At 36.9% G+C, this 118,515-nt stretch overlaps 3 protein-coding genes across 12 annotated transcripts; 2 read left to right on the forward strand and 1 right to left on the reverse strand.

Annotated features, from left to right (window-relative positions):
- Window positions 1-2,439: 2,439 nt before the first annotated feature.
- On the reverse strand, window positions 2,440-61,949 carry LOC126816159 (protein hu-li tai shao). Of its 10 annotated transcripts, none has more exons than XM_050542394.2 (20): window positions 61,819-61,949; window positions 33,655-33,746; window positions 28,599-28,859; window positions 27,227-27,372; window positions 25,781-26,011; window positions 24,629-24,772; window positions 24,083-24,181; window positions 22,816-22,986; window positions 22,263-22,390; window positions 21,618-21,747; window positions 20,952-21,062; window positions 20,131-20,223; window positions 19,044-19,239; window positions 17,348-17,455; window positions 15,606-15,671; window positions 13,682-13,810; window positions 11,495-11,554; window positions 9,833-9,892; window positions 8,279-8,379; window positions 2,440-7,626 (listed from the first exon to the last, which is right to left on the reverse strand). In XM_050542394.2, exons 2-20 carry the CDS (start codon window positions 33,710-33,712, stop codon window positions 7,504-7,506), a joined length of 2,415 nt encoding a protein of 804 aa, XP_050398351.1. In that variant the 5' UTR covers window positions 33,713-33,746; window positions 61,819-61,949; the 3' UTR covers window positions 2,440-7,503. The 10 variants fall into 10 exon arrangements, with proteins under 10 accessions (XP_050398351.1, XP_050398352.1, XP_050398354.1 ...); XM_050542395.2 differs by lacking the exon at window positions 61,819-61,949 and adding an exon at window positions 46,884-47,288; XM_050542397.2 differs by lacking the exon at window positions 15,606-15,671.
- Window positions 61,950-78,805: 16,856 nt separating this feature from the next.
- On the forward strand, window positions 78,806-102,859 carry LOC126816200 (uncharacterized). Its single transcript, XM_056099995.1, has 3 exons — window positions 78,806-79,337; window positions 91,107-91,933; window positions 93,747-102,859. The coding sequence occupies exons 1-3, from the start codon at window positions 79,266-79,268 to the stop codon at window positions 98,956-98,958; spliced, it is 6,111 nt and encodes a 2,036-aa protein (XP_055955970.1). The 5' UTR covers window positions 78,806-79,265; the 3' UTR covers window positions 98,959-102,859.
- A 2,020-nt stretch (window positions 102,860-104,879) lies between these two features.
- LOC130012325 (uncharacterized) lies at window positions 104,880-109,054 on the forward strand. Its single transcript, XM_056099996.1, has 3 exons — window positions 104,880-105,467; window positions 108,084-108,456; window positions 108,812-109,054. The coding sequence occupies exons 1-3, from the start codon at window positions 104,880-104,882 to the stop codon at window positions 109,033-109,035; spliced, it is 1,185 nt and encodes a 394-aa protein (XP_055955971.1). The 3' UTR covers window positions 109,036-109,054.
- Window positions 109,055-118,515: the final 9,461 nt, after the last annotated feature.

Here is a 118,515-nt window from a genome sequence, read left to right on the forward strand (position 1 = left end):
GAATATAAATTGAATTGTGAATCGATCTTTATATAAATTGAATTGTGAATCATGTTTATATAAAAATTGTGAATCATGTTTATATAAATTGTGAATCATGTTTATATAAATGGAATTGTGAATCATGTTTATATAAATTGCGAATCGTGTTTATATAAATTGTGTATCAGAATTAAATGTCATGCTTCCATATTTTATTTGTTAATTCATAAAATAAATTTCAGATAAATATAGAGTTGACTTATCACAATTACATTAATACCAGCGAGTATTGTGGACAAACCGACTGACATAGGTGATGACAATATATGACCATATTAAATAGAACCATTGCAGCTGTCGAGGGGTTTGTGGTATAACCCTTAGAAATTAGACTGCCCAGTCAAGTCCACTGCATGGTCTTATAATACGGAGAGCTATTTACATAACTCTGGCGGTTTGAGGCGATCTAAGGAAGATCTAAGGAAGAGCAGTTTCGGGATGTACCTGTTCAGGGATGTACCAGTATTAATATATCACTTTTCTCGAATTTTATCTTCCAAGTGCTAGAGGAGAAAGAAATGGGGTTTAACATTCACTCGACACAAACTAGGTCATTTCGGGACTAACATATGGTTCAATTTTATTTCAATAATTTGTTTGGGCGTGGGAGGACCCGGAGAAAACCCTCAATTTTTTCTACCAATTGTTAAAGGGTTAAAGTCTCGACAATGTACAGTAAATTTGATATCTATGGTTACACTCGCAATGTGAGGGAGAGCATTTTGCCCAGACAAACGTGTTTCTGTCTACTCTTTATCGAATTCAAGCTGCCAAGGGTTCTTTAACGTGCGGGGATCATGTGGCTAAGTGGGTTAGACGCTGGCTCGCTAGCCTGGAGGTCGGGTGTTCGATCCCTGCATTGGCCGAGAAAGTTCATCCAGATTTTCGGGCGTGGTTCAGGACGGAGGGCTTGACTAGGACAGCTGTCTAGTCCTTCTGATGATACGAAAAACCGAGGTCCGGTGTATACATTGGAATGCACATAAAAGATCTCCTGGCAGTTGGAATTCGATAGTGCCGCTGTCCGGGCAAAATTTCCCTCATAGCACACTGTATGGCTTATGCCCGTCTTCATTAGCCCAGTATAGGAGCAGAACAGTAGGACGTTAAACCCCATTTCATTTCATTTCATTTCTTTAACATGCATGCCATCTGGACCACAGTTTATTGACCCACCAACTCAAATGACTCGACACAATTTTTATGTCTGCCCCATGCTACACCTTCGAAAAATCAATTTAGTTCTTCTTGGCCAGCACATGCCAGTTATCCAAACCTTTGGATATTCTAGTTCAGATGCCCTACTTTATGCAAACATCTTTCTCTCTCTCTCTCTCCAAAAATGAAGACAAATGAATCTAGACTTTGTCAGTCATATTGTCACCTTTTAAAAATGGCTGTGGTGATTATTGCCAAGAGAAACAGCTGTTTTTGGTGCACAGCCTGATTCAATATGACAGTCCAGCAACCCAGCCAACTTCTATCCCACCACCATTATATATGGCATCATTATCCCTCTTCTCCACCACTGTATATGGCATCATTATCCCTTTTCTCTCCCATCATTGTATATAGGATCATTATCCCTCTTCTCGTCAACTATAGGATCATTATCCCCCTTCTCTCTCCCACCATTTTATATGGAATTATTAATAGGGTTTAACATCCTACTTTTCTGCTCCGATTGGGCTAATGAAGACAGGCATACGCCAAACTGTGCTATGTGGTAAATTTTGCCAAAGGATCTTTTACATAACGCCAATATGTAAAATGATATGAAATGAAATGGGGTTTAACGTCCCACTGTTCTGCTCCTATGCAGGGTTAATGAAGACGGGCATACGCCAAACAGTGTGCTATGAGGGAAATTTTGCCCGGGCAATGGCACTATCGCCTTCTCTTATATCGAATTAAAACTGCCAAGGGATCTTTTACGTGCATTCCAATGTATACACAGGACCTCGGGTTTTTCGTCTCATCCGAAGGACTAGACAGCTGTCCTTGTGAGGCCCTCCGTCCTGCATCACTGACAAGGGGGAACCACGCCGGAAAATCTGGATGAATTTTTTGGCCTCCAATGCAGGGATCGAACACCCGACCTCCAGGCTACCGAGCCAGCGTCTTACCCACTTAGCCACGTGATCCCCACGCCAATGTGTACACAGAACCTTGGTTGTTCGTCCCATATGAACGACTATACGTTGTCCCTTGCCAGACCCTCCATCGAACACCACTGACAAGGGGGAACCACGCCGGAAAATCCAGATGAAACTTCTCAGACAATCCCGGGATCGAGCACGGGAGCCCTATGGTTAGTGAGACGTCTTACTCATTGAGCCACCTTGCCTCCCTCGCTGTGTATGGAGTCAGTATAAAATAAAACAAGCATAATATTGGTGATGTTTTTACAACATGTTTATTGACACAGCAGGACGAGTTTTTACTACATTAACAAGCAGCTCATCGACTAATACACATATAGATACTGGTGTAATCTAGACTATATATAATACCAGACTTGATTATCCAGGATATTAAATACTGTTAACCAGTTCTTACTGTCTGGAATATTGAATTGATATTGTAGGTGAGTCCAGATTATCAGGTCTAAATCTAAAGTCAATTAGTTTCACAAAAAGCCTCCATGTATCAGAATTAATAGTCCAGTATATTTTGTACTGAATATTCAAAAAGACTTGTATATTTTAGACTATACGATCTTGATTATCCAGAATACTTAAAAAATTTCATTTGGATTAGAATATTTATAATAAATGAAATTTCAAAATGCAATCTAATATTTCTTTAATCTCATTATTCAAGCCTTTGATCAGGATTTATGAATTGAAAATATGTACTCGGAAATATGTTGCTTTGATGATGGGTAACTTTTTTCTGTTTTATGACAAATTTTCTCTTTTTTTTTCTACCAAGTACCTTTAACTTAAAAAAACAAAATTGACATCACAACCGACCACATAAATTAAGATTTACATCTTAAAAACCGAATTGCACTTTTTCCTACGCAAACGAATCAAATATTATTCTTTAACCAGAACTGAGCTCTAAGTGTCGATAGTAACATATAATATATATATATATCGCAAAATTGGGCAAAACAGACGCAAGACCCAGATTAAGTTGGGGTTTTTTCTGAAGTACAAGTACGATTAATTTATTGAACTGGAAGCAAATTACAATGTCAATATTTACTGCACAATGTTTATTTTATTAAATTTTAAGATAACGCTGTATAAAAAACATGCAAAATGTTTTCCCAAAAGCAACATTTTCTTAAAAAAAGAAAGAAAAAAAAGTGAAATTATTTGAATATGATTCGTGTAATACAATGAAATTAACTCGTGACTCGTACATATGATTACACGGGTATATATATATATATAGCATATAATTAATACGTCATCGCGAGATTTCCGAAAACGTGGCCGATTTCCGACCAAAATAACATCCACAACAGACACGTTTTCGCAGATCTGCGCATTAACCTACATAATAAGTAAATTTACACTAAAATCGTGACGAAAAATGTCTCATTTTTTTTTATTTAAAAAAAGCTGAACAAATTCATAAAGTCGCGCAAGGTTTAAAACTACATGTATAGGGCATGTTCATAGCTCGTTTTAACAAGAGAGTTATCTTCCCCTGTATTCAATACGTTACTATGGTAACTCTGCAAGAAGGATAACTCTATTATTAGAAAGTGCCATAGTTAAGAATATTATTACAAGTTATAATTATATAACGGCAAAAATTATTTACAAATAAAAAAGCTGTATTTTACATTAAATGGTTTGTAACAAAACAAGGAAAAAAAAAACTAAGATTAATATTATTAATAATTAAATGTAAAAATTAAATTTAAAACAAAACAGCTACCATCTTTATTCTCTACTATTACACTGGGGTTCTACAATACCTCCATCCTTTAATAATGAGAATACTAGAATAAGAGCGAAGAAATGGATCACATGAGATGATCGACTGTGTGTATGTGTGTGGATCCTTTGGGTCTACAAAAACCTTCCATGATTAAATAACAAACGATAAATTAATTAGCATGTAATGCTATCAATCAATGTTCCCGCCATGAATCTCTCAGTCTACGAGCATCCACACTATTAATCAAGATGTTAATTAAATAATGTGGATATGATCGTGCGATTTTTTCGAATCATCCACACTTCTATGAGAAGGTTTTCAGTACACTCCATCAGTTAATAATAATAATGGTTAAGGTTTATCAGTATAATAAATGCTTATATTTTTTTGAAAAAAAAAAAACAGGTTTGGAGAGTTCTCAATTCAATCAAACAAATGATAATACTCGGTCATGAAAATATGGCAGTGACACTGCATTTATTGACGATCTAAATCCAAAACCAATCTTATGGCAATTATAATCTGTAGCAAACAAAGAAAATTAGAAATTATATAAATTTCAAATCTTAAATATTTATTTCAAAATTAGACAATGTAAACCCAAGATTTCTGATTGGAGCATATCACGATTATACATGTATATATATATATATAGTCAATACTGATGTTAATTCACGTAAAATGGCATCGTATCCCATCATTCCATATAATTTATGTCTTGTGCCTATTTTTGTAAGAAAATGGTGAGTTGCTAAACATGTCTAAAACCATGTGCACAACTTCGACAGTAAATATGGTGTTAGCAAGTAAAGTTGACTCAGTGACAGAGAGAGAGAGAGAAATGGGGTTTAACAATTCACTTGACACAAACTAGGTCATTTCGGGACTAACATATGGTTTAATTTTTATTTCAATAATTCGCTTGCACGTAGGGGTCTTTAGCAATGGGAAACCTCACCACTTGACTCAATGACAGACCTTATTAAACCATCAACCACCACTCGGTGACCGACATGATTTAAACCATCGGACCCCCCCCCCCCATCACAAGTCACAACACGTACAAAAGTGAATTATATGATTTGATGAGATACAATACCTTCAGATACACGTTTCATAAACTAGATTTAATTATATTACCGGATTCAATACAGAATATTATCGAAATCAGACAAAATTAATCAACAAGATAACCAAATAATACAGAAAATGGAAAAATCAACCAAAACTTAAATTCAAATTCATTGCAAAAAAACTAAAAATTAAAAACTTCATAATGAAGTTCAAGCCATAACCCTCCACCCGAATTCCCACTTCAAAAGTGTTTCACTCAATTATTTTGCATTAAATAAAAACAGAAATGAATTTGAACTAAAGTTTAAGCATATATTAATAATCCACTCTACAATATGCACAATTACCAGTCCTTGTCCACAATTTATAAAATATCTCGGAATAAAAGAGATATTTCCAAAATTTTTAAGCTACAAATATTGATTTTCAGAAAAAACTTCAAAGCATGTTTGGTAAAATGCAACATTTAGCTTTAAAAGTGCATTTAACGATAGCCATGTCTATGTGTTTCTATGCCTTTTTGTGGAACGCCCTAAGAAAATTTAGTAAATTCAAAGATAAACTCAAATCCGCAGCATGGAAGCACCACAAGTGAGAATTACATTAAGGGAATCTAATAATGAAATATGAATTATATACCGGTATATATCTTGGACTTTATGAAAATTTAAGTTGATTCAAAACTGCAATATACATGTCCAAAAACTTCTCTCAAAACATTCTGTGTTTTTCTGGACCTAATTCTACAGATTTTACTGGGAATTTTCTTTATCTATTTGAACAGAACAAAAATACATGTTTTTAAATCCCTTTTTTTTTTTTTTTATCAGTTTGCATTATTTTTAGAATTTCTCAAAATTTTGTACTGCAAACCTTCTTAAATTCCTTCATTTAGATTTTGCCGTTTGTTTTTCTTTTAGAGTAAAAAAAGTTAAACCAAAGTGGAATAACTTCTTATATCAAATTAACGACAATAAAATAAAACAATATTGCGTCAGAAAAACAAACAAAAAAGGGTTAAATACGAAAGTTTGAAGAGTCTCCATAAGACTGTTTACAGTATTTTATAAATATGTCAGGCGAATAATCAACGAATCATGAAAATAATAAATTTAATAAATTACTGAATAAATACCATGATAAAACTTACATAAACAGCCCATTTTTAACTCTCTTGTTTTTGGTCACTATGGTTACTGTGCCCATTTCTATTCTCAGTTCTTCTAATTTTGAGCAACGAGCGTGCTTTAATTGATTTTTATCCAATGAAAATGATTTTCTTAAAACAAACGGATTTAATCACAACTTATTTCAATAAACATTAATTAAATTTCACACTTCCCTTTCAGACTTTTTCACAGGCCATGGTTTCAAGTTTTATCATGAAATTTCTTATCAATTCCCAATAAAATCTGTGAATTACATAGATAGATATATTTATATACACTGTTGCTGGTTTGTCGACTACATTCATATTATTATTTAAAAAAACTGATTGGCAAGATGGTTAATATAAACATTGCCAAATTAATAAAATGGTCCACTTCACTATAGTGTGAAAGAATGAATATATGACAAGGTTGTTTTTTTATTAAATATGGTTTAACAAGCAGATATCACACAAAACTAAATTAAGGACCCCTAGGCCCTTAAATCAAGAAAGGACAACCCTTATAAAGGAAGGCCTCAATCAATTAAGGATGCCACTTCTAAGGTAAGCTTATGTTCCTGAATCACTTGAGGACTACATTTTGAAGATGACCCCTGATTAATACAAGACACTTCACCATAATTGATAAAGGCCAACCTTTCTAATGTAAGGATTGTCCTTAATCAAGGATGACCCTTATATGGTAATCGATAAATGTGAGCTAGAACAAAGAAATGCATAGAAGACATTTACTTATAAAATAAAAACAAAATAAACCAACAATTTACATTACAGCAAAGATAATTATTATAATAATTTCATATCGAATCAAATTCATCCATATTTTGCTGTGAAAAAACACGAATAATGAAATAACTATCTCAAATTTACTTAATTAAATGATGAGGCAACCAATGCCATTTATGGTGAAATCGAAAATGGTCGCTCTTGTTGCCTTGACTACTATCCACTAAGCGTACAATCAACGTGACGCGATAAAAACTTGCACTTTACAAATGACAAGGTAAGCGCTTCTCTAGAAAAACAGAAGAACGCTTACAAATATTTAATAAAGCACTTAGATGACATGAAAATAAAAAGGCTCAATGAAGTCGCGAAAAATACAAACACAAAATTTGCACGCTGTATCGGGAGTACATTTTCTGTGTCTCAATAACAAATGACGAAGATGATTTTAAAAGCGTTTTATTCGAATGAAAGCAACAATTAAAACGTAATGTACGTGTCTCTCTATATTTATCATCGTATTCCACGTTATTTTATTTATTTGAATCGTCTCTAAGACTAAAGAAAAAGGAGATCTACTTTATTTCTATTTAAAAAGTGCTCTCTTTGCTCTCCTTATTCTTCTTCTTGTTAAAACTGGGCATACGGAACTTCTTCTTTTTCTTCTTTTCTTTCTCTTTATTCGGTGATGCCTGTTCCTTAGTGGGTGAGCCCTGAAAATATGGTATCATTCAATTAAATATGGTATCATTCAATTAAATATGGTATCATTCAATTAAATATGGTATCATTCAATTAGATATGGTATCATCCATTCAATGAAATGAAAATGGGGTATAATGTCATACTGATCTACAACAACTGGACTAATGCTAATGAAGATGGGCTTACGCCACATGCAGTGTCCTCCTGTATGGGAAATTTTGGCCTACTATGTGATATGTGACCTCGGTTTTTCATCTCATCTAAACGTCTAGTCGCTGTACTTGCCGGGGCCTTCATCCTGCACCATTGATATGGGGAAACCACACCGGAATATCCCAGTTAACTTTTCTCGGCCAACACTGGGATCAAATCCCTGGACTTCCTGGTTAATGACTCAGCGCCTTACTCACCGACAGATCTTATGATCTAAAGTGCACACGTTAAATCCCCCCCCCTCCCCAACTCTGATAGAGAAGTGAAAATACATGTGTACAAACTATCTGATTAAAACACAGATCCTATTTCATTTCTTTTTTTATAGTTCAAAATTTTGTTTTACTTGTCTTTACTACACTAGGATCTGGAAGAGATGTTGTATTACTGGCGTTCTGGTGGAAGTGAGGGATAAGCCAATGAAAGGGTCTAGCGTATTAAACGTACCTCCTTGCTGGATCTGTCCTCCAGTGTTTCTCCCCCACTAGCACTGTCAGTTGATCTTAGTGTATCCGATTTAGCTGGTGAACCAGGCTTCTCTCCTTCACCTGATGGAAATAAAACAAAAATACATTTATCATTAATTTTATATCTTTTAATACAAAACCTAACATGAAGAAAATATTTCTTCTAGGGTGTCCATTGTATTCGACTCAGAGAAAAAAAACTCTAGAAGCTAACAAGAGTGTGAATTTAGGTTTGTATGGGTTTTTATTTGTTTGAACCTATGGATGCCCACACCTAGAAATAAAGCACCTGTTATTTCAATATCCGGTACAAGCCCACTGGTTTCTGGTTATTTTGTCAGTTATATATTTGTCTTTTTTCTGTGGTTTTTTTTTTATTGATTTTATTATTACATTTTTTTCACTTGTCAATATCAATATCCCCTTGATTTATAAGTACATTGTGAATAATTTTATTTCAACATTACAGATATATATAGATATATAATACTATCCCTCAACCAAGAGCAATCCTCGGAATCCCAGAGATAAGTTCAATATTATTCTCCTCAATCAATGAAGCACTCCCCTCCCTCTAGTTTTATATACCTCACCACCACCATATGCAAAACAACCCCAGAAGCAGTTATAACATATATACCCCATAACCTATCCTCGGTATTCCCAGTAATCTCATTCCGTTCTACTCCATTATACCCCACTATATTCAAATTATCTTCCCTTGATCGTAGCTTGATTCTACGAACCAATCAAAAAACGGTTTACAAACCAGTCTTAGCCTCATTGTTTACGTTCACAACAATATGGCAGCTTGTTCGGTCGATTATGAGAAAGTTTTCAAGAAATTTAATATGAAAAAAGGGACAGAGTTAAAACTTAAAACGGTGCAAAAAAGAAATAAATGTGCACTTAACAGATGTGAGAAGAAAGAAATTCATGCTTGTGACAAACAATTAAAAATATCGACAAAAAAATAAAATAAAGAGGTTAAGGCTTCACCAATTTTAATTTTTGTTCTTCCGGAAACCCAAATAAAATTTGGCTTCCTAATTTTTCCTTCGAGGGGGGAAAAAAATTTTTAAAACAAGAAGTAGATGGTTTCTGTTATCAAAAGGTTTTTAGCTCCAAATTTTAAACCTAAGACCCACTTCACAAAACATTCTTAGATTTAAGTTAAGAATTAACTCAACATTGTTACCGTATTTTAACTAAAATATAGCAATTTATAAAACTTTTGTTGTTTTCAACAAATATATCAATAAGAAACTATGTACAAAGTTTTGTGTTTCTTGATCAAAGATATTTCTCATAAACAGTGATTGAAAGTTGAGTAAACTCTTAACTTAAATCTGAGAATGCTGAAATTTTAACCAATACATCATTCATGAGATGCGTTAGGTATTTATTTATAAAGACCCCCCAAAAAACTAAAAATTAAAATTGGTTGGCCCGAGACCTATTAAACCTGCTGTTCTCAGCAAAAACGGTTTGACAATAAATATATTGTGTGTTTTGAGTACGAGTTAGAACTCACCGCGACCTCTGCGATCCGATTGCGATCTGCCGATACCTTTCTCAGATAATTCACGTAAAACTAAATAAAGATACAGATAAAAAGCACATCAACCAATAAAACATGCAGTGACAATATCATATATATTATATCTTCACATCGTCATGGTTACAAAAACATACAAGGTACGTATAATTTAAAGTCTCTTCAACACCCACAATGCATCGGCCATTTTTAACACACACAACGCATCATTCATTTTGAGACTAACATATTAAAAATTATATTTCCATGGTTATGTGTGCAGTACAAAGAGTGAGAATTTTGCCCAGGCAGCAGCGCTTCTGTCTACGCTTCTTGTCATAATCTCCATCCTGCACCACGTGGAAAATAACCATGAAACTTTCTTGGTCAACACGAGGATCGATTCCGGGACTACCTGGTTACTGACAGAGTCACTATCGATCTCAGGTTGTGGACCAATGACAGTGCTTGTTACAAAGCAACTATGTCACTGACTAAAGAGTGACGAAAAAAGAGTTTGTATTCCTGTTATAATACCTTGACGATGTGAAGATATATTACAATAGTTTACTAATCTTCTTTGTAGTCCATCCTTAATTTTGTCAAGTATAAGTGCCCTGACTGCTCAACTACCACGGAGGGGGACTGTGACCGAATGGTTTAACACAAGCGTAAGATCAAAGGACTGTCATTGAGTTAAGTGGCGTAGTTTTGATTCCCTGCTTATATGAATGATTATATGAATATACCCTGACAAGTAGAATCACCTCTGATCAGAAGATATGAACATAGAAGATTAGTTAACTTTTATATATTATATGGAGATCAGTTTTCCACAGAAAAAACAAAATTCATATATATATATATATATAATTAAGAGCCATTCCAATTTTTTATACAACTTTGAGCCATTCCAATTATTTATATTAATTTGAGCCATTCCAATTATATCAATTTGAGCCATTCCCATTACTTATATCAATTTGAGCCATTCCAATTATTTATATTAATTTGAGCCATTCCAATTTTTTCTATCAATTTGAGCCATTCTTATTATATTAATTTGAGCCATTCCAATTATTTATATCAATTAGAGCCATTCCGATTATTTATATCAATTTGAGCCATTCCAATTACTTATATCAATTTGAGCCATTCCAATTATTTATAGTAGAGCCATTCCAATTATTTATATCAATTTGAGCCATTCCAATTATTTATATCAATTAGAGCCATTCCTTTTACTAAGTTAAGAGTCATTTCTTTTATTTGTATCAATCTGACCCATTTCTTTGATAATTAAGCAAAATCTTATAAGTCACAACCACCCAGACATTAGTAAACGATATGTATGTAATTCTCTTGTTAAACCAAATTTTCAAAACCATTGCGTCCATTATTCATGACAAGCGGAAGAGCTCTCAAGGAGAATTAAAGGGACATTACTGAAATTGACTAAAAATAATATCGCACAAAAGAGAAAACGTTATGGTTCTTAACCAGTCAAAATTCCAAAACCCTTGAATGGAAAATTGTGACAAGGTCACAAGCAGAATGGCTCTCTTAATCTTTAACAAAAAGTGAATCTAAGGGAGATAACTGAAATTTGACTAAAAATACAATAATGTGATTAAATAAAGAGGTGCAAGGCAGACTTACGTGCAGGATCACGATGCGGTTGTCGTTCAGATTCTGCGCGTTTGACAGGGGTAGAGTACTCTAAATAAACATGCAAAATAAAATACGCAAAATAAAAAAAACATGCTACAACAATATATTCTACAAAACAAGATTATACACAATATCTATAATATAATTACACTGGCTTCAATACAAAAATATAATCTTGTCAATCCTGACAAATTCGCACAATTAATGAAAGAGAGTGTATGTCTCCTGAAATTAAGGTTCAACATCCTACTTTTCTGGGCAGCTAGAGCTCCAAGCGCGACACTATAGACCAATAGACCATCCAAACCTTCCTTAGGATGTTAATTAAACCCTATTTGATCTTATCCTTGAAGTTTCAGTTTATTTCTGACAAAATTATATTGAATATATTGAATCCAGTGTCTGTAGTTTTGGGTAAATTATTAAAGGAATAGATAATAAGATATTAAATAAGAAACACATTCATTTTAAAATACACACTACAAACATAAATATATAATTACACATTATAATCAATCTATAGAGATATTAAAGAATAAATAATGAACAATCTGGCCAACTTTAGATTGCAGCCCGGTTCATAAGTGTCTGCTGATTTTCAAAATCCCCAGACAATTTGTATGCCTCATAAGAGGTACATTAAGTGAAAGAGAGAGAGAGAGTGAGAAATGGGGTTTAACGTCCGCTCGACACAAACTACGTCATTTCGGGACTAACACATAGTTCAATTTTATTTCGATAATTCCCTTGCGCATAGAGATCTTTAGCAGTGGGAGGAAATCTGAGGACCTGGAGAAAACCCACAAGGTTGGACAGGCGACCCTACTCCTTGTCATGTACAACCGCGGAAATCGAAACCACACCAGTTGAACCACACCAGTTCAGTCATCCAACTCCCCTGGAGTGAAAGACCTGTCTCAGATTCAACATGCCATCTAATATGACCAACCCCGATAGAACTGTTAGTCAGCTCTATAATTCGTGTACCTCTTTACGGTTGGTATTTTTTCACATTTATGAGTCTATTTTCAAGAATTATTAAATCTTTTCTATATATATGGAAATATATGATGTGATTCCACTAAATAAATATAAATTCTACATTTCTGGCAGTGAGTGGTATATAAGTCTGCAGTCTTTCACCAAGATGAAACTTGAAGTAATCAAGAAGGATAAGCATATTTTATTGATGATGATGATGATGATGATGATGATGACGGTTGGGTCATCCCAACTTGGTATATATGGTAGCTGTGCTTGAAAATGAGATGGCAGTGTTAAGAATCCCAGATTTTTTTTTTGTGAAGTGACATGGAATGACCTGGTTATTATGGTAAATCTGCCAGCAAAATAACAGTTTTAGATTTTCCTGCCGTTTTAGTCCGAACTGGGCTAATGAAGACGGGCATATGCCATACAGTGTGCTATGAGGGAAATTTTGCCCGGACAGCAGCTCTGCGGCCTACTCTTAATCTTATATCGAATTCCAACTTTCAAGGGATCTTTTACGTGCACGCCAATGTGTACGCGGGACCTCGGTTTTCCGTCCCATCCGAACGACTCGACAGCTGTTCTTGTCAGGCCCTCCGTCCTGTACCACTGACAAGGGGGAAGCATGTCGGAAAATCTTACCCACATAGCCACCGTGATCCCCTATTTTCCAATGGATTGTCTGTTGAAGTAATTAGTATAGCAAAGAAAGAAAATCAAGTTAAACTGAATATTTATCGGCTGTTGGGTGGTTTTATCATAAAAGGAGCGAGATTACAATTTGGGGGAGATGGGATCTCGTAGTTGAGCTCAATAAATCTTATTTTAGGAGCTTTAATAAGTCTAAAAATAAAATATCAAAACATAGCTGTTACTTCTGATTTTCCTTTTCAACCCATTTTCTGTTGTATTTTAAGAGAAATCATGCTCTCGGTAATTGCTTTATATTTCATGAAAGGGAGGGACTAGTTAGTTGAGCTAAATAAATTTGAATTTAGGAGATATAAAATACTAAAACATAGCTGTTACTTCTTTTCATTTTTCATCCATGGTGTTTTAGGTACATGAAATCTGTTGACCTATGAACTGTGTAAAATGATGAAGAGTTAATTAAGTATATTAGAAATGAACGAGGAAAGTTAGAAGCATGTAAGCGATTCCATCCGTTAAATCAACGAGTATCACCTGGACGCTTATTTCTATCGCCATTTTGTCCGTGTTTGGGTGGCACGCTTGGCGTCGTACGTATTTCGTCCAGTAGGGTTTCCACATCAGCACACACGCTGTCTTCTAAAGGAATACCTGATTCAGAACCTAAAGGAGGAAAACTACATGCAGAAACTACAAAATACTATAAGTACATGCTAATACAATAGTTGTAAAATCAGTTGGTTTTATTGTTAAATTATATAAAAAGACAGGTTTTCACCAAGTCATGACAATATCCACCAAGTAGTGACAATTTTCACTAAGTCATGACGATTTTCACCAAGTCATGACAAGTTTTACTAAGTCATGATGAATTTCACCAAGTCATGACAAGTTTTACTAAGTCATGATGAATTTCACCAAGTCATGACAAGTTTTACTAAGTCAGGACAATTTTCACAATAAAATAAATACAAATATAAGTGTTTTTACACATGTGCCCAGAGATTTTTGTTTCTCAACACCAAGAACATTTGGGTGTCAACGGTAATTATGGTGTATAACTGGTCCTGAATAGAATAACAATAATGAGGGCACAATTTTATGCGTAAAATATAGGGCATTTCAGAGGGCTGCCCTCAATTTCATGATGCCATCTTGTTTTTCCCAGACTTGGTAAAAACACAGTCATGCTGTTTAGTGGAAATTGTTCAATAGAAAGGGAGTTAACTCTACTGACCTATGTTGTTATTACCAGAACAATAAACAGAAAAGCTGATTAAAACGTACAATATAAGCATTCTAATTATTAACCCTTTAAGCGTGCAATCACTTTGAATTTTCATTCAACCAATATTTGACCAATATGAATCACTGGAAAAACTATTGTGAACTAAGATTTAAATTATGTAAAATTTCCATCCTTATTTCAGTAATAGTTATTGGTGTCTGTAGTTGGTGATCGTTGTGCTTATAAAGCTCACCAGAAAGCTTCGTAAGTTTTTTAAATAATGCAAGTATGTCAACATAACACAATCCCGAATGTCAATGTTAACTGCAATGGGTAACATTCGACGCTAGCAATTGTCGCCATTCTACGTGAGTAGTCGTAATTTTCCGCCAATAAAACAGCCGTAACATCATTTCAGTTCTTCTGCTTATAGAAATATAGACTAAAATATGTTGACATTATTTTAAAAATTTATGAAGCTTTTCGGGTGAGCTTTAAAGGGTTAACCTGTATTAGTATGTGAGCCACATGTGTTATACTAGTTTCTATTAAAGCCACTGATCGTCTATTGATAGATTTGGAATCCCTTGAAAACTTGAATATTGTTAAAGTTGCATTTCTAAAAGGAAATGAAATGGGGTTTAAAGTCCTATTGTTCTGCTCCGAAGGGGCTAATGAAGACGGGCATACGCCATACAGTGTGCTATGAGGGAAATTTTGCCCGGGCAGTGGCACTATGGCCTACTCTTATATCTAATTCCAACTGCCAAGGGATCTTTTACGTGCACGGCAATGCATACATGGGACCTTGGTTTATCGGTCCTTTTGATTTCTAAAAGGAATATCAGTCCAAAAATGTTTCAATTCCGTTCAATATTAATGAAGAACTTATGAATTAAAAATTTTAGTAGAACTACGTAATTTTGGATAATTTTGTCTGATGAACCTCTTTTTAATCTGAATGAATCCACCAAGCTGGGAGAATTATCTATTGTTGAAATTTGGATTTTTCTTAATTAAATATCAAATAATCAATATGGGTTTATTTCAGCGTGGATTAAGTCTTAAGAAGATATAGTCCGAAAAAAAATATAAATAACGATCAATGGCTGAAGGGGTTAACAGAAATCATTCACCGAAAACAAAGTTACTGATTTGTCCATTCAGCAAGGAATATGTGTATATATATATCAATGATCATGTGACCGTCACCATGGTTACAATACATACCTGGCTGTGGACTTTGTTCTGGCTCCCCATTAACGTAATCGCTGGCATGTGACATGTCTAGTGATTCTAAGCAGACAAAACAAACAAACCATGCAGAAAACACATGACATCATAAAAACAACAAGTACATTAGTAAGGCTACAATTTATTCTAGAATTTGTTTCCTGATTTTATAAAAAAAACAACTCCTGTCTACATTTTGATGAAGAACAAGAGAAAAGTATTTAGCAACAAAGATTTTTTTGATGAATATTTGATAAATTGTAGTCTTACACTAGCTAATATACTACAAAATCAATTCTATTACGCCATATGAAAAAATATTCTGGTTGTCACTTGAATTGGGTCAAATGAACAATAATAACTACATCCTAAGATATGAAATGAAATGGGGTTTAACGTCCTACTGTTCTACGTCGACTGGGCTAATGAAGATGGGCATACGCCATACAGTATGCTGTGAGGGAAATTTTGCCCGATCAGCGGCACTATGGCCTACTCTTATATCGAATTCCAACTGTCAAGGGATCTTTTATGTGCAAGGCAATGTATACACGGGACCTTGGTTTTTCGTCCCATCCTGCACCACTGACAAGAGGGGAAACCATGTCGGAAAATCCTGATGAACTATCTCGGCTAATGCAGGGATCGAACATGCGACCTCCAGACTAGTGAGCCAGCGTTTTACCCACTTAGCCACTGTGGTTCCCTACATCCTAATAACATCACAGGAATTAGTAATCATGTAAGGGAATACCGCTTGAAAGCATGAATAAAAAAAGCCCCCCCCCCCTTTTTTTTTTTTAAAAATTAGAAAAGCTCCCGTTGACATCAGATTTTTTTTTCCATTTTTTAGGAATGTTGGAAATGAAATGGGGCTTTAAGCATCACTACAAACTACTCTTATATTGAATTCCAACTGCCAAGGGTTCTTTATGGACACGCCAATGTATACACAGGACCTCGGTTTTAGGGTTGTTTGAGAACCAGAACATTTTTTTATTACCAACACATTAAACTACATGATTACATTTCTCTCTTCTATATTAGTAAATATTACACACGATATACATTATTAAACATCAAAACAAATTCCTTTATCGGGTTACTCCACTTCACTACAGACCATTTTGTTAATTTATAAAACTTTTATTTGGACAAACAGCACTTGTGTGTGTGTTAACTCAGTGAAGTTCAAATATCAGAAATCTACTGTTATCAGATTTTTTGATTTTCACCTTAGCCTTTCACTTCCCATTTTTCTTTTTTGGGATGTGGATGTTTGAAATCAAGCATTAATAATTCAGCTAGCATTCAACAAACACATGACACAGATTTATCTAAGTGCAGATAACTCTAAACTACTAACAGACACAAACTTTGCAGACATTTAGAGGATACTCGATCATCAGTCCAGAACGTCCCAATTTGACAGAAGTGAAGCGGACTTCAGTTCTGTCACAGTCCCCAGAAAAACAGGTGAGGTAAGTAGAATCGTGACGTAATTAAACACATCAAATGTTTCATCAGAGGTCATGGTTGGTTGAGACATTCGTTTATTCAGTCGGCATGTTCCTTTTCACTAAACCGACACTATTTTGGGGACTGAGAGAACATTCAATTGAGTATCCCCTAAGAAGTTTAAGTAATTCTTACAATACTAATCTAGCAATTTAGTTGAAGTAATGGAGGAGATTCACGATATCAAGAAACATAATAATTAAATGTAAAATATGACCTACCATCTTGTTTTTCATCCATCGATCTGTTCATCTGTATTTGTTGAAGTCTTTCATCGGAAGATATCAGTTTCCCGTCTGGTCCTGGACTTCCTTCATCTTCATCTACAGCTACAAACAAATGAAATAAAATGGGGTTTAACGTCCGCTCGACACAAACTAAGTCATTTCGGGACTAACATATGGTTCAATTTTATTTCAATAATTTGCATGCACGTAGGGGTCTTTAGCAGTGGAAGGAAACTGGAGGACCCAGAGAAAACACACGAGGTTGGACAGGCGACCCTACTCCTAGTCACGTACAACCATAGGGAATCGAAACCATGCCAGCTGACTCAATGACAATGACAGACCTTATGTTACAGAGCACACATGCTAACCATTCGGCCATCCAACCCCCCTGAAATAAAATTAAATGGGGTTTAACTTCCTACAGTTCTGATTTTACTGAGCTAATGAAGAAGGCCAAACGACATACAGTGCACTATGAGGGAATTTTTGCCTGGACAACGGAGCTACTGGCTACTATTATTTTGAATTAAAACTGTCACGTTTTTTTGGGTTTTTTTATGTGCACGCAAATGTGTACATGGGGGTCTAGGTTTTTCGTCCCATCCGAACAATTATATGTTGTCCCTTGCCAGGCCCTCCGTCTTGCACCACTAACAAGGGGAAAATCCTGATACTCTCGCCGCCAAAACCTGGATCAAATTTCTTACTAAATGAGCAAACGTGGCTCCCAGCTACAAATTCCAATCGTAAACGTTTTACTTTGAACAATAAGAGAGAGAAATTGAGTTTAACATCCAGTCGACATGAATTAGGCTATTATGGGACTAACACATGGTTCAATTTTACTTCAATAATTCACTTGTGCATAGAGCTAGTTAGCTGTGGGAGAAACTGATGGACCTGTAGAAAACCCACAAGATTGGACATGCGACCAATCTGATTAAAATACAGATCTATATTTCGTTTTGTTTTTTTACACTTTCGATAGCGCCTACACTACATGAACATCTGACAAGTTATAGCAATAGGTCACGTCAGGGGGTCAAAAGACCGACTTATGACCCTATGACGTCAGACATTTGATTAACCAATCAGCATTGATGTTACTAGTGGATTACCCACAGTTCTGTGAAAAACACGCCTAAAGCTCGCCGTAACAGACCGTTTCATTGGCTTATCCCTGACACCATTCAGAACATGATTTAAATAACAACTCTTCCAGATCCAAGTGTAGTAAAGACAAGTAAAACGAAATTTTGAATTATAAAAACGAAACGAAAAAGGATCTGTGTTTTAACCAGATTAGACATGCGACCATACTTCTTGGCATGTACAAGCAGGGAATCGAAACCATGCCACTTGACTCAATGACAGACCTTAAGATCTAAATCTAAAGTGTTAAATAATCAAAATGAGTTCACTTTAGCTTGAATTAAGTCGTGGAAAATTTAGACATTTTCAAAACATCGCGATCTGGGCACTTATTCACGAAAACTTAAACTAAGATACAATCAAAATTTTAAGAAATACTGCAATTCGATTGGCTGACCAATATGCAAATTGGATATATGCAAATTGATTTAACTGGTCAGCCAATCGAATATTTCTTAAAATTTCGATTGTATCTTAGTTTAAGTTTTCGTGAATAAGGGCCCAGAGACTTAAAATAATTTGAATTTGGGCTTACCTGGTAATCCTCGTTTCTTCCTGTCGACTTCCTGTTCATACTGTTGAATTTCATCATTTGACACATTTTCGAAAGGGTTAGCTGCGTAGCGTGATTTATAGACGACTGCATTATGTTGGTGATCACGCTGAATAATACCTTTAGAAGCGGCCCCGACAACAATCACGTTATCAGCTGTGTGAGATAGGGATCCCTCCTACAAACAAACAAAAAAAATCAAATGGGGTTCAACGTCATACTGTTCTGCTCCGACTGTGCTAATAAAGACGGGCATACGCCATACAGTGTGCTATGAGGGAAATTTTGCCTGGGCAGCGGCACTATGGTCTACTCTTATATCGAATTCCAACAGTCAAAGCATCTTTTACGTGCACGCCAATGTATACATGAGACCTCAGTTTTTCGTCCCATCCCAACGATTAGACAGCTGTCCTTGTCAGGCCCACCCATCCTGCACAAACAAAAGAGATATTTTATTCACTATAAATGAATGGGAGATCAAGGAACAAGCAAAATGCCCATGTCTGACCCTTATCCCTTAAACCTTTGATTATATCATCAACCTATTCAATCACTACATTTCTGGACTGATAGAAATGTGACAGGACTCAATCTCGGCTGCAATGGAGTACTCCCTAAGATTTCTATCCAAGGGAGATAATCATATTGGTCAAATTATCTCCCCTTACACCACAGATTGGAAAAGGTGTAAAGTCAACAATATCAGGTTTTTTTACGTAATTGTGGTATAATTAACATAACCAATACATTGACTATCGAAGATGAAGACACGAGAAAATCGCAAATTGGTCTCTTGTCAACAATTGTAAATATCAATTTCCGTATGAATAGATGTGGTGAAGTCTGTATCATTAAAGGCCACAAACTGTATACCGCAGTGGACACCTAAAGCTGGCCCCAATATCCATTCACTTGATTTGATAAATGTTATTTATTGCTTGTCGTGTCTGTGTTGTCTGCAGGTTTGTCTTTACCGTATTGTTTGTGTGTAGTGTGGTCCTCCTGTACTGCCTATTAATCAACTGTGATCTAGAAGAGGAATAATAGAAAGATTCTGACTACTAACCTTCATTTTCTGAGCTTCATCCCACGAGATGCCTTCTAATAGTTTCGATTGAGGTCCGGCCGATATATGATCTTCATAATAGTCTTTACGTAACTGAAATATACAAATATACACTTGTCAACAACATAACAGTCTTTAAATAACTGGAATATACAAATATATACTTATTATTAGATAATATTCTTTAAATGACTGGAACATATACATTCATTAATATACATAGTATCTATTTAACATTGACGGTAGCGTCACCATCTGTTTTAGAACATAAGTTGTAACACTACAACTGAGGTATCATTTAGCAGGAGTTTCTGTATTTAATTTTTAGTTTCAAAAAATTGTTCAAATCCGTTGGGAATCATGGAAAGTTTCTACTTTGCGTAGTTTTAATTTCTCAACACTGCTCCAGAAACTAAACAGTTATAAACCCATCACTCATTATCTAATCTAGACAGACCCTTAAATTACACAACAGTAGAAACCCAATTTGAACAGTTTTCCAACAATGGTTTGAAACTAAACATTACATACAGAAACTCCTGCTAAAACAACGTAACTAAATGATACCAGAGTTGTAGTATAAGTTGTAAAATTATTATGATAAGAAAAAAAATCCTGAAATGGCTCGAATAAACGTATCTCTGAAATTGAGGGTTATATCATCAGTACCATCTCATACAAGCGTGGAATAGAAACTATAGACAACTCGGCCACCGCCAACCTCCGTGTTATAGTGAAGACCTAGAGTAGTTGATTACAGAATCTTATATAGTTGTATATTTTTCTTCCAAACAGAAGCAAAATTATGTGAATGAACTCACCGCTTTTTGTTTGTTGCGGAATTCTTTAGGGTCTGGACCTTGTGGAGCAAACTGATTGGGGTTATCCAACTTGATTGGTGTACTTGTGGTGGCGTTACTTTCTGGTACCCACTGAAAATAAAAGTACACAAGACTAAGGTCATAGACTGTACAGAAAACATTTCACAGTTACCATAGAAACATATAGAATTAAACAATTAAACTACAATATTGTGAAAGGCAAATCTTTAAAAGGAATATGAGTCCAAGAAACGGTTGAATTTCATTCAGTATTTAAAAAGATATGATCGACTGTAAACTTGGCAATATTCAGCAATCATCAAGCTAATCTGAGTAGAATTTAGCGTGGATTAAGCAGTGGAGAATTAGATATTGTCGGGATAGCAACATTAATTTCATTGATCTTCAGACGGCAGGGTTTGTTGTATATTTGACTCAATTTAGTGTTTTGGGGGTTTTTTTAGGGTTTGTCTTGTATTTGACTCACCTTGGTAATTTTTATAGGGTTTGTTGTATATCTGACTCAATTTGGTGATTTTTTTTTTTAGGTTTTGTTGTGTATTTCACTCCCCTTGGTAATTTTTATAGGGTTTGTTTGTATTTGAATTTGGTGATTTTTTTTTTTTTTGGGGGGGGGGGGTAGGGTTTATTGTGTATTTGACTCACCTTGGTAATTTTTTTAGGGTTTGTTGTGCCAATTTCTTCTATTTCTTGTTTAGCGTAAGTATTAGGTGAGGTTAACCATCCTGCTTTATAAGCTAATTTATTTCTCTCCATAGCACTCTTTACCGGCGACCTAATTATACACAAATTATAATATAGAAATTATATACAAATTATAATATTCAAATTATACACAAATTAAAAAAAAATCAAATTATACACAAACTAAAAATTCAAATTATACACAAACTATAATATTCAAATTATACACATATTTAAAATAAAAAAAATTCAAATTATACACAAATTATAAAATTCAAATTCTATACAAATTATAATATTGAAATGATATACAAATTATAATATTGAAATGATACACAAATTATAATACTCATATTATACACAAATTATAATAACTGTTCTGCTCCTACTGGGCTATTGAAGATGGGTCTATGCCTACTCTTATATTGAATTCCAAATGTCAAGGGATCTATTACCAGGCCTTCTGTCCTGCACCTCTTGCAAGGAGGACCCACGCCGGAAAATCCCGATGAACGTTCACGGCAAATGCAGGGATCGAACTCATGACCTCCAAGTTAGCAAGCCAATGTCTTACTCACAAAACCTTTTGGGGGAAAATCAACTTACATAAATCTACTGTCATCATTTGATGTGAATGAACTAGCTGATGGTGGAATCTCAACGTCATTATTAGAACGATCTCTTTTCTCGTGTCGAACTAATGGAGCTTTAAACGTATAACCTGTTCTATAACCCTGTAATAAAACCAATCGACAATTTAATCAATATTTCCATATATCACGATTTATTTAATGCATCGCATGATTACTGAACACTTAATTCCTAATGCACTTTTCTTGTTGGTCACAAACTATTTTGGAAAAGATGGGTTTTCAATACTGACTTGACCTTATGATACAACGCGCATGCACTTACCGTTCGGCCATCAACCCCACCCCCCCCTTTTTGTATATAAAGTGTACATTTTGTAACTGTATTTTTGTAGAATATTTATCAATGGGAGATGAATTAATATAAGCCTTTGGCTTGTTTTTGAATAAATATTGTTTAAATGCAAATGCCACTCACAGACTTTAAACATACATTATGTAAGATTTACATAAAGATCTGACCATTCTTGCTATAATATGAATGAAGAATAGTTAATTCTGACACTTACAGCATTATCCAGTTGTCTCATCATAGCTTCAAATTCTAATTCTCCTACTTTCCATTTTCTACCACCAACATTAACACCTCCACCACCCTGACTTGCTACTGTAAATGTCTTCCTCCACAAGTCTGAATCTACTTTTATTAAATTATTAATTCCAGCAGGTATAGCACTCATCTGAAGACACAAAATACAACAATTATATTTTCTTTAATACTGTCAGGTAACATTTCAGAAAGAGAGAAATGGGGTTTAACGTCCACTAGATACAATTTAGGTCATTTTGGGACTAACATATGGTTCAATTTTATTTCGATAATTCCCTTGCGCATAGAGATCTTTGGCAGTGGGAGGAAATCGGAGGACCAGGAGAAAACCCACGAGGTTGGACAGGCGACCCTACTCCTTGTCACGTACAACCGCGGAAATCGAAACCACACCAGTTGAACCACACCAGTTGAGTCATCCAAATCCCCTGGAGTGAAAGACCTGTCTCAGATTCAACATGCCATCTAATATGACCAACCCCGATAGAACTGTTAGTCAGCTCTATAATTCTTGTACCTCTTTACGCTCGGTATTTTTTCACATTTTTGAGTCAATAATTCGCTAGTATATAGGGTCTTTAGCAGTGGGAGGAAACTGGATGAGCCGAAGAAAACTCACAAGGTCAGACAGGTGACTCTACTCCTTGTCACATACAAGTGGGGAATCAAAACCATGAAACCATGCCACATGACACAATGAAAGACCTTATGATCTAAAGCGTGCATGAAAATGAACCCCTTCTCATTTATATAATTATCAAGTCAATCAGGGGTTAGGAATTGTGGACAACAGACCCAATTGACAGGGGTAAAGACTATTTATACAACTGTTAGCAAACATAGACAACAGGGTTGATGGACAGGAGTAATATGTATGACTGTTAGCAAATATGGATAACTGGACCGATGGACATAATTCGCTTGTGTGTATGGGTCTTTAGCAGTGGGAGGAAGGAAACCCACAAGGTTGGACAGGCGACCTTACTCCTTGTCACATACAACCGGGGAATCAAAACCATGCCAGTTGACTCAATGACAGACCTTGTGATACAGCCCCCTCCCCCCGCCACACACACAGGAGTAAAGTCTATATGCAACAGGTAGCAAATACTGACGATGGAACCGATGGACAGGGTAAAGACTATATGCAACTGTTAACAAAATAGATTACGAGACCGATGGCCAGACAGGGTATGAGACGATACACAGTGTATAAAACTACTAACCTGTACTGTACAAGCATACATAACATTACGAATATAGTGATAGGCCTCTTCTATTGTATTACCACATGCTACAACTCCATGGTTGTGTAAGAACATCACCTACAAATAAAATAACATTATAAATGAAATGAAATGGGGTTTAACATCCTACTGTTCTGATTCGAACTGGGATAATGAAGACGGGCATACGCCATACAGTGTGCTGTGAGGAACATTTTTCCCAGGCAGCGGCACAATGGCCTATCGAATTCCAAATGCCAAGGGATCTTTTACGTGCAAGAAAATGTATACATGTAACCTTGTTTTTTTCGTCACATCCAAACAACTAGACAGCTGTCCTTGTCAGGCCCTCCGTCCTGCACCACTGTCAAGAGAAAACCGCCGTCGGAAAATACGGATGAACTTTCTCAGCCAATGCAGGGATCGAACACGCGACCTCCAGGCTAGCGATCCAATGTCTTATCCACTTAGCTAGCGTAGCTCCCAAATCAATTAGAAATATTCAAATTAATTAGAAATATTCAAATCAAATTAGTCAGTATTTACCTTATTTGTGGGTCCCAAATTTCTAGCTAATTTATCTCTTTCTTCTTCATCTACTAGTATTCCGTTAAAACCATGGTAACTAATTTCTCCACAAATCATAGCTTCTTGTGATAGCGGCAATAATCCACATTCCATTGCAGATACCTGAATAAATCCATCATTATCTTATTATTCACACACGGTCATTGAGGATATCCAACCTTTCCTTATTCTCCTTAATACACGATAAAGATTAAGCTGGACTAATGATCAACTAGAGAGAGAGAGAGAGAGAGAGAGAGAGAGAGAGAGGGTTCTTAAATAATGACTTTTGTAGTACATAAAATGAGAGAGAAATGTGGTTTAACTCCACTCGACACAAACAAGGTCATTTCGGGACTAACGTATGGTTTAATTTTATTTCAATAATTTCCTCGCTGGTAGGGGTCTTTAGCAGTGGGAGGAAACCGTTGGATCGGAAGAAAACCCACGAGTTTGGACAGGCGAGCCTACTCCTCGTCACACAAGTGGGGAATCGAAACCACACCACAACTCAATGACAGGCCTTCTGATTCAACAGCACATGTTAACCAGCAATCCAATCCCCCATTGGCTATATAAATTCTACTAGCTGCAGCTGGATATGGTGTGTACCTCCTAGATCAGTGGATCAAAATTTTTTACACTCATGGACCAATTTCGCCTTTTTACAAATATTTGAAATGAAATGAAATGAAATGGGGTTTAACGTCCTACTGTTCTGCTCCTATACTGGGCTAATGAAGACGGGCATACGCCATACAGTGTGCTATGAGGGAAATTTTGCCCGGGCAGCGGCACTATCGCCTACTCTTATATCGAATTCCAACTGCCAAGGGATCTTTTACGTGCCTTCCAATGTATACACAGGACCTCGGTTTTTCGTCTCATCCGAAGGACTAGACAGCTGTCCTTGCCAGGCCCTTCGTTCTGCACCACTGACAAGGGGAAACCATGTCGGAAAATCTGGATGAAACAAATATTTGAAGACAATCCCCCCCACCCCCATTCCCACACACACCTGCATTTACTCAGTGTGAATTCCCATATTATGGGATTGAGTGTTTAGGCCGCTTGCCACAACATCTCATTCAAACTTTAATAAACCCACTGCCTTGGATAAATTCTACTTACTGCAACTGCTTCTGGTGTGTGTACATGTATAATACATTTAATATCGGGTCTAGCTTGATGGATGGCTGAATGTAAAATAAATCCTGCTTTATTTATTCCTAACATAGTCGAACCAGCATCTAAAACTTCACCTTGCATATCAACCCGAACTAACGAAGATGCCGATACTTCTGAATACAAAACACCAAACGGGTTGATTAAAAAATGTTCCTGTTCTTGATTTACACGAGCCTGAAAAAAAAAAAAGTTTTAAATTTTCAAACATTTTATGAAGCCGCTAGATTAATTGCAGCCATTTTGAACTCAAATAAGGGTTTGCAGATAGGTCAAGGTCAACCTTGTTTTTTTATGTAAGCCATATAATTTTCCTTAGACGGTGTTTTAACTATATATACATTTTAATTTGAAGATGAACTATTTTGTTAGAAGAATTACATAATTTATGAATTCTAACTGGGATTTGTGTTCAGATTTGTTAATATCATCATGTAAATTGTAATATCGAAAATGTATGACAGAAGAGGATAGATTACTGTATATTTTTTGTCAACACAATAGTTCATTTGAGACCAAGATTTGCTTCTATGGAGTGGGAGAAGGAGAATAAATAAATTAGTTTAACTTTCATTCGACACAAACTAGGTCATTTTGGCACTAACATGTGGTTCAATTTTATCTAGGGATTAACAACAGATGGTTAAATTTTATTTCAATAATTTATTTGTATGTAGGGGTCTTTAGCAGAGGGAGGAAACAGGACCGACAAGTTTCAATAGGAGACCCTACTCCTTGTCATGTACAAGTGTAGATATGAAATCACACCACTTGACTCAATGACAGATCTTATGCTCCATAGTGCACATGTTAACCCATTCGACAACCTACCCCTTTGTTTCTATGGTCTGATGCACAATGTTAGGTTGCAGAGTGGCGTTTCCGTCTGTTCATTAAAGGTGGTTTATTTAGACGTACTACCATGTGTACACTGATGGGCCCTGGTTTTCCGTCATATCCAAACCACAAGACAACTTATTCCTTGTCCGCCCGGCGAGACAGAATTGGGCTTGAAAAATCCTAAGGTTGTTCTAGACCCACTTTAGGATTTGAAAGTGGGATATTCAAGCCGAGAGACTAGTCACCCTAGCCGCCTTTTGTTCGCATAGATGACAAACATGTGGCATAATTTAGACCATTGGCCCATCTATCCACAATATTACATTCTGTATAATTTGACTACTTTTTCTATTCAACTTGGGTATCAACTCCTGTGTTTGTTTGTAAAGGTGACAAACTTACATTCCCCTGCCAGTCGCGATGTTGCCAGTCCATCTATTTTACTGGACGATTTTTTCCATTCAACTATGGAATCGAATTCATGTTTTTGTTTGCAAAGTTGACAAAACTTCTGTTCCCGCCAGCTATTTTATTTGACAGTAAAATACATACACTTATATGGTTATATATTCCCGACGTCCAGCCGTGCATATCAATCAATCTGTATAAACTAGCTAGTTTACATCGTAAAACTTTCTCTGGTTTACTGTAGCCCATCGATTCCACACCACGAATGTCATTAATAGGAATGATTGGGCCTGAAAAATATAAAATACATAAATTAATTAAAAGCTCTCAATGTATGTCAGTATGGACAGGCCTGAAAAATATAAAATAAATAAATAAATCAAAAAGTCCATAAAAGGTTGAGAAAGAGAGAGAAATGGGGTTTAACGTCCACTCGACACAAACTAGGTCATTTCGCGACTAACATATGGTTTAATTTTATTACAAGAATTCGCTTGCACGTCTTTAGCAGTGGGAGGAAACCGGAGGAGCCGGAGAAAACCAACGAGGTTGGACAGGCGACCCTACTCCTTGCCACGTACAACCGGGGATTGGAAACCACGCCAGTTGACTCAATGACAGGCTTTATGATACAGCGCGCGCGTGCGAACCATTCAGCCATCCAACCCCCCCATAAAAGATTAGAGAAAGAATACAATCAAAGTGTTAGCTAGCATCAGGACCAAGAAAGGGTCGATACTCGACTGCTGAGTTTAAATTCATTACTTCAAAATCTTAGGTGCCTTATGTATACATTGTGTGATAATTGCATCTGACAATGTCTGTGACAGGCGCCTTATATCCAGGTTTGTATGTATACTTGACAAAGTCTGTGACAGGCGCCTACCTGAAAAATGTGTTCTAAAATTTTAAAGCTATTGAATTGAAAATGACACAACTAGTTAGGAAATGTAATAAACAAGAGAAAACTAACATTAAAAAAAATAAAAACAAAAAAACTGTTGCTAGGGTAACACATTTATTTGGAAAAAGTATGAAAAATGTTGGTACACCACATCTCTGGCACTAATAAAGATAAAGGTCCCATTTTTGGACTGCTTATTCTTTATTAATAACCTTAAAATCAGACAGAGTTTTTTCTATAATTTTCATAGTTTCTTGGAAAATGGTGTTTAAAACATTTGCCTCACCACAATATTTTGTCTTTTGAAAAATATTTCGATAACTCTGTCTGGTCCACGGTTAGATATTTGTTTATATACATGTATCCTGCAAATTTGGTGACGATATCTTAATTAGTTACAAAGATATAGTGTACCTACACTTTTCATAATTTTTCCCCAAAAATGAGTTACCCTGGCAACAACATTTTTTTTTTAACGTTACTTTTCCCTTTATTACATTTCCTAACTTCTTGTACTATTTTCAATTCAATAGCTTTAACATTTCAGAACAAAAATTTTTGGGTAGACTCCCCCCCCTTAATGAAAGCGATAACTTTATTGTACAAACATACCTTTAGCGAATCCCCTGCTGCCGCTTCCACCACCAAGTTTACCTCCTGGTAACAAGAGTTCCGATATCTGTTGTAGAGCTATCAAACTAGCGGGATGTGGTCCGGTCAATATCTGTTCTTCTACAATACGTTCTAACTCTTCACGAAAAGCGTCACTATCTAGGACAACCTTCACACGACTACGACTATCCATCTGTTTTAAATCTTCTTTCACCTCTGCTGGTCGTCGCATCTGTCGTTGATACTCAGGGTCATCAGGATCTAGAAAATACAAAATCATTTGTTTAGGTTGATAAAACAGTTTTATTTGTATTGAAACCAGTAAGTGAATTAGTAAAAAAAAAATAAGATTTGCTAGGTCATTTTAGGACTAACATATATGGTTTAATTTTATTTCATTAATTCACTTGCACGGATGGGTCTTTAGCAGTAAATCAGAGGACCTGTAGAAAACCTAAACGAGGTTGGATAGGCAATCCTACTCCTTGTCGCATATAATGAGGAATTGAAACCACGCCACTTGACTCAATGACAAGACCTTATGATCTAAACCCTTTGGCCAACCACCCCCAGTATCTATTATGTTTGTCAATAATATTTATCAGGAAGTGTGAACTTGATAAATGAGCCTATGCCACATTTCTGAATTTATTTCCTGTAACTAGGGAAAAAGTGTGGTGTTTAGGGGTCTTAAGCTGTGGGAGGAACCCAGAGGACAGAGAAATCCTCCAAATCGGCACAGGTGATCCTATTCCTTGTCATGTACATGTACAGGCAGGGGAATAGAAAACACGCCACTCGACTTAATGACAGATATTATGATCCAATGCACACGCTCTAAACCATTCGGCCACCCAACCCCTCATCTTGAACAGAATAAATGAGATAAAATGATCATGAAAGAATAAAAAGTATTGCCACAACCCTAAAACCAGTAGGCATCTGGGATCTTAGCTGATTATAACTGGCTGTAGCCGTTTGATGTTGGAAAAAAGCCGATTGATAAAATAACGAATCAGCCAATATGATATCATTAATCAATCTACTATAAGCTTACTGTTACTAAACTGACAAATCTGGAGCTAGCTTGGACCAGGCTTCGACATCACTCTAGAAAATTGTTACACCTTTTTCGTACAGTGTTTCTGCACCTACTTTGTGAACTGTCAAGGATTCTTTTATATGCATGCCAATGTGTACAAATAGACAGTGTTCCTGTCCCACTGATAATGGACAAGGGAGAGAGAGAAAGTGAGAGAGAATGAGTGAGTTTAGTCATTTCGCGACTAACACATGGTTCAATTTTATTTCAATAATTCGCTTGCACGTAAGGGTCTTTAGCAGTGGGAGGAAATCGGAGGACCTTGAGAAAACCCATGAGGTTAGACAGGCGACCCTACTCTTTGTCACATACAACCAGGGAATCGAAACTATGCCAGTTGACACAATGACACAAACTAACCATTCAGCCATCCAACTCCCCCAATGTCAATGGGCAAGGTCAACAACGCTTTAATACATGTATAATACAGTAACTGTTTTAAGGATAAAATTGAGTAAATAAAATATTTAATGTAATTAACCTTGAGACTATAAATAATATTTACTAAGATAATAAACACTTAAGATTGATATAAAAATTTAAACGATTTAACCATCTGTCAATATTTACTCAACACCGTGTCCTCATAATACACTAACTGTTTTAAATTCTCTATCTATTTATATTAATTAACCGGCCTGCACTGTTAGCATAACTACTCCAGCTAACTGGCATTTCTCCAACTCCGTTCAGACAAAACTATTTATAAGGTAAGCCAGACAGAATTCCTTTAATTGACATCAAGTACATGCAACTATGGATTGAATAGTATCTTCAATATTGTCTTCAAGGCAAAGTCAACTAAATGAAATGGAGTTTAATGTCCCACTTTTCTGCACTAACTGGACTAATGATGAATAATTAAAGACACCTTACATGTATGTATATGTAAGAGATAAATCTGCCTATTGCAGGTCTTCTTTTGGCTTCAAAAGTTATTTTATTCAGACATTTATTCACATGACAAGCCCATTTGGTCAACCCTCTAGACCATCGGATGGCAGAGATTAAAATGGATTAAAAGACAGTTGCCATTTAATGATTTAATTTAAAATAGTGAAGCAAGGCTAAATCTTGAATAACAAGTAGCGTTGTTATGATAATAAACAATCTATGCCACATCTTGTCAAAACTTCAAATGGTGATAACTTCGCTCAGAATAAAGTAATTCGAATGAAAATTTCAATATTTCATTTTGCATTTTCTATTTTTGAACTATTATAGCAAGAAGGGCCAGCTCTTTAACTAAATCTTACATAATGCATCTTTAATTTTATCGGCCAACGCAGTGATCGAACATGGGACCCCCAGGTTAGCGAGCATACGTCTTACTCACTGAGCCACCATGGCTCCTATTAAGAAAGCATTTACATGTAGTATTATGAATGAGAAATATAATGTACAACATACTGTTGATGTACAGACCAAGGCTTACACTTCAAATATTGGCAAACATCTGACAAGAATCTAATCAAGTTTACACGAATGTCTTCCATCAACAATCCATTGTATACAGTCAAAACAATAAGAAGCAACTATCTCATTCTTCTATCAGTGTTTTTATATATACTTTTTAATTCACAAATAAAAGTGGAGAGAAAAAGTAAACTGGTTTATGGACTTTTTTTACCAAATTTGGCATTTCACCTTAAAGATACATTATGTAAGAATTAGATAAAGAGTTGACCTTTCTTGCTATAATAGTTCAAAACAGATAATGTAAAATGAATATATTGAAAATTCCATTCAAGCTACTTTATTCTGAGCCAAGTTATCAATGCCCAAGATGTGGGCATTGATTGTTTATTATAGTAACCATGTTAGCCTGGCTTCTCCATGTTTAAATTAAATCATTAAATGACTGAATCATACTAATCTAGTTAAAATTTCGAGCATCCAATGTCATCGAGAGTTGATTATGGTCTTATCAAGTTGATAAATGTCTAATAATTTAGATAACATTTAAAGCCTGAAGAAAGACCTATAATAGGTAAATTTAGCTCTTGAATAATGTATCTTTAATGAAATGAATCAAAATGGGGCTTAACGTCATACATCTCTGCACCCCTAGGCTAACTAAGACAGACATATATCATGTTGTGTGCTATTACTAAGTATATATTGTCAATTGTCACAAATCAAAGTTCAATGACTGGCAACACCCAGTAGTTCAAATCTAAACAAAGCTATGGTAATTGGTTGCATAAAATAGGAGAATAAAAGACTGTTGACTGGCAACCCAGTTTTGAACTCAAAACAAAGTCATGTCACTTGGCTGCAAAATGCAGGAGAGTTAGATGACTGGCAACCCTGTATTTGACTTCTAAACGAAGTTACCATGTAGGAAATTGGTAGAGGGGCTGTTCATTGTCTGGCAACCCTATAGTTGACCCCTAAACAAAGCTATAAATAGCTACAATAACCAATCAAGTACAAAATGTAATAGAAGGGATATTTGTTGACTGGCAACTTTATATTTGATCACTAAATAAAGATATATTAATAGAGAAGATTGTTTGTTGCCTGGCAACCCTGTATTTGACCTCTAAATAAAGACATATTAATAGAGAAAATGTTTGTTGAATGGCAACCCTGTATTTGACCTCTAAATAAAGCTACAATGTAGGATTACTGGGAATTAGTAGAGAGGATATTTGTTGATTGTACATGTATTTAACCTCTAAATAAAGCTATGTTAATTGGCTATAATAAGTAGGGAAGTAATAGAGAATTACTGGTAGAGAAATGTTAATTACACAGGACTTCAAACAGACTACTTGACATAATGATATGACATGTAACTCAAGTACAACAAAATCCTATACCAGTACAACAGAATCCTATACCAGTCCACAACTTTCTAATCAAAGAGGAGTAACCTTGTACTATTAAAGAGTGTTAGATCATAGATCATGGTTAGGTAAAATACATGTGTTACATACATGTATTTATAGTGCCGGAGGGAATGAAATGATTGAATGATATTTAATGATATTTATCAACTTTCACATAAAATTAAATTGGGTTTTAAGGCTAAGCTGCATTATTTTAGAATTTTTATAGTGTTGTGTTTATACATGTACATGTGTATTCAACAAAATGTTTAATTAATTTGATAGCAGTGGTTCCATGAAAAAAACACAACACAATTTATATGGAAACAATCACTGGTCTATACAAATATAGCACAACGTTTCAACAAGTATTCTTTTATCGTTATCAAGTACAAATGATAACAATAAGAAAATACTTGTCGAAACGTCATGCTGTATGTGTATAAACATGCTGTATGTGTATAAACATGCTGTATGTGTATAAACCAGTGATTGTTTTCCATATAAAATGTGTTGTGTTTTATAATGTGCTCAATCACTAAATGCTGCTCGAGGATTACATGGTTCCATGAAGTTTTATGACACAGAGAGAGAAATTGGTTTAACGTCCACTCAACACAAACTAGGTAACCTTGGGACTAACATAGTTTATGGTTTAATTTTATTTCAATAATTCACTAGCGCGTAGGGATCTTTTAGCAGTACTCAAAATATAGTATTTAACATGTAATTGAGAAAACCAAATCAAAATATCAATGGTGCTCGTCCCCAAAATGTTGTGAAACTTTCAATTCATCAAATCTTTGTAAATACTGATCAGAATTGAACCATTTTTGAACTGATATTCCTTTTAAGAAATTCAACACTCGAAATATTGTAGTTTGTAAGAGATTAATAATTCCCTCAACTGACTGTCAGTGGCTTTAACTTAACAACAGTAGTTTCAGTGGTTTTAAAGTGACAAAACAGTGAGTCACCGTAAGTTTTGTCATAAAGTCAAGTGATGATATCTCGACTATTGCGTAATTTCAAGAACTCAAATCTCTTCACACTTATAATTTACGAGTTTTGTTACAATGTAAATATAAAATAGAGAAGAAAGATATAATGTTTTACTCACCTATTGAGTCAATATATTTGCCAGTCGGGCTGGACGGCCCATTAACCTGACTACTCATACCTCAATCCTTTTATCCCACACTTGTGAACACCCTGAAATATACAAATATTATAATTACATACCACACTTCTAATATACAAATATTATAATTTTATTCCACACTTCTAATATACAAATATTATAATTGTATTCCACACTTCTGATATACAAATATTATAATTATATACCACACTTCTGATATACAAATATCATAATTATATACCACACTTCTGATATACAAATATTATAATTGTATACCACACTTCTAACATACAAATATTATAATTATATACCACACTTCTGATATACAAATATTATAATTGTATACCACACTTCTAACATACAAATATTATAATTATATATCACACTTCTGACATACAAATATTATAATTGTATACCACACTTCTAACATACAAATATTATAATTATATATCACACTTCTGACATACAAATATTATAATTATATACATGTACCACACTTCAGATATACAAATATTATAATTGTATACCACACTTCTAACATACAAATATTATAATTATATACCACACTTCTGATATACAAATATTATAATTGTATACCACGCTTCTAACATACAAATATTATAATTATATACCACACTTCTGATATACAAATATTATAATCATATACATGTACCACACTTCTGATATACAAATATTATAATTACATCCTACACTTTTAAATACAAATATTATAATTAAATATCAAAGGTTGGGGACAAAATCATCCAAAATTTAAGGGGTTGAGATGAGACAATAACACCCCCCTCCCTCCCCTTACGTTATCTCTCTGCAAGTTTTTGTGAGAGCAGTATTCCTCCACCCCACCCCCAGGGACGGATGGACAGAAAGACAGACAAAGCACTCATTTCAAAGAACTTAAGGGGGTGACCCTCTCCCTGACCGGTTTGGCCATTTGTTGTTAGCGATTCATCCCTTAATCATATTAATCTATGTACATGTATGCTGCCCTTTATCCCCATCATATAAATTTACCTGTACATGGTCATTGTATTCTGCCCTTTATCCCTATCATAAAAATCTACCTGTACATTGGCATTGTATTCTGCGCTTAATCCCTGTCATATAAATCTACCTGTACATTGTCATTGTATGCTGCCCTTAATCCCTATCATATAAATCTACTCGTCAGTAAATTTTTTAAATCCTGTATTTATTTGTAAGTAAATTTCCATCAATGATTAAGAGCCCTATTATCATGTACTGCACTGTAATAACCTGACGAAGTTGCTTGATTTACACACCCGATAAAATATCCTGTTTGTTTACTTCAAACATTAGACTTGAATCCATCTATTAAACTTGACATCCACTGGTGTGAACTATCTACAAGGCTTACATACTGACATTTGTCTCAGGTATAAACCAATTAACCTGTGGTGATACGAACGTTTCAACTGGACAAAAAAAATATCTAAATTAATGAGACATTGTGCACTTTCTATGCAGAGATGCATTCTTTAAATACTGACCTAATCCTTTATAAAACAATGTAATTAAACCCAAACAATAAATTATCTTCTTGTTACATACTTAAAAAATATATCAATTCATGCAAAAATGCCCTATCTCTCATTCTCAAGCATATCTTTCAACTAGTTCTTGGCATATCTTTCAACTAGTTCATTTTATGTCTTTCGTTAAAAAAAAATATTGGCAATGTTTTAAAAGATGGACATTATGTGCAAATTCTTAAATTTTGTATTCAATTAATTCTTAGTTATAAAATATAGATGAATATATATTTCAAACGCTGTATATACATGTACTTGAAGCCAGATTATAGATTGTGTATCCTGCTTCGATGAAAATAAGGGAGGGATACTGAAATAACCTTTGTTCGTCCTTGCATCTTAGTTTCCATGCATTTCTCGGATCATTTTAATTAGAAATTGTTGATTCTAGTCTAATTTAATTATTGTTTTTGGATCCATGTAAACAAACTGGGTTTTGGTATATGTATATGAATTGTCATCTAGATTGACTGTCATGATTTTATTATATTTTAAGAGAGAGAGAAATGGGGTTTAACGTCCACTTGACAAAAACTAGGTCATTTTGGGACTAACAAATGGTTCAATCTTATTTCAATAATTTGCTTGTGCGTAAGTGTCTTTAGCAGTGGGAGGAAACCGGAGGATGCAGGGAAAACGCACGAGGTTGGACAGGCCACCCTACTCCTTGTCACGTACAACCGGGGAATCCAAACCATGCCAGTTGACTCAATGACAGACCTTATGATACAACAAGCACATGTTAACCATTGCCCCCCCCCCCCCACCTGCATTATTTTATATCTTAAAGAAACTACATACTTTAGCATTTTCACATATACTTTTTTTCTTTGGCGTGCACATGAAAGATCACTCGGCAGTAGGAATTCAAAATAAGAGTAGGCCATTGTGCTGCTGCCTGGGCAAAATTTTCCCTCACAGCACACTGACACAGCATGGTCTATGCCCATCTTTATTAACCCAGTTGGTGCCAGAAAGTAGGAAGTTAATCCACATTTTTATTCCATTTCTTAAAAAAAAATATTTTAGTTCTAAATAATAACTAAAAACACAGAACTTAAAATATAGTAAAGTACTACCCTACCACAAAACTTATTATTAAAATTCCTCCTGATAACAAAATTCCAGTGCCAACATTCCGATTCAGAGAAATATATTATTATTTTAGAGTAAATCTATCTCTGTGAGCCATGCTTCCTTCCATAATAGAATAAAATATTGTTAAATTGAGGTCACTAGAAGACACACCCGTTCATGATATCTCCATAACAATGCTTTTGTTGTTTCACGGTCCTGTTGTAACATATTTAAATAAATTATCAAGTCGAGTATCGGCCGAATGCTTTGGCAAAGCGGACACACTAGGCGAATATATCAAACATGTTTGATTCGGGCGACAGTGGACACACTAGGCAAATTTTGACACTGACTGATTCGGTCAAATGATTCAGCTAGTGTACTGTGTCCACTGCTAAAATAAACCACACTATAAAATCCTAGGGAACTGTACATGTATATGTTTCGTGGGGGTTTATAATAACCAGTATACCACATGTTAAGATAGTAATGTATAATGTATGTAAATTTATTATGTAAAGATTATAGATAATATATATCACATCCTTTTTTATACAATCTGATTAATACTACATGTTATTCTCGTTTCGTTCTGGTGAACAGTTCAGATCAAGATAACGAGGAGAAATCAACCAAAAAATAAAACGGAATAAAATTTGGTTAGAATTGGGAATACATGTACTTGAACACATGAAATGTTCCTGTACATGTAGTATCCTACCAATTGTAACAAAAGTTTAAAAGATTGTATTTAATTAGATACATTTGTACCACCCCCACTCTTGGTGTTCAATACATTTACATGAATTCTAACACTATACAGGACAGCCCAACCAATGTCACTTGGCTTTATGGGGCACCCACAATGATACTGATATGGGCACATTGCTCGTTGGCTTCATATTGCGTCCAATGAAAAGGGGTCAGCCTTGCTCACCCCCCCACCCCCCAAAACACCACAAGCTATGGGCCTGTACTTTAAGTTAAATCAGTATCATTGCCTAACCGCAAACTATGGGCCTGTACTTAAAGTTAAATCTGTATCAAATTGTGGTATTTGAAATACATCTGGATGAGTTATTAAATAAACTCACAGCATGATATACAAACAATAGTATAATAGATAGACTATATGATAATATTTACCTACACTGAGTATATAATACCTATAAATATTATCATAGTCTCATATTATACTCTAAATATACAATGTATCTATATAATATTAAATAACACCATATTACATAGAGAAAGTTTAATGTCCACTTGCACATTGTGGTTTTTAGCTGTGGGAGAAAAACGGAGGACTCAAACAAAACCATTCAATGACAGACATTATCATCTCACGTGCACCAGTTCAAACAATTTGTCCACCCCCCACCCCCACAGACAGACTGTCTATATCAATATCATGGTATATGTAATATACCATACCATAATAATATAACATGTTCTATATTATATAATATGCCATATTAGTTATTACATAGACATAATAATAATAGTACAACAATGTATATCTATATTACATGTATATTATAGCATACACAGACATAATAATTATACATGTAGTATACAATGTCTGTATATTATTTATATGTACCTATATGATCAAACTTTTATCAATGAATATTGTTAATACATGTATATACATTATGGGAATTTGTTCTATCTACTGCCAGGTCAAGGTGGTTGATGTGTAGGGCTCTAGCCTCTCAACCAGAATGTCTCTGGCCTGATCCCTGTGCGGAACAAAAGAACGACCTGGATTTTTCAAGCCATGTTCTGATGAGGAATGAGTACATGTACATGAACCTAGTCTTTTGAATGAGCAAAAAAAAGCTAGATATACATGTATGTACAATGTGCATCAACAACTACCCTTGGCAGTTTCAATTTGAAGAGAAGGAAGAAAGGCCACTGCCCTGTCAACAGGCCTCAGGCAGTTAAGCTACAGACTACAGTACATGTAGAATGTACATGTACACTTAAATAATAATCCAAAAATATCTGCAAATAAATTTTACAAAAGTTATTTTCTCAGAACATGTCAACAATGGAAAATTTGGGATTTAATTTTCTTCAAATAAAATATTGCTCAATTTGATTTATCTTACTTGAAAGCTTTTAATTGTGGATTTTAAAAAGTTGAAAGAAATTTAATTTCCTTTTTACTTTGTATAAGGGATGTAGCATGTATAATCATCGTCATGGCGCGACAATTGTGTGACTTTCATAAACGTATTGTATCTTGCAATAAAATGAAATAATAAATGAGTTGAATGTCCTACATGTAGATTTTCTGTATAAACCTGGCTAGTGAAGACCTGTATCATATTCTCAGGTGTTTGACTGACAGTTTAGACTATTCAAATTACCTTCAAATAAACTTACAACATTAAAATTGAAAACTTCAAATCAACATACAACATTAACATTGAAATCTTCAAAAATAGCAGGGTATTACTAAATAATCAGATAAAACACTTTTAAGGAATAACCATTACTATGGTTTATTTCACTGCGACGTTTCAACAAGATTTCAACAATATTTGTGTATAAAGCTTAAAAATTTATATACAGTAAAAGGAAGCCATAACTATAAACATAACAAACACTAATCAGAATCCCTGAGACAATATTTTGTATGATCATTTAGGTGAATACATTAGAGTTAAATGAAACCAAAACTGTGTCAATGCACTGCATGTTTGATGATTGTAGCAGAGAAAAAAATATACTCTGTGCGAGCGGTGGGAGAGTTCCAACTCTTGGTATGTCCTTGACGTTGAAGTGTTGTTATCGCATGCTGTTAATCGGAACAGATTTTATGATGATTGGTTTTCTAATCTAGATAGTAATTAATAAGCACTATAATATTACCCTGACCAGATAACATGAATTAATCAATGATTATTGTAAAGGCATGACCTTACTTCACAATTTTAACATAAGACTAGAAGACGGGTCACGGTGGCTAAGTGGGTAAGACGCTGGCTCACTAGCCTGCTGGAGGTCGGGTGTTCGATCCCTGCATTGGCCGAGAAAGTTCATCCAGATTTTCCGGCATGGTTCCCCCTTGTAAGTGACGAAGGACGGAGGGCCTGACAAGAACAGCTGTCTAGTCGTTCGGATGGGGTGAAAAACCAGAGGTCCCGTGTACACATTGGCGTGCACGTAAAATGTTGGCAGTTGGAATTCGATATAAGAGTAGGCCGTAGTGCCGCTGTCTGGGCAAAATTTCCCTCATAGCACACTGTATGGCGTATGCCCGTCTTCATTAGCCCAGTTCGGAGCAGAACAGTAGGACATTAAACCCCATTATTCATTTCATAAGACTAGAAATAACGTACAATTTTAGGCTTTGTCATTTTATCTATCACAGTGACAGATTTGTCTTTATTTCTTTGATATTTTTAAAACAATGTACAAGCCCAGCACAGGGTAATATCCATCACTGACTCAAATGGTTGTCAATTTCATCAATTTATGGTAATAAACATGTGCCCTGTACAGGTATGTTATACCTAAAATGACTAAAAATGTTAGTGCTGGCTAGGTATTGCCACTGTAGTCAATCAGGCCAATATTTACCTCGAAAACAACAAGATAAAAGAATGATTGACATTTTTAGACCTGTCGATGTCGAAGGAATAAAACGGTTTTATATGGCGGTAATGATGTGGATCTACATGTAAATAAGGACCAAACAATTTAAGAGTGTTTGTGTACATGTACCTACATGAATAATTAACTGAAAAGGAGTAGGATCGCCTGTTCAACCTCATGGGTTTTCCCTGGATCCCCTGGTTTCCTCCCACAGCTAAAGACACCTACACCCAAGCAAACTAAATGACCTACATGTATTTTGTGTAAAATGAATGTTTCTCTCTCCCCCTACCCCTCTCTCTCATGACTTGAATACCTCAACCTTTGTGTGTGAAAATGAAAGCGAATTAGAAATTATAGGCCGTGTATAAAAGCTTATTATTGATTAGATCAGTGGTGTATAACAGCAGTAGACATTCCACAAATATATTAGTTACATGTATATATAGTAGCATCTGGCTTTAACTTTAGTATCAATTAACAATGGAGTACTCCACCGGTATATACTACACCTATAAACATTCTTATACCAGTATCTGTTGTACACTTTTATATACCAGTACTTATCTCTTCTATAATGTGGAGGGGGGTGGGGATGACCGGATGATCTAGTGTTTTAACCTGTGCATGTGAAATCATAAGATCTGTCATTGAGTCAAGGTGCATGGTTTCGATTCCCCAACTGTACGTGACAAGGGGTAGGGTTGCCTGTCCAACCTCATGGGTTTTCTCTGGGTCCTTTGGTTTGCTCCCAATGTAAAAGACCCCTATGCGCAAGCAAATTATTGAAATAAAATTGAACCATGTGTTAGTCCCGAAATGACTTAGTTTGTGTGAGTGGACCTTAACTCTCTCTCTCTCAATGTAGATATGTATATACTCCACTACTAACCACGCCTATCTAATAAACAGTGAATTCTTGTATTGGATTGGGTACAATTCCGTCAAAGTTAATACTCAAGGAAGGTGCATTTTATAAACATTTCTTATAGGAGTATCTAATACACTTCTACATAACTTTATACAAGTATCTAATATACATTTATCTCTTGTACACTTCATTATCAATATAAACACCATACTGATAAAACATATATTATCATCAACATTAGCTACAAGGTGAAATACATATAAAAACACCTTGGCACAGGAAGTAACCTTTGCTACAAGAAAGATATTAGCTTAACAGCTTCATGCAGTCTTTTACTGGAATGGGTTTTACCCAAGCCCGTAGAAAGCTTGCTGGTTGCGGAAGGGCAGTGAAGTTTTTATGGAGGGCACAGTCTACAGTAGGTATTTCAGAGCTATGGTTGGCAACTTTTTTTTCAGGGGTTTTACCCACCCTATTTTGTCCAAAATACTTGAGCTTTCTCCCCAGCTATACATGTACCTGTAATTCTTGGGTAATTTCTGGTAATGGGTCTCTTTTTAACCTGATTGAATTGAATCGAATGCTTAAATAGGAATTATGTTAGAGTTAAATCTGCCTATTGCAGGTCTTTCTTTGAGCCTTAAATGTTATATAAATTATTAATGAGAGAGAGAAAGAGAGAGAGAGAGAAAGAGAGAGAGAGGGGGGTGTTAACATCTGCTCAACACAAACTAGGTCATTTTGAGACTAACATGGTTCAATTTTATTCAATAATTTGGGAGGAAACTAGAGGACCTGGAGGAAACTCACAAGGTTGGACAAGCGATCCCACTCCTTGTCACATACTAGTGGGAAATCGAAACAACACAACATGATCCAATGAGACTGTATGATTTCACATGCAAGCATTATACCTTGAGCTTTCTCTTCAATATTCAAACAACTGCTAATAAACACCTGTTAATATTAAATACCTTTCGTAATATAAAAACATTCCAATTTATTAAGTGAATGCTAATTCTAGCAGGGATTAAGCCATCCAAAATTAGATTTGTGTATTGTTCAAAAAATAAAACAAGCAAATTGCTTGAAGCAATCACACCTGAGCTCTTATACATGTACGCTTTATTCTTCCCAATTTTCAAACATAAAAACATTTCAATTTATTAAGTGAATGATAATTCTAGCAGGGATTAATCCATCAAAAATTCGATACATGTATTGTTCAAAAATGAAACAAACGATCACACTTGATCATGAGCTCTTATACGCTTTCTTCCCAATTTTTAAACATAAAAACATTTCGATTTCATATGTATACATGTATAAATACAGCTCTCTATTAAGGTATACATTATTCAGTACAAATAAGTCACAATAAAGTGTTTTTTCATCATTTAATATAATGCTATTCAAATAATCTCCTCTCTTTACACTGAGAATGAATAAGTCAAAGTAACTTTTTATTATTATTTTATTCAAATATTCTAAGCATTTTTTAGACAACACCCAAATATTTCTAACTAGGACAACAATATTACTCCATAATCGACACTTTACTGAGAACGAATCAGTAACAGTAACTTTGTTTTATTATATTCCCCACTTCACTACAAGCCCATATCAAAATAAACACCAGAATATTTCTAACTAGGTCATCAATTTACTTGATCAGGCTACCCACTGAAAATGTCAAACACAATCATTTTATATTCAGGAGGGAGATCAAATCAATTATTAAAACACATTTCCTGCCAACTTGATTTAATTTGATAAACAACCTTTATTTATCAACCACAACCTACCTCAATGTAATCTAACTTATATTCAACTTAAATAAATACACAATTTAATATCTTTAACATGTTTATAGTTTTAAAGAGATGCAGAAAGCAATGTACAGAATGCCATTCATTGAAGGGCGTAGTATGGTATAAATGTAGCTCTATTCATTAAACGGAGGGCCCGACAAGGACAGCTGTCTAGTTGTTCGGGTGGGACAAAAAACCAAGGTCCTGTGTACACATTAGCGTGCACGTAAAAGATCCCTTGACAGTTGGAATTCGATATAAGAGTTGGCCGTAGTGCCACTGTACGAGCAATATTTCCCTCATAGTACACTGTATGGCGTATGCTCGTCTTCATTAGCCCAGATCGGAGCAGAACAGTAGGACGTTAAACCCCATTCCTTTTCATTTCAATTCTATTCATTGAAGGGCGTAGTAGGGTATAGCTCTATTCTTTGAAACCTTAAAATAGCCGAAAATGAGTCGAAAAGTGAGAGATGGGGTTTAACGACCACTTGACACAAACTAGGTCATCTCAGGTCTAAAATATGGTGCAATTTTATTTCAATAATTCCGTAGAGGTCTTTAGCAGTGGGAGGAAACCGGAGAAAACCACAAAGTTGGAGAGTCGAAAAGCATGTACATATACCATATAATTATACAGTAATAACATGGAATGTTTATAATAATTTATAGCTGTAAAAGATGCAGAAAGCAATCTACACTTCAGTAACACAGAATGCTACTGCAAGAAATTAAAACGGATATACAGTAAGTATATGTACATGTATATATATACAAGCCAGAATAACTTGTCTTTGATCAGCTATTGATCATGGGAGATGCTAATTTGTAGACCGGTTGGAGAGGTTTGGAAATTTCCGGAGTCAATAATGGCCGCTTTATATAAATGAGTATTTCAGGGAATACTAACCCTAACTCTAACCCTTTATAGAAGACTGAACTTGGATCCAATTTCCCTTTTACTTTTTACACCTCAAAAGGGTTAGGGTTAGTATTATCCAAAATACTCATTTATATACATGTAAAGCAGTAATTGTAAGATTCAACAAGTTGTTGTTAAAGGCATGCCAAGACTACTGGACATGGTTGGTTTGTATAAATTAATGACATTAGATATTAAAGTAACATTCTGTACATTTAAAATGTAAATAATGTAGTTGATCAGGGGATAAGTAAAGGGGATGTAATGGAGAGCTTCCCACTCAAAAACAGAAACAAATCACCTGGCTTTAGTGACAGTTTTTAACACTAATGATAGATTCTCATCGTTGTTATTATGGGCCATCAACCGTAACCTGTTAATATTAGAAATAACCTGGCTTATCACCTTGTTAAAACATCGCTTCACTGAATTTAATAAGCTACAAACATGACCAAGAGAGAGAGGAGAGAGAGAAAGACAGAGAGATAGGTTTATAAATTTAAGGGATACAGAGAGAGAGAGAGAGAAATGAGGTTTAACGTCCACTCGACACAAACTAGGTCATTTCGGGACTAACATATGGTTTAATTTTATTTACATAATTCGCTTGCGCGTAGGGGTCTTTAGCAGTGGGAGGAAACCGGAGGACCCGGAGAAAACCCACGAGGTTGGACAGGCGACCCTACTCCTTGCCACGTACAACCGGGGATTCGAAACCACGCCAGTCGACTCAATGACAGACTGTATAATACAGCGCGCGCACGCTAACCATTCAGCCATCCAACCCCCCTAAGGGATACAGAAAGCAATGTACAGAATGCTGGTAGTTGAAAGGCATAGTAGGGTATAGCTCTATTCTTAGAAACCATAACTAGACGAAAATGAGTCGAAAAGCAAGAGAGAGAGAAAGAAGTGGTTTAACGTCCACTCAACACAACCTAGGTCATTTCGGGACTAACATACGGTGCAATTTTATTTCAATAATTTGTTTGTCTGTAGGGGTCTTTAACCGTGGGAGGAAACCAGAGGACCCGGAGAAAACCCACAAGGTTGGACAGGCGACCCAATCTACATGTACCTTAATTTATCCTTAAATGACATTTAGAACTAGAGGTATAACTTTCATAATAACACAACTTTATAGATTTACTACTTCTTAGTTTATTACATCGCTTGATATATAGGGAGAGAAATGGTGTTTAATGTCCACTCGACACAAACAAGGTCTTTTCGGGACTAACATACAAGTATATATAGTAAATGGTTCAATTTTATTTCAATAATTCGATTGCGCGTAGGGGTCTGTAGCAGTGGGAGGAAAACAGAGGACCCAGAGAAAACCAACGAGGTCAGACATGCGACCCTACTGCTTGTTACATACAACAGACAATCCTACTCCTTGTCATGTACAAGCAAGGAATACCGGTACGACTATTGAAGCGGTGCACGTAACAAACTAAGAAACTGTATTAGCTTGGTAATGTTGAGAGAATACTCTATGAAACGTCACCTTAAAATACACTTGTAGCTGTTTTCCATAAGTATGTATTTTTTGCTACTCTATCCAGTTACTAAATGCCATTTAAAGATTAATAAATCAATGAAGTTCGTGTTATATTATGAATACACCTGATCTATTGATGATCAAATAGCTTATAATATAACTGAGTTTATCTGTATTTATGTATTAATGGATACACATGTATATTATAGTGTTACCAGTCAACCTGTAAGTGTACATAGTACATGTATATTATATTGTTACCAGTCAACCTGTAAGTGTACCTGTATATTATTTTAGTGTGTGTGATGTTACCAGACAACCTGTGAGTGTACATGTATATTATTTTAGTATGTGTGCTTTCAGGAGACCTGTGAATGTACATGTATATTTTTTTAGTGTGTGTAGTGTTACCAGCCCACTGGTAAGTGTATATTATTTTAGTATGTGTAGTGTTACCAGTCAACCTGTGAGTGTGCATGTATATTATTTTAGTATGTGTTACCAGTCAACCTGTGAGAGTATTACATGAATTAAATATGAATTAATCACGATGACAGTATGACTCATTCTCTAACATCAGACAATATCACCTTCATCTAAATACATGTATTGGACTGTCTGTCTACAATCCTTTTAAATATCTCATCTACATACTACACAGGATTATTCGGCATGCTTGGATAGATGACCAGGGATGGAACAGTGTGTAGTCATTCGAATGGGATGATAAACCAAGGTCCTGTGTACACTGACATGCACGTAAAAGAACCCTTGACAATTATTGTTATACATGTGTGTGTTGTAACACTACATACAATGTACTACACAGAATTATTCAACGGGACAGATGGCAAGGAACAGTATGTAGTCATTCGAATGGGACGATAAACCAAAGTTCTGTGTACACTGACGTGCACGTAAAAGAACCCTTGACAATTATTGTTATACATGTGTTGTGTTGTAACTTGAATATAGAGTTATAATAAGAAGTAAGGTGTTCAAGTATTGTTGATGTATGTTGAATATTGTTGAATAATACACCGGCTATAAGATTGAAGATACATGTATAACCTACTGTTTAACGGACAGGTCAATAAATCCTGTATGATAATTATCAATGTTTAAAATGCAACATTAAAACATAACAACAGCATGTTTATCTTAGCTTTTGGAATTTTGTTAAAATATTAACTTGTTTAAATCGAGGTGGCTGTATTTATTAAAATATTAACTTGTTTACCTCAGGATGGGTGTATTTATTAAAACATTAACTTGTTTACCTCAGGATGGGTGTATTTATTAAAACATTAACTTGTTTACCTCAGGATGGGGGTATTTATTAAAATATTAACTTGTTTACATCAGGTGGATGTAATTATCAAAATATTAACTCGTTTAAATTAGGATGGATGTATTTATTAAAATATAACTTGTTTACATCAGGGTGGATGAATTTTATCCTTCATAAACCCTGGATAAAAATAAACTAAAATAATATTGAAATTGTGATTTATGGGCATGGCATTCATAACAATAACAACAAATGTTCTTATGTTTGTGTGTCTTCATTAGCCCAGTCAGAGCAGAACAATAGGACGTTAAACCCTATTTCATTTCATTTCATATGCTTGTTTATCTGGCATTCGTGTTTGATGTGACTCCCATTTTTGTATCTCAATATTTCATTGTTGTTGAACATTTTGTCTCACTCATTGGTTTTAATCTTATAAAACCCTAACCCTGAATTTATAGGTTTTAATCGTAAATGCCTGACCCTAACCCTAAAATGTAAAAGTGATGGAAATAAGGGAGTTGGATCAAACATAATCGCCATTTATCTTACCTTATGGAATGCTGTTTAATTAAAATGTTAAATCAACTCTGTATATTTATTATCCCTCGTGTGGTTTATATTCCACAAAATAATCCAACATGAATAATACAACTATTATATCCAGTTTCAAACGCTTAGCTATTATCCCAGTGGAATGGTTGAACGATTACAATGGTGGACCGTAATCAATTAGTTAAAGGTTGGGTCAAAACAAACTATAAATTCCACTTAAAGAACACGAAGAAACTGTCAAAATAACACAAGATATCACTGCTGCATTAAAACCACTTGTTGCCGAAATAACTTGAAGTGATGAAAACAGATTAAATTCATTGCACAGCCCGCCACACGATGAATTAATGATGTAAAACTCAACACAGCTATAGTGTTCAGTCAGTCTACACGCCAAGAGCTCGTTTAATACTATGACTGGTTTCTCTCACGGAGAGACTACTAGTCATAATGCCAATAACCTTCTTCACTGTAGGCTAGCTATCACATTGACTGATCACTGAGTCAATTTATGTTGCCTGCATATATTATTTGAGGCAGACTGGTTGGTGTTCCACACTGAAAGCTTTGTCAATCTCATGTACTGACAGAAACTAATGTACAATGTACTTGTTATATTAAGTGTTTTTCAAACATCTTTGATTTTACCAGGTAACAAAAAAAACACCTGTTTACCTTCATGTACATATATTATTTATAGCCAACAAGGTGTGATATTGTATAAATATGAAATGAGGTTTCACATACTCTTCTACACCAACTGGGTTAATAACGACAGGTATGTACATGTATGATACAGTGAGCTATGGGGGGAATTTTGCCCTTAACAGCAGTGCTACAGCCTATTCTTCTTTTCAAATTCCAAATGTCTAGTGTTCTTTTACGTGCATGCCAATGTGTACACAGGACCGGTTTCTAGTCCATTAGAACGACTAGACACTGTTCCTTGCTACATGTATGCCCTCCTCCTGCACTACTGACAAGATAAAACCACTCCAGAAAATCCGGAGGTACATTTGTACTTTCTCACCGGAATCAAATCCGATGACCTCCAGATTAGAGAGCCAGGATTTTACTCAGTGAGCTAATGAAGAAAGGCATACACATCATTAAGTGTGTAACATAGGTAATTTTGCCCTTACAGCAGTGATACGGTGTAAAATTATTTTCATTTCCAAATAGGTTTTAAGCAAGTTATCATCTGGTGTTTGTATGGCCATAAAACAAGTTACAGTGTATTATTTGGTGCTTGTATGGGCGTTAAACAAGTTATTATCTGGTGTTTGTATGGGCGTTAAACAAGTTATTATCTGGTGTTTGTATGGGCGTTAAACAAGTTATTATCTGGTGTTTGTATGGACATTAAACAAGTTATTATCTGATGTTTGTATGGGCATTAAACAAGTTATTATCTGGTGTTTGTATGGGTATTAACCAAGAGATGGTTGGTGGCTGAATGGTTAGATCATTAAATCTGTCATTTGAGTCGATGGGCTTGGTTTCGATTCCTGCTTGTAAGTGACAAGGACTGGGGTCGCCTATCCTACCTCATGGGTTTTTTCCAGGTCCTCCAGGTTCCACCCACCGCTAAAGACCCTTACGCACAATGAAATAAAATTGAACCATATGTTAGTTCCGAAATGACCTAGTTTGTGTTGAGTGGATGTTATTGTTAAACCCTATCTCACGTTAAAACAACTTATCATCTCATGTTTGTGTGAATGTAGGGTCACCTGTTCAACCTCTTTGGTTTTCTCCTCCCACTGCTAAAGACCCCTACGCGCAAGCGAATTATTGAAATAAAACTAAACTCCATGTTAGTCCCAAAATGACCTAATTTGTGACGAGTGGACTTAAACCCCATCTCAGTTAAAACAAGTTATTATCTGATGTTTGTGTGAATGTATAATATATTATTTATAGAGTAAGGACAGTGACAAGGACATGTTTGTCACACATGAAAGGTTTCTAGTTTGTTATTGAATGAAGTTAGTAGTGGTTTATGTCATCTGGTATCACAGTTGACTGTTGACTTTATCAACAAACACCCATTTAAATATATCAAGCAAGGTCAACATATCATGTCCTCACCTTACTCAATGAAAATAAAATAAAATGGGGTTTAATTTCGTATTTTAATACAGTGTGTTACACAAGACACGCAAAGTTTGGATATGATATCAGGGAACACAGTGGAAATCCAACACGATTCATCGAAATAAAATGAAATGGTGTTTAATTTCCTATTTTTTCTGCACCTACATGTACTAGGCGAATGCAGTGTGTTACACAAGACGCGTAAAGTTTGGACCTGATACATCGGAGAACACAGTAAATTACATGTGTACATGTACAGGCTAACATTTAATCTTTAACTGGCATTTAGGGATTGGGAAACACATTATTACCAGAACACTATCTTTATGGGAAATCAGTGATCGTTTCCCCATAAAAATTAATGTTCTGTTAATGCTAAATTTGGCTCAAATGTAACAACAGACACCCCCTACATGTATGTCTTTAATTCCAGGACTGAAAAAACGAAAAATATTTTTTGTGAACTAGAACCTTATTGCAGTAAAACCCCACAATCTCATGTGGTTTGTGGGGACGGAGGAGGCAATACAGGTTACTCACCCCTTGGATTTAATCTAATAAATGTTCATAATCAATATGCAGTCATATATTTTTACTGACAATTATTTTACTAAAATTGTTACAATGGCATTTAGAAATTGAACTAGAATATGCAGGTCACAGTTCTATGGAATACTTGAATTGCTGTTTATTAATGAGTGAGGTTTCAGCTAGGCTTCTCCAATCATTATCAAATACCCAGGTCACAATGCTATGGAATACTTGAATTACTGCTTATTACTGAGCGATGTTTCAACTAGGCTTCTCTAGTTTTTATCAAGCTTTGTCCCTCATTAATAAGCAGTACATGTAATTGTATTCCATAGAATTGTGACCTGTATAATTATTTTACTATATTTAGAACAAACTGACAAAGAGCTTGTTAATATTAATAATAAATAAATATCTTCAGGTCTCAGTCACTCAGACTAAAATATTTTAGGAATTGATTTCCAATAATCATAATATACATTCCAACATGCTGTTACTGGTGTGAATCAGTGGAAAGGAATACAAACGATGTGGTTTCAAGAAGACCAAATGAAATCAAATTCAGCCATTTTAAAGACCTACATTTCACTACCAGCCCGAGCTAATGAAGTCAGGCAAACATGTACATGTGTGCCATGCAATGCACTATGAGGAGAGAGAGAGAGAAATGGGGTTTAACATCCACTTGACACAAACTAGGTCATTTCGGGATTGACACATGGTTCAATTTCATGTCAATAATTCACTTGCGCGTAGGGGTCTTTAGCAGTGGGAGGAAACCGGAGTACCCGGAGAAAACAAACGAGGTTGGACATGCGATCCTACTCCTTGCCACGTACAACCGGGGATTCGAAACCACGCCAGTTGACTCAATGACAGACGTTATGATACAGCGCGCACGTCCTAACCATTCGGCCATCCAACCCCCTGCACTATGAGGAGAACTTTTACCTGGCTCTCTCTCAAAGTCTAATAAAGACATGCAGTGTGTACTCTTATGTCAAATTTCAATTCTTCTATTGGTGGTTTAATGTCCACTTCCATCGACAGTGATATCGCAGACAAGTTGTCTTATTTTACTCTACTTAGCGCATGCGTCTTTCCTGTGGGAAGAAACAAAAGTACTCGGAGTAAACCCACGAAGTTGAGAAGGTGACCCAATCTCCAAGCCACATACATGTACGCTCAAATTACATGTAGGTATCGAACCCACGACCGTAAGCCAGAGGTGACCGGCCAGCTAGAGCTCAAGTACGACACTCAACCACCAGACAATTATACATGTACGTCCAAAGTGCTCTAATTCTAATCCTAATATACATAAAATCGGAGCCATACGATTGGCGATGGTCTAGGGAGTTGATTATAGTCTTGTCACGTGAATCAATATCTAAGTAATACATGTACATGTATGTAGTTTATATTAACATTCGAAATCAAAAGAAAGACCTGCTATAGGCTGATTACATGTAGTTCTTACATAATATATCTTTAAATATTAAATAATTGATTTTGAGCACATTTTACTTAATGCCAGATTAGCTCTTACATAATACATCTTTGAATATTAAATAATTGATTTAAACACATTCCAGGTGCAAAAAGATATGGACATGATGATCCAGCAGCTTTCAAATTGAATATTTCAGAAATATACAAACTACAGCTTCACCAGGTGTAAAAGGGTATAAAATTCCTTCTGATACATTACAGTGTACATTCATGGTTTATTTAGTAATGTGAGTAGATTTATCTGTCCCTGGCCAATAATCTTATATACATGTATCATATGTTGAGGTCAGTATGAGATATCTCAAGTGTAGTGTACATGATCCTGCATATAAATACAATATCTCCTGGTATTGAGGGGCAAATGAAATGGGTTTAACACCCTACTGTTCTGCTCCGAACTGGGCTAATGAAGATGGACATACGCCATACAGTGTGCTATGAGGGAAATTTTGCCCGGGCAGCGGCACTACGGCCTAATCTTATATCGAATTCCAACTGTCAAGGGATATTTTACGTGCACGCCAATGTGTATACGGGACCTTGGGTTTTCCGTCCTATCCGAACAACTGGACAGCTGTTCTTGTCAGGCCTTCTGTCCTGCATCACTGACAACATGGGGGGAGACACAGCAGAAAATCCTGATGAACTTTCTCGACCAATGCAGGGATCGAACATCCAACCTCCAGGCTAGTGAGCCAGCGTCTTACCCACTTAGCCACGTGATCCCCTGCATGTACATAGAATTTGTACTTTGAGCACAGAACCCAAATTATTGGACTGATCCAAAGAACTCATGCTGGAACATTCAAGTTTGAATCCAGTGACCTAGCCAAAGAACCACCGTGGCCCCAATAAGTGGTTTGACACTTAGAGCTTCTATTCCTGGTAAATTGACCTCCCTTCCTTAGTAGTACATGATGTGTAGATATTAGAAACTGCCAGTTTGATATCTGGAGTAGAATATTTATCATGTAAACTAAATACCTTAATGTAACCTTACACACTGACCTATGACCCCTGACCTTCTGTAGATTTCACTTAACATACCTCTACTACATCTAGATACATTCTATAACCTATATATCTATACAGTATGTACATATATCTCATTCAACAGGTCCATACTAATATACAATGTACCAGGCTTTGTTGATTTTAACATTTAAACATTCTAATAATACAACTTTCCCCCAGAAAAATTATCAATTATCAAACCATTTTAAATAAATTTCATCATCAAAAAAAAAACAACATTTCGCTTGTTACCCGGTCTATAAGTATAACGAGATACATGTATGAGGTTCAATGTCGACTCAACACAACTAGGTTATTTCGGGACTAACTTGTTCAATTTTATTGCAATAATTTGCTTTAGGGGTCTTTAAGTTTAACATTGGAAGGAAACCAGAGAGAAAACCTGCACAATTGGATAGACAACTACATGTACATATTCCTTGTCGCCCCACCCCATTCAAGTCTATAAGTTACATTATTATTATTATTGTTCGATTTATATAGCGCTTCATTACACGTGAAGTGTTTCTAAGCGCATATCACAAACATATACTTCAAACACACAGAAACAATCAAAATCAGGAGAACATAATTAAACACAGCTGCCTGTTAGGCGCTATTATTCAAAGGTTTATATCAACAAATCAATCGGCTAATCTCTATATAGAACTCAGTCGAGGTATTACCTGATGAACACCTACACCAAGTAGAGTTCAAAAATAAAAACGAAGTTTAAAAGAATCAACTTCATTAACAAAAATTAAACAATCAAAAACTAAACAGATAAATCAAATTCAAACGAAACAAATAAAACAAAGAAAATGAAAAGCGCAGTTCATTACCATTCTACATTAACAAAATAAAGGAAATCAACTTGTGAAAATTTTTTCAAAAAAATAAGAGCAAAATAACACTAATGTTAATACTTTTTTAACGACCCTACTGAATGAATGTTGGGCTTAACAAAATGATCATGAAATGGCCCAATATAGTAATGATGAATAACATTATAGTATACATGGCAATACAATGATGAATAACATTATACATGGCAATACACAATAACAATAATAATTATTTATTAATGAAATAGCCCCTTTTGGCTATTTAAATAGGTGTTATTATCGAGCGTACATCAATTACATGTACAAGTACAACTAATATTTTGCAATAGCAAAAATATCTTAATGGGGAATAAATCTAAAAAATATTAATGTACATGTACTTGTTCAGTTTTTTTAACATTCACTGCAATTAATAACATGTACATGTACTGGGGCCTGTTTCACGAAATTTTAACTAAGATAAAATCCAAATTTTAGTAATTTGAATGGATAATATTAGATTGATTTTAGTGCTTAGCCAATCAAAATTGAAGTATCTACTAAAATTTGGATTTTATCTTTACTTAAAATTTCGTGAAACAGGGCCCAGTGTATCATGTCAATTACATGTACATGTAGTCAGGGGGCATTCCTACACTTTCGGACCAGACATGTAATCAGGGACCATTTCCATACTTTTGGACCAGACCTGGGGTTTATCACATTAATGAATTTGAATTCTTTCCCTGGTACAATGTATATATGTGAAATGTAATGAAATGTGATTTAATATTATTCTAATGTTCTGCTCCGACTGGATTAATGAACACGGGCATACGCCATACAGTGTGGCATGTGGAAAATTTTCCCTACTCTTATATCGATTTCCATCTGCCAAGGGATCTTTTATGTGCAAGGGGGGGGGGGGAACCACGCAGGAAAATCACGAACTTTCTAGGCCAACATTAGGAGCCAGATTCTTACTCACTTAGTCATTGCGTGGCTCCAACCCTGGTATATGTAAAATCCATATGTTATCTACATGTTGTAAGCTTATTATTTTACAAGGTTGTTTGTTTAATCTTCAAACCAGTGAGTCATATTTCATATCTAACATGACCATTTGAAATTTTAAAAGTTGTGAGGTTATATTTTCAACAATGACTGTTCCCTTAGTTACATGTACATGTAGGGTGTGATATGACACTCAGTTGAAAGTTTATTGTCTGGTTCAATTTTTTCATCAAATCAAGTCAAAGTGTAAACATGCATCAATTATGAAACCTGGAGGGAGAAAGAGAAATAGAAACAGGGTTTAACATCCTATGACACAAACATTGTCATATCGTCGGTAGGCAGACGAAGTGACTTATCTTCATACTGTACCTATTGACGATAAGTCACTTCGTCTGCCTACCGACGATATTAGGAGTAACATATTGTTTTAGATTACTTCAAAAATTCCCAGGAATGTACATCGGAAGCACCCAGAGGAAACCCACAAGGTTGGGTAGACTACTCTGACTCTTCTCCTTGTCACATACAATTGTTGGTTCAAAACCAGGCCACTTGACTCAATGACAGGCTTTATGATTTACAGCACACCTGTCAGACCAAAACCAGTAGGCCTACATGTACATGTAAGTGTGTATGTACATGTCACATGTATGTTTCTGGGGAACCAACGAATCTGATACATTTAAGTATTGAGAATTATGTGTTTGAAATTTGTGTTCTGTTGTTATATCTGTGGACATCAAATAATAACATTCATTTTATGATTTAATATTTCATACAGATACATCAGGTCACCGAATGCCATTTACATAAATGTTATTATTTGATGGCTACAGAGATAACAACAGAACGCAAATTTCAAAAGCATAGTTCTCAATACTTTAATATATCAGATTCGTCAGTTCTCCAGAAACACAACGAGTGCCAAAGGTCCACAGAAAGCTAGTGAAACTTTTCTTTGATATTATTCACCACTTTTGTTACACTTTGTATTTTTCATTTAAATTTACACCCAGTCTGGTGACTTCCATGCCGATCTTTCTAATAAAATGAAATGGGGTTTAAGACCTACTGTTCTGCTCTAACTGGACTGGTGACCTACAGTATGACCACGATGATACTGTGGCTACCCAGTCAAATCTAAATATTAAGGTCACCTGCAGATTTTGTCAAATCGACAGACCTTATGATCCAATGCGCACGCATTAACCATTCCGCTACCCCCCCCCCCCATCATTTAATTTTTAAAGGAAACTATGGGTAGATTAACCCTTCATCAAGTTTAATAGTAAATCGCCACAAAAATGAATGAAATGGTCCACAATTTTTGTTCCCACACTTACATGTATAAACAATTATACCACTCACAGTGTACATCCTTCTCTAAAAGGAAAACTTGTTTAATTTCAAGTATCATCACTTAACAAATGTATTCCCACTTATTCCACACCTCATTTCATATTATATAAATATTTTAATCATTAAACTGTCATCATGTAATACTATAAGTACAGTACATGTACATACATTTTATTTGTACCTAGGTTACAATAATTACTGTCTATTACAGACTGACCTTTCGACTAGGCTTTGAACTGTTTTTCATTAATAAGCAGAGATATAGAGAAATGGGGTTTAATGTCCACTTGACACAAACTGTAATTTTGGGACTAACATACATACATGTATGTATATGGTTCAATTTTATTTCAATAATTCACTTGAAGGTAGGGGTCTTTAGCAGTGGGATGAAACTCTACTTCTTGTCATGTACAACTGGGGAATCGAAAACCATGCCAGTTGACTCAATGACAGACCTTTTGATACAACGAGCAATCAAACCCCCTTATTACAGAGCGACCGTTTGACTAGGCTTCGAACTGTTACTCATTAATAAGCAGCATATTAACGGTACATATAATTGTATTCCCTAGAATTGTGACCTGTGCATGCGATAAAGATTAGAGAAGCCTAGTGGAAATGTCACTCAATAATAATCAGTAATTGTATTCCATTGTGACCTGTATATCATTGCTTGATAATGACTATAGAAGCTTAGTCGAAACTTTGCTTATTAATAAAGAGAGAGAAAGAGAGACATGGAGTTTAACGTCCACTCGACACAAACTAGATCATTTCGGGACTAACAAATGGTTTAATTTTATTTCAATAATTCGTCTGCGCGTAGGGATCTTTAGCAGTGGGAGGAAACCGGAGGACCTGAAGAAAACCCACGAGGTTGGACAGGCGACCCTACTCCTTGTCACGTACAACCGGGGATTCGAAACCACGCCAGCTGACTCAATAACAGGCCTGATGATACAACACGCACATGTTAACCATTCAGCCATCCAACCCCCCTGCCTGCTTAGTAATAAACAGTAATTGTATTTCATAGAATTATGACCTGTTTATCTCCAGTTCATTTACTAAATGCCACTGAAACAATTTACTTCATTTGTAATATGGAATGGAGTTAAATTCATCACAATAGATGTTGGCTATTTGAGTCATTATCATATGAATTCAATGTCAAACAACATGGTAGTCACATGTATTTCACATGTGAATCATAAATGTATATAAAACTTGATTCATTCAAATATACATACATTGTATAGAATGTATAATGAAATGGGTTTCACGTCCTACTTTTATGTACCAAATGAATGACGACGGACATACATGTACATGTATGCCATGCAATGTGCTACATTTATGAGGGAAATTTTATCTGAACAACAGCGTTTCTGTCTTACTTCACCAACTGTTCTTTATTGTGCACACCAAAGTACATGTAGGACCTTGATTTTTAGTGCCATCCAATATCTAGACACTGTTCCTTATTGGGTGTTACGGTGGCTAAGTTGGTAAGACGCTGGCTCGCTAGCCTGGATGTTGGAGTGTTCGATCCCTGCATTGGTCGAGAAAATTCATCCAGATTTTCCGCCGTGGTTCCCCCTTGCCATTGATGCAGGACCTGACAAGGACAGCTGTCTAGTCATTCAGACGGGACGAAATACCGAGGTCCTGTGTACACATTGGCATGCACGTAAAAGATCCCTTGGAATTCAATATAAGAGTAGGCTGTAGTGCCGCTGTTCGGGCAAAAGTTCCCTCATAGTACACTGTATGATGTATGCCCATCTTCATTAGCCCAGTTCAAAGCAGAACAGTAGGCTGTTAAACCCCATTTCATTTCATTTCTGTTCCTTACTGACTCCCCAATCCTGCACCACTGACAAGAGGAAACCACAATCATAACCTACATTCTCGGCCAATACATGGACCTTCTGGTTATTGAACCAGCGCTTCAATCACTGAGCCACCTTGAGATCTTTCTAATACTCAACTGAACTAACTTTTTCTGATCAGTTTGGGAGAGATATAGAGTTTAATTTTATTAACACCAATGTTTTTTTTTTACACCCCATTTCTTTGCTTTCATCTAAAGCCTATTCAATTTTTTTTATTTAAATTCTTATCACTACCTACATGTATTTAATTTCAAACTAAACTGACAAAACCATCCAATCAAACTTTAATCTTTTTATCTAAATACATTTACTTATACTACCTACAACATATTCAATTTCAAACTAAGCTGACATAACCATCCAATCAAACTTTTTTATTTAAATTCTTATCACTGTCCATACCTTAAGAGTGTATAAACTAGCTTTTGAGATCTAGATTTATTGTATAACTTGTCAATGTCAAACAGTACATATGAAATCAGGTGCACGATGACATTGACAATTATCACAGACAAACCGCTACGCCATTGTAGATTTGTAATGGCCTATTCACACAAACAAGACGGGTAGTCAAATAAACTATGTAGTTAAAAATATGTACCGTTAGCTAAAAATACTTTTATTCTAAAAAGTTTTTGTGGGGGAGAGAGAGAGAGAGCTAGAGTTTAACGTCCAGCTGTTCAATCGACACAAATTATTCAAATAAAATATGTACGGTAGTTACATGTAAAACTATGTACCATTAGCTAAAAATACATTTATTCTAGGGGGAGAGAGAGAGAGAGAGAGTTTAACGTCCAGTAGTTTGATCAACAAAAACTATTCTTCCGGGAAACCACAGTGATTCAGTGACAAAGGCACTCGCTTCAACTACATGTACATGATGTACTGATCTACATGTACATACATACGTAAAATTGTGACAAGACAGATTGACAACTCAACAAAACGCAGTCAAATCAACAATTTTATATATCTACATGCCAATACATGTATAAAGCATAAACACTAGATTTGAAAAACTTTATATATTTACACATGTAGTAAACGCATATAGATATACATGTATATATCTACCGGTACAACGTACGTACATGTACTTTTTTGTATACATGTAGCTTTATACCATGTTTCATTTTTCTAAACATCCATAACCTGGGGTTGTATCTAGGGCCAATTTGGTTCTAGAAAACATATGGGTGCCTAAACTATTTTATGCCCAAATTCTATGCTGACAAAAGTCAAGGATAGAGATGTTCACGCTTTTGATTTTATTTTATTAGAAAACACACCAAACATGGTTCAAGTCTGCCTCAAATCTCATTTATATACACTACATGTACATGTATACAATGCCTTAAATCGCCCTCGATACTGCAACCCAATTGTTGTTTGAACCCAAACTCAAGTAGTTAGGACTTAATAATTTTGGATCAGAACCTCTCAAAATTTTCTAGATACCCATTAATTGTCAATGTCATCCTTAATTACACTGTATTGTACCAAATACAAAATAAATAGTACCATAATATTTATTGTGAAAACTACATTAATTATGAAGTTATTTTAAAATCTATGTGTTCGACCATTTGGTTTCTTATACATGTACTATTATAGTGAACAAACAAAACAAACTTTCTCTTATGTTCTTAAAAGACATTTTGCGTAAGTAGAGGTATAAATTTCAATCTGATTAAAATACTGTTATACAGATCTATATTTCGTTTCGTTATTTTTGTACTTTCGATGGCCACTGCTTACTTGAAGATCTGATGTGCAGTGGGAGGTCGCATCAGGGGTCATGTGAGTGGCTTTTGACCCTATGATGTCCGACATTTGATTAACCAATCAGTGTTGATGTTTCTAGTGGGTAACCCACAGTTCCATGCACCTCATGCCAAAAACTTTCCGTAACAGACCGTTTCATTGGCTAACCCCTCACATCATCCAGAACGCAGGTTATATAACAACTCTTCCAGATCCTAATGTAGTAAATACAAGTAAAACGAAATTTTGAACTGTAAAAAACGAAACGAAATAGGATCTGTGTTTTAATCAGATTGTATAAACTTCATTATACATGTACAATGTATATTTATATTTATCAAGGGGGATCACAGTGGCTAAGTGGGTAAGACGCTGGCTCGCTAGCCTGGAGGTCGGGTGTTCGATCACCGCATTGGCCGAGAAAGTTCATTCAGATTTTCCAGCGTGGTTTCCCCTTGTCAGTGATGCAGGACGGAGGGCCCGACAAGGACAGCTGTCTAGTTGTTCGGATGGGACGAATAACCGAGGTCCTGTGTACACATTGGCATGCACGTAAAAGATCCCTTGGCAGTTGGAATTCGATATAAGAGTATGCCGTAGCGCCGCTGCCCGGGCAAAATTTCTCTCATAGCACACTGTATGGCGTATGCCTGTCTTCATTAGCCCAGTTTAGGAGCAGAACAGTAGGACGTTAAACCCCATTTCATTTCATTTTATATTTATCAAGAAATGATCAATAATAAATCCAACCATAAATGTATGTATAGCACATTCATAAGTAAAACAAATAATTGTGTTGATCGTAGATTTGTTTTTACTCAAATATTGTAAGAATATTTAATCACTGCGAAAAATAAACCAAGAGGTAATAAATCCACAAATTAATAACATAATTATTTATCTTTATAACTGATAAAAAAAAAAACCAACAACATTGCTCTGTAAAGATACATTTAAGAGCATTGAAACGTTGCGTGAAATAAACCAAGAAAGAACCAAATAAACTCAAAGTTGATAAATCAAAAAAGTACTGTAATACACTCATAAAGTTGAGTTACTATAGATTTACTTTTTTTTTACCTGTTTTCTGTATTACATGTAGTTAAGAGTCTATTCCTGGTTAAAATACCAATGTGTGTGTATAAGATCTGAACAGATGTAGAGTATTATAATATTATACAATACATGTAGGATTACCTCATCTCTATACAGACTCAGTGACCCACGCCGTAATTAACACCAGATAATAACCCCAACTTACCCCCTCGCTTAACTATTTATAATACTCATGAATTATTTGTATTATGTACGACAGGCCTTGATTATCATGAATTATTCATATTTACAGGCCTAGGAATAACAATTCTAGTTTTTCTTTACCCAGAAAAAATGTCAATCACAGATGCATCGATCGACAGACCTGGATATCATGAATTATTCATGTATCTACAGACCTGGAAATGTTGATTTTAGAGAGACGGAGAGAGGGAAAAATGGGGTTTAATGTCCACTTGACACAAACTAGGTCACTTCAGGACTAACATATGGTTCAATCTTATTTCAATAATTTGCTTGTGCGTAGGGGTCTTTAGCAGTGGGAGGAAACCGGAGGAACCGGAGAAAACCCACAAAGTTGGACAGGTGACCCTACTCCTTGTCACATACAACCGTTGATTCGAAACCTCACCAGTTGACTCAATGACAGACCTTATGACAGAGCGCGTATATGATAACCATTCGGCCATCCAACGCCCTGTTGATTTTATACCTGTCACGTACGGTACCTTGAAATTCCAACAAAAAATTGAGGAAACATCTATGATTGATAAGAGAACTATTGAATAATAATTGTCATTTATGAAGCATGTTAATATTGTAGAACAGTTTCTAAGGCGATGTGGTTGTCGAATTCACTGATTATTTACAGATCAGCGTTTCGAGTCCCTTGATACAAATGGTGCTGAAACGCATTCTTGTACGGACACAATTTATGTACCATGGTAAAAATGTTTATTTTGCCTTAAATATTGGATATCAGATGCCCCGGTAAGATCACAACATCAATGTTGATTTAAATGAATATATTTGTGCCTCTTGACTTCAATAATGATTTTAATAATTATATCATATCTCCAAAATACCTTGCTTTACATGTACCTTGAAACTGAATTATTTTGACAATAACTTAAACTACCTAAAGTAAAACTTTATTATATAATTATGGTAGCTAAATACAATATCTTTCTGTAGACAAAACTAAATCAAATGCATAATATAATATTGAATTGTCTACAGCCTACAACACGATCAACCTTGACATTCGACAACAGTATGTTATCGAATTGGATGGGATAAAAGTCACACTGCCTTTCATGTTCTACTGAAAATAATTGCTTGTCTACAAAAAAACAAGTCACTAAATAATAAAAAAAACAGAGAGCAAACATTTAACCCCGCATAATCTAGACAGGGTTCTGGTTAGATAACCTCTGTGTATTCTAGCATTGCTTGTGCACAGCGGGAGGTCCATGATAACATCCTAACTTTGCTATCGACACACCTGAATGCTGAAAATGGCTGACCTGCGAAATAACCAGTCGATTCAAGATGGCTGCTTGTCTTAGAAGTCTGCTTCGATGATCTCGTTTGATCATTGTACACGTATTTCCGATCGCGTGAATTTTACCTTGATTGCGGTTACAACTATTGATAATGTTTGTTGTTGTTTTGTTGTAAAATAGAGGTAAATGCAAGCTGTGGAATGCGAGAAATGTTGGCCGAATGTTGATAAACGGGTCTGAGTGCACACTGCTGGTTCCCAACCATGAACTAAATACCGCAATCGCCATTAATCAATCGATTGCGTCTGCAAGAAAACCATTCTATAATGTAGTAGAAATACATTTTGCTTACCTTACTCCAAAAACAAGATAATCAGTGATAATTGAAGCCGGTCTTTTGACCCAAATCCTCAAGTCGGGGCTTCCTAATATGCAAATGACAGGAAGCTTCTAAATTTAGAAATTGGCGGCTGTTCTTTTTACTGTTATTACACACCGGAAGAGATAATATTATTAGAGATATTAGCGCGCCTTCATCGGATATTGTCTTTGGACGTATTCGCTTAATGTCAGTAACCTCCACAGATTGATAATTTTGATTATGGACTACTAGTTATGAACCATTCTGCATTTTTATAAAACATACTTTATTTTTTTACAAGGGAGACAGAAGACGGGAAGCGGAAATGTGTACCAGAAGCGCGCGCTAGACGAGCACGCTACGGATCTAGTCATATTGAATCATCAAATCGATCCGAAAATTTGTAATTTTTTTTCTTGCATTGTGTCATGCGAGGTTATGTACTTGTAGATGATGACATGATTAGCATAAGTTACAAGAAGAAAGAAAACACGCTCCGGTGAAAAACACGCCGTGAATGAGCTTTGTTTTGTTTTTTATTTTGACAAACAAAAAGTCGTAAAACCTAAAAACACAACTAAATCATTCTTTTGAACTGATAGCAAAACAAAAAGTGTTGACCCGTCGCGATTAATGGATTTTCAAGACATTTCATTGAGAATTTACGATCCACTGGTATGGAATTAAAAAAAAAAAAAAAAAGATGTCAGATACTGACAATACTGTTACAAATACACCCTGAGTTTTGTTTTAAGGACATTTATGTAGACGACCCTTACTGCCTTAGGTTACTGAGTAGGCCTACTGTTATAACAAAACGACAAAACACACATGGCACAAATTTATGATAAATGACATGAAATGAAATGGGGTTTAACGTCCAACTGTTCTGCTGGCTGACTGGGCTAAGGAAGACTGGCATAACAGCTACAGCCTACTACTGTCAATGGTTCTTTAAATGTACTTCAATCCCCCACCCCCACCCCTGCTCAGCTACATTTTTTTTTTTTTTGAAACAGCCATTTAATGAAATGAAAAAAGTGTCACGGTCGTGTTCTTTATCCTTTATCATCAGACGGTGGGTTGGGATTAGGGCATTCAAAGTGCGATATATACTGACGTGATATCACAATTAATGCTTTGCATCAATGAAATTGAATCATAATGTGATCCTATTAATTCATAATAAAAATTGACGCCAAACGGGGTTTTTGGATTTCTCGCTTTAAAAAGCTCAATATGTATGTATGCCTACATAATTTGGAGAAAATGATGCCCCCCCCCCCACCTTTACAAAAAAAATCCCGAATCCGCCCCTGCTGGAGCCACTGGCGGACGAGCACCAAACTGTCCAAGTCAACTCTACGACCTACAAGTATATTGTTTTGTTTTCAGTTTGTGTGAGTTAAAAGTAGACGCAGCATTGTTTGACTTTGTGTAATCAGATTGACAAAACAAACATCTTGGTAAATATTTAAAATTCCGTTCATGTAACACGCAAATTGCACCGGTCCTTGATCATCTCAAATCCCGTATCTTTTTTAGATCGTAAAATAAACTTCAAACAATTGAGTATGTGGTTATTTTCGTTTAATTATGTAACCAGTGCAATGTTTGTAGTAGGCACAGGAGGACCACAACACACACAAGAGAGAGAGATAGAAGGAGAAATAGGGTGTAACGTCCACTCGACACAAACTATGTCAATTCGGGACTAAAACATTTATACATGAAAAGGAGTATAGGGTGGCCTGTCCAACCTTGTGGGTTTTCTCCAGGTCCTTCGGTTTCCTCCCACTGCTAATGACCACAACGCGCAAGCCAATTATTGAAGTAAAATGGAACCAACTGTTAGTCTCGAAATGACCTAGTTTGTGTCGGGTGGACGTTAAACTCTCTCTCTCTCTCTCTCTCTCACACACACACACACACTCTCTCTCTCTCTCTCTCTCTCTCTCACACACACACACACACACACTCTCTCTCTCTCTCTCTCTCTCTCTCACACACACACACACCCTCTCTCTCTTTTACACAATGTCAAATGTGACCCTGGGAAATACACGAAGCCTATAATCGGCCATTGGTCTAATATCCACAATAAGGATTATTATAAAAAGTTATTGAAGCATATACAATATTTCTTTTAATATATTGTCATGGGTGTATAATATATGAAAGGCCTATCTTTATGTGGTCGACGTATTATTATATTATAAAGATTTGTGGTTTATAATGAATACAAAATGAAAGGTTAGCAATATATCAAATTATAGGTTAGATGTAAACAAACTAATCTCGGAGAGAGAGAATGGGGTTTAACGTCCACTCGTCCACTCGACGCAAACTAGGTCATTTCATGTACAGTAGAGGATCTAGGTGTGACTGAGGGGGAATCTAAGGAGCAATCAACAAACCCACCCCACAATGAATGTCAACAAAATACATAACAAAATCCATAGGTTTGTTCAAAAACATTTCCAAAATATTGAATGACACTGGGTGCCACCCTCCCCCCCCCCTCCAATTTTTAAACAAAAAATTCCTCGCCTGTTCCGGGACTAACAATGTACAGTTTTAATTCAATAATTCGCCTGGGAATATGGGCTTTTAGCCTGGGGAAAAATGGGGGACCGGGAGAAAGCGAACAAGCTGGGAATCGTAACCACTTATTGACAGACCTTATGATCTAAATCGCACTCGTTAAACGATTCAACCCCACCCCTCATCCCCGCAACTAATCTGAGGTTTTCTGTATTAATAATTGATACGAGAGTAGGAATATCTGGAATAATCGGCCTCTGCTTGCTAGACCACTGGAATGAAATGGCGGTTTAACATCCTATTTTTGTGCACCAACCGAGATAATATAAATGGTCATACTCTTTGCACTAAGAAATAAGGGAAATTTTCCCAGACTTTACCGCCTACTCGTCATCGAATTCCAAGGGTTTTTGTACCATCCGAACTACTAGGCACTGTTCCTTGTCCTGCAACCCCTGACAAGAATTTTTCTCAGCCAACACTGGGATCGAACCGGGTACCTTTGTTAGCCTTCTCGTACCAATGTGATGTATATTAATATAAACAATCTTGGTGTAATATTACCGATATATTAGAAAGGTTTGGTGTTCGATCCCTGCATTGGCCGAAAAAGTTCATCGAGATTTTCAGGCGTGGTTCTCCCCTTGTCAGTGATGCAGGACGGAGAGCCTGACAAGGACAGCTGTCTAGTCGTTCGGATGGGACGAAAAACCGAGGTCCAGTGTACACATTAGCGTGCACGTAAAAGATCCCTTGGCAGTTGGTAGTTTATATAAGATTAGGCCGTAGTGCCGCTGTCCGGGCAAAACTTCCCTCATAGCGCACTGTATGGCGTATGCCCGTCTTCATTAGCCCAGTTCGAAGCAGAACAGTAGGACGTTAAACCCCATATCATTTCATTTAGAAAGGTTTGGTATTGAGGGAAGTGTCAAGATAGTTGTTGATCTTTTTCTTTATTTAAACAAATATTTCCATAATAGATGTCCTTGGTGTTAATGGTCCGTTCATAATCGTCCACGGTTCACAGATGTGTTTCATTTGAAATCAACCGTTTAATGTGATCTGCGTGTCACATGTTTTCTGTTAATATACAATGTGCCTTGACGTGGACATGACATACATGTTTTCTATAGTCCCATATGGTCTATTCCCGCTTGTTAGTGGTGTATGGCAAGTGACAACGTATAGTCGTTCGGATAGGACGAAAAACCGAGGTCCCGTGTACTCATTGGCGTGTACGTAAAAGAACCCGCGACAGATGGAATTCGATATAAGAGTATAAGGCGTATCGCCACTGTCTGCCCCCCCCCCCCCCTCCGCAGAACACTGTATGTCGGTCTTTATTAGCCCAGTCGGTGCAGAACTCTAGGACGTTAAACCCCATTTCATTTCTATAATCCCAAACAGTGAGTAATAAAGTGCTGGCTCACAAATAGGGGAGTCCTGGCCCCGAGTCCACCACAAAGCATTCTCAAGGCGCAATATTTGAGGGTTTTTTTGTGTGTGTTGGGGGCGGGGGCAGAAATTTTGAAAACTCGGGGCGTCAATAATACTGATTTGCGCATGTCTGAACTCGAATATAGCATCTCGCGTTACCCCAACCAACATATAAACATAATTTTAATCACAACACCCCCGATAGGACCCGCCACTGTATTGGTTCCAGAGGGAAATCAGACTTTAACATTCTTGCAATCATCATTAGCACAAATTGAATATAAAAAGCGAAACTTGATTCCGTCTTGTTTCTCAAGAGGTAAAGCTCTGAAGAGTGATTTGTTTGAATAGCGAACATAGAATCAATGATGGTGGGACCAATTCAAATAAAAGTCTTTGAGAGGTACCATATATAGGTTGCTGGTACTATAGACACATCTTGGTGTTTATCGACTGATGACTTAAATAAATTTACTCACGTTTGTTCACAAGTCAATATAGAACTGTAATTAAGAATTAAGGCCGAGCGGAAGATTCTAAGTTTAACGATCAAAAAGGTGACAAAGTTGTTCATCTTCAATGTTCTTAAAGATACATTATTGGAGATTAGATAAAAAGTTGGCAGTTGCCAGTTCTCACTATAACAGTTAAAAACTAGATAATGTAAAGGGAATTTGCTGAAAATTTCAGTCAAATTGATCCAGTCTGAACCGAGATTTTAACGATTAAATTTTCGGCCTAGCCTCGATCATCATTATTAAAGTCGATACGATAAAAAACATAGTCTCGATTATCCAGTTCATGATTAAATCAAGAATGAAAGTGGAGCAGCAAATAGGATCCTAATCCAGTAAACATCACAGGCTAGCGTTGACATCGAGAGTTGATTATGGTCTGCATAAGTTAATTAATGTCTAATTAATAATTTAGATAACATTTCAGGCTTAAAGAAAGACATTCAATAGGCAGATTTAGCTCTTGCATAATGTATGTTTAATTACAAAAACTAAATAATTAATTACAAAAACTAATTAAAAACTAAATAATTAATTACAAAAACTAAATAATTAATTACAAAAACTAAATAATTAATAAATGAAATGAAATGTGGTTGAATATTAAATGGACCCCAAAATTAGTTCTTAAAAATGTTTTATTTATAATGTATAATTATTTATTATTTTGTGTATGTTTGTGCCAAATCCATACATGGACCAGAGTATGATTCCTCTTTACTGTTAATGCAAGGGTTCCAGCAACATTTTCAGTCTGGGGCTCAATGCAGTATCTATGTATCTATGTTTGTATTGGCACAGTGGGTGGTTGGGGTGGGGTGGGGAGAGTCTAATGCGTGCGTCTCAGATCATAAGGTCTGCCATTGAGTCAAGTGACTCGGTTTCTCTCTCTCTTTCTCTCTCCCTCTCTCATATACGCGCAAGCGAATTATTGAAAATAAAATTGAACCAAACGTTAGACCCGAAATCACCTAGTTTGTGTTGAGTGGATGTTAAGCCGCCCCCCCCCCCCTCTCTCTCTCTCGCTCTCTCTCTCTCTCTCTTTTACAATAAAAACTTCCAATATAATGTCGCTGTATTGATTTGTCCAATAAGACCACCATTCATTAATAACAATCGTGCTAAATTGTTAATATTTTATTTTATAGGTTTATAACAATACGCACAGCTGTGATAGAAAAATATACACCCGAGGTTATCAAATTAACAAGTTAAAGGTTATTCACATTAAAACATTTAACAAATGGCTTTCAAAACATATCATTTAGTTATTATTGGAAACAATTTTCATACTTATTGCTAAAGATGCATTATGTAAGAGCTAAATCTGCCTCAAATGTTATATAAATCATTAATTATTATTCTTTATTCATATGCCAGGCCCATATTCAATTCTCTAGAACATCGGATGGTTTTGATTTTCAACGGATTAAAACAAAATTGGTAGTTAATAATTCAATTAAAAATGGATAATCGAGACTTTGTTTATTAACGTAACAACGATAGAAATGACAAACGAGACTACACTCTTCTTCAAACATGGTGCATCTTTAAATATGCACATTGATTTAAAACATTTTGCACTTTAAATAAAACGAAATGGGGTTTAACGCCCCACGCTTCTTCACCAGACAGAGTGCTACGAAGGCTGCCCATACAGTGGCGCTACGGCATATAAGAGTAGGCCGTAGCGCCGCTGCCCGGGCAAAAATTTACCTCATAGTATGGCGTATGTCCGTCTTCATTAGCCCAGGCGGTGCAGAGAACAGTAGGACATTAAACCCCATTTCATTTAATTGCATGTGCAGTCATTTAGTTGGAATTCAAGCGCTTTTATAAGACGATTATTATTATTTATAATTCCTAACTAAGAAATCTCGCTAAAAGGATAATCAATTAAGTGACCCAACGAACGACGCCATTTTTTATTTCTGGAAGTCTATTGTTTTTACATGGAATTGGATAGATTACGTTACCATGGGAATAATTTATTCAAGTCATATATCGATGAACATCATCGCCATTTTCCTTCTCTCTAATTAATCTTGGTATAAATTGATCAATTAATAATTATTGTCCTGTAGATTTATGCTGTGTTTTTAGTTTGGTGTCCTTACTTCTAACCGAACAATCCATCACAAATTCTAATTATCTAGAGAGAGAGAAAGAGAGAGAGAGAGAGAGAGAGAGAGAGAGAAAGAGAGAGAGAGAGATGAAATGGAGCATAACGTCCTACTGTTCTGCTCCGAACTGGGCTAATGAAGACGGGCATACGCCAGTGAGCTATGAGGGAAATTTTTCCCGGACAGCGGCACTACGTCCACTCTTTTACCGAATTCCAACTGTCAAGGGATCTTTTACGTTCACGCCAATGTGTACACAGGACCTCGGTTTTTCGTCCTATCCGAACAACTAGAGAGCTGTCCTTGTCACGCTCTCCGCCATGCATTACTGACAAGGGGGAACCACGCCGGAAATCTGGATGAACTTTTTCGGCCAATGCAGGGAGCCAGCGTCTTACCCACTTCGCCACCGTTGGAGGACCAGGACACACCTGTAGTTTTCACTGCAAGCCCCCCCCCCCCCCTGCCACTACGCAGGAAATTGCACCCGAACATCGCCTTTCTCTCTGGAAGGAAAACCAGAAACTCGGGATTTATGTACAGACCCAATAAACTGCAGGATAACATGTGGGAATTTGATACTCTAAGTTCAAACTCATGTTTTATTTTAATTCAACTCACAGAATCGATTTTCACTTGAAGCTTGACGGAATAAAAATCATTGGTTATTTAATTGTAGTCGCTCCTTAGCTGGGAATACAATTTCTCTCAACTAAATTCAGAGAAACATTTGCGATTTCTATAGTAAAAAAAAAATTAAATGTGGTTGAACGTCCTACTGTTTATCTCAAGGAGAGAGAGAGAGAGGGAGAGAGAGATGGGTTTAACGTCCACTCGACACAAACTAGGTCATTTCGGGGCTAACATATGGTTCAATTTTATTTCCATAATTCGCTTTCGCGTAGGGGTCTTAAGCAGTGGGAGGAAACCGGAGGACCCGGAGAAAACCCACGAAGTTGGACAGACGACCCTACTCCTTGTCACGTACAATCGGGATTCGAAACCACACCAGTTGACTCAATGGCAGACTTTATGATACAGCACGCACGTGCTAACCATTCAGCCATCCAACCCCCCAAAGGAAGCCGAGAGAGAGAGAGAGAGAGAGAGAGAGAGAGATGGTTCAACATTTGCATTTCCTATAGAGATTCTGTCTTAATGAGCGTTAAGAAATGAAATGTGGTTTAACGTCCTACTTTTCCGCACCAACCTAGATACTGAAGACGGACAGACGCCATGCCAATTTCTTTTATTTTCATCATTCCACCCGAACGAGGGGGTTGGATGGCCGAATGGTTAGCGTGTCTAGGCGTTCGAATGTTACGAAAAATCGAGGTCCCGTGAACACGGCGTGCACGTAAAAGAACCTTTGACAGCTGGAATTCGAAATAAGAGTAGGCCGTAATATCGCTGTCCTGGAAAAATTCCCCCATAGCACACTGTATGTCGTATGCCGGTCTTCGTTAGCCTAGTAGTCAGTGCAGATTGAATATTTGTAGATTAAGCTGACCCTGGTTGATAGGGAGACAGAATCTAACAGACCAGACGTGGTTATTCCAGTGCTTGTTCAGCAATAGATTAATCAATACTGGTAACCATTGAGGCTGTTTTAAGCGATGTAGGGCAACGACCTGTAGAATATTGACAACTTTGCATAAAACAATCTGCTTATGTAATCAGATTGCATTTCATGATATTTAGCAATGATAGGAATGGGGTTTAACGTCTCCTCAACAGTTTACTTAGGTCGTTTTGAGACTAACATACGTTTTCTTCAGTTTTAGGGAGAAGCATTTTGAGAGCTGCCTACGGTTATTTTGTTCTATGGGTATGTATGCAATGTTAGGGGCAGCGGCATTTCTTTTCCGCTCACTCCTGTATATATTATACACGAGTGAGTGACAAGACAACATTTTTGGACCAGGAACTGGTAGCTAACCGTTACTCATCCGTCAATTCGAGTCCGATGGACCGATTTGGTGAATTAGATTTTTGAATTTCATCCAACAATATGATCAGGACCTGGTCCATATTACGATCGTACTTGTTCTCTCCGGCCCCTATAGAGCACCTCCCGCACAACAGTACTGTAGACTACTCTTATTTCGATTTGCAACTATCAAGGTGTTTTTTTTACATGCACGCCAATGTGTTCATGGGATCTCGGTTTTCGTACCACCCGAACAACTATACGTTGTCCCTTGCCTAGTCCCTCCATCCTGCACCACTGGCAAGGAGAGAGGCTGAATAAGAACGGGCGTACTATGGACAATGAAGCGAGCATAACGTCATCGCATCCATTGTGACGTCATATCAATCGATGCGCAATTAATTGTCCTTGGAATAAGCATGCCAAGTTTCATGCCGGGTGTATTGAATTGACGGAGCCTCAGGCCTTTCTTAAAATCCCACGCCGTATTTTATATTATAAATAAAGATTTTATCAGCAGGAGAATGGCGTGCAGAATTTCGGTTGTGAGTAGGTTTTGGTTTGGAGTGGGGTTGGTCCAATCGCTGCAGAAATCATGAGTATTTGTCCCCCAATCCCCCGTTCCCAAATCAACAGGTCGTAGAACATACTAAACTTAGGCTGCCTGTCTACAATTAGCCTCGCTTGAGAACAGACACTAAGCTAGTTGACCGACATTAAAATTTTGAGTCCTAAATCGACGATTTTACAAAAACATCAAGTATATCTCAAAAATTCTTAGAAATATTTATTCCACATGGATTTAGTAAAACTGAAAACGTTAATTTAGTCGTATATGTATATATGAAAGATGTGAAACGGAGAAAAACATCATTACAAAACAGTACATTAATTTTTGGATATGTCGGTCGTTCAGGGCAGAGATCTATGAAGTAGATGGATCTCCGTGTGCAGAATGGTCCTCAGAGTATGGATACGAAGGGGTGTGGTCACACGAAGCAGTTAACGACAGACAAGCCTATTAGGCTTACTTGAGTCATTGATTGAGTGTTCCGTGGTATGGTATCGAATCTCTTGTCAGACAATGGCAGTTTTCGGACTGATATAGGGTAATTAATTAATTATTGAGGGGTAATTAATTCCTTCATTCACCAGGAGTGGTTTATTTAACCGATTTAAAGATATTACAAGATGAAATTAAATGGAGTTTAACGTCACTACTGTTCTGTATCGGGTGGTTGGATTGCCAGATGGTTAGCACGTGCGCTGTACGTGACAAGGAGTAAGGTCGCCTGTCCCCAGGTTTCCTCCCACTGATAAAGACCCCTACGCGCAAGCGAATTATGGAAATAAAATTTAAACCATATCTTAGTCCCGAAATGACCTAGTTTGTGTCGAGTGGACGTTACCCCCCCCCCCCCTCTGCCTCTCTCTCTCTCTCTCTCTGTGCATCGACTAGGGTAATGAGGAAAGACATATGCCGTGCAGTGTGTGTAGGTAAATTTTGCCCAGAGAGTGATGCTGTGGCCTACTCTTATATCAATTTTCAGCTGTCAAGGGTTATTTTTTACCTGCACGCCAACGTGTACACGAGGCCTTGTTTTCCGTTACACCAGAGCGGCTAGACGTTGCACCACTGACAATGTGAAACCACGCCGGAATATTCCGGAAAACGTTCCCGGCCAACACTTGAGTCCGGACCCCCTGGATAGCGAGTCAGCATCTGAATAGCTGAGCCATCGTCACAAAGTTTGTACGCGGAAAGGTACCTTTAAATTCTTGTAATTTATATTGACGACATTATCTGTATCTGGTCAGAATATTAAATTCTATCACTCCAGATCTGTTCATTCCGTAGGATAAAGTCCGCTTTTAAAGAATTAATATTGATCGAGTCTATTGATAAAGTTCCCCAGACGTGATACTTGAAAGAGGTTTTTATTACAGATTCGATAATCAGTTTACGAGCAGGTTCTTTATTTAAAGATGGTGTAATACGTATCATCAGGCGGGCGGGCACTCGAGAGGGAGAGAGAGAGAGAGAGGGGGGGGGGGTAACGTCCACTAGACACTAATCAGGCCATTTCGTGCGTAACATATATATATATGTGATTTCGGGCACTTTATTTTGATATTTTCACATTATCGTCTGCCCGAATTTCGAGACAAAATTTTAACGATAGCACCTGCACGGCGGAAGATGTTAAACGCTTATCTACGATGAGCTGTGGTCTCGGATTCAAAAACACCACGGACTTCAATAAATCGGCAGATTTCGGTAACGAAGCAGTGGCGTACAGAGGTTTGGTGATGCCCGGTCCCGGTGTAATCTCGACCAGGTCTAAATATTAAGGTCGCGAGATGTAAATAAGGTTATGACACGTTATTTTTGACGAGATTGTGGGTTAGTGTTAGTGTTAGGGTTGGGGTTAGCGATAGCCCTGTTTACATCTCGTGACCTTGACGAAATCTGCATGTGGCCTTAATATTTACACATGGTTCAATTTTATTTCAATAATTCGCTTCAACATAGGGGTCTTTAGCAGTTGGAGGAAACCGGAGGATCTGCAGAAAACCCACGAGGTTGGACAGGCAACCCTAGTGAGTAAGGAAGACATCTTGAATATGTTAAAAAAAACTTTTATTCAAAAATAGTAATTTAATCATTTAATCGAAATTTTATATTATCTTCATCCGTATTACACACATTATTTTTAACAGGGGTGGGTTGGATGGCCGAATGGTTAGCACGCGCGCGCTGTATCTTAAGGTCTGTCATTGAGTCAACTGGGGTGGTTTTGTTTTCCCGGTTGTACGTGACAAGGAGTAGGGTCGCCTGTCCAACATCGTGTGTTTTCTCCGGGTCCTCTGGTTTCGTCCCACTGACAAAAACCCCTACGATTTATTGAAATAAAGTTGAACCATTATATGTTAGTCCCGTTTGTGTCGAGTGGACGTTAAACCCCATTTCTATCTATATATGTAACAGGTTCTCTACGTTGGTCTCTCGGGGTAAGACGCTGGCTCGCTAGTCTGAAGATCGGGTGTTCGATCCCTGCACTGGCTTAGAAAGTTCATCCAGAATTTCCGGCGTAGTTCCCCCTTGTCAACGATGCAGGGCGGATGACCTGACAAGGACAGCTGTCTAGTCGTTCGGATGATATACGAAAAACCGAGGTCCCGTGTACACATTGACGTGCACGTAAAAGATCCCTTGCCAGTTAGAATTCGATAAAAGAGTAGGCCGTAGTGCCGCTGTCCGGGCAAAATTTCCCTCATAGCAGAATGTATGGTGTATGCCCGTCTTCATTAGCCCAGTTTGGAGCAAAACAGTAGGACGTTAAACCCCGTTTCATTTCTACGTTGGTCTCGGTTATTTAATCAAGGGCCCACGTGCACGGATTGTGGGACTGTACAATCATAGGACAACATACGTGTAGACTACAACAAAGATAATTTGAAATGTTAAAAACAATTTATTCCTGATTACACTCTGATTAGATTTTCCCCCTCCTTTTCTGTACGACACTGTAACGACACTGTCCATTCTAGTCATCAGAAATTAACGATCAATCCGCCGTTAGTAGTAATAACGTAAACTATTAACAATAATTAATGGCAGGTTATAAAAGGAGAAAAACATCGTTAAAGGGAGATAACTGTAGGTTTGTGTCTTGGATGCAGACCACAATTAATTTCCCCATTGACTGGTCTCTTTGCCCGGCTTCGACTATTTCCCAAATTTTCGTTGGATTGAATGCTTTTTACTACATACAGAGCAAAAGATGTCTTTGCCCTATAAACTTGAAGTAGACATAAAACACGCAATAAACCCACGTATATACCACCGTAACCAATATCTTAACCCCGTTAGCCCTCCGCCTGGCAGACAATTTTAATTCAAGAAAAATGACCATTCGAGAGAGAGAGAGAGAGAGAGAGAGAGAGAGAGGGGGGATGAACAAATGGTGAGATTTAATGGGGGTCTGCTCCATTAATTCTAATTACAAGATTGGGTAATACGATGGTTTCTCCTGTAATAACATCTTTTATTGGCGATTTGTTTCCAGCATGATTTATGGACTGCTGGCCTGATTCAACAAAATCGGATAAAAATTGTGACCTCTATAGGGTCCACAAGCTTGATATACCATATTTTTACGCTATTTGAGAACAAACGGCGGCCATTTTGTCTGTCAATTTTGGGGCGGTTTTCACAAAATTCAAACTCAACTGTCCTTAGGGTGGAACGGTAATATAATAATACGTTTTTTTTAAATCGGATAAAAAATTATGACCTCTATAGGGTCCACAACCTTGATATACCATATTTTTACGCTATTTGAGAATGAACGGCGGCCATTTTGTTTGTCAATTTTGGGCCGATTTTCATGAAATTCAAACTCAGTCGTCCTTAGGGTGTAACGGTGATATAATAATACGTTTTTTTTTAAATCGGATAAAAATTATGACCTCTATAGGGTCCACAAGCTAAAAACGCGATTTTTCGTACAATCAGGGGCCATAATTCAGGAAATTACGGTCCGATATGCGCGAATATCGAAAGGAACCGAGATCTTTGGGTTATAGACTTACATTTCAAGTTTCAACAAAATCGGATAAAAATTGTGACCTCTATAGGGTCCACAACCTTGATATACCATTTTCTTACGCTATTTGAGAACGAACGGCGTCCATTTTGTCTGTCAATTTTGGCCCGATTTTCACGAAATTCGAATTCAGTCGTCCCTAGGGAGTAACGGTGATATAATAATACGTTTTTTTAAATCGGGTAAAAATTATGACTTCTATAGGGTCCACAAGCTAAAAACGTGATATTTCGTACAATCAGGGGTCATAATTCAGGAAGTTACTGTCCGATATGCGCAAATATCGAAAAGAACTGAGATCTTTGGGTTATAAACTTACATTTCAAGTTTCAACAAAATCGGATAAAAATTGTGACCTCAATAGGGTCCACAAGCTAAAAACGTGATTTTTCGTACAAACAGGGGCCATAATGCATGAAGTTTCGATCCGATACATGCCAATATCGAAAGCAGCCGAGATCTTTTGGGGATAAACCTATATTTCAAGTTTCGTCGAAATCGGATAAGAATTGTGACCTGTAGAGAGTCCACAAACAATTGTGGACGGACGGACGGACGGACAGACGGACAGGGGCGACGGCATAATACGTCCACATGAAAATGTGGGCGTATAAAAATGGTGGAGAAGGACAAGATACGATTTAAGGGAGACAACTCCTGTTAACGGATCGCTTACATCACTACAAACATACAGTATACTAACTGGCGTAACTTTTTTTTTTTTCTTTTTTTTTGGAAAGGAAATAACATGGAAATACAAAGATTAAGTCTAAACTGAATGTCCTATAAAATTGAGATTAAGTTGTAGTTTTAATATGATCCGGTGAACACAATGTGACGACTGAGAATTTTACGTCACAGAGTCATGTAAATATGTGGGTTACTTGTGTACACGTGTAGGTCGGGTGTCTGTGGGCGTATTGACTGTCGGCTGGGCAGATGATGATGATGACACTAATGTGGATAAGGTCGAATCAGACTTCAATGGGGAAGCCGGGGTGATTAACACAGCTGGTATCAATGGTAGAGCAGGTGGTTCCTCGGGCTCTGTGAGCATATTCGTATCGCATTCTATCTGAGTAGGAACTTTATCCAATTCATCAAAGTCATTTCTGTTTCCATTGTGACGTAAGGGAAAACAGTTGTTTTCAACAAAGTATTTGGGTACGATATAACATTCTGATGTCTTCACCTTGGAAGTTTAGGAATGTAACTGGGATCCTGAGAATTTCCTGACGAAGCACCAATTACCATCAAGGCTAGTTACAAGATATCGATCAGGAGCCTTGTTTTTATTACCATCTGAGCGCAGGTAAACCAAATCTCCAACTGCGACATGATTACTTGGAGGTATGTTTCCAAGACGGTTCTTTGAAGTCTCATTATATCCATGATTACGTAATCGCCGTGCATGTTGTTCGGCTATAAGTTCACGATCTGAGACAGGAAGCTGTGTGTGTGTAAACTGGCACCTTTGTGTAAAGATTTCACGAGCAGATAAACCTCTACTTCTAATCCTAGAATTAGTCATAAGATCCTCTGGTGAATTACCTCCAATGTACAGATCATCAGCAAGCTTAGCAACTGTGCCAGCCTGTAGTTGGTCACCCAAAACACGGCACATCAGTTCTTCAAGGGCTGTTACCAAACCGGGCATACCCATAGCAGAGTGTGTGTAAACACGTACCCCGCGAAAGGGCGTTGCTACACCCCAATATTTTATGGAATCTCTGGACAAAGGAATCGGGTAGAAGGCACTTGTCAGATCCGAAACAATAATGTACTGCCAACAAGCAATGGTACGTGAGATGCAATCAACATCAGGCAAAAGTGAAGGCTGTGGTATACTATATCTTCCAACACCAGCGAAGGCAGTGACTAAGCGGAAACCTCCAGATGGCTTCTTAACGAGGAAGGAGGGATTAAGGTACTCAGCAGTGATGTTGATATCTTCTGGACGTTTAAATACGCCTGCTGTTTCTAAATCATCAAAACCTGTTTGAAGTTCAACAAGTTTGTCCCTTGAGTACTGGGGTACACGACCTTTGCGTTGGGGAGGCTGAACTGGACACATGTTGACAGTGGCTTTAAAGGGACCAACTGCAGATATATCAGGATCAAATACAGTATCGTACTGACAGTGTAAGTTTTTGAAAGCTTCTCTAGTTGTTGACGATAATATAAGATCGGGATCGAGAGCTACTTTATCAGAATAAAATAAGCCTGGACCAAGCTTAGAGGGAACAGCACTTGGTGTTGGAGTATCACAGTGATTAGCATTTGTTGGGAAATCAGTGACCAGTCGAACCTGACAGAAGTGTTCATTACGCTGGATGGTTCTGGGTTGATCTGTGGTATTAGGTATTCTCACCTTACCAGCAAAACACTCTAAGATGGAGGGCTGTGGCCACATCTGGGAGAGTTTCAAACTATGTGAGCTTGGGCAATCGGAACGAGCTTCAACAGCCAAGAGACAGTCGGGGTGATAGTCGGGTGGAGCAGAAACTTCCAGGTAATCACCAGGCCAAATAATTGTCGCTGAAGCTGGAAAGCGAATAACAGAAGCCTGTGTACGCCGGATGGAATGGTACTGAGATGGTGCCTTTGATGACCCATATACAATAGTATCTGAGTCTTTGATTGTAACCTGATGCTTGGCTGGGCGAACAAATACATCGTTTACAGTCATGAATGGTGTACCCGCTAAGATTTCAACGTCCAAGTCTTCCACAACAAGAGCATCTAGGGATAAGTCCACAGCATTCCTTGAAAGAGTGAGGTGTGTTTCCCCAATCACAGCTAACGGTGTGAAACCATCGGCCTGAAGAGCACGTTGAGAACTGGGCGATATAGTAGCGCCGATGTACTTTGCAACAGCGGCCTTGATCATATTAGTTTCGGCACCTGTATCTAAAGTAAGCTGCACAGGATGATGTTTATAAAACGCTTTAAAATGAGGGGACTGTTTGGTACTAACACGACAAGCGGAAACACGATGTGTAGGTAACCCATCGGTTAAGTCGAGATCACCATCATCCAGGCAAGTAGTTTGACGGGCACGATTGAGAAATTTTTTGTCATCTGCAGGTAAGAAAGGGCAGGTACTAAGGTAATGCTGGGTCTTTGTGCGGTTGGCCTGTGTGCAGAGAGGGCACGATCTAGGCTTAAATCTGTCACTCTTCGCAGGATCTGGGGTATAGCGCTGTCGAAGTAATTGGCTAGTAGCTGATCGTAGCACTTTAGCATCGACCGAGGCGTGTACTTCATCTAACAGCGAGTCAAGAGCTAGAGAGATCTCAGGTTTAAGAGATGCTAGTGTGCGAGAGCGCAATTCGGTACCATATCGTTGCTTCACCAACTGTGGTAAGTCTGGATGTATACATTGAAGCCAAGTTAGTACAACTATGTTCTCTAAAGATGGTGTTAATTCTTCGTCGACTGCGGGATCTTCACCATGGTGAGAAATGTGGCCATTACGTGTAAGTAGATTGTCTTCAATAAAGGACATTAATCGTTGGAAAAGGTCCTCAGGTCGCTCATCTGGTTGGAGATGAATAAAGTTAAAGTCCAGGAAATGACTGCCTGTGGATTGGAAGCCATAATGTAGGCGAATAGCTTGCCAAATAGCTGATACGGAAGTTGAGTTTTTAACAATTGTATTACGGGAAATAATGGGACAAAAATTGGCTATTTGTCCGAGCATCAACTCGAGGTGGGTCACTTTCTGTTGTGCAGTACGTCGGTTATTCTCTGGAACATTACGGCCATCATCACGGAAGCCCCGCAAAGGAGTATTATTAGACGCCTTACCCCATGTGACACCATCGATGAGATATGCAGCAAAATTTGGATCTAGAGATAATGTGTACTGTAAGTTTTGTCGCCATGCTTCATATGACGTGATTGTTTCGTGTTTGGTTAGTGTCCACTGTTTCGGAGCACGACTATTAGCCATCTTGTTGTATGATTGTGAAACGCTGGGTGTATTCACAGCTAGAGGAGAAACCGGGTCGCTTATGTCAAAAATGACGATGTGTAGGACTGTTCAGACTTGGATTGTTTTTGTTGTTTCATTAACAAAGAGAACTTCTGGGAGCTCGTAGGTACGGCAAAATCACTCCAGCCACAACTCCTGTTAACGGATCGCTTACATCACTAGTCAATATTACAATATTCAAGGTAATCGTAATCCATTCATACTTGACAGAGCGAGTAAGACGCTAGCCTCGTGAACAGCCTGTAACTGGATATGGGTTATCACAAACAGAAATGAAATGAAATGAGGTTTAACGTGTGGTATTATCCTAAACAAATTCTACAAGGAAATAAAAACAGAAATCGAATCACAAAGGTAACCATAAACCTCTTTCAATGATATTTTTATAAAATGTATCAATATATTTCTTTTCGGAATACATACATACTTGCTATGTTGTGTGGAGTAAGAATATTTGCATATTCTATTTTCCCTCTTTTTCGCCAATATCTTATTGTATCCTCAGTCTCATTGGAGAATCTATCAATTCCCCTCCATCTAAACCATGCCTACTTCAGTCCGCCAATCTGTTCAAATTACATGTATTTCATCACTGACATACATGGATTATTCTACGGAGTTCCTGAAAATCTATTTTAATTTCAAATCTCTCCAACTATAGATGTATTTTTCAACAATAAATTATATAAATTAATCTACAGTATTTCCGTTAACCCAGGTTAAGTTTAAATCTCTCCAACTAGCTGTATTTCAACACTAAATGATATGCATTATTCTATTTCCGAAAACCTGGTTTAAAGAGCTATATCGCTAATATTTGGGACCTAGAAATTGATCCTAATGGGTCGCGACGCATATAATAATGTAATCTGATTGTATATAAATTGATTTACATTCAATTGTTTCCGTTTGGACTCAGTTATGTCCAGCGAAATACGGCATGCGTCTCAACTGAATAGCAATTTCTAGCGTCTGGTTATTCTAGTCTATTGCGCATGCTCTCCAGATAAGATGTGGTGTCATCGTTTGACATGAGTTGTGGAATATGTCTAGCCTCGTTCTTTCTGGTCACTTGTTACAAATGACGCTGAAACACACTATGATACACGATTCGTGTAACAATGGTACAATAGTTATTTTGTCTTAAATATTGGACATCAGAAGCCTACTTTTTCCTGGTAAGATCACAACATCAATGTTGGTTCGAATTGACAAACAATTCGTATTTTCAACGTGAAAAACTTTGGATGATATTGAGACTTAGCTACTTTAAGTTCAAATCTCTCCAACTAAATACATGTAATATGGATTGTTCTACAGTATTGTCGAGACCCAGGTTAAAGAGCGTATGGATTCATTGTTTGGAACCTTGAAATAGACAAAAAACTAAAAGCATATAATAATGTAATATGAATGTATGTAAAGTGATTTATATTAAAGTTTTGAAAAAAAATGAAAAAAAAAAAAATATTGTAATTTTTAATCAGTTATGTTTGGTGAAATATGTGAAAAGTTCAAATTGAAAAACAGTCGTTTACGCCTGCTTAGTGCATTCAACATGTTTTTTAGATTATTATTTTGTCGTGTGTGCATTAGCCTTTACTAATTACTTCCACACTGTGTTGTAGGATATGTTTTATTTGTTCATTACAAATAATTTTGGTACATTTTTAAATACAAATAATTTTATGATATTCTGTGCATAATTCTTCTACTCATATGCCTAGCTATTTTTTTCGTTAAAGATATTTATTAAAAGATTCTATAAAAACACTCAAATCTAGAACTTTCTAAGAACACGCAAGATTTTACTTGTTTCTAATTGTTTTGTTGACAATTGGTAATTTTTAAAAAAAAATTTAATTCGTGATATTTAATTTTTTTATATATATTTTTATTTCGTATTTTTACCATAATGTAAAAACACCATTGAGCAACAAACTGTTGGAGTACAGGCGCTCTATAAATACAAAATGCAATGGGGTTTAACGTCCTACTGTTCTGCTCGGACTGGTCTAATGAAGACGGTTGAAGTACAACAAAAACAACCAACTACAACAAACTGACACATAAATATATCCTCGAATATTATACATATTGATTCACATGATGTAATAGTCTCGGTGACCCAGATTATCTTAGTCTACAACGTACGGAGGGTCTGGGCATAGAACTGTTCTAGAAAGGAAGTCCGACTGGTCGTTTATGTTATACACCGCATGCGCGAAAGATGTACCACAACTTACTTCCGGTTAAATAAAACGCTGAAGAAATGAGTATGGAGTCCTGTGTGTGAGAGAGAAATGGGGTTTAACGTCCACTCGACACAAACTAGGTCATTTCGGGACTAACAAATGGTTTAATTTTATTTCAATAATTCGCTTGCGCGTAGGGGGTTTAGCAGTGGGAGGAAACTGGAGGACCCGGAGAAAACCCACGAGGTTGGACAGGCAATCCTACTCCTTGTCACGTACAACCGGGGATTCGAAACCACGCCAGTTAACTCAATGAAAGGCCTTATGATACAGCGCGCACGTGCTAACCATTGCCCCCCCCCCCGGAGTCCTGTGAGCTTCGGAATAAAATAAGAACAAAACTTCGTCTGCACAACTAACAACTACCAAGATATATCCGAAATGAATGTTTAAACACGTGTAAGTTATTTTGTATAAATATGATTAGTTTAATGTTTCATTCGTACACAGGCCTAACAACAATAACACAAGTAAGTTATTGATTAATCATTTTCAGTGAGAATGCGTCATGGAACATTTATTATAAAACCTAATTTGTTTTTATTTGATATAGTAATATTTCGTCGAACCTAATAAAAACTATGCAGCTAGTCTAGAATCAACAATTTTCTAATTATACAGGCCTATATAGGCCTAGTCATGTTTTATCTTTAGGCCTACGTTTTTTTGGTTTTTTTTGGTGTATAATATTCATTACTTCAAGGTTTCTTCATAGCCCTCCAAAAGTATGGTAATAGCTAAAATTTCTTTTTTAGATTGTAAGGAAAACTGTTTTGTTTGTAACATTATTGTACGTGTATAAATAAATAAAAAAAAATCTGTTTTTATTAACTTCATTAAATATGTAGGGAAATTCAGTTAAGATTCTAAGGAAATTCTCTATAAAATTCAGACCGTTAGGTATTTTAAAAAGATATGTATGCACACTGAAATTTCAATGTAAATATCTGAATGGGTGTCTGTTTCTAAGCCCTCTTATAATATTGAAAACATTATTATATACATTTAAATCCAGTTGTATTGGTGTGTTTTCATGTGGTAAATATTCGAAAGTAGGCTCAATAGCTAAAATGTGTATAATGCTTCGTTATACTTTCAAGGGAGATACAGTGTGTTTAGACTTTTTGTGCAAGTTATATATTGGTCGTATTGACATTATAAAATTTGCATGAATGTAAGTCTAAATATCAGATAGTGACGCTGTTTTATTTTCCTTCATTTATATAATCAGCATTACATAATCTAAAGATACATAATTATTGGATCTGAAAACTGTTAGGATTATGTTGAATATATTAATACCCATTTAAAATCCTTTAAACCCTGTACTTTCTTTCGTTTGCTGGAGCCACGGTGGCTAGGTGGGTAAGGCGCTGGCCCGCTAGCCTGGAGGTCGGGTGTTCGATCCCTGCATTGGCCGAGAAAGTTCATCCCGATTTTCCGACGTGGTTTCCCCTTGTCAGTGATGCAGGACGGAGGGCCTGACAAGGACAGCTGTCTAGTCCTTCGGATGAGACGAAAAACCGAGGTCCCGTGTAAACATTAGAATGCACGTAAAAGATCCCTTGGTAGTTGGAATTCGATATAAGAGTAGGCGATAGTGCCGCTGCCCGGGCAAAATTTCCCTCCTAGCACACTGTTGGCGTATGCCCGTCTTCATTAGCCCAGTATAGGAGCAGAACAGTAGGACGTTAAACCCCATTTCATTTCATTTCATTTCCTCTGAATATAAGATGAGCTCTTCCCTGCTACAACCCTCCATGAATAACAGAGTGTAAAAAAAAAGACTTTATTGCAGGTCAAAAAACTTTATTGTCAATAATTTGTCTGGGCAAAATTTACTTCATAGCGCACTGTATGACAAACACCTGTCATCATTTGCCAAACCGTGCAGAAAAATAGAAGATAAACCACATCTGTTAAAATATGTAGCCTCCATCGTGTTCGAAGAAGGGTGGAACTCTGGAACATCACATTTGATATAAATCTGTTAAAAACTTTTGCTTTTCGGAGGTTTTCTGGGGATAACTCCGGTACGGAGTTTTGTGGAGCACTGATTATCGATGGAGTTCGTCCTCCGATGAACGAATAGGGGTAATAATTCAGGAATTTCAGGTAAGACATGTGTCCGAGTTATTTGGGAAATAGACATATATTGTAAGCTTCATCTTGATTGGATAACCAGCGGCTGCCAGACAGGGTACACCCACATTTTGCAACAAGCTAAAACATGTGTCCGAGTTATTTGGGAAATAGACATATATTGTAAGCTTCATCTCGATTGGATAACCAGCGGCTGCCAGACAGGGTACACTCACATTTTGCAACAAGCTAAAAACAAAAACGATTTTTTGTACAACCAGAGGCCATAATCCAGAAAGTTATGGTCTGAAATGCGCAAATATCAAAAGAGACAGATTTTTGGAATATAAAGAAATGTTTTAAGTTTCATCAAAATCAGATAAAAATTGTGACCTCTAGAGGGTCCATGACCTTTTTATTACATACATATATACAATTTGCGTACAAAGAGCGGCCATTTTGTCGGGCGGTTTCATTTTGATTATCCGGAAATCCGAATTCAACCTTCATTATGGTGGATTGGTGATATATCTAAACGGTTTTTAAAATCGGAAAAAAATTGTGACCTCTAGAGAATCCACAAGCTTCGACCAATGAGGGGCCATTATCCAGAAAAGTACGTTCGGATATGTGTGATGATAAAAACGAACCAAGATCTTTATGATAAAAACATATTTTTAAAGTTTCATCCAATTCGGATAGAAACTGTGGCATCTAGAGAGTCAACAACCTTGATATTTTTTAAACAGGATAAAAATTGTGACCTCTAGAGGGACCACCAGCTAAAAAGGCGATTTTTCGTACAATCAGGGGTCATAATTCAGGAAGTTACGAATATCGAAAGGAACCAAGATCTTTGGGTTATAAACATGCATTTCAAGTTCCATCAAAATCGAATCAAAATTGTGACCTCTAGAGTTTCCACAAGCTAAAAACGTGATTTTTTCACAATCAGGGGCCATAATCCATGGAGTTATGGCGCGATACATGCCAATATCGAAAGGAACCGGGATCTTTGGGAGATAGACCTATATTTCAAGTTTTGTCAAAATCGGATAAAAATTGTGACCTGTAGAGGGTCCACAAACAAATTGTGGATGGACGAACGGACAGGGGCGACGACAATATACATCCACATGAACATCTGGGCGTATAATAAAAACACAGAAACAATACGTGTTTCGACGTTAAAAAAGATATGTCCGTTTTATATATAAATATTCAAACGAAAATACGGGATACATCTATACAATTCAAATTTATAATAAAAATTTTGAAAAATTTTCCATACAGATCCGGTTGAGCAAACAATTGACGTAGTGACTGCCAACAGTACTAGTTTGAACTTGCGTTCTTGAGATGATTGCACTCAATCAAAATGTGCTTGTCAGGGAACATGACAGTGTTCACATTGTGGTTGAGGCTCTTGCTTCAAATTGAAAATATTAGTTTAAAAGGTATGACCAATACGAGAGCGACACAAAAATCTTCATCTCTCCTGCAGGTTCTATAGGAGTATGGCTAATCTACTAATGTGTTGAGGGGGTCACGGTAGCTAAGTGGGTAAGACGCTGGCGCGCTAGCCTGGAGGTCTGGTGTTCGATCCCTGCATTGGCCGAGAAAGTTCACCCAGATTTCCGGCGTGGTCCCCCTTGTCAGTGATGCAGGACGGAGGGCCTGACAAGGACAGCTGTCTAGTCATTCGGATGAGACGAAAAACCGAGGTCCCGTGTACACATTGGCGTGCACGTAAAAGATCCCTTGCCAGTTGGAATTCGATGTAAGAGTAGGCCGTAGTGCCGCTGTCCGGGCAAAAATTTCCCTCATAGCACACTGTATGGCGTATGCCCGTCTTCATTAGCCCAGTTCGGAGCAAAACAGTAGAACGTTAAACCCCATTTCATTCATTCATTCCTAATGTGACGAAGTTTATTTTTGTGTCTGCAAGATCCCAAGACCGTTTCCATCGGTCATATATAAATGAATTTATAGAAAATTTAAAATCATTAAAAGGTATAAAGATTGGGATATTGGAAGATCTACAGAAATTGTCAAATTGAATTATCCTTCTTAAAATAACAGCTGTTGTAAAGGATTGGTTAGGAGATTAGGACAAAATATAAGTTAAAAAAATATCCACGATCGCTTTGATCGATATTTATGTATTAAAAATAACGCGATTGTTCAGTAGTGAATAGACACTTTCTAAACACCGCAAGTTATATTCTGTATAGGACAATATGTGTTATAGCAACATGCATGGTTATTTTTGTAATTATTGTTCTCGATAAATACATGTCGTAAGACCTGCAGTCATAATATTATAGTTGAGATTCTAAAATAAGGTTGTCATGTAATCTACGAGATATATAAACATATTAAATGCAATCTGACAAACTTCATTGTGCTAGAGTAGTTTTGTGTGAAAGTTTGTAACTATGTATTGGCAGCGAGGGTCGTTTTTCCCCATTCTAGTTTTATACATTTTTCTGTTTCCGCAAAACTCTGTGTGCGACAATCACAGATCATTGTTGTTATAAAGGCATGGCGAAATACTCGTGAGTATTCACACCCGTTTGTTGCAAAGAATATTTGTACATTTTTCACATAGGGTGCATTTTAGTATGTTTGAAAATTCCCGATCTGTCACTTACACTACTGCTATTTAAGTCTTTCTTGTTATCAGTAAACAAGGTTGCTGCGGTAAAGGGCCTTGGTCTTGGTTTATGTAGATCTTCCCTATTTCTAAATCTATCGACAGTTTCTATCGACAGTTTTCAGACAACAGCGTTCTCGAGCCCCTAATTCAGATTTGATTCCGGATAATATTTCCTTAAACTTCCACTTCTCAGATTTGAATTGACGGGTAATAAGCAAGCTTAATTCTTCAGGAATTTTCTGAAGGATTAGTGAGATAAGCAGGCTTCCATATGACTCGGTTGACATTCCCAAACTCTGTAAATTTCTAATGTTTGTCTCAATAGTATCAAACAACAATCTAGGTTGTTTTTTTTTTTTAAATCGTTGGGGTCCTTGACTGGGTTATGAAATGAAATGGGGTTTAACGTCCTACTGTTTTGCTCCGAACTGGGCTAATGAAGACGAGCATACGCCATACAGTGTGCTATGAGGGAATTTTGCCCGAACAGCGGCACTACGGTCTACTCTTATATCGAATTCCAACTGTCAAGGGATCTTTTACATGCACGCCAATGTGTACACGGGACCTCGGTTTTCGTCCCATCCGATCGACTAGACAGTTATCCTTGTGAGGTCCTCCATCCAGCATCACTGACAACGGGAAACCACGCCGGAAAATCTGGATGAACTTTCTCGGCCAATGCAGGGATCGAACACCCGACCTCCAGCTAGCGAGCCAGCGTCTTACCCACTTAGCCACCGTGGGTTAAGACCGAGTAATGCATCCATGTGGCTGGATATAATCACCTGGGCATTGGCGAATCTATCAGCAATTTCACTACTGAATCATAATTTTTCTCCGACAGGGTAATGCCGGCAATTGAAGATGCTGCTACTCCATCAAGCAAACTTCTAAGATAGTTGAATTTGTCAACTTTGGTTAAATATTCATTACTGTCTACAGCAGCAGAAAAACTACACCAAAACAATTTCCGCTCTTTAGAATCACCTGAGAATTTATTAAGTGTCAACTTTGTCAGGCGAGCCTTTGAATTATTACTTGCCCTGTCGATACGACTTGTAGTAGTTTGACTGTGACTTTGATTGCTGACACCTGCTGTGTCGAGACTGGCTGGTGGAATAATTTCATGACTTGTAGGTGCTATATCCTTATACTGATTTTGACTGATATTCTGATCAGGCTTTGGGACAGGTTCCGCCTCTAAAACACGATCAATTCTAATTAAAGATTTGAAAATAAATTTACAAAACTCGCTACTATCAAATATTTCTGTTTCAATATCATTATTTTCATCAAGACAGTCCAAAATCTTTTCATCTAAATTTCTAAGGGCATCTACTTTATCTTTTAAAGTCTGTTTAAAACCCTGCAGTCTTTCAATGACATTTTCGTCACAAGCTGATCGATGACTGATTGATGCTAACAATTCATTAACTTGATACGGTTTTCTTCACAAATCCCCTCTGCCCTCCACGTACCTTTCTGGTCTTTTCCTTATCATCCATACTTCTACCTTCACCATCCTTCTCGTCAGACCATGTTTTGTATCGGGTTTTATTAATACTAGACAGTAGAGATTTACATATGGGTAACATTAGAACTCTCAGATGGCATATGGACACAGATCACCAAATATTCCTACGCCGTCACCCACGAAACAAGGGCCAAAGCTATTTTTAATCTTCCTCTCCCTTTTCCCCCTTTTGCATGGCGATTTTTGTTGACTTTTTGGTGTAAAATCGAGGAAAAGGGTTTGAAAATACATTTTCTGCCAGGATTTGGTGAATATTCATAATTTTGATGCGGGTGGATACAAGAGTTGAGAGGTTGGTTAGGTTGAAATGTAGGGCCTGAAATTGCATGTTTACTTGTCTCTACTTCCAGCTTGTGTATCTCAAGTTTTTCATGAAGAACCTCATACGTGCTTTTTGGCAAGTGGTTGCCACATGTTGCTCCATCTGTGGTAGAAAGCGTTCTACCCAACGAAAATTTGGGAAAAAGTTAGAGCCGGTCTAAGATACGAGAATTAACATTGGAGTCAATGGGGAATCTTTAGTGAACTGTGTCCTGTCTGTGTGTGATAAGGTTGTCACTGATATGCCTTAGTTTTGAAAATATGAAGATTAAATTCTCAGAAAATATGAATAAAATAGTTTGGCTACAGAAAAACTAAAAAAAGTTAATTAAAAAAAAAAAAATCAAAGTTTTGAAGAAAAATTGTGATTTTACTGCAAATTTCTCATTTTTCAATTTTTATTGAATTTTTAACAGTAAGTAAAATATTCTAATGCCCAATGTTGGCTTATTCAGTCTCAGAAAGCACAAATAAAGTGAACAGTATTGAAATTTCACCAAATTTTGTCTAAAGATCAGGAATATTCACAAAAAATCTTGAGATTCCCCCCATTTCGATGTAGAAATTAATATTTCATGACTACTAAAATGAGTCAAAATGTCTAAAAATGCCCATATTTTCTTTGCTAATATAACTTAGATGGGATCTACATGTTTGTCAGGTTTAGAAATAGCTCCAGCTTTCCTACAGAAAATTGAAAATTGGTAACACTGAGTTAATAATGTACAGCAGATGGGTTTGTACAAAATGTTCAAAACAGGGGTTGGCTCAATTTTGCCACTATTTTACCCAGAATAAGCATTTTTTCTTCTTTGAAACATTAAATTCTTACATTTCCTTCATGTAGGAAGCAATATCCCAGCCTTTCTAGACATTTTTTACTCCATCATTCTGTTTAGAGAGGCAATAAATGCCCAACCCTTTTCTATTAATGTGTTTTGAGGGATTTAAATGCACCTGTGTTGACATGTAAATGATCTTAATTGGAATTTGTGGTTGAATTACAGCTAAGAATGTTATTTTTCACACAAAAATATTTTTTTTGTGCATTTCAAGGATTTCTAACCCTTATTTGTTCAGAGTCAAACGTAGAACACTGAGGCATTTCAGGCCAATGAGACCAGACCCAGATATAAAACTGGTGTAGATGTGTAAATGTCAGTTAAATGTTCAATATTTTCTTATCAAAATCCAGCATTTGTGGTGTTTGCTGCATTTATGTTGCCTATAAAACAATAAAATTTTAATTTTTCTCCTTTTCAGGCCTCTTTTTATGTTGTCAACTCTGTCATGACTACTTTTTTGACTTCTTTTTTCAGGAAATTAATGTAAAGTTCCAGACATCTTGCTTCAGCACAAGGATTGCAATACAAATTTGTAATATGCCTCTGAGGTTTGAGATGTTGGAAACATTGAAATATTCCCAAATTTGTGAAAATTGTGTATTCTGTGACTCTTCTGTTAGAGAGGGGTGATCATAGACCAAATATGGCATTTTTTTCATTCAATTATTAAGGCCTATTTTTAACCATAATTCATATTTATTGCACCTATTTTAGTTTATATGTGCATATGTTAGCCAGGGATGGTAAAACATAGCTGTTAGACAGATTCCTTTGGTAATGTAAGTTCTGCAACCATAGATTAGATTAATTCAATCAGTGGCATGTTCAGGGGTAGGCATACATGTTTCAGTATAGATCTCTAATATTACAATCATTGCAACTGGTTTGCATTTTTTCCGTTTGCATATTGTCCACAGATTCTAAAAATATATTTCTTGTCCGTCAGGATATTTAAAAAAGTGGAAAATTATTGGTATTTTGAGAGATGCTACATGTAAATTTTGTACATTTTTCATCACATGGCAGTAAAAAATTATATTTTTGAAAAAAATTCAAAATTATGAGTGTTTTGTATGTAGTTTCTTTGTAACTTGTCTAATTTTTTCACAGAACTCAGATACTGCCTTTGATAAGAAAGATTTTTAAATCTTAGCACAAAAGGCCTATGGACCTGAGATGCACCAGTGTACATAAAGCAGCATGTGTGCTTAAAGGGCCATCATTTTTACAGTTATTCTTTGATTTTGATTTTCTTTCACCGGCCTGTTGTCAGAACCCATGGGAAGGAAATAAAAAGGGCCTTTTGGTGATACCTGAAGTTTCACCCCTATATAGGACACAGATCACCAAATATTCCTACGTCGTCACCCACGAAACAAGGGCCAAAGCTATATTTAGTCTTCCTCTCCCTTTTCCTTTTTCCCCCTTTTGCATGGCGATTTTTGTTGACTTTTTGGTGTAGAATCGAGGAAAAGGGTTTGAAAATACATTTTCTGCCAGGCTTTGGTGAATATTCATAATTTTGATGCGGGAGGATACAAGAGTTGAGAGGTTGGTTAGGTTGAAATGTAGGGCCTGAAATTGCATGTTTACTTGTCTGTACTTCCAGCTTGTGTATCTCAAGTTTTTCATGAAGAACCTCATACGTGCTTTTGGGCAAGTGGTTGCCACATGTTGCTCCATCTGTGGTAGAAAGCGTTCTACCCAACGAAAATTTGGGAAAAAGTTAGAGCCGGTCTAAGATACGAGGATTAACATTGGAGTCAATGGGGAAATCTTTAGTGAACTGTGTCCATATGCCAACATAATCTCTAAACTAAAGCATTTTTAAAACAGGAGTTATCTCCCTTTAACTGAGAATGAATGTCATTAACCGTATAAACTTGTACAACATGCATTCATGTGCAGGTGCATGTTGTTTTAAAGATCTATCCATTTTTTTGATGCTTGTTCTTTGAGAAAACTATCCATTATTTGTATTTCTATGGTGCTATGTTTTAAGTTTGATAATAGCCTCAGACTGTCCATTATGTAAATAGAATGAACAACTGAGGGGCGTTAGACTTCGGGGCTAACACCCCTCATTTGTTCTATTTACATAATGGACAGTCTTCGGTCATTATCCATCACTTAATGGTCGAGAGCGAGGCATTAAGTAATATAATGATACTACACGAGGCGTTAGCCGAGTGTTGTTTCAATATATTACGCAATGTTTTTAGCTCGACACAATTAAACAATTTAAAATACAGACACTATCCCACACGTGCTTTTCAATGAAATATGTCACTCGAGTCAAATATTTCATCTGGTATAGATAATGTACGATTGGCAAGTTGCCCGTACATTATTGGAAATAATGGTACGCCAACATCAAAGGATGACGTCACATGTGTATTTTAAAACACTATATTATTCTTACAGATGTTCCTGGTAAGCAGTCATAAGGTATGGTACTTAGTCCTGTTGGTGTGTGTCTGTCTTTTGTTTATTCAACAAGGATGGTTGGATACCCGATACTGGAAGATATCCAACAAACTTCAAAAGTCGAACAGGTCTGCAGATTTATTATTGGTTCTGTTCACCACGTGGAAAATGGACCCCGATAAAACAACGGTCCACACAAATACGTTTCTGAACTGGAAACAATTTAAGCCGCACGTCCAACCAGTTGTATTTACTAATGAATCTGCTGTTATTGCACAAGCTATTGAATACGGTTGGGAATACCTGCCTCTTCTTCATATGTCACCTTATAATGTGCCCATACTGAAATATATGTACATACAAGTTAAACACAAATACAGATCGAGTTTCTATGCCTATGTTAATAGTGATATTTTATTTGACGATGGGTTGATAAAAACAATAACGGCTGTAAATTCTGCGCCATCTTTACCCAAAAATAAATCTCTGTTAATTATTGGACAAAGAACAAATGTTCTTAATGTGACTCTGGCTGAATCGTCAACCTTTCATAACCTTCATAGGATTTCAAAAAGGGGACGACTTTTTAATACAGACGCGGAGGATTATTTTATAACGGACCACAGTTTCCCTTGGGAGACGATTCCAGAGCTTGCTATTGGACTTACGGCTTACGATAATTGGCTAGTTCTGTTTGCACGGACTGGAAATATGACCGTGATTGACTGTACGGCTACCATGCTGGCTGTTCATCAAACGACTAAGAAAGGAAATATGGAGAGTCACTCCCACGATCATAAGAATGTAGCTACCATATCCCTTTAGTATATGTTTAATAGTGTTATTTTGTAAAATGTATAAGGGTAGAGTTTGATGTCTACTTTCGGTTTCACTGGTTTTCGGAAAATCTTACTGGCGGTCTTAATCCGAGCCTCGGTTTGAGAGTTCGCGGTAAAAATATAATGATGGCGTGTTGTCATTTCCAAGTGTGGACGGTTTATTCGGTATTTGTTTGAGGATGTGACCCCAAACAACTTGAAAACCAGTGAATTCCGTGAATTTGTTAATGTGCGGTTAGATGCGGATATCTAAACCCATTCAGTAAACTGTTTTTCTAATACATATATGATTTAGTATGTACATCGGTTGACTGTTGTGAATTTCACTGTGTTTCAAATATGGGATAGAGTTCAGCGGTTATTATTCTAATAAACTTTGAACTTTTACTTTGTTTTGAGTTTAAATACACTGTGCAGTGGGCACATGAAGTTTTCAAGTTGTAAGCGGACCTACATTAAGACTGGTGTGTTTTACCATTCAACAGTTGGTGTGTTTTTATATGACGTAATTCATGTTTTGGTGCTTTATTATTTTGTTGACATTAAGGCCTACTTGTGAACTTAGTATGGATCTCGACATTGACAAGTTCCCGAATGTCTCTAGGAGGAATGAACTTTATAGGGAACGAGATATATATCTCACACAAGTCCGAAAGCTGAAAGAAGAGATTCGGTATCTTATAACTACTAAGGACTCATTTTGTAATATTGAGTATAGGATCTCAAAACACGAAAGTGCGTGGAAGAATTTTGTTCGATGTCACGAGAATATTTATAAAGATTTGGTGGACACGGAAGATGAAGACGCATCTCGTCAATTATACGAGAGTGAATTGTTACAGAAAACACAATTTGACAAATTGACAATTTCGTGGCAAAACGATAAAATGAAGAAAAAGTCTGATGAGAATTCATTATTCGGTAGTGTTGATAGTCACAATTCAAGCTCAGTTCGTTTGAAGAAGAAAGAACAGTTAGCCTTGGCTAAGCTTAAGGTAACACAGTTACAGAAAAAACATGAATTAGAACAGAAAATGTCAGAATTAAAGCACCAATCAGAGTTAATGGAAGCAAAAATGGAGGAAGAACAGGCAGAAGTTAGCCTCAAAGTTTACACGGATGAAGAATCTGATGAAGAAAAAAGAAAAGATGTGTCTACTGTTCCTTATGTTAATGACTTTGATAATTTTGAATCTCCCTTAAAAATGAACTTGCAAACTAGTATTGCTAATGCTAATTCTGCCATGTATGCTAATAATGTATATGTCCCACCCCCTCCTGTTGAACAATTTAATCCTGTTAGTGTTGTCTCATCGAGTTTGTCAGCCTCTATATCAGATAGTTTACCTATAACTGTCTCCAGTAATTTACCTGTGTTTATGTCAAGTAGTGCCTATTGTAGCTCTAATAATTTACCTTTGTTTACATCTGTTAATATTCCTTCATCTATGCATGATAGGCCTTATACTGTTTACTCTATGCCATATGATAGATTTAATCATTGTTTACCTGTTCATACAGCAGAAAGTACTGGTGTAAACACTGCTACTTATTTTAATCCACATGTGAATAATGTTGTTCGACCTTATTTCACTGTACCACCGCCTGTTAGTAATATTTCATCAGGGCATTTTCAATCTGCTGTGTCAAATAATATGTCTGTAAATCATATTGATAATAATCATAATAATAATCCGTTTGTACTTTCTCAACGAAATCCTATCACAATGCATGAACATATTAACCCTTTACCTAACTTACCAAATACAGGTACAGGTTTATTAAATTATAGTTTAAGTTCTGATTTGATTCAATTCGATGATGATAATAATGTAAACGTTGATAATGTAAATGTAAATCAACAAGTTAAGCAGTCCCCAAACGGTTATGTAAATTCTTCACATAACAGTGACATGATGACAAAATTGTGTGAAGCTATGTTAACACCAAAGTTGGAATATCTACACTTTGATGGGAATCCGCTGAAATACGCATCATTCATTCATAATTTCGAAACATGTTTAGAAAGCCAAAACTCAGACAGTTCTAGGAGACTGCAGTTATTGATACAACATTGTACTTTTAAGGCACGCGACGCGATAGAAAGTTGCGTAAATTTACCACCCGAGGAGGGGTATGTCACAGCTAGAAAAACATTACTAGAAAATTTCGGTCGATCACACATTGTAGCAGACGCTCATTTGAAAAAACTTGAGAATTTATCCCCAATTAAAGTCGCAGACAGTGCGTCGTTGTTGGAGTTCGGACGTAATTTGGAAGACACGTACAGAGTATTATCGGGAATGGGACCAGAATATGTGACAGATTTAAACCATATTAATACAATCAGATCATTAAATAAAAAGTTGCCTTTACATATGAAAGCCAAATGGGTAGAAGTAGCGGGTAAAATCTTGGATAATGGTTCTCGCCCAAAATTTAATGATTTTATGCAATTTATAAAGAACCGTGCGAAGTTAGTTAACAACGAATACGGAGAAGATTTACTTTCTAATAATCACAGTCATTATAATGATAAACTTAAAGATAATAATAATAGTAAGCAACGAAAATTTTATAGTAGGCCTGTAACTACACTTGTAACGGAGGAAAGGAAGCCTTTGTTTAAACCAAAGGACACTGTTAGTAAGCAGGGTGCTACTAATGTGAAATGTTTACATTGTTCTATGTCACATAATATCTGGAATTGTGAAAAGTTTCTCAATATGTCTAATCAAGATCGTGTTAAATTTGTCTTTGAGAACAGACTTTGTATCAGCTGTTTACGAACTGGTCATGTTGCTAAAGTTTGTGATAAAACATTTGTTTGTCAAATTAAAGGCTGTATGAGGAACCATAATACACTATTACACGGTGCCGATTTTTCTGCCTTTAGGAAGGACATTACAACCGAAAACACTAACCTAAAGGAAGTTGCAAGTAATAGATCGGTTACAGCCGCTACTGGGGCTGGCGTCCCTCGCATTTCTTTAGGTGTTATACCCGTAAGACTAAAAATAGGTCAAGGAAAATCCTTTACGACTTACCTCGTACAGGATACTGCCAGTGAATTAAGTTTATGTGCTGAAAACAACGTGGAGATCCACGAGAATGATGATACCCAAAAACTTACCTTGACTGGTGTGACCGGTTCAACGGAAATTACCAGCCGAAATGTTGATATTGTTGTTTCATCGTTAGACGGAACTGTGTCGTATAAACTAGAAAATGTTAAAACTGTTAAAAACTTACCTATTACTAAAAATTGTATCCCGATGACGGATGATATCAAGAGTTATCCCCATTTAGATGATATTTCGTTGGGACACGTCGATATTCCTGAAGTAAGTTTATTAGTTGGATTAAAGGAGAATCCCAGTTTGTTTATCCCCCTTGAATCTCGCTCTTCAGGAAATGAACATGATCCGATTGCCGTTCGGTATAATTTGGGATGGATGATTCTTGGACCTTTAAATGACTCGAAAAGTTGTGATGATTTTACAGTAAACTATTTAAAAGTCGAACCGGTAACAGATTCGGATGAACTTTTAAAACATCAACTTGATCGTTTGTGGACCACAGATTTTGCTGATCTTGAAGTTGATAATAAAGTAGGAATGTCGGTTAGTGATAAGCGAGCTCTGGAAATTATAGAAAACAGTTTAACTAAAGTTGATAACCACTACCAAGTAGCCCTTCCGTGGAAAAGCGTGACTCCCTATCTTCCAAATAACAGGACCGTGGCTGAAAACAGACTAAACGGGTTAAGGAGGCGATTTCTACGAAACCCAACGTTATTTGATCGGTATAAGGATACCATTCAAGGTTACATCGACAGTGGTCATGCTGAATTAGTGCCAGCAGAGGATGTGAACACGACATCGCCAGTTTGGTATTTACCGACTCACCCGGTAACACACCCTTTAAAACCTGATAAGGTCAGGGTTGTGTTTGATTGTGCTAGTATATTTCGCAATACATCTTTAAATGATCAATTGCTTCAAGGACCGGATTTAGCGAATCAGTTAACTGGTGTTCTCTTACGATTTCGGCAGGATAAGATTGGTATTGTTTCGGACATCGAGGCCATGTTTCACCAAGTCCGTGTGGACCCGAAGGACTGTGATGCTTTACGATTTTTGTGGTTTAAAGACAGTGATTTGTCTAGTTCTGTTGAAGAATATAGGATGATTAAACATATTTTTGGTGCAACATCTTCTCCCTGTATAGCGAACTTTTGTCTGAAAATGTGTGCCAAAACTCATGAAAGTGAATTTAATCCGGAAACAATCTCGACTGTTCTAAATAACATGTACGTGGATGACTTAATGAAATCGGTAGACACTATAGCAAATGCAACCAAGCTGTATCACGAAGTGACCGAACTTTTGTCTTTAGGTGGATTCCACATAACTAAATGGTGTAGCAATGATAGACAGTTCTTAGCCACCATTCCGGAAGCGGAGAGAGCAAAATCCGTTGTTAACCTTGACATTGAAAAGTTGCCAACCCAAAGTACTTTAGGTATCAAGTGGAATACCGAATCGGATTGTTTTGTTTGGGAAAATGCTGATAAACTTTCTAATAGCGCATTAAACAAGCCTATGACTCGTAGGGGTATTCTTTCTGTTGCATATTCACTGTTTGACCCCCTCGGATTTGTTGCGCCCTTTCTTATGAAAGCCAAACTATTGCTGCAAATGTTAAGCAGGAAACAATTAGGATGGGATGATTCAATTCCAGACATTGATAAAAATCAGTGGATTAGATGGTTAAATGATTTGAATCGTTTATCGGAGATTAAAGTTCCTCGGTGTTATAAATTACAAGACTCAAGTGATATTGTAGATATTCAGTTACATGTTTTTTCGGATGCCTCGAGAGTAGGGTATTCGTCAGTAGCCTATTTACGATGTGTAGATAGAGATATGAACATCCATTGTGCTTTTGTAATGGGCAAGGCTCGGTTAGCTCCATTGAAGGAGATATCAATTCCTCGGTTGGAATTATCGGCTGCTGTTGTGTCCGTGAAATTGTGTCACTTGATAAAGAGTGAAATTGACTTTGAAATTAACAAAGTTGTGTATTGGACTGACTCAATGTCGGTTCTTAAGTGTATTAACAATAAAACTAAACGTTTTCACACTTTTGAATCAAACCGGTTAACCGTTATTCATTTAGGTTCAAACCCCTCTCAATTTAGGTACATTGACAGGAACATTAACCCCGCTGACGACGGGTCTAAAGGGTTAAAGATGAAATCGTTTATTCAAAACGATAGGTGGTTAACGGGACCTGACTTTTTGTATCGTGATGAGTTGTTTTGGCCGGATAAAGTGAACATTCCGGAAATGATGGATACTGATCCAGAAATACGTAAAGAAGCTCAAGTGTATGCTACGGTTAATGTCCCGGACAGAACTTTGTTTGATAAACTGTTTGAATATTTTTCATCTTGGTGGAAATTAAAAAGAGCTGTTGCTTATCTGATACGTCTAAAGACTATTTTAAGAGACAAAGTGTCGGAACGATTAAACGGGAGTAAACCAAGACAGTTATTAAAATATTTGTCTGTACAAGAAATAAGTTATGCCGAATCGCAAATAATTAAATTTGTCCAGAAAGGAGATTTTCCAAAGACGTATAAAGCTTTAAGTTTAGAATCTGAGTCTAATAAATCGTCATTAAAGGAAGTTGGATCTTCGTTGGTTAAATTGAATCCTCAACTGGAAAATGAACTGTTATGTGTTGGAGGTCGATTGGAGAATGCTTCAATTGATGGATTGGCGAAACATCCAGTAATTTTGCCATACAAACACTCGGTTACGGACTTAATAATTAGAGAGTGTCATGTTAGTGTCGGTCATATGGGACAAGAAACGGTTCTTGCCACTTTAAGACAGAAGTTTTGGATAATAAAAGGCCGATCAGCGGTAAGACGGATACTTTCAAAATGTGTAACCTGTCAGAGGAGATCTAAGCCAACCGAAACTCAGTTTATGGGCAATTTACCGAAACAAAGACTTGTTGCTGATAAACCACCGTTTTCGTGCGTTGGAATTGATTATTTCGGACCTTTGTTAGTGAAACAGGGACGAAGTGTTGTGAAAAGGTACGGCTGCCTTTTTACTTGTATGACTTCAAGGTCTGTGCATATAGAAATTGCACATTCACTAAACACGGATTCTATGATAAATGCCTTACGGAGATTTGTTAGTGTTCGTGGTCAACCAGAGGAGATATGGAGCGATAATGGTTCGAATTTCACAAGCGCGGATAAGGAACTTAAAGAGGCACTTAAGGATTTTAATCAGTCTAAACTCTCTAGATTTTGTGTTCAGCGGAATATAACTTGGAATTTTAATCCACCTGCGGCCAGCCACATGGGTGGTGTGTGGGAGCGAATGATTCGTTCAGTACGCCAAATATTAAAATCTGTATTAAAGGAACAGTTAGTTTCGGATGAAGTTTTATTAACTGTTGTAGCTGAAGTGGTGTTTATCTTGAATAGTAGGCCGTTAACGAGAAACAGTGATAGTGTTTTAGACGACGGGCCTTTAACACCAAATCATTTGTTGCATCTTAGATGTAGTAATAGTTTACCCCCTGGTATATTCGAAAAGAAGGACTTATATTTAAAACGTAAATGGAAACAGGCCCAATATTTGAGTGATGTTTTTTGGCGCCGATGGGTAAAGGAATATTTGCCTACATTATTGGAACGATCTAAGTGGAATCACGCCAAACGTAACATTTGCATTGGGGATCTAGTGCTTTTAGCGGATGATAATTACCCACGCGGTCAGTGGCCCTTGGCTCGAATTGTGGAAGTATTTGTGTCTAAGGATGGGTTTGTGCGCACCGTTAAGCTTAAAACAAAAGCAACCGTTGCGACTTGTGCAAAGCATCACAAGGATGCTAATATTAAAGATGGTTATGTGGTTCTTACTCGACCAATTCATAAAGTATGTTTACTTGAATTGGACGAACCTGTTATCTTAGATAATTAGTTATTGATGTACATGTATGTTAAAGTAACTGTTTGGAAATCTGTAATTTGTATTTATTATTGAGTTAGCCATAAGAATTAAAATGGTAGCTAATTGGTTTTTTTGTACATAAAAATGTTTACTGTCATTTTTATGTAGGGGCTGGTGTAGCTACCATATCCCTTTAGTATATGTTTAATAGTGTTATTTTGTAAAATGTATAAGGGTAGAGTTTGATGTCTACTTTCGGTTTCACTGGTTTTCGGAAAATCTTACTGGCGGTCTTAATCCGAGCCTCGGTTTGAGAGTTCGCGGTAAAAATATAATGATGGCGTGTTGTCATTTCCAAGTGTGGACGGTTTATTCGGTATTTGTTTGAGGATGTGACCCCAAACAACTTGAAAACCAGTGAATTCCGTGAATTTGTTAATGTGCGGTTAGATGCGGATATCTAAACCCATTCAGTAAACTGTTTTTCTAATACATATATGATTTAGTATGTACATCGGTTGACTGTTGTGAATTTCACTGTGTTTCAAATATGGGATAGAGTTCAGCGGTTATTATTCTAATAAACTTTGAACTTTTACTTTGTTTTGAGTTTAAATACACTGTGCAGTGGGCACAAAGAACTATAACTTGGAGGTGATAAGTAAAGTTTATAAGACAGTAGATTACAGCGGTGGTTCAACTCATTGTACCAACTGGATAACGAGATACAACGGCACATCAAAACTTGTAACATTTCTTCAAAGACCGACACCTGCTTGTCAACTTATATTAATACCTAAAACAAAACAAAATACCTAACACTTCTCCAAACACCAACTTTTTTTCAGGTGGTTCAGCATGTCAGTGACTCGAAAACGCAAAAAGAAGTTGATTATGCGATTATTTTAGCGTTAATAAAATTCAAGGAAATGAAATAAAATTTGTTGATGCTTGTTAAAAACCCAGTTAATCTCTGTAGAATAATTAATTGCATCTCAATCTGTCTGAACCTAAATGAAATGGAGTTTAACGTCCCACTGTTCTGCTCCGACTGGGCTAATGAAGACGGGCATAGGATATTAACCTACCCGAGGTTGATATGATAGAGAACACGCGGGCGAGCGAGAGTAGGTTTATATCCGACATATACAACGCTATTTCACCCTTAAATTTAATGTTCCATTAAAAGGCAACAATGATTGGATAATTGCTCGATAGTTTCCGCCAAATAGCGAACATTACGGAAGTAATCACGTGAATGTACGTGCATGTTTTTGTTTATACGTCCCCTTTTTGGAGTAATTGAATTGAAAGCAAAAACAAAATGGAGAGTAATACGAAGTCAGGCAAATAATCAATTCTTTTTAGCCAACATATTGACGATGGAATAGATGTGAATGCAAATATCGATGTGGATGTATCCAAGGCCTGGAGAAAATTTGGATCAAAAGGCAATCTTTTCCGATAATTATGACAGTGAACTGTGATTGAAGGTTTTCGGTATGTTCACAGAAGGATTTGACCGACTGTTTTAAGTGGACTGTACCCAAAAATACTTTACAAGGAACTCTTGGGCGATAAATACTTTCACGTCTTGGAGTGTGGAGAAATAATCGAAATGTGGACGGAAAGAAAATTCGGCAATACTATATACCGTAAAACACCGGAAAACACCATCTTATACTGAATACCGGAAAACACCGGAAAAACACTAAATACCGGAAAACACCCTAAATACCGGAAAACACCCTAAATAGGTAACCCGGAGCCTGGTCCTCTGTGTGCGGGTTTGGACCAAGTGAGCGCCGATGAAGGAAGGTCAAGGTCATTACGATGTTCGTTTTACAAATAGCCCCCCACCCCCCCCAAAATTTTTTTTTTTCAAACTCCGGGTTACTAAATAGCTACCGGAAAAATTAGAAGAGTAAACTGTGCCCGATGGGGGTGGAATTGTCCAGTCACGTGACGAACATAGACCTTCCGTTCCTCAACCCATATTATTTCCACAGTCATTGTCATTAATCACAAATTACGGGATGATATACGAAAATGCAGGTTTACTTTGAAATAGTGCAAATGATACTTTTCCATCTACAATCTTCAGATCAAAGGATGCAAGTTCTTACACAGTGCAGCATAATTTGTGCAACAGAAGACATCTCGAATATCGATTGTCGGAAAAAACATTTTCTCGGGGACATTTTTTCCGAATACGCATTCGGTATAAGTCTTCAGCCACCAGGAAGTGGTTAACATAGTAATGTTTCATTACGAAAGTAGTACATAAAACAGATTGGTTGCCTGAGGTTCTCGGGTGGGAAAGTAGCCTCATCGGCTAGAGTCCTAAAAACAACAATTGCTTCCTTGAAAATTTATCGATCAACCCACTTTACAGACGTCCAGCTTACCACATCCCGTCAATGCAGTAAGATAGAATATGTAGTTTTTTAATGGACAATTGGGCGAAAGTTGGGGTTTTCTCAAGGAAAACTGGTCAACAAGTTGGGGAAAAAAGCTCGAAAAGTAATCCAGAAAAAAATCCTGTGTGCGGCCCTCGGAATATGATGGAATATTATTATGGTTCAAGTGATTATATTTGACCCTGGAATGAAAGTAAGCTCAGAAACAAGTAGATTTTTAGCCCTTCCAACGAGATGGATAGCTCTTGGATAGGATAGACACTTTTCAGATTACAGCCTGTCCGAGAATTGCGTGGCATCCATTTCGTTTGGTGATTAGGACACATAGCGGTTAAACCTGGAACTTCAACTCGAACTATTCAGAGATTTATTAACTCGCTGGTGGTCTGAGGCCCAGCCGCCTCTGACAACCGATAAGTTGTAACTGTACTTGTTGCCCTGGGCCAATCAAGAAATGTAGGATTGTGGCACAAATTTCTGGAGAAAGTGACAGAGGCTCATATTTTGGTAGATTGTTTAGTCATTTCCACTTTGCCCAGATTAAGCGGGGTGCTGACCAGACTGCAGCCAAGAGCCCCAATGTTAAAGGCGCCCCCCAAATTAGTTCTAAAAAAATATGTTATGATTTGATTTATTATGGTGTGCCAAATAAATCTATCAACCATACTGACATACAAATTGCATTTGTGTGCGACGGACAATGACCAGAATATGCCTGTTGACATTTTCAGCCAAGGGACTGATGACTTACAGATTAGATTTCACAACCGGATTAATATTTCCATAATATTCAAAATGATGCTTGTTTTTCTTTACTCGTAGGTCGTTTAGTTCTTGATTGTTGCTAACTATGTTCTCATCTTCAGGACTTAATCATAATCCCTTAACCAAGTGTCAATGTATGGTATGCCGTAGCTCAAATATACGTCAAATCCATTCTAGCATGGGGGATCACGTCGCAAAGTGGGTAAGGCGCTGGCTCGCTAGCCTGGAGGTCGGGTGTTCGATCCCTGCATTGGCCAAGAAAGTTCATCTCGATTTTCCGGCGTGGTTTCCCCTTGTCAGTGATGCAGAACGGAGGGCCAGACAAGGACAGCTGCCTAGTCGTTCGGATGGGACGAAAAACCGAGGTCCCGTGTACACATTGGCGTGCACGTAAAAGATCCCTTGGCAGTTGGAATTCGATATAAGAGTAGGTCGTAGCGCCGCTGCCCGGACAAAATTTCCCTCATAGCACACTGTATGGCGTATGCCCGTCTTCAATTAGCCCAGGTTAGGTGCAGAAGAGTAGGACGTTAAACCCCATTTCATTTCATTTCATTTCCATTCTGGCATGTGACGCCCCCCCCCCTTGGTCTGTCTACCCTCGGAGGCCCCAGCACGCCTCTGGGCTTTATTATTTATTAGATATAATAGGAATTTATATGACTTTTCATCCATTGATAATTAAAGCTTATTTAAGAAGAATATTACATTACATTTGTTACAATTAAAAACTTGCTCTACATGAATCCTCTGCAAACTATTATGTGGAAGTTGAATATTTAATACGAATACTAGTCCAAAAATAGTTCAATTCCACCAATATATGCAGTATCCTATATAACAAGACAGTCGGTGTATATGTTGGGGGTGTTAATTCAGTCCGTGAATACAGCAAACTGAAGGTGCTCAAATGTAGCCTTAATTATATGGTTTTGCGATACGCATCTGAGCTCAATCAGTTGCATTTACAGAAATTTACGTTCCGAAAAACTGATAAATCAATTAAATGAGGCACGAAAAATATGGCGCCCATAAAGCAGAATGACTACTCATAGAGTTTTGCCAGACAGTGTTTATTACACTGATTTTAAACGTTTTATCCATTCGTCAATTTAAAGCACGAAAACTATCGCACAATGCAGATTGACTAGAAGGCAAAAGGATTTTTTTTTTCACAGGAAGTATTATATTTCTTATTTCATTTTTCACATTGTTCGTCTACCCGGAACAGCCCGGCATATTGTCAAAATAATTAGAGAGACACTGTTTTGGGTTAACCAATATGGCGTCGATGACTTCACCAAAATGACGTCATGCCGCCTCCACCTCATTAAAGCTTCTTGACATGAGCCGAATATATCGACCTGAGATGACGTCATTAGAGTTCATATCAACCTGTCATGACATCATCAGTGGTTGATATGAACCGAATATATCAACCTATGATGACGTCATGACAGGTTGTTATGAAATATAACCGCTTGGACATCAAAGAGAAAACGACCGTAAGTTGTATATGGCGGAAATATTGCCCGGGCAGCGGCCCTAAGACCTACTAAGATATCTGCCAAGGTTCCTTTACTAGAACCTCAATGTGTACACGGAACATCGGGCTTTCGTCCCATCCGAATGACTATGTGCTGTCCCTTGCAAGGAAACCACACCGGAAAATCCCAATGAACTTTCTCGGCCAACACCGGGATCTAAATACAATTTGTTTTCAAACGATGCATTTGTTACATCCATGGTTAGTTAGAAATTACAATTACCTTCAATTAAAATAAGCTTAACTTGTTCCCGTCTTCATTAGCCCAGGTTAGGAGCAGAATTGTAGGACGTTAAACCCCATTTCATTCCATTTCATTCCATTTCATTCCATTTCATTTAACTTGACTTGTTTTTCATCAAATCGAGAAATGGAGAGAGAGAGAGAGAGTGAGAGAGAGAGGTCTCTGCACCCCCCCCCCCCGCCAAGATTTTGATCTCCAGGCTATCTAACCAGGGTCTCGCCACAGTGTTACTGATCTTCACGATATCTTCCTCCTAAATTGTAGGTAGTCCATTTTTCCATATCGCCATCATTAATTATATAACCCCTAGTTACAGCTTTCATCGAAATAACACTGGTACAGTAAACTGTTCGTAATTATTATTTTGGTTTGGTAATGAAATTTTCTAGGTTCCAGAGTTCACCCCCACCACCCCCAAAAAAGTTAAGACAAATCCACGCCCTTGATATTCTGGTATAGTAAGTCATGTTAATGCGGATCAATATGGCTAAAGGGAGATAACACGGTTTTAGTATTTTGACATCCATCCTGGAAACCTCACCGGAAAATCCCGATGAGAGAGAGAGAGAGAAATGGGGTTTAACGTCCACTCGACACAAACTAGGTCAATTCGGGACTAACATATGGTGTAATTTTTTATTTCAATAATTTGCTTGCGCGTTGGGGTCTATAGCAGTGGGAGGAAACCGGAGGACCTGGAGAAAACCCACGAGGTTGGACAGGCGATCCTACTACTTGTCACGTACAACTGGGGAATTGAAACCCCACCGGTTGACTAAATGACACACCTTACGATACAGAGCGCACGCGCTAACCATTCGGCCATCCAACCCCCATCTAGTTTTGAACTATTATAGCACGACTGGCAAGCTCTTTATCTAAATCTTTCATACTAACATAATGTATCTTTAAACAGGTATTTTGTACATATTAAGGACAATAGTAAAGTATTCATAACAATATATTATTCTTACAGATGTTCCTGGTAAGGAGTCATAAGGTATGGCCCTTAGTCCTGTTGGTGTGTGGCTGTCGTTTGTTTATCCAACAAGGATGGTTGGATACCCGATACTGGAAGATATCTAACAAACATCGTTTAAAACCCAAGAGCACAACAGAAAACTCAAAATGTATAATAAATCAAACGGTACCGCTAGAAAACTCAATATTTATAAACGATCAAAAAGAATCGTCAGAAAACTCAATATTCATAAACAATCACATAGAAACGTCAGAAAACTCAATATTCATAAACAATCACATAGAACCGTCAGAAAACTCAATATTTATAAACAATCACATAGAACCGTCAGAAAACTTAAACCGAACAGATAAAATCACGGAACAGCCAGTCAGACAAATATTGAGTGATCCAAAGACAACGGTCCACATAAATACGTTTCTGAACTGGAAAAAATTTAAGCCGCACGTCCAACCAGTTGTATTTACTAATGAATCTGCTGTTATTGCACAAGCTATTGAATACGGTTGGAAATACCTGCCTCTTCTTCATATGTCACCTTATCATGTGCCCATACTGAAATATATACTGAGCGCCATGGAAAACGCATCACTTTTTTCCCAAATATTTTATTACTAGGTGGTTTTGTATGTATAATATTATGCAATACTATGAACTATTGTTTCACACAATGCTCCCAAACGCAAAAAATATCGGCCCGTGCGCACAAAAAAATAATTGCACGAGATGCACATGAAAAACACAATATTCACGTGCAGCATTGTGTGTGAGCCCTTTAAAAAGCATGTTTTCAACTTAATGTGCAGTACATGAACTGTGAAACGTCAATCTGTCGTAATTTGTTGTTGGACGTGTGAAGGAATCGAGCTAGAGATGCCGAGACTTACTCAAAATCAACGGAATGAAGCCATGTCCATGTCCATGTCCAGGGCTGGCATGTCTACACGTGATATTGCCAGACACTTCAATTGTCATCAGTCCACTATTGTAAGGTTGGTGGAACGTGTTCGAGTTACTGGATCAACACGTGACCGTCAACGTCCTGGTCCACAACGCGTTACAACCCAGGCTCCAGACCGCTACATCCGTGTCACTCATCTGCGTGACAGATTCCGCCCGGCGACTCGAACAGGAGCAGCAGTCGTCGGAAGACAAGGACCAGTAAGTGCCAACACCGTAAGACGTCGTCTAAGAGAAGTAGGACTCCGTGCACGACGACCTTATGTTGGAGCTATCCTCAGGGATCATCACCGTCAGCGGCGTTTGATATGGGCTCAAGGACACCAGACATGGAGAAGAGTAGACTGGCAAAGTGTGCTCTTCAGTGATGAGATTGGCTTTCATCTTTATCACGGTGATGGCCGTCAACGTGTGTGGAGACGTCATGGGGAACGTCTTGCAGACTGCTGCGTCTTCGAAACGAATCGATGGGGTGGGGGAAGTGTAATGGTGTGGGGAGGCTTCACATTTCATCACCGGGCCGCCCTACATATTTGCAGGGGTCGCGTTAATGCTGTAGCCTACCGTGATGTTTTTATGTTTCCAGCGCACCCACAACTTCAGCACTTCCAACAGGATAATGCACGTCCGCATACCGCCCGTTTTAGTATGGACTACCTTGCTGCTAACAACCAATTGTTGTTCCGTTGTTTCGAGCGCACCCACAACTTCAGCACTTCCAACAGGATAATGCACTCCGCATACCGCCCGTTTTAGTATGGACTACCTGGCTGCTAACAACATCAATGTCTTGGACTGGCCAGCCATGTCTCCGGACATGGCATCGATAGAACATGTCTGGGATGAGATTGGACGACGTCTGTATCGGAGACCACAGATGCACACCATTGCTGCTTTAGAAGCTGCTCTTGTCCAAGAATGGAACAATTTGCCCCAGGACTTCTTTCAAACATTGGTAAATTCCATGCGACGTCGCTGCACAGCGTGCGTAAAAGAGCCCGTGGAGGGCACACGCGCTACTGACATCTGTGTCGTACTTTTAGTTTTGACCCCTCTGACTTTGTACTGTTGATTACAGATTAATCATCTGTTGATTTGTTCCCATTTGAATATTGTTCGCAATCAGAAGCAAAATAAACAATATCACTTGTCATCAATATCCCGCGCCCTTGCACTTGTTTGGAAGAAATAGGGAAAAATAACTTCTTTATGCTATTGGTAATGTATACATGTAGCTGTTTGTATTGTTACAAAGTTTTGAGCCAATCAATGAAAGAATAGTATATTTGCAAATACCCAAATAACCTAGAACAGGAATCATATATCCTATAATTTATGCAATGTATCATTTCGATTTTACTGCAGACATTTACGCTGGCATGTAAATGATTTAGTACAATCCTCACATTTATTCATGTTTCTTCCTCTCTGTAACAGTAATAACTGTACACAAGCAAGGTTTTTAAAATTAATGATGAATAGTTGAATGTGTATTTAAATGAGTTTTATGAGTAAATGATTTACTATAAACATCTCTTCTCCTTTAGGAATGCCCAGAAACTGATGAGAAAATGGTTTATGAAAGCATAACAATGAAGCGGCAAAATATAGATATTCAAGTAACAATTATACAAAAAAGTGAACTTAACAAAATACAATATGTTGATCATGTTAGACTTTCGTAAAGTAAATAATGAGTGAATCATATACTATAACTGAAAAAAATTGGTATTACAGGTGCACCAGAAACTAAGTCAAATTTGTTTCCATGGAATTACACAAAATATCAATCCCATAAATTCCATGGAAACACAAAAAATATAAATCTCATAAATTCCTAAATAGCAAAAGGCACAACTACTGTAATGGATAGATGTCTGTACAAAGTTTCAAATAGATATCTTGAACGGTTTATGAGATATGCCCCGGAAACAAAATTATACACCAAACTAAGTCAAATTTGTTTCCATGGAAACACAAAAAATATAAATCCCAGAAATTCCTAAATAGCAAAAGGCCCAACTACTATAATAGGTTGATATGTGTGCAACGTTTCAGAAAGATATCTTGAATGGTTTATGAGATATGCTCCGGAAACGAAATCAGACCGGACGGACGGACGAACCCCGTTTCAATATCCCTCCCTCACTTCGTTCGGCGCGGGATAATAAGATATGTTTACAGGATCATTTTGTTATACGAAAAACTTAGTGATGCGTTTTCCATGGATCGAGTTTCTATGCCTATGTTAATAGTGATATTTTATTTGACGATGGGTTGATAAAAACAATAACGGCTGTAAATTCTGCGCCATCTTTACCCAAAAATGAACCTCTGTTAATTATTGGACAAAGAACTAATGTTCTTAGTGTGACCCTGGCTGAATCATCAACCTTTCAGAAACTTCATAGGATTTCAAAAAGGGGTCAACTTTTTGGAAAAGACGCGGAGGATAATTTTATAACGGACCACAGTTTCCCTTGGGAGACGATTCCAGAGCTTGCTATTGGACTTCCGGCTTACGATAATTGGCTGGTTCTGTTTGCACGGGCTGGAAATATGACAGTGATTGACTGTACGGCTACCATGCTTGCTGTTCATCAAACGACTAAGAAATGAAATGAAATGGAGTTAAACGTCCTACTGTTCTGCTCCTAACCTGGGCTAATGAAGACGGGCATACGCCATAGTGTGCTATGAGGGAAATTTTGCCCGGACAGCGGCACTAAGGCCTACTCTTATATCGAATTCCAACTGCCAAGGGATCTTTTACGTGCACGCCAATGTGTACACGGGACCTCGGTTTTTCGTCCCATCCGAACGACTAGACAGCTTTCCTTGTCAGCCCCTCCGTCCTGCATCACTGACAAGGAAGAACCACGCCGGAAAATCTGGATGAACTTTCTCGGCCAATGCAGGGATCGAACACCCGACCTCCAGGCTAGCGAGCTAGCGTCTTACCCAAACGACTAAGAAAGGAAACATGGAGGGTCACTCCCACGATCATAACAAATATAACTTTGAGGTGATAAATAAAGTTTATAAGACAGTAGATTACAGCGGTGGTTCAACTCATTGTACCAACTGGATAACGAGATACAACGGCACATCAAAACTTGTAACATTTCCTCAAAGACCAACACCTGCTTGTCAACTTATATTAATACCTAAAACAAAACAAAATACCTAACACTTCTCCAAACACCAACTTTTTTCTCGTGGTCGTACAAATGCATTAATACATGAGGCTAGGGTTCAGCATGTCAATGACTCGAAAACGCAATAAGTTGTTATGCGAATATTTTAGCGGTAATATAATTCAAGGAAATGAAATGAAATTTGTCGATGCTTGTTAAAAACTCAGTTAATCTCTGTAGCATAATAAATTTCATCTTCATCTGTATAAAGCTAAATGAAATGAAATGAAATTGAGTTTAACATCCCACTGTTCTGCTCCGACTGGGCTAATGAAGACGGGCATACGCCATACAGTGTCCTATGGCGTAAATATTTCCCAGACAGCGGCGATAAGACTTACTATTATATCTTCCAAGGACCCATTTCTAGCACGTGAATGTGTACACGGAACATCAGTTTTTCGTCCCATCCGAACGACTATGCGCTGTCCCTTGCCAGGGAACCATACCGGAAAATCCCAATGAACTGTCTTGGCCAACGATGCATTTGATACATCCATGGTTAGTAAGCAATTACAATTACAATGTACCTTCGATTAAAATAAGCTTAATAGACCGGCAGCCCAAACCTTCGAACTCCAACGAAGGAGATACCAAAATTCACCTATAGCGTTATCTAGGGGTCTTTCCCTGTAGAATAAACGTGTTCTTTGACAAATGGAGATTTGTCAAATAAATTTGCTCGTGTACGAGAGGAAATTTGCCACATTTTCATTTGCCATATGAGATTTGACAAAAGCTGGCATGCATAGCTTTTCGTCAAATAAATGTTTCAAAGATTTGGAACTTATGCTCGTGTACGATAGGCCGTCAAATAAATTTGCCACAAATCTGCTCACGCATCTAAATCTATTGATTTCACTTTCGTTTTTCGACGTAGGGGCATATTTATTTGCTGGCTTCGTACACGGTCAAAGAAAATTTGAAGAGACCGTCAAAGAAATTTGTTAAATTTTCTTTGATCGTGTACGACCAGCTTTAGGGCCATTTGATAGTAAATCATCTACAATGAACGGCAGACATTTTAAACAGTGCTTGCCCCCTGACAGACGCCCTCTAGTGAAGAATATTTATGTTGGTGCCAGATTCAATGGTTGAGATACCACACCAAATTGATTTCTATATTATCTTAGTGTACTTTGAAAAAGTTACAGTAGTTGACAGACATTTTAAATGGTGCTAACCCCCGGACAGACGCCCCCCCCCCCCTTAGTGAGCCATATTTATGTCTTTAGATCCCCTTTAGTGATCTAAACGACATCTGCGACAGACAAGAATTTTTGAATTTTGTGCTGCGTTTCTCCCCTTGCATAGTTTCATTTGTATAAATTAAAAATCAAATTTCGCTGTTAAATGCCGCTATGGCCTATATATGGAAAATAAATAATCATGTGATAAAAAATGAATTATTTTTCATGGCTAACAATTTTAGGATAGGGCGTTTGTAAATATTTACATATAGGCTGGTAGGAGACACTCCGACCTGAGGAAAAAAAATCCGAAACAAATGATTTTTGCTTTTTGTAAGGAGGTATGTATCTAGTACCCACAAAAAAAAGTCACCCCAATCTACTTTGGGCAATTTTTTTATGGACGATTTAGTTTTGGTATCCGACCTCAAAATGAATGATCCTTGTGAAACCGCCTTATTGAGGTTATCCCCAACTTTACGCACTCTAAATGTGTTATCAAATTGCAAGTAACCATAAACACATTCAACAGTGTGATTTATTTTTTTAAAATATTATTAGCGCAACTATTTATATCCACCATACTTGTCTGATTTGGTAGGATGAACTGTCATTAAATTGTGTGGTGACCCGGATGGGCGATGGTTCAGTTTTTGTTGACTTTGTGGTGCTGAGTAGCAGGATTTTGGTTAAAGTTTGAAAACAATTGTTTGAGATTGCATTATGTGTAGGATAAAGCACGAGGCTGAGGTTATGCAGGAGAAAGAAAGGCGGAAGAAAATGACCCGAAAAAAGAAAAACCGAGACCGGCAGACCGAGGGTTTTTTCTGAAGTCTTTCTTCCCCAGCATAACCGAAGTCGAGGACTTTACCTTGCTTATAAACCGTCTATGTTTACATGTACGCAAAATGAGAATATCCCAGAATTCCCATAAGAAAAACCTTAGATCATGTTTTCTTATGAAAAAAACCTACCCTGGAAGAATAACCTGTTACAGGTTTAAAGAAAAACTTATTCCTGTCATAGAAAATACCCCAAAGATCAAAGAGATTTGCCGTTACAGGTTTATAAGGAGTACATAATATTATGGTCACAAATATTGAGGGATCGCTGGTGAGTGTTGTGATGGTGGCTTTCTTGGTCTAATTCTTTTGTCGTTGGTTTGTAACGAGAGAATCTGCATCGACACTTCGATAAAGAGTTACAGTGAACGAGGTGAGTGAATTATTGTTGGGAACGGTCCGATTTACAGTTTGTACGTTCCACGTGGCAGGGATACTTCATCACTGGAAATACCTGGGAGTGGCCATTTATGATTTGTTGGAATATGTTGATGGTTTTTAGATACATTCTATACGTTAGTCATGTGGTAATGTAGGATAGCTTTTAGGGTGGAGAAATTAGATTTCAGGTTGGGATATCCCACTATTGAAACAATCTGGCTATTGCCATTCTTATGCTGAGCATTTTGCAACACGTTTCGTGCGATAAGTAAATATGCTTATCTGGGTTAAAGCCTTTTGTGTGGGGAAATAGGAACGTCTGGATGGGACGGCAGAAGTTTGCCCAATACTGCCCAACATAATTGAAGTATTATGTTAGTTTCCCACAATAACGAGGTAGTCTTTAGTTAGTATTGGGTATATTGCCCAGCCCGGCGACGATACCCCACCACTGAAAATGTCTGGCAGTGGTCTTTGTTAATACATGTGAATTTGCTGAGCATTTTTCAATATGTTTCGTGTGGTTAGTAAATTAGCGGTTATGGACGCCTGACGGACCCCACCACTGACAAAATCTGACAGTTGGCACCAGTACTCACTCTGGCTTCCATATTTTTCCGCCAATTTTTCATTTGTATTTCTATATTTGCTTTTTTTTAAATATAATATTTTGTCAACTCAACACTTTTTCACAGTCTGCAGTTGCCAAGATCTACCTTTTCCAAATGTACTTAAGATTTTATGTTTTTCGAATTTTTCTCTGTCGCGACTTTTGAGGTACATAATGTACATGCAGACCTATTGTGGAAGTTGATATCGCTTCAACATTTAAGGATGTAATATTATCAGATGGGCGAGAGCTGATCATGTCAGTATCATCTGTAGACTTGGCACTTTTGATGCACGTGACGATGGTAAATGCGCTGAACTAGCTTAGCTTTTGGGATAAGGCAGGAGTAGTTATGGGCGCCTTTACAATTAGTATTTCCCAACATTGGAATCAATTCACTGATTTTATCGATTGTCTAATAACAGAAAAGCATTTGTGATGCACAAAATTTTTATCATCATGCCGAAAATTGTGTCGAATGGACACGAAATCAGCCTAAATGTCTTAGTAACGCATAGCACTAGGGGGCGTCTGCCCAGGGGTAAGCACCATTTAAAATGTCTGTCAACTACTGTAACTTATTCAAAGTACACTAAGGTAATATAGAAATCAATTTGGTGTGGTATTTCAAACATTGAGCCTGGCACCAACATAAATATTCCTCACTAGAGGGCGTCTGTCAGGGGGCAAGCACTGTTTAAAATGTCTGTCGTTCATAGTAGATGATTTACCATTAAATGGTCCTTAATCTGACAAATTTTTAGTTGTTATCTCCAATATTGGATCTAGACCCATAGAGACCCCCCCCCCTTAAGAAATGAAATGAAATCAAATTGGCTTTAACGTCCTACTGTTCTGCTCCTATACAGTGTGCTATGAGGGAAATTTTGCCCGGGCAGCGGCACTATCGCCTACTCTTATATCGAATTCCAACTGCCAAGGGATCTTTTACGTGCATTCCAATGTATACACGGGACCTCGGTTTTTCGTCTCATCCGAAGGAATAGACAGCTGTCCTTGTCAGCCCCCTTAAGAAATGTCTGTCAGGGGGGTGTTACCCCCAATATTGTATGTCATTACTGTTTTCATAATTAAAACACCTCATTCATCATGTAAAAATTGGTTTCACTGAGTACCTCTAATGTTGGATCAAGACATGTTGTTAGGGGCCAGTTTAAGGGGGCTACTGCGGTCAGGCCCCTGATATATGCTGGCAGACGTCCTTCGAGGGCCTGGGCTGCAACACTATAACTTGTTTTTCATCAAATCGAGAAATGAAAGAGAAAGAGAGAGAGAGAGAGAGAGAAGAGAGGGAGGGTTTAACGTCCACTCGACACAAACCAGGTCATTTCGGGACTAATATATTTTATTTCAATAATTCGCATGCCCGTAGGAGTCTTTAGCAGTGGGAGGAAACCGGAGGACCCGGAGAAAACCCACGAGGTTGGACACGCGACCCTCAACCGGAGAATCTAAACCACGCCAGTTGACTCAATGACAGACCTTATAATACAGCGCACATGTGCTAACCATTCAGACACCCAATCCCCCAGAAATGAAGAGAATGTTATGTTTAGAACGTATATCGACGACTCGTGTTGTTTAATCAGGATTAGTCAACCACGGCGATTATTTGAAACATATGTGGTGAATTAAAGATACATTAGTTAAGAGTTTAATAAACCGTTGGCCATTCTTGCTATAATAATTAAAAAATAGATGATAAAAAAAAATAAATAAAAATATTGAAAATTTCAGTCAAATTACTTCATTCTGAAAGGAGTTGTCACTGTTGGAAGTTTGGACTAGTAAAAAGGCATCAACTGTGTCCACACCGTCTACGAGAATTGCCGATCGTTTGATGGCTATGGTACCCTCGCTTGGAAGGCCCTTCATCAACAGTCTCCAGTAGAGACGTTAGTGACTAACGGTAAACGTTAGCTTGGTTAGCCTGATTTATTTTTAAATGGACGACAGTCTAAATTCAAGCTGTATCCAAGCCATTCCAGGGTCTACAGAATTGATTTTGAGCTTGTCGTGTAAATAAAGGTCTAATTAATAATTTCTATAACATTTGAAGCCTAAATAAAGACTTGCAATAGGCAGATTTTGCTCTTGCACAATGCATGTGTAACAAGTGCCATGAACTGGAATAACCTAACTTCTTACAGGTTGAGTCCTATAGCTTGTAACGTTAGAAAACATGGTTCCCAGGTAACAACTTATGCCAGCCCATCGTCAATCTATCGACTGATGGCATAAATGTTCTTATTTTCTGCCAGCATTTGGTGAATATTCATGATTTTGGTGCGGAAGGATCTGGAATTCGGGTGATCGCCTGCTAAAATGACATCACTGCCTATAGATTCCCCCGACAAGGCCTAGCAAAATATCGAAATAGCCCCCCCCCCCTCCCTTATTCAGATCAATGTGACATGTTGGGCATTTTGCCATTATAAAGATTATGATCATCTGTGGATTAAAAACGTGTTATTTTAGCCAAGATATGTCATGGATTTAACATTGAAATCAAAGGGAGAGAATTACTAGTTGGGGTCCTAACTAGCCCGAAACTTATAAAGATTACCTCCCCTTTCTACAGGGGTTTTCTTATTAAACTGACATGTTACATACAATAAATACATTGATAAAATATATAAATAATATATCGATAAAATATACAAAGAGTACATATTAATGTTATATTCTACATGTGCGTGGATTTAGGGGCGGCGACGCGTTCCCCCCTTAGAATTGGAAGGGGCGGGGGGCGAATAAGTCTCTGTCCCCGCCATGATTTTCATCGCCAGGCTATCTTAGCACTGCCTTGGATCTCGCCACAGTTACTGATCTTCACGATATCTTCCTCCTAAATTATAGGTAGTCCATTTTTCCATATCGTCATCATATTACCCCTGGTTACAGCTTTCATCGAAATAATACTGGTACAGTAAACTGTTCGTAATTATTATTTTGGTTTGGTAATGAAATTTTCTAGGTTCCAGGGTTCGCCCCCCCCTCCCCACAAAGTTATGACAAATCCACGCCCTTGATATTCTGGTATAGTAAGTCATGTTATAGTAAGCAGAAATTCGACCATGTATCGGTTATCACTCGTTACTTCAGCCAGTTATATAGAGGGATAACTCGCTTTTTCCTTTCGATTGTTGAAGCAATGATTACGCATCTATCGTAGCAATGGTCTCTGTGATAAAATAATATTTGGAACGTGTTTAACCAGTTCTATCACATATGTGATAATGACTGGCACCAATATTGTCCTTTAAAGTGATTTATGACTGGCACCAATATTGTCCTTTAACGTGATTAAACCCGACACAACATTATCTTCCCTGATTACAAAAAATTCTTCGCATACTCTATACAATAAATATTTTGGAAAAACAAACACTATGCGTAAAACCAGTGATAGTAACACGATTAGTAGAGTAGCATTTCAGAATTTATGTTTACTAAATACTTTGTAATTCTGTACAAGTCGAAATCGCCCCCCCCCCCCCCCCACAAAAGCACCCTGTACACGGCTACGGTTGATATACAATCCTTTATACACTGTTATCAGTGTCTTTAAGGGGAACATATGAATCATTTTCTAGGATTTCCATGTCGGGTGTGGCAAAGTCTTTATTAGTCTCAATTTCGGATGCACTATCACACACAGTACTTTGCAAAGGTCGGACAAGAACAGAAGGCTGTTAAACCCCATTTCATTTTATTATACGCGCACATTTCCATGTGGACGTATATTGTCGTCGCCCCTGTCCGTGTTTGTGGACACTCTACAGAGCACAATTTTTATCCGAATTGAAATATAGGTTTATCACCCTAAGATCTCGGTTCTTTTTGATATTGGCATGTATCGGACCGTAACTTCATGGATTATAGCCCCTGATTGTATGAAAAATCTCGTTTTTAGCTTGTGGACCTTATAGAGGTCACAATTGTTATCCAATTTTGTTGAAACTTGAATAGTAAGTTTATAAACCCGTGATCTCAGTTTCTTTCGATATTCACGCATATCGGACCGTAACTTCCTGTAGATTAAATATAAACAGAATTACTAAAAAAAAAATAGACTAAAATGGTTCTAAAAGCACATATTAATGTAATATGAATGCATGTAAAGTGATGTATGTTCAATTTTTGAATACTATATTGTAATTTATGTTTGGTGAAAGACGTGAACAGTTCAAATTGAAAGGCAATCGTTTTTTGCCTGCTTTATCCATTCTACACGCTGTTTTATTATTATTTTGTCGTTTGTGAATTGACCTTTATGTTAATTACTACCACATTTTCTTGTAGGATATGTTTTTATTTGTTCGTTACAAAGTGGCACCCAAAACCATAGGGAACACCACTCGTGTACTGATTATAAAATGTTTATTGTATCTTAGATACTGGATATTCGGATCCTATACTTTCAAGGCAAGATAACATCAATATTGATTGAAATTGACAAATTTTTTAATTTTAATTCGTGTTTTTAATTTTGAATATTATTATGTAAAACATTAAGTTAGATATTTAGTAACTTTCCCTTGCTTTTGAAATGCAGTGGAATGGGGTTTAACGTCCTACTTTTCTGCTCCAACTGGGCTATTGAATATAAGGCTACTATTAAAATACAACGGAAGTAGGTAAAACGTGGTATAATAGAACATAATATTGCTAATATTACAGTACCACGTAATGGCGTGGTACAAGCGAATAATAGGCTGTTCTAACAATAATGGCTGAGATAGCAGTACCACGTTTCATAGGTAAACGTACTAGTATAAAACAACATATAGTTATTTCACACACACACACAACAAACTAGCGGGTTGAAATGGTTAAGCGGCATTCAGCAACTAGTTTCCTACCGAATTTCAAGCCTTTTTTCAGTTGAAAATCATGTCAAGTGTAGCACCATAGGTCTTTTGTCTGACGAGGAGAGCGGGTGTATGTCCGAAAACGGTCGCCACATCCTACATACGACCCATGCATCTTTTCTTACTACATATTTCTGTAGCCTTGTGATCGTCTAGAATTTGTCTCTAGCTGTATTTACTTCTGCTTCACGTTGTGTATTTACTTCTTACAGTTTTCTTAAGACGTTTGTCTTACCAGGAATAACAATGCAACAGTTCGCTTCTACATTTTATATATATATATATATATATATAGACGAATACATGTATACAAGCATAATATATAACAATACTAGCTAAAACCATGTCTCCACCCTAGCCAGCCTCGCGGCTGTCTAGGAACTCAGATGGAACCTCTCTGGAATCTAATGGAAGTCTGGCTTAAAAGTATACTATGATTTCCTTTATAGAGCTCATGCATATCACGCACAGTAGAGCGTGTTCATGGCCCTGAACTTGTGTAATTACCAAAATGATTGGTTAAATTAAGCCAAATGATGCAATTATAATAATTCCACTCACGTATAATTTGGTGATTTTTTATTGACACATGTTTTGGCTAAATAACTCTTTTTATGTATCAACTGTCAATTACAGACTAAGTTGATTTAGTACACACTATATATAATATATATGTGAATATGTGTGAAACTATTAATTTGGCAAATAACATTAATTAATGAAATATAAAGTCATCTTATTTCTCTATTCTTTGTCCATACATTTCTTCCCCCTTTAAGAATATATATATATAAAATATCGATATTCTAACTAATTATTCACGCATCAGGCAAATATAAATGATTACTATACTATAAAACTAAGCTGTGAAAGAAAAACACAAATAATCAAAAATCAAAAGTCAAAAGTTGCATGCAAAAGCTCTCCAAAAAGTTCATCACTGTAAAATCCTATGACAATTCACTAAGCCTAAACACAGAAAACATCAATTTTCTTTTTTAAATCTTCAAGTGTCCTAATTTCAAAACACTATAACACATCACGTAATATTTTTATAAAGTTCAGTGTCACTTTAAATTCTGTCTCAGGAAATCTCAATTTGGTAAACCATTTCTTCTTCTTGGATTTCTATTGGTCTGTTTCAGCTACCACAGTATCAAGTTGAAAACTTTCTTTTTCTCTTCTAAGTATGACTGGTTTGTACAATTTTATCCGTTAATCAAACATGTCATTGCAATCAGACCAAAAACTAACTATTCCTAAATCTTTATTTTGATATTAGTCTAACATTATTATTAATATATTATTCCTAAAACGTATTAGTAACTCTTACTCTTAATTAAAATTAAACTTTATTTAATCATTAATAAACTTTGATGTGTCCCTTTAATTATAAATCTTCAAACTAACTTTGACCTATTGACCTTATGTTAGTAATCTACAATTTTATAATTTTATAATTTCTGTTTTAGAATTCCTACATTGTTATTTTTCAGTAATGTGACCTTTTTGACCTAATCATTTAGAATTTAGTATTTCGTTTTTTATAAACACT

This window comes from Patella vulgata, chromosome 3 (genome assembly GCF_932274485.2).
Source record: "Patella vulgata chromosome 3, xgPatVulg1.2, whole genome shotgun sequence".
Lineage (NCBI taxonomy): Eukaryota > Metazoa > Mollusca > Gastropoda > Patellidae > Patella > Patella vulgata.

Coding starts and splice junctions, on each gene's coding strand:
- LOC126816159 (XM_050542394.2), bottom strand. CDS start 33,712: ATGAGTAGTCAGGTTAATGGGCCGTCCAGCCCGACTGGCAAATATATT. Junction 22,391..22,815: donor TGAGACAACTGGATAATGCT/GTAAGTGTCAGA, acceptor GTTTTATTACAG/GGTTATAGAACAGGTTATAC. Junction 15,672..17,347: donor GATGGATGAAAAACAAGATG/GTAGGTCATATT, acceptor TTGTCTGCTTAG/AATCACTAGACATGTCACAT.
- LOC130012325 (XM_056099996.1), top strand. CDS start 104,880: ATGTTCCTGGTAAGGAGTCATAAGGTATGGCCCTTAGTCCTGTTGGTG. Junction 105,468..108,083: donor ATATACTGAGCGCCATGGAA/AACGCATCACTT, acceptor GGATCGAGTTTC/TATGCCTATGTTAATAGTGA. Junction 108,457..108,811: donor TGCTGTTCATCAAACGACTA/AGAAATGAAATG, acceptor GTCTTACCCAAA/CGACTAAGAAAGGAAACATG.
- LOC126816200 (XM_056099995.1), top strand. CDS start 79,266: ATGAGGTTTAACGTGTGGTATTATCCTAAACAAATTCTACAAGGAAAT. Junction 79,338..91,106: donor ACAGAAATCGAATCACAAAG/GTAACCATAAAC, acceptor TTATTCTTACAG/ATGTTCCTGGTAAGCAGTCA. Junction 91,934..93,746: donor GTAGCTACCATATCCCTTTA/GTATATGTTTAA, acceptor TTATAGTTTAAG/TTCTGATTTGATTCAATTCG.